Source organism: Muntiacus reevesi, chromosome 6 (assembly GCF_963930625.1).
Source record: "Muntiacus reevesi chromosome 6, mMunRee1.1, whole genome shotgun sequence".
NCBI classification, from domain to species: Eukaryota; Metazoa; Chordata; class Mammalia; order Artiodactyla; family Cervidae; genus Muntiacus; species Muntiacus reevesi.
Window position 1 is genome coordinate 49,722,881 of NC_089254.1, and position 144,179 is coordinate 49,867,059.

A 144,179-nucleotide genomic window follows, 5' to 3' on the forward strand; every position below is an offset into this window, starting at 1 on the left:
GCTTCAGTGTCAGCCTCAGTCCTTCCAATGAATATTCCTTTAGGATGGACTGGTTTGATCTCCTTGCAGTCCAAGGGACTCTTGAGAGTCTTCTCCAACACCGCAGTTCAAAAGTATCAGTTCTTTGGCTCTCAGCTCTCTTTATGGTCCAACTTTCATATCCATACATGACTACTGGAAAACTATAGCTTTGACTAGATGAACTTTTGTGGCAAAGTAATATCTCTGCTTTTTAATGTGCTGTCTAGGTTGGCCATAGTTTTTCTTCCAAGGAGCAAGTGTCTTTTAATTTCACGGCTGCAGTCATCATCTGCAGTGATTTTGGAGCCTAAGAAAATAAAGTCAGTTACTGTTTCCATTGTTTCCCCATCTATTTGCCCTGAAGTGATGGGATTGGATACCATGATCTTAGTTTGTTGAATATTGAGTTTTAAGCCAGCCTTTTCACTCTCCCCTTTCACTTTCATCAAGAGGCTCTTTAGTTCCTCTTCACTTTCTGCCATAAGGGTGTTGTCATCTGCGTATCTGAGGTTATTGATATTTCTCCCAGTAATCTTGAGTCCAGCTTGTGCTTCATGCAGCCAGCATTTTGCGTGATGTACTCTGCATGTAAGTTAAATAAGCAGGGTGACAATATACAGCCTTGACATACTACTTTCCAATTTTGAACCAATCCATTGTTCTATGTCTGGTTTTAACTGTTGCTTCTTGACTTGCATACAGATTTCTCAGGAGGCAGGTAAGGTGGTCTGGTATACCCATATTTTTAAGAATTTTCCACAGTTTGTTGTGATCCACATAGTCAAGGGTTTGGCATAGTCACTAAAGTAGATGTTTTTCTGGAACTCTCTTGCTTTTTCTGTGATCCAACAGTTTGGCAATTTTGGCAACATCAGAATGCCCTTATTCACACTCTGAAATCCTTTGTCCATCTCTCTGTTCCTTCACTTTTCTTGTCTGGCGAAACCTCAATCTTTTTCAAATCCAACTGTACTTTGTGGATGAACATAGAAAGCCAAGGGAAAAAATCCCAAAACAAACAGGCTGTCTGATTGCACTTTAAATTAATAATTGTGAACTTCAAATTGTCCCTCACTACTGCCCAGAAATCCAGTTATATGTCCAAAATTCATTCCATCTCTGTTTCACACCTCTCATTTCTCACCAACCTTGAATTGCTCTCCTCACTCTTCACTGAGGAAATAAGAGCCACCAGTCAAGGACTTCCAAAAACTCTCACCGCATGTTCCCAGCCTCTGAGTCTGTCCTCTGACTTCCCACCTTTCACATGAAGGGATTCTCTGAGCCCCTGCCTTGACCAGTTCCCCAATTTGTGCACTGCATCTCTTCCTCTCTTGGATGTGTGCATTTAGATATGTAATAAACACCTCAAATAAACACATCCACAACCATTCTTCTAATTTCTCAGAAGGTTATCCCATCTTGGGAAATGGCAACCCTGGCCTTACAGTTCCTTAAGACAAAGTACTTGGCTCATCCCTTCCTCTCACACCTCACATCTTTTGCATGAGACTCCAAAGAACACCTGATGTACCAAAAAGTTATTTTATGCAATCTTTAGTTTTACAATTTGGGAAGAGTAGATGAAACAAAAAGTGACATCTATCAACATTTTGGAAGATAATTAAACCAATAATGCCTGAAAATTGCTGACCACTGTGTCTGGTGTAGTAAATATTTAATAAAGGTTTGCCTCTGTTTTTGGTATTATTAATACTGCTTCTTTTGCTTGTTTCTCCTTTTCCAGTCTATGCTAATGTAAAAAAATATACAAACACATGCCATGGGCTTAAATGTCATTAGATGAGTATTAATACAAAATAGACTGTTTGTCCCAGTTTTGTAGAAAAGTATTTTCTTTTAGTCTGCTTATACGAATATAGTTTGAGATATACAAAAAATCTCATCACTTAGTAATGATGTTATGTAATATAAAAATTCAAATTTAGTTAGACTTCCTGATCTTGAATTTTGCCTCTAGTATGACTTTGGTCACTTACTTGAACGCTACACTTTAGTTTTTCTTATCTGTAGTATGGGGATTATAATAGACCTCCTAATAGGATTGTTCCAAGTTTTTCACATTTGTGCACCTTTAGTATGGTTACCGAGACAGTAGAAGTGCTTTGAAAGTGTTCACTACTTTTGTTTCTATTACAGTAAGGAATCTTCTTCATAAGATTCCAAGGCATAAATTCAAAGGATTGTATTATAGATGTTATGGTCTATGTATTACAGATGTTATGGTCTATGTCTATGAGCATTGTTTTTTGCAACTTCAACAATGTAAAATTACAGTGTGATTTTGCCCCAGATGCTTTGCCATTTTTTGACATACCTGTTTCTGAAACAAAAATGAATGACTTTGGCTGCATTTAAAATATGGAGGATATAAAATGTTTGTCAATTCCATTCATTCCACAGAGAGCTATTAAGTGCTAGTATATATATTTTAGACAAAGTTTTGTAAGTGGGGTACAATGGTAAAATTAAACTGAAAAAGCTTTTGCCCTCTTTGAACTTATGGTATGAAACAAAGAAAAATATTTTTCACGTAAATAACTATAAGCCAATTTCTTCTCTTTTTAATAGTTGTGTTGGACTGAGTATCTCGTCAATTTAAATAGCATCACACTGTGCCAATTTTAGGCAGCACTGTAACAACGCTGGGGTATTTTGGATCCAGGGTGCTAGTTTACTCATATTTTGCCCATGTAATTCCTTATATAACTGGCAAAACAGAATTTGGTCTCCCTTCCACTGAAGTGGATAGAGGTGCTCAGTGGAAACAAATTTGGAAAAGACAAACCCCTTCATGGGTGCTGCTTGTCCCTGCTGAGTATTTTGCATCTTACAGAGGCAGGTTCCAAGTGGAACTATAGATCATACCTCCAAGCCTGAGACTGGGAAGCTGTCAGTAGCCTGAAGTCAGCAGATGTAGGCAGTTAAAATATTGAAGAAAATAACACTCAGCATCTGGCTATTTACCAGGAACTCATGATTCATTTTATTACTTAACTTCTAGAACCTTACATATGCTTCCCAAGTGGTTGTTGCTCAAAACTAAAAAAAAAAAAACAAAACAAAAAACCCTGAAAAATTAACACTAAAAGATTTGGATGATATTCAACTGGCTATACTAGCCAGATGAAAATAAACTTGCATTCTAGTAAGATTTTATAAAAAAATAAGTGTAGGTCAGTTTATCTATTCCAACTGATACTCATAACACTGTAAAAGGAAAAGAATATTCCAAATATTTAAAGTTTATGTTCAGAGCATGTAATATATCTCCTATTTTGAATATAAAGAGCTATACAATTAGTTCAGTTAGTACCAATTAAGAGCAAATGCCTATTCTAATTAAATTGTGTCCAAATACCTTAAGATATCAGTTAGAAGGCAGTAATATTACTATACTGCATGATAGCTTATAAGCCTTGTTCTAATCATGATGGAGTATATGCATAGAAGGACTTTAGAATATTTAATGAATCTCACTCCTCTCTTCTTTGGGGCAAGTCACTTCTTTGTTTTATGTTCAGAGGCCCAAATTTTATAACTTCTGAGTAAAGTTTAACATCATTCACATTGAAAGACAAAGATTCTAATTCTGCCATAAATTTAGACTGTATACTTTTAGAAACTATAGATTACATTTTTATTTTTGAGAAAATAATCAATTATGTGGCACCTGAGGGCCCTGAAATTGGATCCTAGTGGTTTTATGGTTCGTGTTCATAAGGAGGCCCCAAATAGCACCCAAAAGAGTTTTCTTTCACTGTGTCATGATTCCCACCTATATATTCTACTTTAGAGAACTCAGTAGTGTTTAGTTCATTTTATGAGCCTCAGTAGACTGAATATACATTAGAAGTTGACCTTTGATTTGTCAGGGCACGAGTGAACCCACTGTGACCTCTCATGACATTTTTAAAGTACAACATCTCAAATAGTCATATTCAGTTAAATCATTTTCATATGGGTTTCTTTTCCTTTTTGTTCTTAACTATTACTTGTAGGTAAAACTATTCTGTTTTTAATGCTTTTTCTTTGAAAACTAAGAAATGATTTATATTTAACACATTTTGATAAATGTAAATAGAAACCTCAAATTTAATCATAGCTTGTTTAGCAAGATTTTCTAGGTGAGAGGCCCTTATTTTTGTTTAAACCCTTATGTACTATGACTCAGTTTTAACAATTCATGTTTAGGCTACCATCTTCTTGTAAAAATTTAATGAAGTATTTTTAAATGATTTTTTTCCATTCATAAGCTTATTCCCCTTTGTATAACCTTCACTTATCATGAATATAGTTTTTCAAAAACTTTGGTCCTCTGTTTGTAGAGTGTGAGGCATCTATTATTAATGAAATATTGGTAGATTTTTTTTCCTGAATTGTCTTGAGAGATGATGTTCTCTTACTCAGAAAAAAGTCCTTCAGAATGAGGTATTCTTACAGAAAAATCATTATATCCACATATGTTCATAAGACACACTATTAAATTTAGTAGTCCCATCACATGTAAGCTTCAGATATTGTTGCTTTAATGCATTCCCTCACTACTTTGATAAAAGCCTTAAGATGTTGCTACTAGTTCTTTGATGATTTCCTCTGATGTTACAGTACCTTTCTTTTTTTTCTCCAAAAAATCTGTTTTGCATAAACATGAGAAGTCAAGGCAGTTTGAGTTAACGAGTGAAAACTTCAAGTTTTGCAACAAAAGTACATATATTTGTACTTAGAACCCTCTTTCTCAATGTAAGAGAAGTTTATTTTCTATTTCTAGAAAACATGAACCTTTAGGCTTAAGAAACCCAAATATGTTATTCAAGTTTATAATTTTGAGCTTTATTCAGCTATTTCCCCATTGAATTAAGGAGATTTATCAATGGAATTAGAAGGGGAAGAGGTATATTGACCTAGATATTGACATATTTGTTTTCCCCATCACCCCTGCCTCAGTTCTGAATGAGTCCTGCATTCTCTTGGATTCAGAGATGGGTGAATTTGTTTTTAATGTTTAGTTCTAGCTTCCAAATCATTTTGTGGCAATTGCATTTAATAAAATGCCACTTTTATTAGATTACTTATTACATCCATAATTAGGTTTAATGCTCCTGTATGGATGAAATATTAACAAAGTAGTAATCAACTTGTTTGTCCCTTTGAACAACAAAGTTCTCCTTTCAACTAGACTATAGTTAAAAACAAGGTATTGTATACTTGAAATTTGTTGAGAGTAGATAAGTGTTCTCTGCATTTAAAAAAAGAGTTAACTATCTGAGGTGATTGGATATGTTAATTGTTCTGATCATGGTGATCTTTCCATAGTGTATGTGTATATCATATACATTTTTTAAAGCCAAGTGTCATCTTATGTGACTCTCTTCTATAAAAACTGCCATTCTACCAACTCTCAGTGGTACTTGTGAGTTTTTATTCATCTCATTATGCTAAGATGCCATTTTTTTCATTTTGCTCCCTATATTCTGTGACTTGACAGTATAAACATCTAAAATCTAATTTTTGCATCTGATACGTTTACTTGTATTTTCTTTTCTTTAAAGTGACATTTACTAGGCACCACTCTAACTATTGTTTTTTCCTCGCCACACCTGTTGTTTTTCTCTAAAACCTGATCTGTTGCTTTATATGAACTTGTCAACAAAAGATGAAGTTGTAGAGTCTGCATGTGGCTTGAGAGATGCATCTCTTGCCCTTTCCTTCAGGGACTGACTGATTATGAAGCTTTGTCTGAAGAGTAAGAGTCACCAACAGCCATGTTATTGTGTGTTGTTTGTTTCAGAACTGCCATCCAATACAGGGAGTATGTGTGTGAAAGTGCTACTTGCTCAGTTGTATCTGATACTTTGCGACCCCTTGGACTGTAGCTTACCAGGCTCTTCTGTCCATGGAGTTTTCCAGGCAAGAATATTGAACTGTGTTGCCATTCCATTCTCCAGGGAATCTTCCTGAACCAGGGATCAAACCCAGGTCCCCAGCATTGCAGGGGTATATTTTATGACTGAGTCATCAGGGAAGCCTAGAACCTGTGAAATCCCTAGGTTTTACTAAACTCAGCCCTTCCCGCTTTGAGTTGAACCCAGAAAATGAAGTACGGTTTTCTACATGATTAGCAAGATCCATACACAGGAGGTGGAGAAGGAAATGGCAACCCACTCCACTATTCTTGCCTAGAGAATCCCTTGGAAACAGGAGCCTGGAGGACTGCTGTCCATGGGGTTGCACAGAGTCAGACACAACTGAAGCAACTTAGCATGCATGCATGCATTGGAGAAGGAAAGGCAACCCACTCCACTATTCTTGCCTGGAGAATCCCAGGGACAGAGGAGCCTGGTTGGCTGCTGTCTGTGGGGTTGCACAGAGTCGGGCACGACTGAAGTTACTTAGCAGCAGAAGCAGCATACACAGGAGGAAAAAAACACTTCTCAGCATACTATTATTTGTCATAGATTTTCAGAAATATTGATATAAGCGTGGTCACTGCCACTTATCAGCTATCTTTTTCTCTTATTTAATGTAGGAAATTTTCAAGGAGATGAATTTCCCAATCTTCTAACTTTATAATTTCTGAAGTATGTGACCTTTAAAAAATTTTTTAAATCACTGCATTCCATATTCAAGTGAAAGAACCTAGCACGTAACACATGTGACCCAAATTACTTGAATCTAGAACAAATATCTGAATAAAGTTGTGTTTATATGTTGTATTACTTGGCCAACCTTCTGTAGCATTTCAGTTGGATTTGTTGTTCAGTGACTCAGTCATGTCTGACTCTTTGCAAACCCATGGACTGCAGCACACCAGGCTTCCCTGTCCTTCACTATTTTCCGGAGTTTGCTCAAACTCATGTCTTTTGAGTCAATGATGCCATCCAACCATCTCATTCTCTGTTTCCACTTTCTCCTCCTGCCCTAAATCTTTCCCAGCCATCAGGACTTTTCCAATGAGTCAGCTCGTCACCTCAGGTGGCCAAAGTACTGGAATTTCAGCTTTATCTTCAGTCCTTCCAATGAATATTCAGGGTTGATTTCCTTTAGAATTTACTGGTTTGATCTCCTTGCTGTCCAAGACTCTTGAGAGTCTTCTCCAGCACCACAATTTGAAAGCATCAGTTCTTCAGCGCCCAACTTTCTTTACGGTCCACTTTCACATCCATACATGACTACTGGAAAAGCCATATGTATGTATGTGTGTGTGTGTGTATATATATATATATATATACATATATATATATATATATATATATATAAAATTTTCTATTTTTTCCTCATTAGTTGATAGCAAAATTACCAGAAGTATTACCATATGGGAAATGTAATAAATATAAATGTTATATTGAAAGAAGGCAGCTCATATAGCTTACACCCAGTGTAATTAGTATGCTTACATGCTAGTCTAGATACACCCAGTTATTTAAGTTTCAGCAAACATTTCATTATATTTAACAGATCCTTCTCATTTCAGTGTTACAACAGAAGAGAGATACTCAAGGATCCTGGGAAATTAAGTATTAACATTCCCTTGAGGGAAACCTCTACTTAAAAAATTATATTCCATTTTAAATTTCCTAAGCCATGGCGGTATATTTAATTTATCCTAACATTTGAACTCTGAAAAAATAAAAAGTGAACAGTGCAGTGTTAATTCTTTAACATTTGGCATAAAAATCACATGCTCAGTCGTGTCCGACTCTTTGCAACCCCATGGACTTAGCCCAGCAGACTCCTCTGTCCATGGGATTATCCCAACAAGAATACTGGAGTGGATTGCTATTTCCTCCTCCAGGAGATCTTCCCAACCCAGGGATCAAACCCACGCCTCCTGTGGTTCCTGCACTGGCAGGTGCATCCTTTACCACTGAGCCACCTGGCAAGCATAAAAATCACAATTCCCACAATGCAGAAGCCATGCATGGACTCTGGCAAATCTGAGTTAATTTAGATATGTTCCGAATGGCAAAGGGTGGGGATGGGAATGTGGTATGGAAAGTGAGGGATGGTTTTCAGTGGTCATGATGTTGGTGGCTCTGTGTTGTGAATGTATGACTGCCCATCTGTGCTTGCCAGGTTCAATGTCATCAGCTGAGGAACTCAAAGCTGACCGTCACAATACTGTGCCACTTAAGCATAATCTGGGAAGAGAAAATACATAAAAGTGAAGTACTTAAATGCAATTGTAAAACAAAAATAGCATTAAAATATCAGGTCTTTCTATTTATAATTTCTATTTTATGTGCTCTGTAAAATTTGAGGGAAAGGATATTTCCAAAGCTGAACTTGTGAATTTAATTTGCTGTTTCTCTTCTGAGACCAAATGAGATGAAAAAATCTTGTCAATAGAGAATATTAATCCCCTCTCTCATTCTTCAAATGTGCATGTCTTTTTCAAGTTATGATGGAGTTCTGTCCCAATAAACCCATGTATGTTGAAAGTATCATAAATCAAAAATTCATTTAATAACCTAACTTACTGGACATCATAGCCTAGCCTAGCATACCTTAAACATGCTCAGAACAATTACATTAATCTACTTTTGGGCAAGATCACCTAACTCAAAGCCTATTTTATAATAAAGTGTCAGACATCTCATGTTATCTATTGAATGCTGAACTAAAAGTGAAAAACAGAATGGTTTCAAGTGTATCAGTGTTTATCCTTGTGATCATGTGGCTGACTGAATTGTCTGACTAACTGATGAGGCAAGCATTTGGAGAGAGCAGCTTACCACACATAGCTAGCCCTGGCAAAGACCTGATCTCAAAATTTAAAGCACAGTTTCTACTGAATTTGTATTGCTTTTGCATCATGGTAAAGTCAAAAAATCATAAGTGTAACTGTTGTAAGTTCAGGATCATCTGTATACATTTTTTTTTGTATACATTTTTTAAAAAGCTTTAAAAACAAATTATATGGCTAATTCCTAAAACGTCATTCAACTTAATATCCATTCAAAAAGCCTATTCCTGCCAGTGTCATCATTTTCTTGGCATTTATTGACACCTTTATGGAAGTCCTGCGAGTCTCATTTTCTTTCATCTTATTCCCACATCATGATGCACCTACTGACCAAAGTGAATTTAAATACCACTGGCACTTCTTGTCCCCATGAGTATGAATTATCCCCAAGAGAACATTTATACCTGGCTTCAATCTATTCTCTTTGCCTAGGTCACTTCTAGATTTTGTAGATTATTGTGTATTCCTGTCTTGCTTGAGGAACAAGACAATTTACTTCCCCTTTGTCAGTGTGTAGTTTTATCATAGTTAAAAATGCCAACCAAAATTATAAATTAAAATAAGAAGTATGCTTTGATGATTTTTTTTTTGGTATGCATGGGTATGTTTTCAAATCTCTAAAGGAATTTTAAAAACCCTCCAAATGAAAATAAGAAAAAAAAATTCTATATGTATTCTTTACTTCTGATCTTATTATATAATGTTTCCAGATTCTATTTTTTTTTAAATTTATAGTGTTGTTATAAGTATTATAGTTTCCTCAGGAAAACTCTATGTTTTCTTATGGCAAAATATGAAGTTTCAGTGTCTCATATTTTTACACTCCTTTGAAAGATGACAGTTCTCTCCTTGAGGGTAGATTCTGGAAGGTGTTTTTGACGTAGATCTTAAAAAATATAATAATAATACTGATAAACACACATATATTCATACAGAGAATTTTATTTTAGTTTTTATCTCCCCAAATCATGATCATCAAAATTATCATCTCCATCTTTCTGTCAATCCACTTCCTCCTTATTCCTTATTCCTGTAACTACTCTCTTTTCTTATTTGTATTTATCATGAGTTTCAGAATATAGCTCATAGCTTTTGTTTGAAGGACTGGATTTAGTTTTTCGTTGATATATAGAAGGACTAAATTTTACTAAAGAGTGATTCCCTGGGGAAAAAATGTTGATAAGTTAGCCTACTAGAAGAGTTTTATAGTCGCTGGTCCTAATAACAAATATTCCAGTTCTCTCAATATATGGAAGGATTGCAAGTTAATTTCCTTTGAAGTAGACATGATCATTGACAGCTTTGGTCAATGAATGATAAACAGAAGTGATGGGTATCACGTCCTGCAGAAGCTTTAAGAACACGCGTATGGTTCACTGCATACTGTTTGCCTGCCTCAGTGGTTTTGAAAGCATATATGGAGATGGAATCTCCATTATTCTTTTACCCCTATTATCCAGGGATTGAACCCAGGTCTCCCACATTGCAGGCGGATTCTTTACCAGCTGAGCCAGAAGGGAAGCCCAAGCATACTGAAGTGGGTAGCCTATCTCTTCTCCAGTGGATCTTCCCGACCCAGGAATTGAACCGCGGTCTCCTGCATAGCAGGAGGACTCTTCACCAACTGAGCTGCCAGGGAAGCCCCTTCCATTATCCTAGGTTCCTAAGTAACTATGTGTAACAGAGTCCTCCTTCTTCAACCCTCCTCTTCCCTCAATCCACGTGCGTGCTAAGTCGCTTCAGTCGTGCCCTAGTCTTTGCGACCCCATGGACTGTAGCCCATCAGGCTCCTCTGTCCATGGGATTCTCCAGGCAAGATTATCGGAGTGGGTTGCCATACCCACTCCAGCCTCAATTCACAGAGAGTATAATATAATGTTTTGTTTTTTACATTCTGGAGTTATTTGTTACCATAGCATATCTTTCCTCCCTTGTCTAGCAGAGAGCAATTGTACAGTTTTTGCAGATTGTAAAATAATTGTCCTTTCTCTTGCCTCTAGGGAGCTGTAGTGTCAATCATGGGAAATACCATCTCATTTGGAACTCCCTAACGTTACAAAGGAAGAAGCTTTATACTTTTTCTTATTTCATGGATAATAAATACATTGTCTTGTCTGAGTATAGATTAGATGGTAGCCTCCATGGAATATTTTTGATTTCTGGAATTTTATATATATTCTTCCCTTCCCAATTTTGAATATATCTTTTCTCTTTACCTTAAGGATTTATTACCTTCCAAATGCAAATCTTTGGAGAAAGAGAATATTTTAAGTCTTATTAGTCATTTACACCTTGGTGGATAAAGTGCATAATGAAATAAGAAGAGAGTTTCCTAAAATAGTTTTAGATGGTGGCAAAGTAGGAGATGATAAGGAATCATGGCACCTGTCTGGCAAAAAGGAGAAAAGACATAGGGATTGCATGTCCAAGACAAATTTTGCCTACTTCATAATTTTTAGAAGAACTGGCTCTTGTTTAATGCTCTAGTGTATGCCTATATTAAATATAAGCTCTAGAGAAACCTTAAAGCCCTTGGCATCATAGAAGAATTAAATTATATTACTGCCTTAAAAGTTTCTAGAGACTCCTTGTTCTTCAAAAACCTGTGAAAGGCGTTTGATTCTCCATTTCTCATGGAGCGATGTTAATCATGCACTTCTGCTGACACTGTGGAATGATGAGTTAATGTTTCTGAAGTTCACTGAAGTAGATGAAGAGCCATTTTATAACTGAAAAAGCACTACTATTACAGTTGTATATTTATACGGATTTTACAATGTTCCACAACCGTTGTGCCTGGTGTGTTTCTTGTTAAGGACATCATAACTTTCATCGCATAAAACTTAAATGCAGTTTTAAAAGACATATTAAAAATTTACATATACTACACTTTCTAGTGAAGCAATAGAAATCTAGATACGTTTCAGTGTTATATTTTAGGGGGATAAACTCCTATATGTTAGGTAGTCTGTAATTCTTAAATGATACTGGAATTTAAGATCAGATTTGATATTTAGTGTTTATCTTAAAGTGCTATAATGGCAAAGTTTGGAGTTATCACATAAAACCAGGAACCATTCACTTTCTAATTTATGCATTTCTCCAAACTGGTAATGAAATCTGACTTTCAAATAATCAATATGAATTATTTGGCAAGTGACTTAATGATAATATTAGTTTCTATAAAAGGAAATTTTCTATTCATGAGTGATACATAAATTCCAGCTTTACATACTCATATCTGATTTTGTTTGTTTATTTTCTATGGTAATATTGATTCTGAAATTTTTCTCCAAACTTCTTAGGAGAGTTATATCTTTTCTTTGAATTTAGCTTTTTAAAAGAGAAGTCAGATTTCTTCAGGGTTTATCAGACTGGACATTTTTCCAAAATTAATAATTGTCTTAAACTAGGGTACTTGTTGGTAAGAAAAAAGACACTTGTGGGCATAATGGTGTATATGAATAAAATCAGTTGCCTTTGAAAATAGTTTTTACCAATAATCTTTTATCTTTGAGACTTCTATGAAAGCAAGCTGAAATTACAATGAATGCATTGTTCTTTTTCCTTTTCCTTTTTGAAGAGCTAGTATGCTAACTTCTTGTCTGCTTTCTGCTTACTTGTAGAATTATTTTCTGAGTCCATTTCCAAAAAGTATATTAGCTACCATTTGGCAAACAGCAAGTTTTTCCCTCTATGATCTATTGATATGTTTTTAACTTAAATATTATTTATTTTAGATATTACCTATTACTTATTGTTACCTTAGTGCCCCCAAATATGTTTGATTTTAGAAACCAAGCATTCTCTACTTTTGTGGCATTTCTCATTTCGATATCCCGTTCCCTCACAAAATCAGGTATAAGAAAACAATCCATTTATTCTTTACATCATTTTTGTCTGCTATTTCATATATTGCTGTTTTTCTGCCTTTAACTAATTTAAATGGTGGAGAATTTATCTTCCAAATTCTATTTGACTTTTAGTCTCCTTGAGGATAAAGATCACAGCAGTTTGTCTGTAGCATACTGCCTGATACATGGTAGACGTTCTGCCTCTGCTGCTGCTGCTAAGTCGCTTCAGTCGTGTCCGACTCTGTGCGACCCCATAGACGGCAGCCCACCAGGCCTTCCTGTCCCTGGGATTCTCCAGGGAAGAACACTGGAGTGGGGTACCATTTCCTTCTCCAATGCATGCATGCATGCTAAGTCTCTTCAGTCGTGTCCGACTCTGTGCGACCCCATGGACAGCAGCTCAACAGGCTCCTCTGTCCACTGGATTCTCCGGGCAAGAATACTAGAGTGGGTTGCCATTTCCTTCTCCAGGTAGGCAGTCAGTGGAAGCTTATTAGTGAGTAATAAATAAATATATAAAGTACTGATTTTGATGGAGAAGCTATTGTGAAGAACACAGTATTCTTAGTACCTAACATATGCTGTCTACTGTGTGACAGGACTAATTCTAAGTACTTAGAGCATGTGCTGTCCATGTTCTGTCTATATTTTCACATACTACTTATCATCTCAGTCTTCCAACCATCTGCAGGGAAGTTTGTCAGAAGGCTGCCCTCAGCATGACAGATTCCACTTTGCTAAGGTGTAACTTGGGCAGGGTATGCTTGGGATTTAATGTTCCCACGGAGGCAGCCTACAACCAGTGACTAATGGATTTAGGGGGTCTAAATATCCCAGGTCCTTTTCTCCCTGCCTGAAATAACTCTAAGCATTTTACATAATTTTCAGTGTCATGAAACTAAGAATTACTAATACAAAGAAGAGAATGTTATGATCCAATTCAGCAATATATTTTCAGGTAAGAAGATAAACAATCAAATCTTGATAATGCAGTGTAACAATTACCTACATATTATATGATTAAAAACTATGGAAAAAAATCATTTCCCCAGGTTTTTTTGTTGTTGGTCATTAAAAAATATTTCTTTTTTAAGAGAGGTTTTAATCTGTATGTGCTCAAATATCTTAGACTTTCTTGATATTTTTCTATACTTTATGGGTTACAAAATAGTCACATTTTGGAGGGTGATTTTTAAAAGTTTATACTTGCATCTTTAAGATTTTGAAATTAAATTTTTGGTTTAGTAGAAGTATTGGTCTCTGTCTACTTCTCTCTCTTTCAACACATTGTTAGCTCTTTACCCTTAAAATATTTATTGAGAAATATGTTTCCTACTGATGTGAAATACAATCTTCAATATATACTAAATTTCTAAAAATTTAGGTTTGAGTTTTCTATCTACTGTATGTTAGTAGCAAGCTGTTTTAATTAGTGTAATTTTACAGTATGTTCAGTATCTCATTGGTCAAGTCCTTCATATTTTTTATTTTCAAAATATTTTGACTCTGTTTTTCATTTTTTTAGTAAATAATAATAGAAATACCAATAGAATATAACTAGAATTTTGATGGATATTATATTGAATTTATAAATTTATTTGAAATTAAAATATACTGACTTTAATACTTATTATACTTAGATGTGTAAAGTTCCATCTTTTCACCCACTTAAGAGCATTTAACTCTTATGTTTCAAAGAAAGCCTATAGACAGGAGGTCAGATACAATCTAGACTTTGAAAAAAAAAGGAGAGCCTTGCATTAGAACATTCTAAGTAGAAGGAATTTATATAATTCTTAGTAGTAGGGCTTCCCTGGTAGCTCAGCTGGTAAAGAATCCGCCTGCAACGCAGGAGACCCTGGTTCCATTCCTGGGTTGGGAAGAGCCTCCAGAGAAGGGATAGGCTACCCACTCCAGTATTCTTGGGTTTCTCTTGTGGCTCAGCTGGTAAAAAATCTGCCTGCAATGCAGGAGACCTGGGTTGGATCCCTGGGTTGGGAAGACCCCCTGGAGAAGGGAAAGGCTACCCAACCCAGTATTCTGGCCTGGAGAATTCCATGGAGTGTATAGTCCTTGGGGTTGCAAAGAGTCCAACAGAATGACTTTCACTTTTATTTTCAAGTAGAAGGAAGGAAGGAAGTTTATGATGAAGCTTGAAATCCAGATTTAGATTTGGCTCTGAGGACTTTTACATGCTGTTCCAGAGGAATGGGAATCGTTTAGGCAGCAGGAAGTTTCTGACGGTCACCAATGAAGAGAGTACACCGATCAAATCTGTGGTGTAGAAAGACCAATCATGTGACTGGGCTCCCCCAGTGGCTCAGACGGCAAAGAACCCCCCAGCAACGCAGGAGACCTGGGTTCAATCCTTGGGTTGGGAAGATCCCTTGGAGGAGGGCATGGCAACCCACTCCAGTATTCTGGAGAATCCCCACTGACAGAGACATCTGGCCACAGTCCATGGGATCACAAAAGGTTGGACATGACAGAGCAACTAAGCACAATCATGTAGTTGGTCCCACTGAAAACCAGTCCTCATCCAGAAGCTATTTTGGGGACTATGAAATCACCTCTTCAACATAAATTCATGTATGGTTGAAAGGGGCTTTTATGATTGACAAAAGGTGCTTCTCTCACCCCTGTTAGGAACTGTGAACCAGGAACCATGAATGAAGTCCAAATATTTATTTCTTATTCTATCATACATAGTAGCATACTATTCCTAAATGTTTTGGTGCACAAATTATTTTTAAAATTAAAGTTATATTTTAATATAAGTAACAAATATATTTATTGTATAAAGTGTAGAATCTATAGGTAAACAAAAATTTTTTAAATATCTTAAGTGCTCCACTGGAACACCATTAACATATAAGTACCATTAACACATTGGTACCTTTTGGTTCAGGTATGTGTATCCATACATTTCTGACTTTTCCAAAACCAAAATGTATGCCCTTATAGTAATAGAGTTTCAAAACTTATGAATCCCACAAATGTATTTTAAACTATATTTCAATCTAGAGTAGTTTCTAATATAACAAAATCTCAGTGTTTCTCTTTCTTAAAAGTGTTTCTTAATTTCCAAAATTAATTTTAATCAGTTTTACTCTGAAATAAGTATTTACTCCTTCCCATAACCTTAAGAGATTTAAATGTATCAGAACATCATCAATAATTGTAAAAAAGCTAAAAAATTATTGATGATGAGAGAACTTTTAAAATTTTTACTCAATAGATTTGCAATTCTTCATGGAAGACATGATATTGAGACATTGTCATATAATCTTCACTGCTTGATAAACATAAATGTCAATTTAATTGCATGATTTTTATAAAACACAAGGGTAGGAGTAATTTGAATGTATTCTTTGCATGAAACTTCAGTAATTATACTATATGTAATGATGTAACCATTATAAAATAAATGCAAAATTTCATAGCAGATATTGTAGTGTAGGAACAAAGATGTACCTTTAGATTTTTACTTTCATGTAGCTAACTGATAAAGGAAATGAGACTTCTTTAGATGTTTCATTTATAAAAGGCAGTGAGTGAGTAACTGGTACTCATGTCCCTTAAAAATATAGATCCATTGGGATATTAATAATAATAATAATAATAAATTAGAAATCTTGTAGCTGAATTAAATATCTTCCATCCACACAGGGAGATAAAATATTCCTGTACAAGATTAAAATTATCCTAGAATTTGAGGCCAAAATCATATATAAGGAAAATGTGATTATATGAAATATGGGAAATTTCATGGCCTAAAGCAGAAACTCAAAATCTATTAATACTCTCAACAAAACTGCAATTCTTAAAACCTGTAATTCTTAAAAACTGGAAATCAGTGCAGGTCAGTTTGTTGAAGAAATATTAAATATGAGACTTAATATTTTGCAATAAATATGGGATCTCAGTCTACTTTGATAACAACCATTTTCTGTTTGTGCATATTCTGGGAAGAAATATTGATTATGGGACAGTGGGATCAATGAGAGCTTTTATTCTGACCACATTACTGTGGAGTACTTTTGTTGGAGTGCTGTTTCTCAAGTTGGTAGCATATTTCAGATAAAGAAAGGAAGTCCCCGATGTGAAACTGCTGTGTCATTTCTTCTTCCTTAACTGAAATTCCAACCAAGGTTCAGGAAATGCCCTAATGAGCCACTTCTCTTTTCTCTTTCCTCAACTAAGTGGATTCCAACCAGCCCAAACTATTCATTATTCATGATTAGGTCGTTTACTTTGGTTGTCTCTTTTGGCATGGTGCTTATGTTATGGGAAGAGTGATTGTAATTTGTTGCTGTTTGTAAAGGTGATAACACTGATAGAATCCAGTCATTGCTGGTAGGTAACCAAACTGACAGGTTAATTTTCTGTACTTTAAACTGTGAAAGAGGAGTCTAATCAATACCTGCTTTACTTTGATATGTGTGGCTTACTGATAATTATAGTTTTATCTTGCATGATCACTGGGTATCAGGATGTTATAGTAGTTGAGCTGTGATTTTCTGTAATTTGGGTAAAATATATCTAAAACTCTATTAATGCCTTATTTTAATCTAGATGTAGAAATCACTGTTTTATTTCATAACCAAAGCAATTTCTTCTTTCAGTTTAATATTCCAGAGTATTTACTAAATTGGAACATGATTTGACATTTTATTGCATCTGATGTGTTATTTTATGAGTAAATGTTAATTTCTGTTTACATTTTAGCAATATATATTTTATTGACTTTTAAAGGTAAGAAAATATGAGTACTCTTCAGAGCAGAAATAATATCAGATTATTTAGCATATGTTATTTTTCAAGCATTAAAAGTTATTCTGTTTTTTATGAAAATTTGAATCTGAAAAATTTGTATAGGAGATGTCAAATATCCCAAAGCAATAACTTTTTATTATAATAGTTTTCAATTACTTTATTAGTCATAGTTTTTAATTGTAATAATTAGCAGAGTTGTAGTAGGGACTGGAAGATTATAATATATTTGTATATATATGCACATAAATACACATATATTTTGTATATATTTGTTTATATGAATTATAACCCATGCTTTTAGTAACATCTTAAAATGTTTAATTGGGAATAGACATTTTGAGAAGAAAATAAGCCTGAGATAATCTTTAATTCATTTTGGATAACTTTTTAGTAACTTATTAGAAATTCATTTAAAGTTAAGAGACTTTAAAATAACCTTCACAGTTCTTCCCTTTTCAGGCTGTGTCTACAAAACAAAGTGAAACAGAATGTGGAGTTCATTATCAAGATTATTCAGACAATTCTGCTTCACTTCTATTTTAGATGAATCTGAGTCTAGCTTTACACTTTCAAGTAACTTTTGCATTAATACTCAATCTTTTACTTTTTTGGTAGAAGCTACCTTAAATAGGCCAAACATTGTAATCTCCAGTTTGAGAATAAAAATTTTTTTAATCTATAAAACAAATGGAATAGAGATAATTTTCATGTTGTATATATCTTTGGTTTGATTACCATTACTTTTCTTAAAAGAATTTCTATTTCATTACAAAGGAGTAGGTAGAATAGTTCAATGTATGTATAATTTTGTTGAACTGGAAATTCAGCTGATGTCAAAAATGAAACAAACTGAAAAAAGTTCCTTCAAAATCAGCTTAATTTTAAAGACTGTGACACAGGATTCATTATGTTTTAGATAACCAAAATAATATGATATATTTAAATCTGATGGAAATTTCTCCTCAGTCCATGGAATATTCCAGAGAAGACTATACTAGCATTAATGACATTTTTCAGAAATCGTAGTAATTTTGAAAGTGGAAATAATTGGTGCTCTGGGATGACCCAGAGGGATGAAATGGGGAGGGAGGTGGGAAGGGGGTTCAGGATGGGGAACACATGTAAATCCATGGCTGATTCATGTCAATGTATGGCAAAAACCACTACAATATTGTAAAGTAATTAACCTCCAACTTAAAAAACAAATGGAAAAAAAAAAAGAAAGTGGAAATAATTTTGAAAACAGTGGTTTGAATTGTTAGAAAGGAGAAATAAGAAAAAGAGAAACTGAAAGAAAAAATATTCTTATGCAATAGTTTCAAATAAACTAATGAAATATGATTCTAAAGAATAACTATGGATACTGATAAAGTAGTAAACATACATGTGGAAATATAATCATTGATTCTTTATTAATCAATGTATAAATAAAATTCAATTTTATTTTTCTAAAAATAAATGTACAAAATGAAATTCACTCAACATGCCAGATTCTTTGCAGAGGCAAGTTTGATTAATTCTTCATAGTAAAAACTGTTAGATTAGGCAATGGAGTGATAGCAGATCCAGAGACGTGATGTTTACAAATAGCAGACTGTAAGATTTATACTATTTGGCAAAAACAAAACAAATGAATAGTGCAAATGAATAATGCAAAATAGTTGTTCAGGTTTTATTGATTTTATTTACGAAGATCAGGAAGAAGAGTCAGTGAAGCACAGATAGCCGAGAATGTATGAGCAAGTGTAAGAATCATAAGTGTTTTTGAAAGCATAACCTGTGAGGGGAGACTTTAACAATAGTTTTGTAGAAAAATGAATATTAATAATGTACAGAACTATTCTAAATTTTATGTAGTTATGAATTACCAGCCTGTTGAGGAATCTGTAAGTCAGTGTGTAGGTGTTTGGAGATATACCAAAATTGGCAGGCATTATTTTGCTTGTGAGAGCTTAGCTGATGATAGATAATTTTGCAATTCCATTAAATTATATCTACTGGAGCATGGAAATCTTGTCCCATTGCTTATCAGCAAATAAGAGTGGTATGAGAGTGTATTGTAGGTGGCGCTAGTGGTAAAGAACATGCCAGCCAATGCAGGATACATAAGAGATGTGGGTTCGATCCCTGGGTCAGGAAGATCCCCTGAAAGAAGTTATGGCAATCTGATCCAGCATTCTTCCCTGGAAAATCCCATGGACAGAGGAGCCTGGCAGGTTACAGTCTATAGGGTCACAAAGAGTCATACAAGATGAAGCAACTTAGCACATCTGGTAAACATTAGAAAAATTGAGGGATCTGTGTTATTGAAAAGTGAGATAGTAAGACAGATTGTAGAATTTCTTTAGATGACCAGTTTTAAGAACAGACTGGTTAAGAAAAGTAAGTCCTAGGTTCTAATTTTGTTATTGTTCTTAGGATACAGCAGGAGGTTGAGTCTAATGACTTTAAAGCCTATTAGGATGCTGTTTTTCTTTTTATCACTTAAAGTTTGAAAGAACATGCGGGTTTCAAAAATAGAACTAAAAAAGGCAACTGAAGGGAATGAGTCTGGGAAAGAGATTGAGTTTTAATACAAATTCCCATGTCTCCTTACTTCATTCCCAAGAGTTACCATGGAAGAGTATTTCCAAATCATTTCTTCTTTCCTGAAACACTCCTTAGCCAATGTATTGGAACAGATTGTGATTCACTTTCTAGCTTCTTCCACTGGGTGACAGAATCCTTCTGTTTGTTCCTCCTTTTCTTTATTTTTTCTTTTGCGAACATGTTTCTAATACAGGAGTTCATACATACATGAACAATTAATTTCTGAAAGATATTTAGCTTCCTTAGATGTATTTCCAAATAAGAATTTGAGCCAGGGTTATCTGTTCAATCAGGCATTTGACTATATCTCCTTTTACCTCCACTGGTGAAAACTGGTTCTATCAAATGTCTTTCCATACTCTCCAAAAATCTAGACCACTACCTATTTGTCTTGAAAATCTGTCTATAGACAGGTAATGCATTCAGCTAGTGCTTGCAGGGAATTCCTCAACAGCTAGGATTTTGACATTCTCTGCTACCTTTGATCTTGTGCAAATTCAAATAGATTTGCACTGAACTACTGAGGTCTGCAACAGAAGTTTTGACAGTAGAATTTTTACCATTAGATTTTAAGGTCTGATAAACTTTTAGCCTTCTCCTTAGTTTTAGGCTAAGAAACATCTGATCCTCTAGTCATTCTCTCAAATGTTTCTCTATTTTGTCAATCACTTGTCCTCTTCTATAGCTTCTGATTGTCCTCCACGTATGTAAGGTACTGTTCACATGATGGATGATTTGCTCTTTCCATCAGAGCAGAGATGTGAAAAGCATGGCATATTCAGGGGTCTTTGATTAGAGCTTGGAATCATTGTGGGAATAACATAAAGAAGAGCTGGAGAATTAAGGTTGGGGCAGATCATAAGACCTATGCTTTTAAGGGTTATATGATTTTACCAAGGGTAACTTGATCTGATTGTGTTTTAGCAAGATTATCTCTGGCCATTTGGAACATGGATTGGTGGGATGAAAGACCAAAGTCATAAGTTTTAGATTTTGTTTATAGAGTCCTCCTGTATTTTAAGCCAGCAAGGACAAGTATATAGGTAATACTTTATAAAGTGGTTGTTTGTACCTCTGACAAGAACAGAAGACGAGATCTTTGCTAAAAATGTGATAGAACTTACTTGGGAAGAAAATCAAAGGTAATGAACTGTCCTTTTCCACTGTAGAAGTAACCACTTAAACTGAACATTAATTAGCTCCCAAACAGTGGGCCAAGCAAATATTTGCAAATGATTCAGTGATTTCTTTGTGGTTGCTTGGTTTAGAGCTGATAGAACACACTGTAAAATAGGAAGTCAGAAGTTCAGCATTTTTAGCTTGCTACTAACTTGCCATGTGACTGTGAATAAGTCTGTGTGTTTGCCAGGGGGGAGTGTTTGCTGAATGTTTCAAATTGAGTTAACATGTAGCCTGGAGAGTGAATGAAGGGCTGAGGCTGAGCTTGAGTGTGAAGGAAGAGGGGTCTGGTGGTGTTAAAGTTTAAATCTCCTGTGCTTGAGGAGTAGTTCTGAATTTATTCCAGGGATATCAAACTTAGATTGGTCATGAGAGCTCTAAGATTGGAAATCTAGGTCACAAGCCAAAGGGAGGACTTGTCTGCTTCTCCCTATGGGATCCCTAATCTCACATTTATGACAGATGTATAGAGCACAAAACATAACCAGGGGCTACTATCTCATATATCCTCTCCTATGTAAACAGCCTTGGAGGACTCTGCCTTAGGACAGAGCTCTCAGAGCAAAACAAAGTAGAGAACAAAGCAACTCTTTGCATAATTTGCCTTTTCGTCATAGGTCATGTCTACTTTTCCGTATTTTCCAAAAATATATTGCCAGTTCACTCTCATTTCTATTTGTTACAGAAGGAGACACTTCACTAAGTAGTATCTAAATTCATTTAGATTCAGCCCCACTGAACATACCCAGTGAAATATATAATACAACCTTTAACCAGTTACTTAAGATTTATTTGTCCAAAGACAAAACAAACAGCAACAATGACAACATAACAAGTAAAATATCCTATAATATGCTAGAAGAAAGAAAGAATTTATAAAATAAATGCATAAGTTCAAATATTAAGACCTCTTCTGAGGGATAAAAGACAGTAGAATATTAACTATAATACTTCTGCTTGAGTTCAGTCATTGTAAGAGTTTTAGTGAATATCAAAATCAGATATTGTACATGAAATATCTCTTCCCTTTCCTAGAGTTATCATCCACTGAGCTCTCATCATATACTAAAGACTTTATCACCTTATTTAAGCCTTACATGGTCTTAAGGCAAGTCCCACTCTCTCCATTGCTGAGAAAAGTGAGGCTTCTGAAGGATAGGTAACTTTCCTAAGGTGACCAGTGGTTAAGTGATGGGGCAGCGACCTGAATCTAATTCTATATGGGCTTTGTGTGTATTAGTTGCTCAGTGGTGTCTGACTCTTTGTAACCCCATGGACTGTAGCCCACCAGACTCCTTTGTCCATGGGATTCTCTAGGCAAGAATACCGGAGTGGGTAGCCATTCCCTTCTCCAGGGGATCTTCCCTAAGTAAATTCTATAGTGTTTTCTGGGGAACTTTTAAATTTAAACTTTATCTTTGTTGTTCTACTTTACTCATTTTGAGCAAGATCTGATGTTTATAGCAGAGGAGGGGAAACAGTTCAAAGCGCGAGAATTGGGGGAAATCAGAAATCACAGCTATTTTAAAAGTGGTTTCTAGACTTAAACATGGATAATGAGGTCTTTGACTGCATTAAATTTGCAAAAATACCAGTTGTAGAGGTAACAAGGGACCAGAATAGATGGCTCTATTTCATAAAAGAAAGGGGCAAAGTGAAGAGACTCATTAATGTTGAAGCAGTAGATGGATAACCAGTGACAAATATCAAGTAGATATGCTTCAGTTTGGTCAGAGAAAGGTCATTGATTATTTTTGGTTAAACTGGTTCGCAGAGGCCAGGTTTCCACTAAAAAAGGGAATTAATTGCTTCCATTTCCCACTAATTGCCTCAACATTTCCCTTTGCTTTGTCATTGGAGATTTGGTCAGAGAGGCAAAAAGTCAAAAGTCAGAGTTTGATGGAATCTACATAAAAAGGGAATCTGAGGAGACCAAATTATGGCATTTGGTGTAATAACTATAGTAATATTTAGCATTTTTCCCTGGGAGTGCTGTGGATTTTTAGAGACCTTTTCAATCTTTAATCAGACCATAGGGCACATTTAAGAGAGTTCACTGTTTTTATTTCCATCTAGAGAATAAGGCATCACAGAGAGATGAACTGACCTAGGGCAAGTCTCCTGAGATGTTAATCCTGTATGTTGGATTACAATCTGTATGTTGAGTTTTAGCTGAAAGACTGGACTTTCCCCAGACATATCATTCATTCATGCTTCTTCAGAGTTTAGACATTTTGTACATTATTCTCTGAGGTTACTACTTCTATCAATGACCGAAAAATTACCCAAGAATATGCCATGAAATAGTTTTGATGTCATAGACTTGCTTAGTTTTCAGGCTATTAATTGATTCTTGAGCCATCTTCAATTAATGAGATCTTCTACCTCCTATTTTCTTAGTTAACCAATTTTTAAAATACTTTCTAGTTTTAACTCTTTTGGAATCTGTGTTTTGTCTTCCAGACATTAAAAAAAAATTTTTTTTTAAATTTTTGGAACTCAAAGTGGCAGTGTAGAAAGTGGCAGGAACATGGGATTTGGATATGCCACGTCAGTGTTCAGTCATCCTGATTCCTCTGTTGTTGTTGTTCAGTCGCTAAACCATGTCTGACTCTCTGCAACTTCATGGACTGTAGCATGCCAGGCTTCCCTGTCCTCCACCATTTCCGAGTTTGCTCAAATTCATGTCCAGTGAGTCAGTGATGCCATCTAACCATCTCATCCTCTGCTGCCCTCTTCTCCTTTTGCCTTCAACCTTACTCAAGATCAGTGTCTTTTCCAATGAGTCAGCTCTTCACATCAGGTGGCCAAAGTACTGGAGCTTCAGCTTCAGCATCAGTACTTCCAATGAACATTCAGGGTTGACTTCCTTCAGGATTGATTGGTTTGATTTCTAGTTTACTTCAGAGGTCCAAGAGACAAATGTTTCTCTCTAGGAAGTCCCAAACCCACAATATCAGTTACTCTTCTTTTCCAGAAGAACCATAAATATATAATTACTAATGAGATATTTATTATATTATAGGTCCTTAGAAACATGATCTATTAGAATGAGCATAGGTTTTAAAGCAAAATGACTAGGTTTGAAAACCAGCTTTGTCATAACTAGCCGTGTGATCTCAGACAGGTCATGTAATTTGACTGAAATGCAATTTCTTCATGTGTAAACCTGATATACCCCATTGGGTTTCAGGATTATTAAGTGAGAAAGTAAAGGTAAATCACCAAGCTCAATGCCCACATAGAATGGGGACCTAGAGACTTTAGCCACATTCTTATTAACATTGTTTTTAGAAATTATAAAGATTTTAAATGATAAAACTATTAATTGGGAAATGACTAAAAAAAGTAAAGCCCTAGTATAGAAGTCTGCTGTGTACTTAGTCACTCAGTCGTGTCTGACTCTCTGCGACCTCATGGACTATAGCTCTCCAGGCTCCTCTATCCATGGGGATTTTCCAGGTAAGAATACTGGAGTAGGTTGCCATGTCCTCCTCCAGGGGATCTTCCCAACCAAAGGATTGAACCCAGGTCTCTCATGTTGCAGATGGTTTCTTTCCAGCTGAGCCACCAGGGAAGCCCAAGAATACTAAAGTGGGTAGCCTATCGCTTTTCCAGGGGATCTTCCTGACTCAGGATTCGAACCAGGATCTCCTGGGCTGCAGATAGATTCTTTACCAGCTGAGCTATCTGGGAAGCCTATTAAAGTACTAAAAGAAGTCTAGTACTTTATAAAAATCCTTTAATTGAATAAGATGCTTTCACAGTTATGGTGAACTTGAGCTGGACCATCTTCTGATCAGACGCTTCTCTACAACAAATTCTCCTTACCTTCCCCCACTGAAAGTGCCTTACTCACATTAAGTCATTTAGTAATGATTCTGGAAATTAATTGAGCTTCCCTGGTGACTCAGACAGTAAAGAAGCTGCCTGCAATGCAGGAGACCTGGGCTCAATTCCTGGGTTGGGAAGATCCCTTGGAAAAGGACATGGCAACCCACTCCAGTGTTCTTGCCTGGAGAATCCCCGTGGACAGAGGAGCCTGGCGGGCTACAGTCCATGGGGTCCCAAAGAGTCGGACACAACTGAGTGACTAAGCTCAGTTCACACACTGTGCCCAGGGTACAGGTAAGAGTAGACCCTCTCGGCATACAACTTATCAGCTCAGTTTTGAAATTAGGCAGACTGATTCCAAAACTCATAATCCTAACAGCTCCTCTAACACTGCTTTGGAGACATCAGAATGCAGTTCAAGGTTGTCATTTGTGCAAGATGAAAAAGTAAATAACCCTCACCCTCATTTTTAAATTAAGGAGATTCTTGTGTGTGTGTGTGTTAGCCACTCAGTCATGTCCGACCCTTTGCAACCCCATGGACTATAGCTCTCCAGGCTCCTCTGTCCATGGAATTCTCCAGGCAAGAATACTGGAGTGGGTTGCCATTTCTTTCTCCAGGAGATCTTCCCAACCCAGGGAATGAACCCGAGTCTCCTGCGTTGTAGGCAGATTCTTTAGGAGATTCTTAAAGCCTATCTTTCGTCCGACAGAAATGACTATTTACACCAAGAATCAGAAAGTGAAAGTGAAGTCGCTCAGTTGTGTCCAACACTGTGCTACTCTGTGCGACCCGGTGGACTGAAGCCCACCAGGCTCCTCCGTCCATGGGATTCTCCAGGCAAGAGTACTGGAGTGGGTTGCCATTTCCTTCTCCAGAGGATCTTCCCCACCCAGGGATCGAACCCAGGCCAAGAATCAAAACCTGTTGTGATATCACAACAGTGATATCTATGTCACCAAACCCTGCCTTGGATTCTTTCTAAGTGTTTTTATTTAATTTTAAAGGTGCAGCCAGCCCATTCCCCTGTCAGAACACATCTCAGTTCTCTAACCAAGAAATGTCAAGAGCTGGGCATGTGGCTTCTTCCTGCTCCCATGGTGGCTTTCCCTTGCCTGCCCCTGCCCTTGCCACCCTCTGGAGCCCTCAGCAGGCCCCATGAGCCTGCTTCCCCAGTGTTGATGTTGGGGTCCAACTCTGAGGGGAGCCCTCATTGGCAAACTGGTTACTCACAACTTTTTTGACTTGTTTCTCTTCAACAATGTAGCTTAGTAAAACTCTTCAAATATATAAACAGGGCACACCTACTAACACAGGAAGAGTTAAGACTGTGTTCACAGGGGAAAGCTGGTTTGACTGTTTTGATTAACTTGACTGCTCAAGTCAGTCAAAAAGTAATCATCAGTTAAGCAAACCATTTTGACAGATTTTTGGCCCACTATGACTGCTTATTTGACTGTCTTGCCTGTCATTTTGAAGTGGTCAGATTGACTGGAGACAGTCTAACTGGAAAATTTAACTTTGGAGTACGTGGGTGTCTGTATACCAGAATCTACTTTAAATAACTTTATTTGAAATCTGTACATATTTTCCTGGGACCAGTGAGAGAAGTTTGAAAGTGACACATTGCAGCATTTGACTTTCTAGAGTGAGATGTCTTGCCACTTGCACAGCCTGGCAATATATTTATAGGCTACAAAACAATCACATTTCCCCTATGCGATATAGAATTCAATAAGATTGAAACTCTACCCTAACTTGGCCAAGTCCTAGTAAGGCATCATATTCTCTTACTCCTCTGAAGAGTTGGTGATAGATGTATGACAGCAAAAGACTTCTCAGGTATCAAGTTACCAATTCAGTCATTAGTGACTTGTGGCAAGGCAAAGTTGACCTTATCACTAATAGTAGCCCTTCTAAGAAGAGTTTATGAGAGACAGAAAAAAACAAAACAAAACACCAAACAATCCTTTCATGAGAGGCACGAGAATCTGGTTAACATTATTTGAGCTGCTTTTTAATAGCAAGCCCCATTTTATCTATCAGTGCTTAGCTAGAGTGTCAGTAATGACAAAAATAATGATACTCTTCTCAAAATAGTTTGCTTAACAGTTATATTTTCTTGTGTTAGAGTCACTTGATGTAGCATTCTATTTTTTAAATTTTGTGATTGATTAAAGGAAAGGAAGCTTGCTTTAATTTTGCTTTCAAAGTTTATGTTTTCTATGATTAAGTGGTTTTAGCAGTGAAACCCTTTGATCTGAGTAAAAGAGATAAGTAAATTAAATCTCACAGTTTGAAAAATGCTTTAGAGAGTCCACTGGGGTGTATATTTAAATTATATATATTCTCTACATTATAGAATCATTGTTAATAATGTTTCATTGAGCATCTTGATGCTTCAAACCTTTTACACATCTACCATTGTCTCCTTAAGCTATGCATATGTACAAATTTACTTCCCTAGCAGCAACTCACATGGATGCCTATTGCATTGTTCCCCCCTCAACCCCTAGGTATTATCATTTTAAAAATATTTGTTAATTTGAAAGGAAAACACCTTCATTTTAATAATCAATTCTGTTGAGGAACAAAGACTCAATAGGGAGACCAGTGAGGCTTTGAACTCGGCTTTGCTTTAGACCTCCTCAACCTATCCTTTATTTCCACTTTCTCATGAAAGTTTAAGGGCAAGATTGCACACCTCGATGCTTGCTGGGAGGATTATATGAAATATGGTGGGTAGCACTCCATGCTCTGTGCCTGACACAAAGCTAACTTTCTGTACTTATCAGTAATGTATGCCACTGTTATCATTATGATTATTAACATAATGTTTCACTTTCAAGAGAACACCAGCATAGAGATGAGCAGACTTTGATTGATTTTTAACTCTATGTGCTGTTTTATAGCTCATCAATAAAATGGGTCAAATAAGGTTCAGAATCATAAGGGATCAAATGAAAGATGAAATTGAATAAGTAGATGTGGAACAACCTATCTGTAGGTTGTGATACAGAAATTGAACTTTATTACAGATGAATTGGAAGCAACTAAAAGATTTTAAGAAGAGAGAGGCTAATCCATTTTATGATTTTTGAAAGTCTATTCTGAAGACTGTGTGAACAATGATTGAAAAGAGCAAAGGAGGGAACTGATAGATGAGCAATGAAGGCTTCATAATAAGGGAGGATGGTGGCTTGTTCTAGAGCTCTGGTTGCAGAGCCAAAAATGACTCTACTGAGATCCACTTGTGAGCTAGAATGGATAGGGTGGATTGTATATGAGGGATAAAGAAAGTGAAGATAAAAGGAAGACTGTCCAGTTTCTGAGTTGAGGAATTGAATGAGTAATGATGCCACTAACTGATTTGGAGACGGATGAAGAGAAACAGGCTTTGAGGAGGATTATCATGAGTGGTTGGTCATGCAAATTTTAAATTTCAAGATATTTGTGAGGTATCTTTTTATCTAATATACATAAAGCTTGGCCTCCTAGAAAGAGAAACATTGGGGTTTATGTTTTCTCAGTATGTAAATGGCATTTATAATTGAGGGAATAGACTATATCATCTATGTTCATGAGAAAGAGGAAAAGCCTCCTAGTGCCGAGTCTTTTGTCACCTCCGATTCACTTCTCAAGTCACTGCTTCCCAGTTTCCATCTTCACAGACAGTTCTGGGAAAAAAATGTAAATTTAGGTGTCATTAGCATATTGGCGTTATGTAAAGCGGGGGAACAGACAGACCCTCCATGGGGAGAGTGTGGAGAGAGAGGAGAAGAGAGCTGAGCCCCAGGGTCTCCTCATTTACAACTGCAGTGCCCCTCCTGTCCCAGCTGGCTGATTTCTACTCCCACTAAGACCCTGAGATCATTCTCTTGAGGGAAATCATCCCAATACACAAGCAATGTCTCCTGCTCTTTCTGTTTGCTCATCCCTGTGGCATTTGACTCTATTAACCACTTATTTTCCTTGAAATTCTATCCTACTTTGGCCTTGTTCTATCATTCTACCCTAATTTTCATCATACCTTCTTGAGATTTCTCTAGTCTTTCCTGCCCATTACATGTTTCTCAGGGTCCTTTACTTGGCTTCTGTCTTTTTAATTGTAATTCTTTGTTTGGTGTGATTTTAAGTAAACCCCTGACTCAGTGATTTGTTCTCAGATGGCCACCAAGTCTGTTTCTATAAATGCACACATCTAACTGTTAACTAGGCCTCCCTCTTGGATACTTTACAGTCACTCTGATTTCATTATGTCCAACACTGAAGTTACCATCTTTCCTTCTAATTGTTTGCCTCCACATTTATTCTTTATTTTGATAAGTGTCATCTTCTCCACTGTTTCTCATTTCAGATGGAAGCATTATAGGTGAAGCATCAAGGTGAATCTTCCTTCTCCTTCACCACATGTATAAATCAATAAGAAATCCTGTACATATTTTTAAAATTTTATCCTCTGTATTAGGATAGTATGACCTATCTTTAAAATATCAAATTCTATTGCCATAACTTGGGCCCTCTAGTCTCCTGCCCTGGACTATTACTAAAAACTCCCAATTATTCTCCTGTGCCCTGGTCTTTCAATAATCCAGTCTCTGTATTTTTGCCTAAGGGATTTTTATGAAATACTAATTGATCATCTTACTATCCTGCTAAAAGTCCAGTATGGCACACTAGGGTGGTCAGTACAAAGCTTAGGGTGGTGTTTATTCCTGATTATGAGGTGACTTCTGCCTAGTTTTCTATTTTCATCTGTTCTCACCTATACTAAAGTGACTTATCAAGCACACATACTATATTCAGATCATATTGAGGAAGAAAGAAAAGAAGGGAGGAAGGGAGGTAAGAAAGCAATATTTTGCTTTTATAACTTCTGCCATTGGAGCATTTAAATTAAACATATTAGATTTGGGGAGTTCATGATTTGAGCCACAGTCAGCTCCTGGTCTTGTTTTTGCTGATTGCATAGAACTTCTCTATCTTTGGCTACAAAGGATATAATCAGTCTGATTTCGGTGTTGACCATTTGGTGATGTCCATGTGTGGAATCTTCTCTTGTGTTGATGGAAGAGGGTGTTTGCTATGACCCGTGAGTTCTCTTGGCAAAACTCTATTAGTCTTTGCCCTGCTTCATTCTGTACTCCAAGGCCAAATTTGCCTGTTACTCCAGGTGTTTCTTGATTTCTTACTTTTGCATTCCAGTCCCCTGTAATTAAAAGGACATCTTTTGGGGGTGTTAGTCCTAAAAGGTCTTGTAGGTCTTCATGGAACCATTCAACTTCAGCTTCTTCAGCATTATTGTCGGGGCATAGACTTGGATTACTGTGATATTGAATGATTTGCCTTGGAAATGAAGAAAGATCATTCTGTCGTTTTTGAGATTGCATCCAAGTACTGCATTTTGGACTCTTTTGTTGACTATGAGGGATACTCCATTTCTTCTAAGGGATTCTTGCCCACAGTAGTAGATATAATGGTCATCTGAGTTAAATCCCCCCATTCCAGTCCATTTTAGTTTGCTGATTCCTAAAATGTCAATGTTCACTCTTGCCATCTCCTGTTTGACCACTTCCAATTTGCCCTGATTCATGGACCTAACATTCCAGGTTCCTATGCAATATTGCTCTTTACAGCATTGGACCTTGCTTCTATCACCAGTCATATCCACAGCTGGGTGTTGTTTTTGCTTTGGCTCCATCTCTGCATTCTTTCTGGAGTTATTTCTCCACTGAACTCCAATAGCATATATTGGGCACCTACTGACCTGGGGAGTTCATCTTTCAGTGTCTTATCTTTTGCCTTTTCATACTGTTCATGGGGTTCTCAAGGCAAAAATACTGAAGTGCTTTGCCACTCCCTTCTCCTGTGGGCCATATTTTGTCAGAATTCTCCACCATGACCTGTCTGTCTTGGGTGACCCTACACGGAATGGCTCATAGTTTCACTGAGTTAGACAAGGCTGTGGTCCATGTGATTAGATTGGCTCGTTTCCTGTGATTGTGTTTTACAGTCTGTCTGCCCTCTGATCAGCTCAGTTCAGTTCAGTCACTCAGTCGTGTCTTACTCTTTGCGACCCCATGAACCACAGCCCACCAGGCCTCCCTGCCCATCACCAGCTCCCGGAGTTTACCCAAACTCATGTCCATTGAGTCGGTGATGCCATCTAACCATCTCATCCTCAGTCACCCCCTTCTCCTCCTGCCTTTAATCTTTCCCAATATCAGGGTCTTTTCAAATGAGTCAGCTCTTTGCATCAGGTGGCCAAAGTATTGGAGTTTCAGCTTCAGCATCAGTCCTTCCAATGAACACCCAGGACTGATCTCCTTTAGGATGGACTGGTTGGATCTCCTTGCAGTCCAAGGGACTCTCAAGAGTCTTCTCCAACACCATAGTTCAAAAGCATCAATTCTTCAGCACTTAGCTTTCTTCACAGTCCAACTCTCACATCTATACATGACCACTGGAAAAACCATAGCTCTGACCTGTCGGACTTTTGTTGACAAAGTAACATCTCTGCTTTTTAATATGCTGTCTAGGTTGATCATAGCTTTTCTTCCAAGGTGCAAATGTCTTTTAATTTCATGGCTGCAGTCACCATCTGCAGTGACTTTGGAGCCTAAGAAAATAAAGTCTGTCACTGTTTCCATTGTTTTGTCATGAAGTGATGGGACCAGATGTCATGTACCTTGATTTCTTAAGTTTATCCCAGAGCAAGAAGTTTAAAGATACTGAATAGAATAGTCATGATATTTATTAAGAATAACTCAAGCTAAAATGAATATTTTTTTTTGCTTTTCTACCTGCTCCCTTCCCACCTACCCTTATAAAAAGAAGCAATGTGTTTACAGGAAAGGTAACAGTAAAATGACATAAAGGAAATAAAATTTCTCCTAGATAAGAGGGCCAGGATTCTTCAGAATAGTGTATATTTAATACAAAGGTCTAGAGACTGAAGTGGAAAAAACATCTTAAGAAAGGAAACACTCTTCTTGAATTCATATTTTCTGATGGTAGATTTTGATTATATTATTGTCCCACTTGTATGGAAAACCTAGATCTTGTGCCATATCGTAATTACAAGATAGATGAAGTGAAACACAAAATAAGACAAAACTAAAAGTGAATCAAGCCAACTCAACTAATAGGGGGAAGCAACTCCAATAGTTTTTACATTAGAGAGTAGAGTCAACTGATTCATATACAGATAGGGGAAATATTTTTTCTAATGCTGGGGGTGGAGTTTTACCATCCTGGTATGCTGATAATAAAAAACATGTAATTGAAAGAAAACCCTCCTTTTAATCAAAAGATGTGAAGTCAAATTCACTTTTCTGCCTTGTGATTGTAAGTCTGATAACCTGTTTGAGCTTCAGTTTCTTTATCCATAAAATGAGGATCACTTCAGTTGCTCAGTCATGTCCAACTTTGTAACCCCAAGGACTGAAGCACGCCAGGCTTCCCTGTCCACCACCAACTCCTGGAGTTTACTCAAACTCTTGTCCATTGAGTCTGTGATGCCATCCAACCATCTCATCCTCTGTTTTCCCCTTCCCCTCCCACCTTCAATCTTTCCTAGCGTCAGGGTTTTTTCCAGTGAGTCAGTTCTTTGCATCAAGTGGCCAAAGTATTGGAGTTTCAGCTTCACCGTCAGTCCTTCCAATGAACACCCAGGACTGATCTTCCTTAGGATGGACTGGCTGGATCTCCTTGCAGTCCAAGGAACTCTCAAGAGTCTTTTCCAAAGCCACAGTTCGAAAGCATCAATTCTTCCATGCTTAGCTTTCTTTACAGTACAACTATCACATCTGTATATGACTACTGGAAAAACCATAGCTAGAGGGACCTTGTGGGCACAGCAATGTCTCTGCTTTTTAATATGCTGTCTAGGTTGGTCAGAGCTTTTCTTTTGAGGGGCAAGCGTCTTTTAATTTCATGGCTGAAGTCACCATATACAGTGGTTTTGGAGCCCAAGAAAATAAAGTTTCTCACTGTTTCCATTGTTTCCCCATCTATGTGCCATGAAGTGATGGGACCAGATGCCATGATCTTAGTTTTCTGAATGTTGAGTTTTAAGCCAACTTTTTCAGTCTCCTCTTTCACTTTCATCAAGATAAAGTCTTTAATTAAATTATTGGTTTGATTCAACTTGTTTGATTCAACTTGTGACTGTGGCTACTATTATTTCGCATTTTGGGGCTTTCAACTAGTCAATGAGGTCCTGTGATTAGTCTTCTCAATAAATTAGTATTTCATGGCTATATATTTACTATAACATAAAAAATTTAAGTTGGAATTATATTCCTTTGGTTCTAAAGGAGCACTGTTCTTCAGTGACAAAGGGAAAGTAAAACTACAACTTTGTTTGAAGGTCTTTCACACATGAGAACACATTTACTTGGGGCATTTGTTTTATGTAAATAATGTAGTAACAGGTGCCTTTAAACCAGAGAGCCAAAAATAATTCTATGTACTAGTTAGGTAAAACAAAGACAAGATAAATTTTACTTTTTTTTTCTCCAGAAATACTAGTTATTATCTACAAAAGTTGAATGATGAAATGTACTTATGAAACAAAGTCATTTTCTGCCATTTGTCAATCATAATGAATAATTTTAAAGTCTCATTTTCAATTAGATTATTTTAATATTTAACAATCTAAAATGCCCCAATCATATCCTTTAGAAAATGGTTAGGCTAGAATACTGCAGTTCTAATGATGACATTTTATTATGATAAAAATGACTTCATTAATTGATGACCATATATCAACTCATAAAGTAGATAAGGGATATAAAAAGTTTTCAAGCCTAAGACAATATAAACCAATCTGAATTATTTAGAATTTCCTTTTAGGAATAAGCATTTATGGTCCTTTTATTCTTACAAAAATACATGTTTGCTTATTTTAGTCTAAAAAATTAAGTGGCCTGTGAATTTCTTTTGTAAGGTCTGTATAAGTTGGCAGTATATTGATGTTATCCCAAATTGTACCATTAACATATATTAAAAATAAAAGAAATATAATGCATTTGTAGCAGAATGATATAAGAGATAGCAAGTATTATAGGGAAGTTTGGATTTTTGTCCCAGATATTCCTGTGTATGACTTTGGATCTATTTTAGAACATGTAAAATGTTTTTTAAAAATGCATTGATGACTTTCTAAGATTATTTGAAATGTGATTTTTTAAAGAAGTCAGTCTTGTTTCTCCTTTACTTTCTGCATCCTTGAAAGAACATTCACAATTTCATAATGAAAATGATATCAAAATGTCACTATACAGAGGATGAAAAATAGTACATTTAAGCATTACATGAGAGCTTTGTTTTAAGTTGAAAGTAACTGTGAATTATAAAACTTCATCTAAATACAATGGTTGATTTCTGAAGAAAAATGTCTTTTGTTTTATAGAAGTTTTATTAATATATATCAATGTTTAGACCTTAATGAATTTAGATAATTTTTTTAATAATCTAAAACTTATTTTACTGAATCTAGCTTAAATAATTAACTTGTATATTTTCACATTTACATGAAAAAATTAAATTGCATGAGAAACTCCTAAAAAGAATATAAACTGGAGTATTGACTTACTTAAATATAGCCATAAACACTAAGCCTAAATGTCTAATAGTATCAAAATAAAATGTTATAACTGAACAATTCTTTCCTATTAAGGGAAGAATACATCTTTCATTTATTTAGTTGGTTTATTGAATTGGAAAGAACATTTCCTTATCTATTATTTCTCCAAGAGAAAACGAAAGAAAGAAAGAAAAAAGAAAGAAAGAAAGTGAAGTCACTCAGTCATGTCCGACTCTTTGCGACCCCATGGACTGTAGCCAACCAGGCTCCTCCAACCATGGAATTTTCCAGGCAAGAGTACTGGAGTGGTTTGCCATTTCCCTTCTCCAGAGGATCTTCCTGACCCGGGGATCAAACCCGAGTCTCCTGCACTGCAGGCAGGGTCTGAGCCACCAGGGAAGCACCATTTATTCAGTTGGTTTATTGAATTGGAAAGAACATTTCCTCATCTATTATTTCTTCAAGAGAGAATATGCTTAATTTTAATTTTTGATACACTGTCATTTCTGAAAATAAAATAGTTAAATATAGTACTGATGTTTTAGAAAATAATTGCAGAGGCCCAACTGAGTATTTATTTATGATACTATATTCCACCACAGCCTCCAGAGTCCAAAACAGCATCCCATAATCAAACACTATTGTACCTTCAACTGTGCATTTGAGTATCTACTGTTAGAGGGTTAAAGAAAGACTTTAAATAGCCTTGTTTCATTTCAGGTTTGATTTTGCCACCAAATGAGTTTGTGCCAAGCTTAAAAAAGCTCCCACTTTTAGAACTTTTTGGATTTTGGAATTGTGGTTAAGAGGTGGGAAACTGAGAATACTAGAACTATAGTGCAAGTGGACTAGGAAAATAGCTCTGTATCTACATTAAGAGGTTGAATGCATAATTTTGGAAATAGGGCAAACTAATAACTATTTCTTTAAAGAGGATTTACCTGACAATGTAACACACACACAAACTTCAAATAAGCATTTTGCAAAATGTGAGGAAGAAATTAATGGAACCCAGGGGAAAAATAAAAGTTTAGATACAGAATAGATTTCCCTATGTGTAATTAGAACTTGTGAGTTCACCATCTTTTTTTTTTTCCATTTATTTTTATTAGTTGGAGGCTAATTACTTTACAATATTGTAGTGGTTTTTGTCATACATTGACTTGAATTAGCCATGGATTTACATATATTCCCCATCCCGATCCCCCCTCCCACCTCCCTCTCTACCCGCTCCCTCTGGGTCTTCCCACTGAGTTCACCATCTTTGACACTAGGCTGTCTTATCTTCTCTTCTGTACATCCTCCAAAGATCATCTTGATTATCACTTAAGCATAAATGTTATGTAACTTTATTCACAACCCATACCTTACCTCTGAATTCCAGACCCATATATGCAACTTCTTGGGTACCTTCTTGGGTACCTACAAACTCAGTGTGTCCAAAACTAAACTTATGATTCTTTGTCGCCCTCAAAAAACCCAGTCTTCTCTGTGAGAAGCATCACTACTATTCAGTCACTTAAGCCAGAACCTCAGATGTCGTTTCTTAATCCATTTCTAAACATCTCTTGACTCCATATACTTGTTTCCATGTGACTGACAACCCTTATCACATGACCCTAATTCAAGCAGACCTTTTTTCTCTCCTAGATTCTCATATTTTGCCCCTCTAAAATTCAACCCATTTAACTGCTACTGCCATCTTTCTTGTGATAAAGAAAATAAATTATCTTTATACTGCATGAATTGATGAACTGGCCCTACTGATCTTCCCAGCCTTATATCACACTCTGCTCTATTCATGTCATCTCCTTTCACTGCATTTTTCTCATCTTATTTCTTCCCACCAGGGTCTTCCCACATGCTTCTTTATCTCCATGGAATGTTTTGTTTTCTTTTGTTTTCTTTCCTTCTGGCTCAACCATCAGATCCAACCCTACCATTCCTTCTTTAGGGAAGTTGTCCCTAACTTTTGTCTAGATGATCTTTTTCTACAGGATCATAGTCATGTATGCCTCTCCTGCCCCTCTGTACTTGAAACTACAGATTAAAATCTGTCTCTTCCACCTGTTCATAAACTTCATGAGAAGTGGGACCATGTTTCAATTTGCTCACCATTGTTTCTACACAACTGGCACTCTATATAGGCATATACATATTTATTAAGTGAATGAATCAGTGAAATTAATAGCAGAAACTATCATTTGAATGATTTATTCCCATTTTTATTTAGGACCTTCTGCTTGATTTTGTGACACCTTTTACTTTCATAGGATTTATCCCATTGTATTATAATTATATTTTAATTATCTGTCTCTTCTAGTAGACTGTGAACTCTGAATACTGGGTTATATCTATTTTGTTCATAATTACATCCCCAGAGCTTATCACAGTAGTGTAAAACCTGATGTGTAGTAGGAACTCAAATATTTGTAGAATTAATGAATGCTAAGCCTGTAAATGCAATGTCATATATATTTTAAAACATTATGGCTTAAGTTATCTGCATTTTTCATATTAACTTGTTTCAGTTATTGATGATATTGCCAGGTGACTTTAATGTGTGTGTGTGGCTTTTGTGTCATTTTGAAGTCAGTGGGAAGTGGTCAGTGTCTGATGTGATTCTTAGTTGATAGTTATTGCTCTGAACTTCTAAATACACATATTCTTAAAAAACAGATAAACCACAGTCACTTCTGGCATTTGTTCTAATTCTTTTAAAGATATATGCATGTGTGCCTGCTAAGTCACTTCAGTCGTTTCTAACTCATTGCAACCCTATGGACTTAGCTCGCCAGTCCTCTCTGTCCGTTTGTATCCTCCAGGCAAGAATATTGAAGTGGGTTGCCATTCCCTCCTCCAGGGGATCTTCTGTACTCAAGGATCGAATCTGAGTCTTTTATGTCTCTTGCACTGGCAGGAGGATTCTTTACCACTAGCGCCAGCTGGGATACAAAATGTAATTTTCCTGAGATGCTAACATAAAGTAAATCAATGCAAGTATAGATGGAGCTAGAAGGAGTTGTTAGGGAAACTAATACTTTACCGTAAAAATATGAGGGCTTGTGGAGTGCAAGCATTTTTTGCTGCTAGAATACTATTGAATTAGGAAAACTCTGCTTAATAATATTCATTCCACTTTAAATCTCTTAAGTGTGGGCCTCTTCTAAAGACACACCATTGGAATTATCCAAATTCAAATGATTGGGAGTGAAGGAATATGTTACAATCACATTTTATATTATTATCCATTAAATAGCTTTGGATTATATAATGTTCAGCTGAAATATGCTGACAGCTATTCAGAAATCTAAGTAAAACTTTTGATGAACCCAGCCTACTTTGTTCAACAGTTATATCTCAATCAGACAAGCTCGACTGTATAATTTTAGGTTTAGTCAAGATGAGATTTATGGGTATATCATATCCAAAGTCTGCTGTGAAGAAAGTAAGATTTGAAGAAATGAGTTATTAATCTTTGCCACAGAATATTAACAAATGTCATGTGGCTTTTATGAGTAGGTATCTAGGAGGTAGTAGATTCATAAGCTCCCCAAAATAGATTTCTTCTTATATACCTCTGCTACTGGGAACATAATTAATAGTTACCTATTACTCACTTATGAAATCCAAGCTTTTACTTCATTTATTAAATTCAATCTTAGTACAAAATTAGCAAAACTAAATAAGTACCGTCATGTTGTAGTGAATGAGATTGTCTGTCTTGCTTTCTTATGTGTATATATACATGCTTGTGTGTGTGTGTGTGTGGTGGTAGTATGTGTGTTTTTATTTACTATGACTGAATAGTAAATATGTATAAAATAAATATATTTCTTGCTGAGTATGTTTCTGTTTCTGTTTTTGCAGACAATCTTGCCTGATTGTTTTTTTCTTTTTTTTTGTGAGTCAAATTAATGATGATAAAATGCCTTGTTATTGAGACAATTGCTTGTGTGATGTTTGCCACCACTTTTTAGTTTTGAATTTCAAAAGGCCAGTACCCAGAAGGTGTTTCATCTCCCAGGTTCTGTGCCCTCAGTTAAGATAAGTGGTCTCCAGGTGGATGGTGACGCATGGGTCACAGACCTGCTTTCTGGAAAGGAATGATTTTCCCTTGGGACTGGCTTTAACAAAGAGCACACTCTCATTAAATGTTTGCTGAGTGAATGTTGAAAGAATTAGCTGATGGCTTTTATAATTATCTTATAATTTCTCTATAAAAAGATACCTTTTAAAGGAGGCTATCATATATATTTGCATAAATATGAGTTACGTTTAAAAGTTCTTATATGATTTGTCCCAATAGTTAAGAATATATGATACAAGTAGACAATATCTTAGACAGAGAATCACAGGGTTGGTGAAGTCCTCGCAGTTTTTGTTTTTTTGTACAGCTACGCACCCAATTGTTTCTAAAATTTCCTCCCACAAAATACCCTTCCTGTTGCCATCCACTAGATAGGATCTGGAATTTATCTGAGGACTAAGTCAAGAGGCTATAGTGTAGAACAATGAAATGTAAATTGGGATAATTCATGTATTTAAAAGCATAATTTGAAAACCACTATGTGAGAATAAGAATGCCTCCTCACAGGAACAGAGAGAGCCCTTCTAGCCAGAACTGCTTGCCTGGCCTGTATTTCTCCACAGCTCTACTACCTACCAGGAGATTTTAAATACAAACACAAATAGGGCCACGTAACACTTTGTTAGTTTTAATTTCTAACTTAATATTTACTGACTTATATAGGTGAAACCATCCAAGACTGATCTAAACTCTGCAATTTAAAAAAAACCTCAGGTACCAGATTTTCTTCATCATCTTCTGCTGTGTCAGAGAATATCTGACTTTTTGTCGGTAGTATTGGCCTGCTTGCTCAAGGATTTCCATCATTCTCTCAATAATCAGAATTTTCCTGCATCTATTCTAGTCTAAATATAGGAATAGAAATTTAAAAAAACATAAACACATAAACATTTTGCATTTGTGATTCTCCAGTGGTTGTATTTTCTACAACCAGAATAATGTTTTTTTTTTTTTTTTTCTCTTCTTAACCAACTTCTTTAGCCTCTTATACTTGAAGGAATCGGTGTATTTCTAATTAAAAAAAAAATATTTCAGTTGACCCATTAAGTATATTCCCTTGGTTACCTTATTAATGAATGTAAGCATATTTATAGCATATCAACACATACATTTCTAGTTTTTTAAAAAGATCTACATCTCTTTATTAGATGTGAGAGTTTAACTACATTTGAAACACATTTTAAAAATTGGATGTTTTAAGCTGTTTCATTTTTGTAACTCCAAATAATGGAACTTCTGGAAAAAAAAACATAATTTCTATCAAAAGCCTGCTGCTGCTGCTAAATTGCTTCAGTCGTGTCCGACTCTATGCGACCCCATAGACTGCAGCCCACCAGGCTCCCCCATCCCTGGGATTCTCCAGGCAAGAACACTGGAGTGGGTTGCCATTTCCTTCTCCAATGCATGAAAGTGAACAGTGAAAGTGATGTCGCTCAGTCGTGTCTGACTCTTAGCAACCCCATGGATTGCAGCCCACCAGGCTCCTCCGTCCATGGGATTTTCCAAGCAAGAGTACTGGAGTGGGGTACAATTGCCTTCTCTGATCAAAAGCCTAGCTTGAGATAATTGATATTGGGTTATGATCTAACCAGCTGATCCTGGCTAAATTAGTGTGCTTAAATATGAAGTCTGCTGTATAAATTGGTTTGGAAAACATTGTTCCACCTGCTCTAAGTGTGGTCTCTGGTATCTAAGGGTCAAGTCAGATCAGTATAAAGTTTTATGTTTGGGCTTTCACTTGAGCTGATTCATTTTATGCTTTGGGCTTTTGATTAAGAATAAATGTGATGGATGTTATGGTGCTTGGCCAACATTATCCCCTTCATGACTGAATTACACTTGCTTCCATCTGATCCTGCTTCCCTCATTGTACTATAAAACTGGTTTTGAGAGCAACCCCCAATAAACCTCCCATAGTCAAGTTTCAGATTGTTCCTGGATGACTCAGTTTAAGATAATAAATAAATATGTATATGTCCATATACATATATATATTTAAATCTGGGCATGTAAAGAACTTCACTGCATGCATTACAAATATGCTACTAGAATTTTATCATTTATGTCTTTTATGAAAAAAATCTAGTTTATAAATTCTTGGATATTTTTTTGAAAAATATTTGTCTTCCCTCAGAGCTGGCATGATTTAATTACTTTTAAGAAATATACATTAGGCTGAATTATAACCATGGAAAATTCATAAAGAGATAGGAATACCAGACCACCTTATCTGCCTCCTGAGAAACCTGTATGCAGGTCCCAAAGCCACAGTTAGAACCAGACATGGAACAATGGACTGGTTAAAAATTGGGAAAGGAGTATGTCAAAGCTGAATATTGTCACCCTGCTTATTTAACTTATATCCTGAGTACATCATGTGAAATGCCCAGCTGGATGAAGCACAAGCTAGAATAAAGATTGATGGGAGAAATATCAATAACCTCAGATATGCAGATTACACCACCCTTCAGGCAGACAGCAAAAGGAACCAAGGAGCCACTTGATGAAAGTGAAAGAGGAAAGTGAAAAAGCTGGCTTAAAACTCAATATTTGAAAAACAAAGATCATGGCATCTGGTCCCATCACTTCAGGGGAAATAGATGGGGAGACAATGGAAACAGTGACAAAATTTATTTTCTTGGGCTCCAAAATCACTTAGCAGGTGGTGACTGTAGCCATGCTATTTAAAGATGCTTACTCCTTGGAAGAAAAGCTTTGACAAAGCTAGACAACATATTAAAAAGCAGAGACATTACTTTGCCTACAAAAGTCTGTGTAGTCAAAACTATGGTTTTTCCAGTAGTCATGTATAGATGTGAGAACTGGACAATAAAAAAGGCTGAGTGCTTAAGAATTGATGCTTTTGAACTGTGGTGTTGGAGAAAACTCTCGAGAGTCCCTTGGACTGCAAGGAAATCAAACCAGTCAATCCTAAAGGAAAACAATCCTGAATATCCATTGCAGGGACTGATGCTTAAAATTGAAGCTCCAATACTTTGGCCACCTGAGGCGAAGAACTGACTTATTGGAAAAGGCCCTGATGCCTGAAAGATTGAAGGCAGGAGGAAAAGGGGATGACAGAGGACATGATGGTTAAATGGCATCACCGACTCAATGGACATGAGTTTGATCAAGCTCTGGGAGATGGTGAAGGACAGGGAAGCCTGGTGTGCTGCAGTCCATGGGGCTGCAAAGAGTTGGAAACAACTAAACAACAATATGGAGCAGACATTTTGCAGATCAAAATGGTCAAGTATCTGTGATTCCAGAAGTTTCCACCTAATATGTTTTAATAATTTTCCTTTTTCCTTTGTTTTCAGGATGCTCATGGGTAAATTTGGTACTCAGCTGCAATATTAATCTTCAGCCCATTACATCTAATGGTGTAAATACCTTTCACCACATTTACATGTGTGTATGCTCAGTTGCTCAGTCATGTCCAACTCTTTGTGACCCCATGGACTATAGTCCACCAGGCTCCTCTGGCCATAGAATTTTCCAGACAAGAATACTGGAATGGGTTGCCTTTCCCTACTCCACACCACATTTACAGCTCATATTTATTTATAATGTTTCGGAAAATAGGGAGAAATTAAGTAAATAAATCCTTTTAAATGAAATAAAACAGATTTCTTCACATAGACAAAGTCTTGAACTTAAGCTGATCATTATTTTTAGTTTGCAGTAACAGCATTCCAGAGAAATAATGTTGAGACATAATTCAGAGTTCAAGAGATATGCTTTACTTATTATTTTTAAGAGCAAAACTTTCTTACATCTGGGTGGTCTTAATCTCTTTGATAACCTAAAGAACAAATTCACAATCTGCAACTGCTCTGGCCTTACAGGTGAAGACTTTGAAACTCTGATATTGGTTTATGTCCCCGGTGGCTCAGTGGTAAAGAATCTGCCTGCCAAGTGGGAGGCGTGGGTTCAATCTTGGGCCTGGAAGATTCCCCCGAAGAAGGAAATGGCAACCTACTTTAGTATTTTTGTCTGGGAAATCCCATGGACAGAGGAACCTGGAAGGCTACAGTCCATGGGGTCACAAAAGAGTCAGACTTAGCAAGTAAACAACAACAACGACAATACGTTACTGAGCTTTTTGCTTTGTGTTCCAGTAATTTCAGTCAGGAACCAATATCCCGTAGTGTTTAGGAAGCCAGACCCTGTATTCCCATTCCTTCCCTTGCTAGTGGAATGATGACAGCCATACCATTTAACCTCTCTAAGTCCTAGTGTCTTCCTTTATATGGTGTAATGTAGATACTATGGATATCTATCTCCTAAGATTGTAACAAGAAGTAAATGAAATAATATGTACAAAATGCTTAGCAGAGTGCTTGATACTTGTTTCATATTTCTATATTTATCATTATTATCACTTTTGCTGTAGTTGATATTAATATTGCCCAAGTATATTGCAAATTTCTAGAGCCCTGGGGTCACAACTATGACATCCCATGGTCTCCGGATGTAACACAAAATGCAATAAGTACTCTAATGATGCTTTTAGCATCAGTGAATGAACAGCAAAAAATAAATTAGTTAATGAAAGTTGTATATTCTGATTTAACATACTTTTCTTAGAAAAATATACAGTGTTCTGTAGCATTCATTTACATTGTGTGAAAATCAATCAGATTTGTGAATCTGAAAATGCTATTTATAATGTATGTTTTGTAGATGTGTGTGGATTAAGAAGGATTAATTTAAAACTGTAGAATAATCTAAGTAGCTACTCTAAAAAATTACCACTGGCATTTTAATGAAATGTTATTTTACAACTTAAAGCTCATAGCAATATAATTAGTAATATGTGTAATCTTTATTGCCAATCTTAATCTTTTTTATATGACTGAAAAATTATTTTATGGTACTACAATTAAAATAATGCTAAAAATGTCAGCACAACAGAATTAAACTGAAGTAACTACTACAATATTGTAACCCAAACCAGCTAATTTAAATGCAAAATCCTTTGTAAAGGCTATTTATCTGAGCTAATGCATGTTAAGGGATTTAAGGAGTAGATTGTATAACTGAAATAAAAGGAAAAATAAGCACTGTACAGGAATCTTTACTGTTGTTTAACATGAGGGAAATATTAAATAGGGTTATATATAGGCCACTTGAGGAAAATGTATTAGAAGTCATACTGCAGCATAGTAAATATAACGGGGAGTGCTGGGCATCCTATTTTCAGAGGCTTTTAAAGGGAAAGCTTAAAATACTTAAAGTTGTCCTTATACAAATAATGGTATGTCATTAACTTTGATAATTAGACTGAAGATGCCCAGAATGTTAAGTTTATGTTTTGAAAGAGGAATTTCAAATTACTGGATAGTTGCTTAGTTGGCACATGACACTACTTAGATTTTTCTCTGATTGCTTTTCTGCCAATTCATAATGACTTTAATAAAGTATTGTTATTATAAAGTGAGAATACAGAAGGGTTTAAAATTAAGATTTTTTTAAAGCTGAAAATGAACTCAGTATCAAAACCTTGAAAATATAGAAAATTGAAAAAAAATCACCTAGGTTTACATCACCCATAAAGTATCAGACAATATTTAGTGTATTTATTTCTAGTCTCTGTTCCTTCATGGATAATTTCTTAAACTTTTAATTTAAAAAATTATAATTATATTAAAAATAATATTTATATATAATATAAAGGAGTCTGGAGATATATATTGTATAAAAATCCCTAATAATAGTGAATTAGCTGTATATTCCTTTCATTATTTTAGTCATTCTTACCAGATCCTCAAGAACTTTTGCTGCCTATATATTTATTCCAGGTTAGGTACCAGTTGCATGTTACTTTAAGGGATATTCTTAAACAGTTGGTTAACATTTAAAATATTTTCAGTTCAGTTCAGTCACTCAGTGGTGTCTGACTCTTTGCAACCTTGTGGACTGCAGCACTCCAGGCCTCTCTGTCCATCACCAACTCCCAGAGTTGACTCAAACTCATGTCCATCAAGTTGGTGAGGCCATCCAATGATCTCATCCTCTGTTGTCCCCTTCTCCTCCCGCCTTCAATCAGCATCAAACCAGCATCAGGGTCTTTTCCAATGAGTCAGTTCTTCATATCAGGTGGCCAAAGTATTGGAGTTTCTGCTTCAGCATCAGTCCTTCCAATGGATAGTCAGGACTGATTTCCTTTAGGATGGGCTGGCTTGATCTTGCAGTCCAACGGACTCTCAAGAGTCTTCTCCAACACCACAGTTCAAAAGCATCAATTCTTCGGTGTTCAGCTTTCTTTATAGTCCAACTCTCACATCCATACGTAACTACTGGGAAAACCTAAGCTTTGACTAGATGAACCTTTGTTGGTAAAGTAATGTCTCTATTTTTTAATATGCTGTCTAGGTTGGTCCCAGTTTTTCTTCCAAGGAATAAATGTCTTTTAAATTCATGGCTGCAGTCACCATCTGCAGAGATTCTATAGCCCCCCAAAATAAAGTCTCTCACTGTTTACATTGTTACCCCATCTATTTTGCCATGAAGTGATGGGTTGGATGCCATGAACTTTGTTTTTGATTGTTGAGCTTTAAGCCAACTTTTTCACTCTCCTGTTTCATCTTCATCAAGAGGCTCTTTAGTTCTTCTTCGCTTTCTGCCATAAGGGCTATGTCGTCTGTATATCTGAGGTTATTGATATTTCTCCTGGCAATATCGATTCCAGCTTGTGCTTCATCCAGCCCAGCGTTTCTCATGATGTATGTACTCTGCATATAAGTTAAATAAACAGAGTGACAATATGTAGCCTTGACATACTCCTTTCCCAATTTGAAACCAATCTGTTGTTCCATGTCCAGTTCTAACTGTTGCTTCTTGATCTGCATACAGATTTCTCAGGAGGCACGTCAGGTAGTCTGTATTCCCATCTCTTGAAGAATTTTCCAGAGTTTGTGGTGATCCACACAGTAAAAGGCTTTGGCATAGTCAATAAAGCAGAAATAGATGTTTTTCTGGAACACTCTTGCTTTTTCGATGATCCAGCAGATGTTGGCAATTTGATCTCTGGTTCCTCTGCCTTTTCTAAATTCAGCTTGAACATCTGGAAGTTCACAGTTCACGTATTGCTGAAGCCTGACTTGGAGAATTTTGAGCATTACTTTGCTAGCGTGTGAGATGAGTGTAACTTGTGGTAGTTTGAGCATTCTTTGGCATTGCCTTTCTTAGGGATTGGAATGAAAACCACCTTTTCCAGTCCTGTGACCACTGCGGAGCTTTCCAGAGTTGCTGGCATATTGAGTGCAACATTTTCACAGCATCATATTTTAGGATTTAAAATAGCTTAACCTGAATTCCATCACCTCTCCTAGCTTTGTTTGTAGTGATGCTTCCTAAGGCCCACTTGACTTCGCATTCCAGAATGTCTGATCACACCAGCATAATTATCTGGGTCATGAAGATCTTTTTTGTATAGTTCTTCTGTGTATTCTAGCCACCTCTTCTTAACATCTTCTGCTTCTGTTAGGTCCATACCATTTCTGTCCTTTATTGAGTCCATCTTTGCTTGAAATGTTCCCTTGGTATCTCTACTTTCTTGAAGAGATCTCTAGACTTTTCCATTCTATTGTTTTCCTGTATTTCTTTGCATTGATTGCTGAGAAAGGCTTTCTTGTCTCTCCTTGCTATTCTTTGGAACTCTGCATTCAAATGAGTATATCTTTCCTTTCCTCCTTTGCCTTTCACTTCTCTTCTATTTCTCTTCTCTGCTATCTTTTCACTTCTCTTTGCTTCCCAGCTATTTGTAAGGCCTCCTCAGACAACCATTTTGCCTTTTTGCATTTCTTTTCCTTGGGGATGGTCTTGATCCCTGCCTCCTGTAGAGTGTCATGAACTTCCATCCATAGTTCATCAGGCACTCTGCATATCAGATCTAATCCCTTGACTATTTACTAAAATATTTTAGTAAAGTTTAAATTATTCCTTAAAACTATAATCCATTAATATTTTATGTAAATTATGATAGATGTATAGACCATAAATAAGAAAGAAACTGGACATTATAGTGTTTACTGTCATAATTCAGTTGTCAAAAGTGAAACTCCTTTACCAGATGATGCTGCACATTGCTTTTGTTTGTGTTCTATTGGTAGGTCCCAGCACACTTGGAAAATCCTGCAAGGACTCAGCTACAGAAGGCTCAGCAACAGCAAGTAAAACCCTTCATGACCCTTGACCACCAAATTCTCAACCAGACTTTTAAACGGTCACATCTTCCAACGCCAAGCAGTGAACTCCTGGTGCAGCATGGACACCCGTCTCCCAAGAGTGACCTTGGTCTCGCTGGAAATCCACTCACCAAGTTGCTAACTCTTGGCAAAGAAGATGACAATACAGAATGGCATGTATGTCTAATGACTGACTTATGAAAATATATAGTTTCTTGAAAAAAAAAAACACTTCGAGAAATTGAAGTCAATATTTTTATAGTAAACATTCTATATGCAAATTTATTTAACAAAAAGGTTGTCTTAATTTATCAATTTTTATAATTAGTTATTTCCATAATAATTGTTTTACATGAAATATAGCAATTCATTTTAAAATTTTCATTTCAGTTTTGTATCAATGTGAGTCAAAATATGTTCTATCAGTAATTTATGTTAAGAATATTTAGCTTTAATTGTACTGGTTTTCTGATAGTTTTAGTTAAACATTTGTCAACAGTTACATTAAGTGCCCATTAAAATGAAACAAGTGGAATTTAAATAATAGTAAAAATTTACTTTAGAAATGTTTATCAGAATGAGACTAATAGTCTTCTTGCACTTAATATTTTATAGTATTATATCTGAATTTTTAATTATTGATTATTCATTCCTTTCTATTTTCAACAAATACTTGCTTTTCATTTACTAAGTAAGAGAAAACTTGAGGTGCTGAAGATATAAAATGAATGAGTGTCTAGCTTTGTGGAGTTCATAATTATTGTAACTTGCTTGTAAATGGACCTTAAAAAAATCCTGATAAATCAGTAGAAGTGGGAAAGAACTAGAACTGGGAAAAAGACTTCCTTTAATATTTCAATGTAGAAAGCCTACAGCAATAACTGAGTTTTCTATTCTTTTCTTTTTTCCATTTTATTAGTTAGATGAAGCCATGATCCTATTTGCTCCTAGATTTAATCTCCCAATCTACATTCCTTTTTTTTTTTTTTTTTTCCAGTGATTTTTTTTTTCAGTGATTTTTACTGAATTCAGGTCACTGCTTTTAAGGGAAGTTTATAGTCTCCAGGTGCAAAAGAATAATACTCAGTATCTCAGTATTTAAATTCCAAATGATAGAGGAAAATTTTCTTTTGCAAATTTTATGTTAATCTAGAAAAGCGAAAAGAGGAAGGATCTAGTAGATTGTTTAATAAAATATAAAGCACTCACAAAACAGGACTAGTTAAAATCCAAAACTGATTATAAATCTCTACATGTATATTTACTTAAACTTTTCAGTAACAAATATAAAAAGAATTTTCCAAAAAAACATGTAGAACTAGATTCTCTATTCACTCTATGAAGATCATAAAAATATATATAAGATGAGAATCATCTGTTCATCTGTACAGTAAATATTAAAACTCACCCAATACAAATTGTCTTATAACCACCTTCTTTCAAAGTTTTCTCTTTTGTGGAAGGTTGATTTACAAAGGAAAAAACAAATACCAAAAGATATACATATGTCTGTCTATTCTAGGCAAAACCCAGAAAATAATCAGAGTATGTATCTTATGAAATATGATGCTGTGATCATATAGCGGTTAGTACTCTGTGTTGTAAAATATGTTTTCTAAAAAATGAGAAAGGATGAGTAACATATGTTAATTTTCTTAGGAAGCAGTTTTATTTCTTAGGAACACAGCTTTCATTTTATAATAAGCTTGTACATTATAAGGGAATTTTACCTGATCTTAGGGGTCCTTTATGTGGTGTCAGTCAAAACTAGTTGCATGGCTGGGAAGGGTTGAAAGCTTCAATATGTGTAATGGTCTAGGGACAACATGCATGCTGGCTGCAGATAAACATTTTCTAAATTTTTAACCATTTTTCTTTAGCTGTGTATTAAAAAGCTCTTCTGTCATTAATGTTCAGTTAATCATAGTTTTATTTCATCCGTTATAGTTTTAATGTGTGTGTTTTTTAATTTAATTTATCATGGACACATTTTCACATACTGCCATCAATTCCAGCTTTGCTGTCTTTAGTAGCTACGATACATCCTACTTTTTTGCCATTTGCTGATATTCTTTGATTAGTTCTAGGAGTTCTTGTCACAAAGCAGAAAGTGTGCAGTCTTTACAGTCAGACAGCATGAGGTTAAAACCACTACTTACTAGTTGTGGGGTCTCAATCCTTAACCTCTCTTACTAACATTTCTACAGCTTGAAGAGTTCTTTTGATACTCACATTTTCTGGGTGGGTTGTAGGGACCTTCTGTGATCTTTCATTTCTATGATTACTTTAAATTATTTTTTATTGAGGAATAATTGACATAATAACTGTACATTTGAGGCATATAGAATGATGATCTAATTTGCATATATTGTGAAATGATTACCACAATAGATTCAGTTAACATCCATCTTGTCATGTAGACACAATAAAAGAAAAAGAGGATTGAAAACTTTCCTGTATATCATATAACATTGTTAAATATAGTTGTTGCATTGTAGTACATTATATCCCTAGTAGTTATTTATCCTGTAATTTTAGTTTGTATCTTGTGATCACCTTTCTCCAATTCCATACCACATTCCTCCACCCCACTTCTGGTAGCCACAAGTATGATCTCTTTTTCTATGAGGTTTTTTTGTTTTTTGTTTTATAATCCATATATAAGTGATATCATACACTATTTGTCTGTCTTTGTCTGACTTATTTCACTTGGCATAATGCCCTCAAGGCCTATTCTAGTTGTTGCCAATGATAAGATTTCCTTGTTTTTTCATGCCTAAATAGCATTCTTATTTATATATTTAGTTTCTTTAGCCATTCACTGATGGGTGGACACAGGTTGCTTTCATATCTTGGTTTTGTAAATACTATGAACATGGGACCGCAGATATCTTTTCAAAGTATTGTTTTTATCAGCTTTGGGTATATTCCCAGGAGTGGAATTTTGGTATCATATGGTAGTTCTATTTTTAATTTTTTCTGGATCCTGAATACTGTTTTCTATAGTAGCTGTATCAATTTACAATCTCCCCAATATCATAAAAAGGAAACCTTTTTTCCACATCCTGGTCAGCATTATTATTTTATCTTTTTGTGATTGCTAGTCTCATAGGTATAAGGTGATATCTTATTGTGGTTTGAATTTGCATTCCCCTAATAACTAATGATGTTAAGCATCTTTTCATGTACCTGTTGGCCTTTTGTTTATTTTCTTTGGAGAAATATATATTCAGGTCCTTCTCTCATTTTTTTAATTGCATTTTTATTGTTGTTGTAGGAGCTTTTCTATAGGTATTGGTTATTAACTCCTTATCAGATGTATGGTTTGCAAACTTTTTTTCCCTTTTCCATAGATTGATCACTGACGAATTATGCTTTTAATATGTGCTGAGTTTAGCTTGCTAGTATCTTATTGAGAACTTTTGCATCTATAGTCATCAGGGATATTGGCCTATAGCTTTCTTTTTTAGTAATCTCATTTTCTGATTTTAGTATCAGGACAATGCTGGCCTCATAAAATCAGTTTGAAAGTGTTCCCTCCTCTTTGATTTTTTGGGAAGACTTTGAGAAGGATTGGTGTTAATTCTTCTTGAAATGTTTGGTAAAATTCACCAGAAAAAGTCACCTGGTCCTGGGTTTTTCTCATTGGGGGATTTTTTTATTACTAATTTAATTCAATCTCCACTAGTACTTCGTATATTCAGATTTTCTGCTTCTTCCTGATTCAGTCTTAATAAGTTTTATGCTTCTAAGTATTTTTCCATTTCTTCTAGGTTTCACAGTTTTTTGAAAAATATAGTTGTTCTGTGTTGCCCTTTATGATCCTTTGAATTTGTTCAAATCTACCGTTTCCTTATTGATTCTCTGTGTGGATAATCTATCCATTGTTGAGAGTGGTAAAAAGTCTTCCATCATTATTGTTTATAATTGCTGTTTATTTTTCTCATTAGCTCTGTTAGTTGTTGCTTTATATATTTATATGTTCTAATGTTGGACTCATAAATTGTTATATCAGTTTGATGTGTTGACCCCTTTACTTTTATATAATGACTTTCCTTGTCTCTCTCTCTCTCTTTTTTTTTTTTTTGGCCATTTTTAGTTTTGTCTGTTTTGTCTGATGTAATCAATGTAAACTATTCCTGCTTTCTTTTAGTTACCATTGTTTGAAATGTCTTTTTCCATCCCTTCACTCTCAATCTCTGTCCTTACAGTGAAAGTAAGTCTCCCAGAGACAGAGGTTGTTGAATCTTTTTTTTTAAATCCACTCATTCACACTATGTCTTTGAATTGGATAATTTAATCTGTTTATATTTAAAACGATTACTGATAGGTAAGGGCTTGTGTGTGGTTGTGTTCAGTCATGTCTGACTCTTCGCAACCTCCTGGACTGTAGCCCATCAGGTTCCTCTGTCCATGGAATTTTCCAGGCAAGAATACTGGAATGAAGCGCAGTTTTCTACTCCGAGGGATCTTTCTGGCCCAGGGATCGAACATGTGTCTCTTGCATCTACTGCCTTGGCAGGCAGACGTTTTATCACTGCATCACCTAGGAAGCTGTAAGGTCTTCCTACAACAAAATGTTATTAGTTGCTTTCTGGTTGTTTGGTAGCTTCAACAATTTCTGTTTCTTACCCCGCTATCTTTTTGTTCTGCTTTGTTTTGCCTTTTGGAATCAACATGCTTTGACTTCTTTTTTTCTTTTTTCCCATTTATTTTTATTAGTTGGAGGCTAATTACTTTACAATATTGTAGTGGTTTTTGTCATACATTGACATGAGTCAGCCATGGATTTGACTTCTTTATCAAGTTCTGTTGTGTAATTAGTGTAAGATTTTCCCTGTGTGTTCCAGGGCTCAGTTGCTTCAGTCTCTTGCAACAATCAACTGTAGTGCACCAGTTGTGGGATTCTTCAGGCAAGATGCTGGAGTCTGTTGCCACGCCCTTCTCCAGGGGATCTTCCCAGTTCACAGACTGAACTCCTGTCTCTTATGTCTTCTGTACTGGCAGATGGGTTCTTTACCTCTAGCACCACCTGCAATGTTTTCCATGAGACTTTACACAAAATTTGTTCATTGTCCAGTCTCTCAGGTGTGTCTGACTCTTTGCAATCCCATGGACTGCAGCACACCAGGCTTCCCTGTCCTTTACCATCTCCCATAATTTGGTCAAACTCATTTCCATTGAGTCATCCAACCGTCTTGTCCTCTGTCATCCCCTTCTCCTGCCTTCAATCTTTCCCAGCATCAGGGTCTTTTCTAATGAGTCAGCTCTTTCCATCAGGTGGCCAAAGTATTGGAGCTTCAGTTTCAGCACCAGTCTTCCCAATGAATATTCAGGACTGATTTCCTTTACGAGTGACCGTTTTGATCTCCTTGCAATCCAATGGACTCAAGAGTCTTCTCTGGCAACACAGTTCAAAAATATCAATTCTTTGGCTCTCAGTCTTCTTTATGGTCCAACTTTCACATCCATACATACTACCAGAAAAAACATAGCTTTGACTAGATGGACCTTTGTTGGCAAAGTAATGTCTCTGCTTCTTAATATGTTGTCTAGCTTTGTCATAACTTTTCTTCCAAGGAGCAAGTGTCTTTTAATTTCATGGCTGCAATCACCTGCAGTGATTTTGGACCCCAAGAAAATAAAGTTTGTCACTGTTTCCATTGTTTCCCCATCTATTTGCCATGAAGTGATGGAACTGGATGCCATGATCTTCATTTTCTGAATGTTGAGTTTTAAGCCAACTTTTCCACTCTTGTCTTTCACTTTCATCAAGAGGCTCTTTATTTCCTCTTCACTTTCTGCCATAAGGGTGGTGTCATCTGCATACCTGAAGTTATTGTATTTCTCCCTGCAATCTTGATTCCTGTTTGTGCTTCATCTAGCTGGGCATTTTGTGTGATGTACTCTGCATAGAAGTTAAATAAGCAGGGTGATAATATACAGCTTTGACGTATTCCTTTCCCAATTTTGAACCAGCTCATTGTTTCATGTCCGGTTTTAACAGTTGCTTCCTGACCTGCATACAGGTTTCTCAGGAGGCAGGTAAGGTGGTCTGGTATTCCCATCTGTTTAAGAATTTTCCAGTTTGTTTGATCTACACAGTCAAAGGCTTTAGCGTAGTCAGTGAGTCAGAAGTAGATGTTGTTCTACAATTCTCTTGCTTTTTCTATGAGCCAACAAATGTTGGCACTTTGATCTCTGGTTCCTCTGCCTTTTCCAAATCCAGCTTGTAACACCCTATTTTAAATTGATAGCAAATAACTTCAATAGAATTTGTATTCTTTGTACATCTCCTCAGTTATTGCTGTTAAAATTTATATGTTATTGTATCAGATTATTAATAATAGATTATTCTATTTATTCTATTTCTTAATTTTGTTTCAGTATTGGCCATCTGGCAATGTCCATGTGTAGAGTCTTCTCTGGTGTTGTTGGAAGAGGGTGTTTGCTGTGACCAGTGTGTACTCTTGGCAAAACTCTGTTAGCCTTTGACCTGCTTGTTTTGTACTCCAAGGCCAAATTTGCCTGTTACTCCAGGTATCTCAACTTCCTACTTTTGCATTCCAGTGCCCTATACTAAAAAGGACATCATTTTTTTTTTTCATGTAGGTCACTAAACTACCTCAAAAGGATTATCCTGAATTCTTTATTGATTTATCAGACAGTTCACAGATCTCCATTTATTTAGAGTTAGTTATCCGAGTTTTATTAGTTCCCTTTGGTGGTATCATATTTACCTGACTTTTTGTGATCCTTAATTCCTTGCATTGGTTTCTGTGCATCTGATTAACAGGGCTGCCCTTGCAGACTTTACAGGCTTGCTTTGTCAGTGACAGTTCTTCACCAGGCTGCTCAGTTCTGGTTTCTGGGTGAGTCTGCCACTAAAGTCTTTGTGCAGGTAATTCCTGTTATTATGACCTATTTGTGCCAGGCAACTGAGGACATGGATTGGGGATTGTGCCACCAGCTGAGAGCAGCTGGATAGGACTGCTGACTTTGTTCCTTACACAAGTGAGGCTGTTGAATGGGCTCCATAGTTGCTTGAATTCTCTGATCAGGCTTACAACAAAGGTCCATCTAGTCAAGGCTAGTAGTCATGTATGGATGTGAGAGTAGTCCAGTAGTCATGTATGGATGTGAGAGTTGGACTATAAAGAAAGCTGAATGCTGAAGAATTGATGCTTTTGAATTGTGATGTTGGAGAAAACTCTTGAGAGTCCCTTGGACTGCAAGGAGATCCAACCAGTCCATCCTAAAGGAGATCAGTTCTGGGTGTTCATTGGGAGGACTGGTACTGAAGCTGAAACTCCAATACTTTGGCCACCTGATGCGAAGAGCTACCTCATTTGAAAAGACCCTGATGCTGGGAATCAATCTTGAGGGCAGGAGGAGAAGGGGATGAGAGAAGATGAGATGGTTGGATGGCATCACTGACTTGATGGACATGAGTATGAGTAATCTCCAGGAGTTGGTGATGGACAGGAAGGTCTGGTGTGCTGCAGTTCATGCGGTTGCAAAGAGTTGGAAATGACTGAATGACTGAACTGAACTGAACTGAATATAAGACCTCATTTCTCACTGTGCTATGGAAATAACCTCCCCACTGGTCCCTCTCTCACTCCAGGCTTCTTCTCCTACTAGCTGACAGAGTGATATTAAAGTCAAATCCGATTATGTCACCACAGTCCCCACATTTAAGCCTTTGAAGCATTTGGAATTACTTAACATGGAGTCCCAGCCTTTCTGTGATTTGTCTATTGGCCAGTTCTCTGGTGTCACCTTCCATCAATTTTGCCTCTCATTTTCTCCTCACCTCATGCTGTTTCCCATCTCTGTTCTTTGCTCCTTTGCTCTTTGTCCTTTGCTCCTTTGACCCCTTGACTAGACTGACCTTTGTGGGCAAAGTGATGTCTCTGCTTTTTAATATGCTGTCTAGGTTGGTCAAAACTTTTCATCCAAGGAGTAAGAGTCTTTTAATTTGATGGCTGCAGTCACCATCTGCAGTGATTTTGAAGTCTGCCAATTTGGAGTCTGGCAAAATAAAGTCTGCCACTCTTTCCACTGTATCACAATCTATTTGCCATGGGGTGATGGGACCAGATGTCATGATCTTAGTTTTCTGAATGTTGAGTTTTAAGCTAACTTTTCCCACTTTCCTCTTTCACTTTGATCAAGAGGCTCTTTAGTTCTTCTTTGCTTTCTGCCATAAGTGTGGTATATCTCCATATCTGAGGTTATTGATATTTATCCTGGCAATCTTGATTTCAGCTTGTGCTTCATCCAGTCCAGCATTTCTCATGATGTACTCTGCATATAAGTTAAATAAGCAGGGTAACAATATACAGCCTCGACTTACTCCTTTCCCAGTTTGGAACCAGTCTGTTTGTTGTTCCACCTCCGGTTCTAACTGTTGCTTCTTGACCTGCATACAGATTTCTCAGGAGGCCTTATATTAGAACATGTTAGAATTGTGTATCTGTGAGACCATCAAGCAGAAATGATAGTGAGAGCTAGATATACAAGTTTGCCTTGAGGAGGAATAATCTAGAGGGAGAAAGAGATTTAAGAGTGTTCAGCCTGTAGGTAGTACTTGAAAATATGAATGAGAAAGAAAGCTCCTGGAGAACATGAATACAATGAGTAATAAATCAAGGTTGGAAATGAGGGGCTCACCATTTAAAGAGTGGTGAAAGGAAAAGGGCTGTAAAGATAAACTAAAAGGATAGCTAGTGTGGTGCCACTGAAGGAGTTGATTTAAAGGAGGAAGAAATGACCCCCACACTCAAATGTGGTGGAAAAATAGGACTGATAAATGTCTACTGAATTGATCAGTCAAGTAGTCAAAGAAAATAGCAACAAAAGACATTTCAGTAAGATGGTGGGCAAGAGCCATTCTACTTTGAATTCATAGTTAACAGAAGTGGAAAGATTGAGCTCCTGGGGTATTCATGATAATTGGGCAGAAAGATAATAAGGTAAAGGCATAGAGAGTCATAAAATAAAAAATTTTCAGCTGATCAGTCATAGAGAGTCTAGATTGGACTAAATGGAATACTGCATTTGATGAGTGAGATAATGGAATTTAAGATTTCAGAAGTGGTGTGATATAGAGGATGACAGGAACCAGATATGGCCTATAGAATAGGTGAACAGAAAGTTTAATTCAGGTTTATGATTTGAAGAGTGGTGAACTAAAGTATTCAACTACAATTATTGATTTTTTCATAGATTTCTGACAGATGTTGCTATAGATTTTTTCTTTTAGGTACATATGTATTCATGGTCACTTGGTATTATTTTTCCTTCAACATTTTATCTTGAATTTTATATAGTCTAATATTAACATTCCTATTGTTGCTTACCTTTGGTCATCTTTGTAGTACACTTTTGCACTTTAATTTCAGCTTTTCCTGTTTTTTTTATATTAAATGTGTCCCTTATAGACAAAATATTAAAATACCTTTGAAAAAAATCCAATTTGAATAATAATTTCTCCAGCAGTATGTGAGTATTTTTGCTGTTTTTGTTGTTAAGTCATTAAGTGGTCTCCAGCTCTTTTTGACCCCATGAACTGCAGCATGCCAGGCCCCTCTGTCCTCCACTATCTGTCTCCTGGAGTTCATTCAAATCCATGTCCATTGAATCAGTGATGCTATATAACCACCTCATCCTCTGCTGCTCCCTTTTCCTTTCGCCTTCAGTCTTTCTCATCATCAGGGTCTTTTCCAATGACTGGCTCTTCCCATCAGGTGGCCAAAGTATTGGATCTTCAGCTTCAGCATCAGTCCTTCCAATGAATGTTCAGGGTTGATTACCTTTTTTTTTTTTTTAAACATAATAAGTCTTTAATTCTCCTCTGTGTCACACATACAGTGCTGGTTCGCAGGAGTTTTCTACTCACTGTAACCACTCAGGAACCCTGGCTTTACATGGTAAATACACCCATGATCACCTGTCCCCACAGTCGATGATGAAAATGACACATCACTGCTCATTTATCATTGGCCAAAACAAGCCCGTACCCACCCCTCTCCAAATTCAGTGCTTGTTCAGTAGCACCAATGATCACCAGCTATCACAGTGGTGAAGTTTAAGACTGGCATCCAATTGCTTAACTCAAATTCTCTCTCTGATCCTTGCTGACTGATTGTTGGAGAGTTATGTAATCTTTCATTTCAGGTTCTCATCTGTAAAATGATGCTTATAATAGTAACTTCTTGTTGGGTTTTGAAAATTAAATGAATTAATACGTGTAAAACACTTACAGCACTGCTTGATGTTAAGTTAAATCAATACTAACTATATTTAAATTTACTCTATTTGCAGCTTTTACTGCATCACAATATAACTTTTATTTATAGGTTCATCATCCCATACTGGAGTATTCTTGTTGGTGAGCATCTCCTTGTTGATGTTGTAACTTTTTTTTTTCATTTATTTTTATTAGTTGGAGGCTAATTACTTTACAATATTGTAGTGGTTTTTGCCATACACTGACATGAATCAGCCATAGATTTACATGTGTTCCCCATCCCGACCCCCCCCCCCCCACCTCCCTCCCCATCCCATCCCTCTGGGTCTTCCCAGTGCACCAGCCCTGAGCACTTGTCTCATACATACAACCTGGGCTGGTGATCTATTTCACCCTTGATAGTATACTTGTTTCAATGCTGTTCTCTCAGAACTTCCCACCCTCATCTTCTCCCACAGAGTCCAAAAGTCTCTTCTGTACATCTGTGTCTCTTTTTCTGTTTTGCATATAGGGTTATCATTACCATCTTTTTAAATTCCATACTAACGCATTAGTATGTATACTGTTAGTATACTGTATTGGTCTTTATCTTTCTGTATAATGGGCTCCAGTTTCATCCATCTCATTAGAACTGATTCAAATGAATTCTTTTTAATGGCTGAGTAATATTCCATGGTGTATATGTACCATAGCTTCCTTATCCATTTGTCTGCTGATGGGCATCTAGGTTGCTTCCATGTCCTGGCTATTATAAACAGTGCTGCGATGAACATTGAGGTACACGTGTCTCTTTCAGATCTGGTTTCCTCGGTGTGTATGCCCAGGAGTGGGTTTGCTGGGTTATCTGGCAGTTCTATTTCCAGTTTTTTAAGGAATCTCCACACTGTTTTCCATATTGGCTCTACTAGTTTGCATTCCCACCAACAGTGTAAGAGGGTTCCCTTTTCTCCATACCCTCTCCAGCATTTATTGCTTGTAAACTTTTGGATAGCAGCCATCCTGACTGGCGTGTAATGGTACCTCATTGTGGTTTTGATTTGCATTTCTCTGATAATGAGTGATGTTGAGCATCTTTTCATGTGTTTGTTAGCCATCTGTATGTCTTCTTTGGACAGAAATATAGATCAATGGAACAAAATAGAAAGCCCAGAGATAAATCCATGTACCTATGGACACCTTATCTTTGACAAAGGAGGCAAGAATATACAATGGAAAAAAGACAACCTCTTTAACAAGTGGTGCTGGGAAAACTGGTCAACCACTTGTAAAAGAATGAAACTAGAACACTCTCTAACACCATACACAAAAATAAACTCAAAATGGATGAAAGATCTAAATGTAAGACCAGAAACTATAAAACTCCTAGAGGAGAACATAGGCAAAACACTCTCCAACATAAATCACAGCAAGATCCTCTATGACCCACCTCCCAGAATATTGGAAATAAAAGCAAAAATAAATAAATGGGACCTAATGAAACTTAAAAATTTTTGCACAACAAAGGAAACTATAAGCAAGGTGAAAAGACAGCCTTCAGAATGGGAGAAAATAATAGCAAATGAAGAGACAGACAGAGGATTAATCTCAAAAATATACAAGCAACTCCTGCAGCTCAATTCCAGGAAAATAAATGACCCAATCAAAAAATGGGTCAAAGATCTAAAAACACATTTCTCCATAGGGTTGATTACCTTTAAGTTTGACTGGTTTGATCTCTTTGCAGTCCTCTTGGGCTCTTGACTCTTGAGTCTTCTCCAGCACTTACAATTTGAAAACATCAATTCTTCATTGTTTTGCCTTCTTTATCATCCAACTCTTACATCTGTATATCATGTCTGTACATGAATACTAGAAAAACCATAGCTCTGACTATCACTTTGTCAGCAATGTGATGTCTTTGCTTTTTAATATGCTGTTTAGGTTTGTCATAGCTTTCCTTCCAAGGAACAACTGTCTTTTAATTTCATAGCTGCAGTCACCATCTGCAGTGGTTTTAGAACCCCCCAAAATAAAATCTGTCACTGTTTCCACTTTTTCCCCATTAATTTTCCATGAAGTGATGAGTCCTGATGCAATGATCTTAGCTTTTTTGAATGATGAGTTGTAAGCCAGCTTTTTCACTCTCCTCTTTTACCCTCATCAAGAGGCTCTTTAGTTCCTCTTCACTTCTTGCCATTAAGTGGTATCATCTGCATATCTGAGATTGTTGATATTTCTCCCAGCAATCTTGATTCCAGCTTAAGATTCGTCCAGCTTGACATTTTGCATATAAGTTAAATAAGCAGGGTGAAAATATACAGCCTTTTTGTACCCTTTTCAGTTTTGAACCAGTCAGTTCTTCCAGGTCTGGTTCTAACTGTTACTTCTTGACCCATTTATAGATGTCTCAGTTTCTCAGGAGACAGGTAAGGTGATCTGGTACTTCCATCTCTTTCAGAATTTTCCACAATTTGTTATGATCCACACAGTCAAAAGCTTTAGTGTATTCAATAAAGGAAAAGTAGATGTTTCTCAGAAACTCCCTTGCTCTCTCCATGATCCAATGAATGTTGGCCATTTGATCTCTGGCTCCTCTGCCTCTTCAAAACCCAGTTTGTACATCTGGAAGTTCTTGGTTCATGTACTGCTGAAGTCTAACTTGAAGAATTTTGAGCATAACTTTGCTAGCATGTGAAATGAGTGCAATTGTATGGTAGTTAGAACATTTTTTGACATTTGCCTTCTTTGGAACTGGAATGAAACCTGACATTTTCCAGTCTTATGACCATTGCTGAGTTTTCCAAATTTGCTGACCCATTGAGTGCAGCACTTTAACAGCATCATCTTTTAGGATTTGGAATAGTTCAACTAGCATTCTGTCACCTCCACTAGCTTTGTTCATAATAATGCTTCCTAAGGCCCACTTTACTTCACACTCCAAGATGTCTGGCTCTAGGTGAATGACCACAGCATCATGGTTATCTGGGTAATTAAGGCCTTTTTTGGTATCATTCTTCTGTGTATTCTTGTCACCTCTTATTAATATCTTCAGCTTCTTTTAGGTCCTTACCATTTCTGTCCTTTGTTGAATGAAGTGTTTATCCTTGAAATATCCTTGAATGAAATGTTTCCTTGATATCTCCAAGTTTCTTGAAGAATTTCTAGTCTTTCCCCTTCTATTGTTTTCCTCTATTTCTTTGCATTGTTCATTCAGAAAGCCTTCTTATCTTTCCTTGCTATTTTCTGGAATTAATTCACTTGAGCATATCTTTCCCTTTCCCCCTTGCTTTTCACTTCTTTTCTTTCCTCAGTTATTTGTAAATCCTCCTAAGACTACCATTTTTCCTTCTTGCATTTCTTTCTTTTGGTTATTTTGGTCACTGCTTTTATACAATGTTACAAACTTCCATCCATGGTTCTTCAGGCACTCTTTCTACCAGATCTAATCCCTTGAATCTATTTGTCATCTCCATTGTATAATCATAAGGGAAATGATTTAGGTCATACCTGAGTGGCCTAGTGGTTTTCCCTACTTTCTTCAATTTAAGCCTGAATTTTGCATTAAGAAGTTCATTATCTGAACCACAGTCAGGTCTAGGTCTTGCTTTTGCTGACTTTCTTATAGAGCTGCATGTTTGGCTACAAATTTCATAATCAATTTAATTTTGGTATTGACTATCTGGTGATGTTGGAAAAGAGTGTTTGCTATGACAAGCATGTTCTCTTGACAAAACTCTGTTAACTTTTGCCCTGCTGCATTTTGTACTCCAAGTCCAAATTTGCCTGTTATTCCTTGTATCTCTCAACTTCCTACTGTTACATTCCAACCCCCTATGATGAAAAGGACATCTTTTTTTGGTCTTAATTCTAGAAGGTGTTGTAGGGCTTCAAAGAATTGGTCAACTTCAACTTCTTTGGCATCAATGATTGAGGCATAGACTTGGGTTACTGTGATACTGAACAGTTTGCCTTGGAAAGAAACCAAGATCACTCCATTGTTTTTGAGGTTGCCCAGAGTACTACATTTTGGGCTTTTTTGTTGTCTATGAGGGCTACTCCATTTCTTCTAAGGGATTCTTGCTCATGATAGTAGATGTAATGGTCATCTGAATCAAATTTGCCCATTCCCATCCATTTTAGTTCACAAATTCCTGGATGTCGATGTTCACTCTTGCCATCTCCTACTTGACAATGTCCAATTTACCTTGATTCATGGACCTAGAATGTCAGGTTCTTATGCAATATTGTTCTTTACAGCATCAGACTTTACTTTCATCAACAGACACATCCACAACTGAGCATTGTTTCCGTTTTGGCCCAGCCACTTTATTTTTCTGGAGCTTTTAGTAATTGTCCTCTGCTCTTCCCCCATACTTTATTGGACACATTCCTACCTGGGGGACTCATCTTCTGGTGTCATATCTCTTTGCCTTTTCATGCTGTCATTTACATTCTTATAGTTACTTTACCAGTAGCTTTTAATTGTTATCTTTTTTCACATTTTCATTTACTATGCTTTCTGTTTCCTTATTTGCAATCTTTTTTCTATCCTCTATTGGCTAAGGTTTAATTTCTTTCTTTTTTTGTTACTCCTAATTTAAGACACATAGTTACATTCTTTTCTTTTTCTGTATCACTGTTTAGCAATATCTGTGTTATATCTATAGGTAAACAGCTCCCTGAGTTTGATCTTGTCTCCTTCTTCTCATCTATCTTTCTGAATTGATATTTTTAGAATAAATTTACATATTCAAATATTAATATATATACACATACACACATTCTTCTTATTTAGACCAAAAACATTTTATTGTTACTTGGGCTTCCCAGGTGGCTCAGTCATAAAAGATCCGTCTGCCAATGCAGGAGACACAAGGGATGTGGGTTTGAATCCTGGCTTGGGAAAATCCCTTGAGGAAGAAATGGCCACCCACTCCAGTATTCTTGTCTGGATAATCCCATGGACAGGAGCTGGGTGGACTACAGTCCATGGGGTCACAAAGAGTTGGTCACGATGAGCACTCATTCTTATATTTTATAGTGATTTCATAGTTTATTATATGACTAGTGTACTTTCTAAAAGAGTGTTTTCCAAATGTTTTTTTGCTCTAAAAGTTCTGAGTTTTCGTGTCTAAGAAAATTTTATTTTATGCACATATTTAAAGAATATTTTATTGGTTATAAATGTCTAGGTTAAAAGTCTTTATCTTTAACACTTCAAATGTTATCCTGCTGTCTTCTTGCTCCCAGAATTGTTGAAAAGCTTAATTCTTAGTCTTTTGTAGACCTTTACTTTTAACCTTTCAAATCTTATAAATCTCTTCCTTTGTCCTTGAGTCTCATTCTTTTCATGCCTATTATCACCATTTTTACTTTAGTCATAATATTGTGTGGTTCATTTGTATTTTATCATCTTCATTTGCTACTTTTATGATGCTTATTTTGCTGATTTTTTATGTCTAAACTGTTAACTCTGTTTCATCTGATAAAAAAATGTTGTGTTTGTTGCCTTTCTTAAAACAACAATTGGATTCCAAGGTGATTAGTTATGAAGGTTTCTGGAAGCTGTGAAACAATGCTTTGATTTAGATTTTAAAGTCAATTTAGGATAATAGAAAAGCCAGCATCTCCAATATACCAGCATCATTAGGTGAAATGATAGTCATGTTGGTGGATGACAGAAATGAGGAATAGAGGTGTTATTAAAGGCAAAAGCAGAGTCTCCAAGAAAGATGAACTTTGACATGTACAAAAGAAGGGTTTCTATCTAGAACAGAATAAATGAGAATGCTTATAGACAAGAGGAAAAATTATAGATGTAAGCATGCATGTGTGCTAAGTCACTTCAGTTGTGTCCAACACTTTGTGACCCTATGGACTGTAGCCCCCCAGGCTCCCCTGTCCATGGGATTCTCCAGGCAGGAAGTGCCATGGAGGCAAGGTTGCCATGCCCTCCTACAGGGGATCTTCCTGACCGAGGGACTGAACCCACATCTCTTACATCTTCTGCATTGACAGCAGGGTTCTTTTTTTTTTTTCCACTAGAGCCACTTGGGAAGCCCCACTGATATAAGAGACTGGATCATTTATATTGTAATCTTCCAGAAAGAAAGGGATACATTATTTGGGTAATTTTTAGTGAAACTATAAGTACTCCAGAGTAAACCATATACCAGGAATTGTGTTTAGCATCCTTCTTTCCTCAGGTCTTTTTCACATCTGTTCAATACAAATTTGTTGTCCATTTAATGCTGGAATATTAATAAAAAAAATATCATAAAATTGAAATTTGAGGTTGGTAATAATCAAAAATACACTTGAAAACTTTCAGAGAAGAGACTAACCAAAGGAAACAAAGTATGTGTATTTATTTTCCTAGATACTTTAAAGATCACTCAGTACACATGGAACAACATCTAAAGTTCAAAATAGGGCCTAGAGCTGCACTCTGGTATGGTACCCAATGGACACGTGCTTTTTTTATTGTTTGTTTTTTTTTTCTTCATTTATTTTTATTAGTTGGAGGCTAATTACTTTACAATATTGTAGTGGTTTTTGTCACACATTGACATGAATCGGCCATGGATTTACATGTATTCCCCATCCCGATCCCCCCTCCCACCTCCCTCTCCATCTGATCCCTCTGGGTCTTCCCAGTGCACCAGGCCTGAGCACTTGTCTCATGCATCCAGCATGGGCTGGTGATCTGTTTCACCCTTGATAATATACATGTTTCGATGCTGTTCTCTTGAAACATCCCACCCTCGCCTTCTCCCACAGAGTCCAAAATTCTGTTCTATACATCTGTGTTTCTTTTTCTGTTTTGCATATAGGGTTATCGTTACCATCTTTCTAAATTCCATATGTATGCATTAGTATACTGTATTGGTCTTTATCTTTCTGGCTTACTTCACTCTGTATAATGGGCTCCAGTTTCATCCATCTCATTAGAACTGATTCAAATTCTTTTTAATGGCTGAAATGTTTGTTTGTTTTTAAAGTTAATTCAAATTCAATGCAGTCTTTAAAAATTGAATAAAATTAAAACTTCAGTTCCTTAGTAACTTGGCCACATTTCGAATGCTCATGGCCATATATATTTGCTGCTGTATTGGACAGTGCCGATATAGGACATTCCCACTGTTGCAGAAATTTCTGCTGGACTCTACTGGTTCACAGGATTCTACAATGTAAATTCCTTACCTACGTTTCATCTTTACCTCAACTCTTTCTTCCTCTTGCTCACTCTTTTCTATTTCCCTTGGCCCCTCACTTTTCCTCAAGGACATGAGCTTGTTTCTACCTTTAGGTCTTCTTTTATGCTTTCTTTCAAAGTACTACCATTTCCTCATGTTATTCTTGTCTTTGTTCAAATATCAGTAAATCCTTGCCTCATTCATATAATAACATTAACTCTTATCAAGTTCTATTGCTAACCTGCTTTAATTTCTTCATATCAGTTTGTTATTAAGTTATTCCTTGTCGGTTTCTTCAGTAGTTAGAGTTCCATGAAGGCAGATACTTTGTGCTCTTTGCTTTTATAGCATGTACTAAACCAAGGTCTTGAGGTAAATATTGTTTAATAAATATTTATTAAATAATTATATAAATAACATTCCAATTTTTTGGCATATCACCTTTGGGAGTATCTTAGTAGATGTTTGTGAATATTTGATTCTCTAAGGTCCTCAGAAGTCTTGTTTAGAGGATAGCATTAACAAAATCATAAAATATTTTTTATATCTCCCAGAGTTTATTCCTAGTTGTTTCTGCACATGTCATGGGAAATTTAGAGTATTACAGTTACATAAACTCCACATTCTTACTATCTGCACCTACATTATATTTTAAAATTTCACTAAAGATAATAAATATAATGGCCGAGAGGAGAGCTAGAGCTGTAGGGGGATAGAGACAGTGAGAGAGAAAGTGATGGCATTTTTAAAAATATAAGCTTTAATATTCCCTCTAGCTGAAGTACAGAAGAAAAGGAAGGTTGTTTTAGAAAGGAGTTGTGAAAGGAAGTGAAAAACTAATTTATGTTAGGACTGTAGAATCAGATTTCTAGATTTCAATTCTGCTTTTGTCACTCTTTAGCTATATAATCTGAAACAGGTTACTGAATTTCTTTCCTCATGTATACAGTGGAGACAATCATAGTATATACTTCATATTGTCATTGTGAAGATAAATGAGCTCATGTGTGCAAAGCATTTAGAACAACTCCTGCCGCCTCATATATGTTAGTTACTATCTATGGTGTCTACAATTATTATTGTTGTTGATAGTATTATAGTTATTATTATTAGTGATCATTAGAGAAAGTTGGATAATATGTTTCCATGTAGTTTCTATTCATGTGGACTAATTGGATGAAGTTTGAATATCCACCTATAAGATGCTGTCAGAATATTTTAAAAGAAAAATAAAATTTGTAGGTGGTCATCTCTCTGCAAATGAAGTATATAAGCTCTGGCTCAAGATATTCATGATAACTACTCTGTTTATGCAGATACTGGAGTAGCCAAGGGTGATTTGCCTAGTCATCACCAGCCGGTAGGTGGAAGTGAATGTAAGGAAAACCAACACAGGATTACTTCAAATTCTAAAATATTCTGCATTTTGATACACATATAACTTTAATTTAAATATTCTAAAAATTACTTTTAAAGATTGCTAAAATCTTTCTCTTCGAACTCAGACTGAAGAGCAACTTTTATCATTATGCACAATATTCTAAATGCATTATATTTTGCTAGATGGAGGACGTTATTGAGGATATAATCGGTATGGACCCAAGTTTTAAAGAGGAAGGAACAGATTCTCCTCTGCTAATGCAAAGAACAGTAAGTGTTTCCAGACCTGAGGAGGTCAGTGAGATTAAAATCAATAATAGCACCTGATGACAAAAAAAGAAATTTCATTTGATTAGTAAATGGTGTTTTCTTCTGCACTTTTGAAACTGGTACAGAATAGATAAACATTTAAAAAATATTTATTGGTACAGGGAAAAAAACGCATAATTTTATAGGGCTTGTACTATTCTATCTATTTATCTACCTACTTATCTACCTAATCTCTATAAACGTCCATCTAATTACATATCTTATCTGATATAACATTTTCTGTGAAATCTTCAGATTTCCCATTTGAAGCACAACATATGATAATACCCTCATAAGTTCAAGGCTAAATTTTAACTATTTTACCATTATTAACAGCTACCAGATTCAGAGGCTCTATACCTTATAGAGAAAGGAAAAAATCATAACATAATATAACTTTATTTTTGAGCCAAAAATCAAAGGTTAAAGATGAAGTAAAGAAAGGTAGAAGAGGCCTCACACTACTTTAAGGCATTTAGACAGACTTCTGTGTTGAAATCACAAATTCCTGGAATAATAAACAAGGAAGAGATAAGATAATATCTCTTTGATTGCTGTTGCCTTCTCATTGTTCATTTATTAATCTTTAGAATCTGTAAATGGTGTACAAGCTCTTTCTACACATTTTGAAGGGTTGTTGTTGGTTTATTTATGGTTTTAGAGCTTTTAGAAAGTGAGAAAAAATGTGAAAGATTTTGATTTGTTACTTTAAACATTTCATTTAAAAAAAGTGAATTCTGACTGTATTGTGTAGTGTAGATACTGTTCATCAGTAAGTCAATGGGCTGAGTTGTGTTAATGTTAACAATGGACATTTTAAACCTAAAACTTCAAGAAAAGTCCCTCTTCTATTTATTAATTCCCAAATAGACTACAAAAAAGAATTATATCTTTCCTCCATTTCTCTGGTACAAAGGACTTCCACTTTATAACAAGTCAATAACACCAGTATTATCAGACAAAGATCAAATGAGGTTAAAAATCTAGTTTTTTTTAATTGAAAAGTTTATTTTTTGTGAGTTTTTTGTTTGTTTGAATAAAGTGACAATTCTTTTTACCTCTTCTGTCTTCAGATTTCAAGAAGTATATTTACAACAATTTTGACTAATTCTCTACATAAATATGTTATTTATACTAATTTTCTCCATCTAATCCCACAGCATAAGGTTACTATTTTCTTAACCATTATTTGACTTTTGGGTTTGAGGAAATGATACTAATTTATTTCAATCTTCTCTTCCTTGTATGTGGTACTTATTTCATTGAAATCATATGCTGAAACATTTTCTTTATCAAATTGTCTTACTTGTTCTGTAGTGGTTGCATAGATTGCTTATTCAGTGCAAACTGGTGACAATGTTGATTGGGAATTTGTTTTTTGCAAACAGAATGTGGGCTTCCCAGGTGGCACAGCGGTAAAGAGTCCACCTACTAATGCAGGAGACACGGGTTTGATCCCTGGGTTGGAAAGGCACAAGAAGCCACTCCAGTATTATTGCCTGGAGAATCCCATGGGCAGAAGGAGCCTGGTGGGCTACAGTCCCTAAGGTCCCAAAGAGTTGGACATGACAGAAGTGACTTAGCACAGAACAGCTCAGCGTACAGAATGTGCTTCTAAAAAGATAGATACTACTGGCCTCTGTGTATTCATATAAAGAAGCATCTGCTGTCGGCCAACCAACAATTATTGATAAATCAAGAAACAAGAAATAAAACCACGCAGTTCAATTACCCCAAAAATTATTCAATACTTGTATGCAAAGCATCATACATGTGCTATAGGAAACTAAAAGTTGAGTGAGACACTATTAAGAGACCTCATGATAGTGAGTCAGTAGGTGAGGCACACTGGAGGGACAGTGAGGGAAAGAACATGGATCTCAATGTTAACCCACGTTGTCATCTAGATATGGTATAGGTCACTTAACTTTTCTTTACTTTCTTCTGTGTTATGAGAATCATTAAAAATATTTATTGCCAATGCTGTTTTTATATTAAATCTTAGTAGATGACACACACACACACATACACACACATATGTGTGTATATCTATATTTAAAGCTAGTCAGAGAGTTGCCCTGGAGTTTGAGTAAAGCAGAAACCTTGCTAAATTGAGACATTTCTGAAATACTTTAGGAAAAGATGACATTTGAAATATAGTTACGAAAGAAAGTTAAGATTTTAAGAGGCAGACATAAAGGCAGCAAAGTAGCAAGAAAAGAGAACAACATAAAGAAAAGGCAAGAAGTGAAAAAAAGAGAATGTATAAGAATAGCTGGTAGAACAGAGATAGGAAATTCTGAAGGGTTTTTATAGTTCATGTGGGTAAAAATAAAGACCTGTTAGATTCAGAGGAATGCTTTGAGTAAGCATTTTAGCCAGTGAACGTTTGGTTTTAGATGATAGAACCTGGCTTATATGGGGTGTAAGGATGAAAGGAATTTGTTGGCTCATCTCATCCATAAATTCCTAAGTAATATTGCATGCGAACATCCCTCTGTAAGTTTGCCTTTGTTCTGTACTGGCTTTATTCTCAGCTATTGAACAGACAATCTCACAGCTTATTCCTAGCCATGCACACAGTTTGTCCTTGCTAACCCAGCTGTTTTTTTTTAGACATCCACTCTTTGACAAGGAAGAGGAAGTTTCTGATTAATTTAAGCCAACCCTGGTGGCCCCGTTTCCTTAGCCAGGGATTGTTTTAAGAATGAGCTTGTGTTGCAGTTCTGGAGGTTTAGCAGGTTACTGGAGTCTTCTAGGAATTTACTTCAGTCTTTAAAGGAGACCCACCAAAGAGAAGGTTTTGTCTCTCTATGATGTGACTTATGTGGTCATTTGATTGCCCAGGAGGTAAATAAACTGAGGAAAAATAAAAGGTACAGAGAGGAAAATCCAAGAGGAATGCAAATAAATACTGCTTATATGACCCTGGAGAATTCTTTACCTATGGATTGCACACATCATGTAAGATTTTTTTCCTTTATTTTGTAAGCTAATTGTGTTAGGAATTTATGATTGTCATAACCAAATGTACACTGATAGATACATTCAGTCAGACTTAAAAACTTAAGAGGAGAGCTCCTTTTTTCTTTAGTTCTAGTTAAATCTCTGAGATAATTCTTTTTGTAGCAATTTTTGTCACTTTTCTATCTCTCAGACAATTTTTCTGGGTCTTGGGCCCACCCTAGAGTGACTTAGCAGCCCCAGCAGCCAAAATAAATTATCTAGATTAAGACTGAAAACTGGGAGTATAGGAATTGTTGCCATAATTCAATAATAATTATTATTAAAAAGTAATTATTCTTAATGTCTCACCTACTGTACCACAGGCACATTGCCAACTATTTTACAAATAATCTCTAATTGTCATAGAGACTGCAAAGTCCAAGGGGGCAATCAAGGATTCCCTGGTAGCTCAGATGGTAAAGAATATGCTTGCAAGGCAGGAGACTGGGGTTCAACCCCTGGATCAGTCAGATCCCCTAGAGAAGGAAGTGGGAATTCCCTCCAGTATTCTTGCATGAAAAATTCCAAGGACAGAGGAACCTGGCAGGTTGTAGTCCATGGGGTCTCAAAAGAATCGGATACAACTTAGTGACTAGACAACAACTGGGGCACTCTATTGACTGCTATTAGTCACTGGAGTTCTTCTGCTGTGACTTAAACAGAAAATCTTGGGTGTCACTTAGCTAAGATTTATCCCAGGGCCATTGCATAAAGTAAGATTAACTAACCCATGTTAACTCATATTCTGATTTCTGTTGGTGGAAAGCTTGGAAGCTGCTCTGGGGTAGCTTGGACCACTTGTGGTGGTCCTTCAGACTTCCCCAGATTGAATGGACTAGTTCAGGATTTTCACAGTTCAACTTAGTCCAAGTATTTCTGACACAGAAATGAATATTGTGCAATTAGTGACTAGACTCAGAATAGTTAAGGAGAAGTTACCTCTTAATTTCTATTTAAACAAGAGAGCTAGCTACTTGCCAATTAGTTCTTACTGCAACAATTGTGTAAATTGGACTGAAAAGACCCAAAGTGCAAGACACATTCAGCCAAATCAGCTGTGCTTTCATCAACACCAAACCTCTCAGTTTCTCAGTCTTCTTGGGGTCAATGGTATTTCTCTCCTCCCTCTCCAGCCATCCTTTACATGATGATATCCCAGATCTCATTATGTATTTTTCTATTCTATAGCATTTTTCTCTCATATTTTTTTGACCATTATGTTCCATTTTTTTTTCAGTGCACCTAGTCTAATTTCTTACTTCAACAATTGTTCAAGCTAGTGGAGACTCCAAGTTAATTGACTCCATCACTCTTTTCAATAGCTGTTATTTTCCACTCATGACATTTTGAAAATTTCTTCCTTAACCTATGCTTGGTTAAGCACTATAACCATTTATTTTGCAAATACTCTTAACATATACCCATTTTTCTTCATTTTCTTTTCCTAACAAAAGCCCAGTTCTGACTAAACTTATTTTTTCATCTTATTCCACATCTTTACCTGAGAAGCTGAATGGATAAAATTTCACTACCTTGCTCATAGTACTCACCTCCAATACATCACAAAAATTTCATAGGAGCTTTCACTACTACCAGGCAATACTACAGTTATTCCTTGGTTAAAGTTCTCATTAAATGAGACAACATTAATCTACTTTCTCTTCTCAAATCTCCACCATTCTCCATGTTCTAGCTGATTTCTCTATCACAACATATTTCAGAGAGAAAATATATGCAATCAGATTAGGACTTACTTGTTAGCTTTGTATCACAAATTCTACAAAACCACCAGTATCTGTTTTGATTTTCTCTGCCATCCCTTCTATTTGAATAGAATTGTCCCAGCTCATAACCTAAAGCTAGTCCAACTACTTGTGTCCTAGATCCCACTAATTTTTACCTTCGCAAATACTTCCCTCTTTAAGTAGTAGCTTCTCCTATATCATTAGTCTCTTTTGATGTATTGGATTACAAATAGCAGCATTACACTTGCCTTTATTAAGATTCCTCAAAAATAAACCAAATCAAATGATTGCCTTTGAATACAGTTCCTCTCTGGCTACCACACCATTTCATGACTCCACTCCCTCCCTCCCAGTGTCTCTGCTTCCATTTTCACCGATTCCATTTCCTCACCTCCCATTCTCTACTGTCCAGTACAGCTACTTTCCTATAATTCCAAAAGAGCTCTTAAAACTAACCAATACTGAAGCCAATAGTAAATTCTCCATTCTCACCAAACTTGATTTTTTCGTGGCCTTTGCCATGGTTGACCACTCTCCTTCTTGAAGTATTAACTGGGATTCTGTGGCACTATATTTTTTGCCTTTTCACCCACCTTGCTGGTTCTTTCGTTTCTAATAGACTTCTAGATGCTAAAGTGCTCCTAGTCGCAGACTTAAATCTTCTTTTCTCATGTACCTATAAGTTCCATCAGTAACTGCAACCCTTCTCCAGCCTAGCTCTCTCCCCTAATGCTAGATTCACATGTCTTACTGCTACCCTAACATCTTTTGTTCTTCTGACAGAGATCTCAAACTTAATATGACTGAAAAGAAGTTTTTGTTCCCCTCCCTACCTATCTAGAACTGCTGCTGCTGCTGCTGCTGCTACCCCATAGATGGAAGCCCACCAGGCTCCCCCGTCCCTGGGATTCTCCAGGCAAGAACACTGGAGTGGGTTGCCATTTCCTTCTCCCTCAAAAAATGTCATTCTTCTTCATTCTCTTACTCCCACATCCCCATATTTATCAACATACTGTTTATAATCAGGACCCAAGATTTCCTGAATCTCACAACTTATCAGCTACTCTACTGAAACCCTTTTCCAGGCTATCATCATCTCTTACTTGAATGTCAGAAACTGACTCAAACCTAATTTCTCTGCAACTTCTGTCCCCTGTACAGCTGTGGATCACACAGCAGCCAGAATGGTCTTCACACAGCAAAAATCAGATCCTGTTTCTCCTTGCTTAACATTCTGTTAACTTCCTGAAATCCTCAGAGTATAACCAAGACACTTCATAGTCAGCACTTCCCTTTAACTTTAGGCTCTGGTCTTGATAGCCTTCTTCCTGCTCACTAAATGTGACATGCAAGTTATCATTTTAGGACTATTGAACTTCCTTTTTTAGGCTTGGAATGGTTTTGTCCCAGATCTTTGCATGACTGTCTTTTTATGCCTCAGATCTTTAATCAATATCAACTTGTCAGAGAGGCCTTCCGCAATAACCCTAGCAGAAAGACCCCATCCCGCACATCCTACATCAGTATCTTATTTAATTCCCTCTGATGGTTAGGATTAGAGTTGCAAAAATCATTTGGTTTATTATATTATTTACCCATTTATTGTCTACTCCTACCCTAGAATGTGAACTCCTTGAAGTTGGTGATTTTGTCTGCCTTATTCACTGCTGTGTCCTAAAAACAGAGAGTGACCTGTTCATTAGTTTATTCTCAGGACCCAGTACAATGCCTAGCAAATGATAGGTGCTCAGCAAATGCACATGAAACAAATATTTTAAAATTCACATATAATATTTTTAAAAGTTGTTTCCATTATGCATTACCATTTAGAAAAAATTTTAATGGCAATAAGCAGCAATAAGGATAACAGTAGTAATGATAGCTACTATGCCTTGGGTACTTGCTGTGGGACAAGAATTGTGTAAAACACTTTTCATGAAAATTTAATTACTACAACAAACATATAAGATAGAAACTATTACCTATTAGCATTTTACAAATAAGAAAAGAGGCTTAGAGAAGTTCAGTAACTCACTCAAGTTCATACAGTTAGTGAATGTCTGGGTAAGGGTTTGAATCCAATCCTATATGACACTAGATGCAATAATCTTACCCACTCTGTGGTACTAGCAGCCTCAGAAGGAAGTCATTTCATAGAACTGTAAAAATCTTAGGATCTGAAGGGACCTTTGCCTGATATGACCCTCTGCCACATTCCAGCTAAAGAATTGTTAGCTTCTGAATTTAAACTCGTCTCTCTATAACTTCTACCCTTTGGTCTTCATTTCACCTCTTCCTTTCAAGAGTAACTTATTTATTTTATCATAGATGGGTATTTTTCAATCATAGCTTTGTAAATGCCGGTGGCACTTGGCAATCTCAGTAAACTATTATAGTTCAAGACTATTTCAGAGACAGAGATTGAGTAAATATTAACAACCCCCTGTGCTTGGTTGGAACTTGAAAGGACTGCGTAACACCAGCAAGCAAGCTTTTGTCAATCACAATCTAGACCAGATTAGACTTAAAGTCCAAGGAAGAACCAAAGTTCACCTTAGAAGTTTCTGCAGAGCTCTCCCAGTTTTTGTTTGCGGGTGTAAGGAAAAGAAAATGATGAAGGAGAAAGAGAAAACCATTGCTATTGTGAAGGTTATAGACACTCCAAAGTTAAAACTGGTGAGCAAGTGCATTTTGGAATTCTTTCAATGTTTGGAGATGAAACCACCTTAAATACTGAATTTAAACTTTATAAACTAATAGTCAATAAAATAAGGTATGTAGAAGTTGAGCTTTGAAAGTGTAATTTATAATCTGCTGTATTGACAAGTTTGTTTTCTTACAAGATAGTTTTTTAATGCTCTGGCTATAGTAAATATATTTTTGTAGTCTAGTTAAAAATTGTTTAAAATGCTCTTTTATTTGAGCTTTTTTTCAAAAAGTGAGTGTTCCATTAATTATTTGTTGTAGTGTTTACGTTAAATTACTGTTCTCATTGATTTAGTACTAAGTAGACTCTCTCTCTCTCTCTCTCTCTCTCTATATATATATATATATATATATATATAATAGATTTCCTATACATAAGAAATATATGATGCAAAAGCAGTTTCTATGTTACCAGTCTCTGTTTTGTGTTTTATCTTTTCTATTTGTGTTTTGAGCCAGCTGGTCAAGGATAGGAATCTCCCACTCCCGCCCAACAGATTATTTTTATTCACTTATAATAGAACAAAAAAATAATAACTCAGTGGGACTTCTCTTTTCAATGTTTATCATTCAAACCTCATAGCCCTGCTTCAACAAAGAAAATAAAGTCAGAGAAAGATCAATTGTGAGTGTCCTAAGACTGGAAAAATCTAGTTTACCATGTTTAAATGAATAAACACACAAAAGGAAATAAAACAATCTTTTAAGTGCCGCTTTTATGTGAGCTTACATTGTGTGATATATGCTGTCCTACAGAGCTTGCTTATTATTCCTGAAATTTATCTGCTTTCTATGCCTGCAGTTATTCTATCTAATAGTCTAGTGTTCAGCTTTGCCATTCTGCATTCACAATAATTGTCTTCAGAGAAAAGCAAAATAGGGAATCCAAACAACTTAAAATTTCCCCTCATTTTCCCATGAAACTCCCACTAAATATCTGATACAGATATAGAAATATAGATATCACACATTCACATCTATGTATGGATTTATAAGTTTTTTTCTTTTTGTATTCTGAGAAATTATCTGGAAATATAATATGTAAGTATATAGATGATTTTCTTTCTTTTTCTGTGTTTACAATGAGATTATCTGGGAGATAGATACATCATACACATAACATGATCACACACATATAATATATACATAATACACATATGCATATTGTATATGTGTGCATATATATGTATCTATACACACACAAATGCACATGTGTATATCTCCAGAAAATTACCGGTTTTAGATAAATAATCAATTTTCAGAAACATGATGAGTATATACAATGGTACCCTCTCCCTTGCTTATAAATGATTAGAAATGAAGATTATAAATGAAGAGGGGTGAAACAATAACAACAATTTATTAAATTTGTGGTAATAAAGTTATTAAATTTGTGGTCAAGTTTTCTAGTACTGTAGTGTTTTGGTGAAGAAAAATATTAAACCAGTATGCCATAAGGGAGAGTGTTGGAGATGGTTTGAATCTTAAGTTGAGCCCGTAGATTGTATTTTGATATTTAAGAAGGTATGAGGACATTTGAGGTGCAGAAAATAGCAGTGGCAAAGAATAAAACAGATAAATATTCTCCAATGGCTTCCAACATTTTGAATTTTCAAAATACTTTTTACAATTAAAAATGTTAAGGCAGGGTCCCTTCCACAATCAGATAGGTAGTAAAGAATCTAGCCTCTGTGTTAGACCTAAATTTTAACCCCAAGTCTTCTATTTATTACAACTGTATGATCTTGAGATAATTACTTATTTTTTCAGACTTTTAATTATTTATATTTAACATGGTAACTATGAGACTTCACTCATAAAGTTGTTATAAAGATTACTTGAAATTCTGCTATTTGTTATTACTATGAGACATGCTTAGCTGAATATCGGGCATATAATAAAAACTCAACTGTCTATGACTTTGCATATATATGTTATGATAATGCTTCTTTTTTATTATCTTTAAAAAATTCTTCATATGTGGATTCATAGGTTCCATTTGACAACATTCTATCCTCTTTCTTCCTCCCTCCCACTGGAGTGGAAAATCTATTTTTGGACATAGTCTACATATTTGTATGTGGTGATGAGAAATCTTTCAGAACTTGTTAGTAGCAATAAATAATATTGATTAGATAATGTGGGACCATTAAATGAGATTTTTGAGAACTAGACATAAGATTTTGAGCTTAATATATGAGCTAAAGGGGAAAAACTTAGATTTCATGTTGGAGCTAGGAGAGATCAGAAGAAAGTTGTATTTCAAAACATGAGTTTGTCTGAGAGGAGCATTTGGGAACTAATTGAGAGGAATGGAGGGATACTGGAAGGAAGGACATAATTTAGGCTGAAGGCCTTGAGGATCTTGAGATGTGAGAGTATGGAAGAAAATTTAAACTGACCAATGATTTAACCAGTCAGTACTAAAGAAAATCAACTTTGAATATTCGTTGGAAGGACTGATGCTGAAGCTCCAATACTTTGACCACCTGATGTGAAGAGTGAATTCATTGGAAAAGACCTTGATGCTGGGAAAGATTGATGGCAAAAGGAGTAGGGGGTGGCAGAGGATGCGATGATTAGGTAACATCACCTACTCAATTAACATGAATTTGAGCAAGCTCCAGGAGTTAGTGTTCCTCATAGCTTGGTTGGTAAAGAATCCACCTAGAATGCAGGAGACCCCGGTTCGATTCCTGGGTCAGGAAGATCCACTGGAGAAGGGAGCTACTCACTCCAGTATTCTTGGGCTTCCCTTGTGGCTCAGATGGTAAAGAATCCACCTGCAATGCAGGAGACCTGGGTTTGATCCCTGGAGATCTCTTGGAGAAGGGAAAGGCTACCCACTCCATATTCTGGCCTAGAGAATTCCATGGACTGTAGTCCATGGGGTCGCAGATTGGGACACAACTAAGCGACTTTCACTTTCACTTTTCAGGAGTTAGTGTAGGACAGAGAAGCCTGGTGTGCTGCAGTCCATGGGGTTGCAAAGAGTCAGACACAACTTAGTGACTGAACAACAAGAACAAAATAACTTAAAAGAAAAAAAATATCATAACTGGGTAATAGATTGGATTTAATATATGGAGAGGGAAGAAGCCAAACAGAAAAAAACATATGTGGAATTTAGGTCAGATCATTTATGTTGTTCTTTATTGTATTTGACCTGATGAGAGTAAATGGATATATGAACAATTAATTCTCATAGGGAAGAATTGATTTTAAACAGGCAAAGCAATATTTTTCTATTATTGAAAGTTGTCACCTTCTCACAAACTAATAATTTTTAATAAATTGGATTGAATTTTATCAGATAGTTTTTTAAATCTATTGAGATGATCATATGGTTTCTTTTCTCTTTTAACATCATAAAATATATTTATGGGAAACCCAATTTGATTATGGCAAGTTACCTTGTTTATATTCTCTTGAATTTAAATAAGTAATAATATTTTACTTAAGATTTATAGTCATGAATAAAATGGATCTGTAATATTTTTTCTTATAATGTTTTCATATGGTTTCAGTCTCAATGAATTGGAACATATTCCCTCTGTCTCTATTGTCTGGAAATGTTTGTACAAAATTGAGATGGTATGTTTCCTGAAAGTGTGAGTCTTGCCCATAAAACAGTCTAATCCAGATATTTTCTTGTGTAATGTATTTAAAGTATTTTTTTATTTCTTCAGTAATTACAAGACTATTCAAACTACTAATTATTATGTAGTTAGTTCTACTAAATAATGTTTTTCTTGAAATTTATGTATTTCACCTAAGCATTCACAGTTATTAGAAAATTATTGTAGGTAATATCTCTTATCTTTTTTATTATGGTAAAATATGTATAACATAAAATTTGCCATCCTAAACATTTTAAAGTGTATAATTCAGTGGCATGACGTTGATTCACAATGTTGTGCAATCATTATCACTATACACTCACAGAGATTTTTCATTCTTACAAACAGAAAACATTAAAAAATGTCACCAATTAAATAATAATTCCTCATTTTCCTTATCTCCAGACTTTAATAACCTTTATTCTCCTTTCTATCTGTATAAATTTGACTATTCTAGGTATTTCATGTAAATGGAATCATATATTTGTACTTTCCTATCAGCTTATTTCACTTAGCATAATGTTTTCAAGATTCATAAATATCATAACATGTATTAGTACTTCATTCTCTTTTATGGCTAAGTAATATACCATAATATGTATGGTATGTTTCATTTGTCCATTATCCACATTTCATTTATCCATTATTCATTCATCTATTGATGGGCATTAGGGTTGTTACTACCCTTTGGCTATTTAATGCTTCTATAAACATTTGTGTGCAAGTATCTGAGAATCTACTTTTGACTGTTACTGGTATATACTTAGAGGTGAGAAATTACTGATAATAAGCTAATTTATGTTTAACTTTTGAAGAACTGTCACTATTTTCCACAGTGGCTGCACCATTCACATTCTCAGCAGCAAGGCACAAGGGTAACAGTTTCTCTGCATCCTCACCAAAACTTGCTTTCCTTTCTTTTCATAACAATCATCTTAATGAGGGTGAAGTGGTAAAACATGGTTTTGATTTATATTTCCCTAATGACTAATGATGTTGAGTATATTTCAGTGTCCTTTTTGACCATTTAGAAGTCTTTTTTGGAGAAATGTCTATTTAAGTTCTTTGCTCATTTTTAAAATTGGAATGTTTTTGTTGCTGTTTCTGTGAGTCATTGGAGTTTATTTTATGTAGCTAGATATTAATCTCTTAACAGATAAGTGATTTGTAAATAATCTCTCCCATTTTGTGGGTTGTCCCTTCACTCTCTTGATAGTGTCCTTTAATGTACGAAAGTTTTAAATTTTATGAAATCCAGTTTATCTGTTTTGGTTGTTGCTGTTGCCTGTGATTTTGATATTATACCTAAAAAATCATCACCAAACCCAATTATTTAATGAAGATTTTCTTATCTTTTCTTCTAGGAATGTTATAGCCTTAACTCATATGTTTAAGTTGTTGATCCATTTTGAGTAAATTTTGTTCATGGTGTAAGAGTCCAACTTCCTTCTGCATATGGCTTTCTAGTTTTCTCAAGATTATTTGTTGAAGAATTTATCCTTTCCCCATTGAATAGCCTTTGTACCCTTACAAAAAATCATTTGACCATATATTTGAGTAATAATTTATGGACTCTCTATCCCACTCTCTATATGTCTGTCTTTACATCAGTGCCACACTGTTTTGATTACAATTGTTTTGTAATAAGTTTTAAATATGGAAATTTAATCCCTCCAACTTTGTTCTTTTCGAAGTAATTTTTACTATTCAGGGTCCCATTAGACTTCATATGAATTTTAGTGTTGGTTTTTATATTTCTGCAAAAACCACTGTTAGGATTTTAATGTGGATTTGAGGCATCTGTTGATTGCTCTGGATAGTACTGCCCTGATACTAAGTCTTCTCATCAAAAAACATGCGATATCTTTCCATTTATTTATATCTTCTTTAATTTCTTTAAGCAATGCAGTTTTTAGTTTTTGATATCTAAGTCTTTTCCTCCTTCGTTAAATTTATTCCCAAGTATTTTATTCTTTTTGATGTTATTATACATGAAATTGATTTCTTAATATCCTTCCAGATTGTTCATTGTTAGTGTGTAAAGATGCAACATATCTTTGCATGTTGATTTTTTATTCTGCCACTTTGCTGAATTCATGTATTAGCTTTCATACTGTTGTGTGTGTATGTGTGTTTATGAATCTCATGATTTTCTAAATGTTAGATCATGTCATCTGTGAACAAAGATATTTTTACTTATACCTTTTCAGTTTGGATGACTTTCTTTTCTTTGACTAATTGTTGTGGCTAGGACTTCCAATACTATGTTAAAAAGAAGTGGTGAAAGCAGGTATCCCTTGTCTTGTTTGTTCCTGTTCCTTGAGAAAAAAAACATAAATCTAAGTTGTACTATGGTTATATCCCTCTTTGATTTAAAATATCATTTGTTTAGTCTTTATTCCTTTAGTTAGTCTTACAAGAGGCCTGTCAAGTTTGCTAACTGAAAAAACAAAACAAAATTTTGTCTTTTGCATTGTTTTGTTTTTCACTAATTTATGATCTTATATTACTATCTGTTTTACTTGCTTTGGGGTTTTTTGGCGATTTTTCTGACTTGTTAAGAAATATACTTAGTCTATCAAATTTCAAAATTTTATCTATTTTTTTCTCATAATTAAGAGTTAAATTTCCTTCAAAACATTACTTTGCCATATTCCAAAAGTTTCCTTACATGTGTTTTCAATATTTTTCATTTATCTTTTGAATTCCAGTGTGATTTTGTCTTTACTCTTGAATCATTTAAAAATTTCTAAACATTTAGGTAATCAAGGCCTTTTGAAGTTTTTCATTTTTTGTTTTTGGTGATAAGTATATGATCAATATTTATATATGTTCTGTATGTACTTGGAAAATATTGTATATTCTGTAACTTTTAGATACAGAACTATATACATGTCTACTAGGACAAGATTTCACTTTTATTGTTCAAAACTAGAACATTACTGATTATTTTTGTCTACTTGACCTTTCAAAAACAGGAAGAAATATCTTGAAATCTCTCACTATTTTGATGGATTTATTTATTTCTCCTTGTAGTTCAAACATTCTGCTTCTCATTTGCTTCCAATACTATGTTTCCATATTGTCTCTATTGTCTGGAAATATTTGTACAAAATTCAGGTGGTATGTTTCCTGAAAATGTTACAGTCTTTCCTGTTTTATTAGGTACACATCTGCTTATAATTGCTGTGCCTTTTTGGAGAAGTGAATTCTTTATTTTTAGATAGTGACTATCTCTACCCCTAATAATTTTTCTAATTTTAGTCTATTTTATCTGATATTAATGTAGCTGCATCAGCTTCCTATGGTTATAATTTGCTGGGAATATCTTTTCCCATCTTTTAAATTTCAATCCTGTGTTTTCTTTGTCCTTACAGCTGTGTCTCTTGTAAACTACATAAATCTAAACACTATCTTTTTAACTGAACTGTCAAACTTTTAGCTGAGGAATTTGACCTATTTACATTTGTTATCACTGTAGATATTTTCCACCTGTTTTTCTCATTTTATTTTATTATGTGTGTCACATATTTTAATATGTTTTTCTTTAGTACTTTTTTCCTTTTTACCACTTTTACATTCACTCAGTTCCTTACTATTCCAACCTTATCATACTGATATTATCTACATTTAATATGGAGTTATATGGTTATATCAGTTCAGTTCAGTCACTCAGTCGTGTCCAGCTCTTTGCGACCCCATGGACTGCAACATGCCAGGCCTCCCTGTCCATTGCCAAATCCCTGAGTTTACTCAAAACTCATGTCCACTGAGTCCGTGATGCCATCCAACCATCTCGTTCTCTGTCGTCCCCTTCTCCTCCTGCCTTCAATCTTTCCCAGCATCAGGGTCTTTTCTAATGAGTCAGTTCTTCACATCAGGTGGCCAAAGTATTGGAGTTTCGGCTTCAGCATCAGTCCTTCCAATGAATATTCAGGATTGATTTCTTTTAGGATGGACTGGTTGGATCTCCTTACAGTCCAAGAGTTCTACAACAACGCAGTTCAAAAGCATCAATTCTTTGGCGCTCAGCTTTCTTCACAGTCCAACTCTCACATCCATACATGACCACTGGAAAACCATAGCCTTGACTAGATGGACCTTTGTTGATAAAGTAATGTCTCTGCTTTGTAATATGCTGTCTAGCTTGGTCATAACTTTCCTTCCAAGGAGCAAAGGTCTTTTAATTTGATGGCTGCAGTTACCATCTACAGTGATTTTGGAGCCCCCAAAAGTAAAGTCTGTCACTGTTTCCATTGTTTCCCTGTCTATTTGCCATGAAGTGATGGGACCGGATGTCATGATCTTACTTTTCTGAATGTTGAGCTTTAAGCCAACTTTTTCACTCCTCTTTCACTTTCATCAAGAGGCTCTTTAGTTCTTCTTCACTTTCTGCCATAAGGGTAGTGTCATCTGCATTTCTGAGGTTATTGGTATGTCTCCCAGCAATCTTGATTCCAGTTGTGCTTCATCCAGTCCAGCATTTCTCGTGATGTACTCTGCATGTAAGTTAAATAAGCAGGGTGACAATATACAGCCTTTCCCTATTTGGAACCAGTCTGTGGTTCCATGTCCAATTCTAACTGTTGCTTCCTGACCTGCATACAGGTTTCGCAAGAGGCAGGTCAGGTGGTTATATAGTTTATTTTATTTTTTATCTTGATTCCCCTATTCTCCTTTAGACTACAGCCACTTTACCAAGATACTTAAAATTCTATTTATAACATGTTTTATTTATTTATATCATATTTACTTCATCCCAAACTGTCTTTAGTGTTTGTATTTGTGGGTAAGCATTCTTAACCATTTTATAATTTTCAGAATACTTTTTATCATGACCTCACATGTAGATTATATTGGGCTAGATATAAAACTCTGTGTTTTAAGATCTTTTCATTCAGTTTCTTTTTTCATTTGTTTTGCTATTGAATATGTTTATGTTTATAATATTCTTATTCCTTTGAACATAATCTCTTTTTACTATTATGCTTCTACATTTTCTCTTTGTCATTGTACATTCCTAAGTTTAATTGTAATGCATCAGGGTGTAGGTTTTTCTTCTTTGATATTCTATAGGCCCTTTGATTTTTAAGTCAAAATAAAACAACAAAATAAGATGAGATTAAAGACAAAAGTTTCATTTTTGATTTAGTGTTAATTCTGGGATGCATCTCTATTCTTTCTTAAAGTATTTTCTTCCTTCCAATTTTTATTTTTTTTATTTTATTCTCTCCCTGACTCTCCTAATACCTATCTATATTTTAGTTCTAATAATTCTGCCCTTCATACTAATTAGATTTTCTTTTATATGCTTGGTTTCTTGGTCCCTCATCCTCCTGAGAGATTAATTTGGTTTTTATAATTTACTAATTCCTTTATTTCTTTCTCAGTTTATGTATTATGCTATTTTTCCATTTTATGATTTTCTTCTTTTTTCAAGGATTATATTTTCATCTCTCCTATTTCTTCATGATCACTTTGGCCTTTTTTATGTTTACTTGTTCTTATTTTAGATTATTATTGTTGTTGTTTAGTCACTCAGTAGTGTTCAACACTTTTGTGACCCCATGGACTGTGGCCCACCAGGTTTGCTGTCCATGGGATTGCCTAGGCAAGAGTACTGGAGTGGGTTGCCATTTCCTTCTCCAGGGAATCTTCCCAATCTGGGGATCAAACCCACATCTCCTGAATTAGGAGGCAGATGCTTTACCACAAAACCACCAGGGAAGTTCCATTTTAGATTATAAATTATTGCAAACATCATCCTTTATTTCTTTAGGGTGTGTATTAGATCAATTTTTAAAACTTGGTTTCATGTAATCTTTTTTTAAAATTTCTAAAATTTTTGCATTTGATGTTATTTCTAACATTAAGTGTTGCTGAACTTTTAAAATAATCATTTTTCTTGAATGCTTTGATATTTTGACCTGTGAGCTCATTTTCTTTAGGGAATATTGGCTACTGTGAAAGGTATTGTTTATATGGGAATACCAGTTCCCAGTCCATTTCGGTCTCTATGACCTTAGTAGAGAGATTTGAAAAATCTAGGGTAGAGAATTTTGGACATCAGGAATCACTGTTGGTCACTTCTCACTTCAAAATAATTTCTTAGATCAAGCATTCACTTTTTTTCTACAAGAAAGAATTGTCTTAAGACAAGACAAGATATGTTCTACCTTGCTGAAAATATTTTATAATAAATTCTTTACTAGGTGTCTTTAAAATTTGAGTTTGTTTCTAATAATTATATTTCCCTATTGCTATGTCAATGATTTTGCTTTTCTGAAAAAAGTAATGATTTTTAACCAGAATAATATTTCTTCATAAAATATCTATCCAGTTGCCTACTAGTCTGTAAGATAAAACCTACACTTAAACTTTAATACTTAAGTAGATTATAACTTTGGTTTGTAAGCCTTTTCTGATATGTATGTAATCTTTAAATTTTCCCTAATATTTTACTCATATCTTTCAATGGAGACAAGGCTCTTTAGATTATGTGAAATATATTACATATTTTGACATTGAAACCAATTGTCTAATGATATTTAAAAAGTAATTAGCCATTTTACATGAAATAGAGTAATACATACAACATAAAATTAAATAGGATATTAATCATTATGCTTCAGGGCATAATTTAGACAATAACCAAGGTCATAGCAAACACCCTCTTTCAACAACACATGAGGTGACTCTACATATGGACATCACCAGATGGTCAGTACCGGAATTAGATTGACTATATTCTTTGCAGTGGAAGATAGAGAAGCTCTATACAGTCAGTAAAAACAAACTGGGAGCTGACGATGGCTCAAATCATGAACTCCTTATTGCAAAATTCAGAGTGAAATTGAAGAAAGTAAGGAAGACCACTAAACCATTCAGGCATGACCTAAATCAAATCCCTTACAATTATACAGTGGAAGTGACCAATAGATTCAGGGGATTACATCTGATAGAACAGAGTGCCTGAAGAACTATGGACAGAGATTTGTAGCACTGTATAGGAGACAGTGATCAAAACCATCCCCAAGGGAAAAAAAAATGCAAAATGGCAAAATGGTTGTCTGAGAAGGACTTACAGATAGCTTGGAAAAGAAGACAAGTGAAAGGCAAAGGAGAAAAAGAAAGATATACCCATCAGAATGCAGAGTTCCAAAGAATAGGAAGGAGAGATAAGAAAGCCTTCCTCAGTGATCAACAAAAGAAATAGAGGAAAACAGTAGAATGGGAAAGACTAGAGATCTCTTCAAGAAAATTAGAGATATCAAGGGAATATTTCATGCCAAGATGGGCACAATAAAGGACAGAAATGGCATGGACCTAACAGAAGATGTCAGGAAGCAGAAGAACAGGTGAAGTAGAAGATGTTAAGAAGAGGTAGCGAGAATACCGGAGAAGGCAATGGCAACCCACTCCAGTACTCTTGCCTGGAGAATCCTGTGGACAGAGGAGCCTGGTAGGCTGCAGTCCATGGGGTCGCTGGGAGTCGGACACGACTGGGCAACTTCACTTTCACTTTTCACTTTCATGCATTGGAGAAGGAAATGGCAACCCATTCCAGTGTTCTTGCCTGGAGAATCCCAGGGACAGGGGAGCCTGATGGACTGCTGTCTATGGGGTCACACAGAGTTGGACACGACTGAAGTGACTTAGCAGCAGCAGCAGCAGCAGCAAGAATACACAGAACTATTCAAAAGAGATATTAATGATCTAGATAACCACGATGGTGTGATCACTCACCTAGAGCCAGACATCCTGGAGTGGGAAGTCAAGTGGATCTTAGGAAGCATCATTATGAACAAAGCTAGTGAGGTGATGGAATTCCAGCTGAGCTATTTCAAATCCTAAAAGATGATGCTATGAAAGTGCTGCACTCAATATACCAACAAATTGGGAAAACTCGGCAGTGGCCACAGGACTGGAAAAGGCCAGTTTTCATTTCAGTCCCAAAGAAGGACAATGTCAAAGAATGTTCAAACTACAGCACAATTGCACTCATTTCACACACTAGCAAAGTAATACTCAAAATTCTCCAAGCTAGCCTTTCAACAGTAAGCGAACTGAAAACTTCCAAATGTTCAACTTGTTTTCAAAAAGGCAGAGGAATGAGAGATCAAATTGCCAACATCCATTGGATCATAGAAAAAAAACAAGAAAATTCCAGAAAACATTTACTTCTGCTTCATTGACTACACTAAAGCCTTCCACTGTGTGGATCACAACAAACTGTGGAAAATTCTTAAGGAGATGGGAATACCAGATCACCTTATCTGCCTCCTGAGAAAACTATATGCAGGTTAAGAAGAAGCAGTTAGAAATGGAAATGGAACAACGGACTGGTTCAAAATTGGGAAAGGAATACATCAAGGCTGTATATTGCCACTTGGCTTATTTAAGTTATATGCAGAGTACATCATGCAAAATGCCAAGCTGGATGAAACACAAGCTGGAATCAAGATTGCAGGGATAAATATCAATAACCTCATATATGCAGATGATACCACCTTTATGGCAGAAAGTAAAGAGGAGCTAAGAGCTTCTTGATGAAAGTGAAAGAGGAGAGTGAAAAATTTGACTTAAAACTCAACATTCAAAAAACTAAGATCATGGCATCCAGTCTTATTTATTATTATTATTTTTTTAATTTTTTTTTTCAGGGACAAAGACCAGTCTTATCTTTTCATGGCAAATGTAGAAACAATGGAAATGACGAGAGACTTTATTTTCTTGGGTTGTAAAATCGCTGCAGATTGTGACTGCAGCCATGAAGTTAGAAGACACTTGCTTCTTGGAAGGAAAGATATGACCAACCTAGACAGCGTATTAAAAAGCAGAAACATTACTTTGCCAGCTAAGGTCCATCTAGTCAAAGCTAGGTTTTTCCAGTAGTTGTGTGTTGATGTGAGAGTTGGACCATGAAGAAGGCTGAGCACCAAAGAATTATGCTTTGAACTGTGGTGTTGGAGAAGACTCTCAAGAGTCCCTTGGACTGCAAGGAGATCAAACCAGTCCATCCTAAAGGAAATCAATCCTGAATGTTTATTGGAAGGACTGAGGCTGAAGCTGAAGCTCCAATACTGTGGCCACCTGATTCGAAGAGGTGACTCACTGGAAAATATCCTGATGCTGGGAAAGATAGAAGGCATGAGGAGAAGGGGATGACAGAAGATGAGATATTTGGATGGCATTACCGACTCAATGAACATGAGTCTGATCAACTCCAGGACATGGTGAAGGGCAGAGAAGCCTGGCATGCTGCAGTTCACAGGGTTGCAGAGTCAGACACTACTGGAGCAACTGAAGAACAACAGAAGGTCGGGAGAAGATGTGATAGACCCACGGTTAAGCAGGGTTGAATTCATTATCAGAACTCCAGCCCCATTTCTACAGAAAAAGGCACTGGGTACGGTCAGACCAAGTAATATTAACCCAGTGAAATGTTTTAGCTAGGAACCTATCACTTTATTGTTGCAGTGCAAATGTAATATGGCTCCTCTTAAACATTTCTACTGTTTGCTGCATTGAATCTATCTGATTTCAAGCTGTTTAGAGGAATATGCCCTTTTCATAGTTCTTTCCCCCTTCTTCCTCCCTCACTCCTTGTCTTTTTGTTCAGCATGTCATTATGTTTCTCAAAGGTAGAATGCAAATGTACAATTCAGGTTGGTGATGCCTCCACTTATAACCAACAGGGTTTTCAAAAAAGACCTGGAAGCTTTAAAATTCTACATATATAGCTAAATGACTCACATGTTAGGGAAATGTGTGCTTTTAGAATTTCTTTCTAATTGTATTATTCTGATACTTACACTCATCATTTATCCAATTTGATAGGTTTTCTTGTCCCTATTTTTCAGATAAGGAAATTGAGAGGGAATAAATATCTCAGTAGCTCACTTCTAATATCCAAGATGCAAAAACACATTTTAGAACAATGTTGTTGTTCAGTTGCTCAGTCATATCCAACTCTTTGCGACCCCATGGACTGCAGCACGCCAGACTTCCCTGTCCTTCATTGTTATATAATCAATGAATTTATATAAAATAAAGATGAGGAGTCCTGACAGAGTAAATAATGAAAAGAACCAATATATGAAAACATGCATCATAATACTATATGCAATCTATAATGTTCTTGTTGATATGCATATACACTTGTCTGATTTCCACTGTATTTTCCAAGTACTTTTCCCTCAGAAATATACAATATTAATCTCATAATTTAATAGATTATTATTTCAGAAACTAATTTTTGTCTTCATGTGTCCTTTCTTCACAATTATTTTCAGTCTGATTTTATAAATATTAAAAAAATTTCCTTCAACTTGGAGTTCTACAAAAAATGGGAATAAGGAGTTAGAGTCTCCATAATAATCTGAATATAGCTTTGTTTGATAATTTCTTAAATAAAACAGGTACTGCTTATTCGGCTCTTGATTGACTTCCCAGAAATGAAATTAAGATAATTAGAATGGAAATATTTTAAATGTTCAAATCTTGCATTTTAAATGTAGGTTGTTCTGGAATAATAAATGTTAACTTGAGTTATGAATATTATTTAAATTTAGTTTTCTTAGGAGATCAATCAATAAGCACATTTTCAATAACAAATTGGTACAATTTTGAATTGTGTATAAAGCATCTTAGCTTTCTGAAAAGTTACTCCCAAGGAGCACTTTAAGACTTGCAGTGTTGCTATAATTAGATATACCCTATATCCACTTGAGGCAAAGCAGTTTTAGACTACTTTTGGTTACCAGCTGGATATTTATAATAATCTAGAACATTAAGTGTACAATGAGAAAAAGTGTGCCTTCCAGGAAGGAAAGAAAGTTTCTCACTTAATTAACAGTATAAAAAACCTCTTGACTGTGAATTGCTGGTAGCACTGATGGTATTAAGAAGGTTTCCAAAATATTCAACTATTATGCCTAATTTATGATATGTAATGAATTTTCAAGCTTTACTAATATGTATATTGATTTTTGTCTAAAGTGATATTTTTAATCTTATTCATTTATAACCAGGTAATGTGCTGGATCAAATTCCCATAATTTTGTAAATATTAATAAAAATTTTTCTTCATGAGTGAACTAGTTTCTCCTTTTTCTTAAGTACAAATAGCTTTTTTCAACATCTTGTCCACAAGCATTCCCCAAAGATTTTACAAAGTTAATGCATATTCATTTTTGTTTAAAATAAAATGCTATATATTGCAAGTTACTATTAGCAATTGGTCAATTTTGGATAATACAATTAAATATATCAATACTCACCAAAGATTTGATTGATCTTTTCTACCTTTTTCCTTTAAAGGTATCTGGAAGTATTTTGGATGTGTACAGTGGTGAGCAGGAAATTTCACCAGTTAATATGGGCCTTACAAGTGCTTCTTGTCCAAGTAGTCTTCCAATGAAAAGAGAAATTACAGGTAATGTTGCTTTTATAGTTGTCTTTAAGAAAAGAATCAGCTCTGTAAGACATGAGTTACATATAATTCCAATCTAAAGACAATTTTTGAAATATTATCAGAATAGTTATAGTAAATCTTCTACATATGAACCTTCAAATTGCAAAATATCAAAGATGTGGACATGTGTTTGCATGTTCAATCATGTAAGTTAGTTCACTGATCTGGCATACATTGTCACAAGCGTGCATCCTCTTCAAGGGGTTGCGCTTTTGTGTACTTTACTGTACAGTACTGTATAGAGGACAGTAGCACAGTGTCTTTATTTCAAGTCCAGGATGTCTGAAAGCAAGTGTAAAAGCAGTGTGATTTAGCTGGTACTGCTAAGAATTGCCAGTTGTACTGAACTACTGTACTTTCCAAGGTGCTGTACTATAAGATTAAAAATGTTTTCTTTATTTTGTGTTTTTTTGTGTATTATTTGTGTGGAAAGTATTATTAAACTATTACAGTACAGTACTATATGTCTGATTGTGTTAGTTGGGTACCTAGGCTAATTTTGTTGGACTTAAATTGGACTTTTGAGTGCACGTTTGGAAAGGAACTCATTCACAAGTAGGAGGCTTACTGTAGTTAAAATGGGAAACATTTCAAGAGTAAATCCACCTTTTTTTCCTTTATAACAACCAAGCAACAAGTTAGTATAACCTACAGTTCAACTCAGTGACTTTAGTTGCATTTTTAATAAATGCAATGTTTCTATTCTTGGAATCTAACAAATGTTTCAAAAATATCTATGCATTAAAATTATTTAGAGTAAAATTAATTAATTTAATCTCAAATAAAATTTAATAAATATATTTATATATTTCTATTTTAAAACTAGAATAATTCATAGAACATTGTATTAATTATCTATTGCTATATAACAAAGTACCCTAAACTTAACAGGTTGAAATAATAAATGTTAATTATCTCATACAATCTCTATATTTCAGAAATCCAGGGGTGATTTATAAAATTGCTTCTAGCTCAGAGCCTTGTGTAAGGTTGCAGTCAAGATGTTGGCCAGACATACAGATATTTGCCACTTGACAGGCTGGAGGATGCATTCCCAAGATGGTTCACTCACACATCTTCCTAGTCAGTCCTGCTTGGTTCTTTACCATGTAGAACTCTCCACAGGGCTGCTCAGGTGTCCTCACGATATGACAAGTAGTGATTCAGGAACACCCAAGGCGGAAGCTGAAAATGTCTTTTATGACCTAGTCTGGAAAGCCACACTAATCATTTCCACAATATTATATCAGTTTCACAGATCAATCCTATTCAGTGTGGAAGGGAACCATCAAAAGTATGATTATCATGAATGAGAATCATGGTGGGCCAGTTTGGAGTCTGACTATCACAAGTTACTATTAAATATAGTACTTAAACAACCACATAGTACATAAAGTGTCTGTTACTTAAAGTATGGATTTGTTTGATAGGAATATGAGAAATGTAGTTAGTTTCAATTCTTTGAATTTAGAAATCATAATTATTTATAAAAAATGTAGGTTTTGAAAATTTAAATTGAAATAATTTTAAATAATCTTAAAGTTCTGAGAACAATTCTAATAAAAATGATTAAGCAGGTTAATATTTACTATATACTCTATTTCTTTTCATCATAAAAATGATATTTAGTAAGTATCATACCAACTTCACAGATGAGAACTTAGGTAACAGACCCCAAGTCTACTAAATGGAGGGCCAGAATACAAATTCAGGTTTTACTATTTAAATCCCATAGATTTTGCCACTGCCTGCTTACTAATATGTTGTTCCAAATTTCTAAATATTTGCAAAAAAATTTGTTGTACCACCTGGAGTAAGTCATACTATATTTTCACTTGTATTTCTGAATTTGTTGACTGGAAGGATTGTAAGGTAGAAATAAGTATTGTTTCCATTATTTTCCTTTTGATCAGAAACAGATACTCGAGCTTTGGCAAAGGAGAGACAAAAGAAGGACAACCACAACCTCAGTGAGTATATTTTCCTTTTTTCTAAGCAAAATGAATCAATGCAAGAGGAAATGCAAGGAGGTAAAATGTGTCGTGTTTTATTGTTGCCCGCATATATTTTGAAGTCAGATGACCAAAATTAAGTGTACATGCTCACTAGTAGAGCTATTTGGGGGCAATTTAGAGAATGCAAACTCTCAAAAATGCTAGACATTTATATGAAGTGAAACGTGTCAAGTTCTCTCCTTGATCATTTTTCTCTCTCTGAAGAAGAATACTAATGAGGGAGATGAGTGCACTGAGTTATATTTGAACTCAATTGGCTCCAAAGTTTAAAGAGATAAAAGTGACTTTAGAAAATGTACGCCATTCAGCCAAAAGTCACACCAAACCCATAGACTCCTCAAAATTCACCACTGGACACGTCATTGCACTCCAGAGAGAAGAGATCCAGCTCCACTCCCCAGAACATCAACACAAGCTTCCCTAACTGTGAAACCTTGACAAGCCACTAGTTCAACCTCACCCACAGGGAGCAACCTCCACAAGAGGAACCACAAACTTCTAGCATAAAGAAAGGCCACCCCAAACACAGCAATCTAAACAAAATGAAAAGGCAGAAAAATATTCAACAGGTAAAGGAGCATGATAAATGCCCACCAAACCAAACCAAAGAGGAGGAGATAGGGAGTCTACCTGAAAAAATTCAGTATAATGAGAGTAAAGATGATTCAAAATCTTGAAAACAAAATAGAGTTACAGATAAATAGACTGGAGATAAGGATTGAGAAGATACAAGAAATGTTTAACAAGGACCTAGAAGAAGTAAAAAAGAGTCAGTCAATAATGAATAATGCAATAATTGAGATCAAAAGCACTCTGGAGGGAACCAACAATAGAATAATGGAGGCAGAGATAGGATAAGTGAGGTAGAAGACAGAATGGTAGAAATAAATAACAGAGAGGAAAAAAGAAAAAAGAATTAAAAGAAATGAGGACAACCTCAGAGACCTCTTGGACAATATTAAATGCCCCAACATTTGAATCATAGGAGTCCCAGAAGAATAAGACAAAAAGAAAGGGCATGAGAAAATACTTGAGGAGATAATAGTTGAAAACTTCCCTAAAATGGGGAAGGAAATAGCCACCCAAGTCCCAGAAACCGAGAGAGACCAAACAGGATAAACCCAAGGCAAAACACCCCAAGACACATATTAATCAAATTAACAAAGATCACACACAAAGAGCAAATATTAAAAGCAGCAAGGGAAAAACAACAAATAACACACAAGGGAAATCCCATAAGGGTAACAGCTGATCTTTCAACAGAAACTCTTCAGACCAGAAGGAAATGGCAAGACATACTTAAAGTGATGAAAGAGAAAAACTTACAACCCAGATTACAATACCCAGCAAGGATCTCATTCAAATATGAAGGAGAAATCAAAAGCTTTACAGACAAGCAAAAGCTGAGAGAATTCAGCACGAACAAACCAGCTCTTCAACAAATGCTAAAGGATCTCCTCTAGACAGGAAACACAGAAAAGTTTATGAGCTCAAACCCAAAGCAACGAAGTAAATGCAATGGGATAATACTTATCAATAATTACCTTAAATGTAAAAGGGTTGAATGCCCCAACCAAAAGAAAAAGACTGACTGAATGGATACAAAAACAAGACCCCTATATATGCTGTCTACAAGAGACCCACCTCAAAACAACGTACACATACAGACTGAAAGTGAAGGGCTGGAAAAAGATATTTCACACAAATGGAGACCAAAAGAAATCAGGACTAGCAATACTCACATGAGATAAAATAGACTTTGAAATAAAGGGCATGAAATGAGACAAAGAAGGACACTACATAATGATCAAAGGATCAATCCAAGAAGAAGATATAACAATTATAAATATATATGCACTCAACATAAGAGCACTGCAATATGTAAGGCAAAAGCTAGCAAGTATGAAAGAGGAAATTAACAGTAACACAATAATAGTGGGAGACTTTAATACTCCACTCACACCTATAGATAGATCAACTAAACAGAAAACTAGCACGGAAGCACAAGTTCTAAATGATACAATGGACCAGTTAGACCTAATTGATATCTATAGGACATTTCACCCCAAAACAGTGAATTTCACATTTTTCTCAAGTGCACACGGAATCATCTCCAGGATAGATCACATCCTGAACCATAAATCTAGCCTTGGTAAATTAAAAAAAAAAAAAAATTGAAATCATTTCAAGCATCTTTTCTGATCACAATGTGGTAAGATTAGATGTCAACTATGGGGGGAAAAAAGCTATTAAAAACACAAACATATGGAGGCTAAACAACACACTTCTGAATAACCAACAAATCACAGAAGAAATCAAAGTATGCATAGAAATGAATGTAAATGAAAACATGACAACCCCAAAACTATGAGATTCAGTAAAAGCACTGCTAAGGGGAAGGTTCATAGCAATACAAGCTTACCTCAAGAAACAAGAGAAAAATAAATAACCTAACTTTACACCTAAAGCAACTAGAAAAAGAAGAAATGAAGAACCCCAGGGTTAATAGAAGGAAAGAAATAATAAAAATTAGGGCAGAAGTAAGTGAAAAAGAAACAAGGAGACTATGGCAAAAATAAACAAAACTGAAAGCTGGTTCTTTGAGAAGATAAATAAAATAGAGAAACCATTAGCCGGACTCATCAAGGAAAAAAAAAAAAAAAAAGAGAGAAGAATCAGATCAACAAAATTAGAAATAAAAATGGAGAAAACATAACAGACAACAAAGAAATACAAAAGATCATAAGAGACTACTACCAGTAACTATATGCCAATAAAATGGAAAACCTGGAAGAAATGGACAAATTCTTAGAAAAGTATAACCTTCCAAAACTGAACCAGGAAGAAATAGAAAATCTTAACAGATCCATCACAAGCGTGGAAATCGAAACTATAGTCAAAATTTTTCCAACAAACAGAAGTTCAAGGCCAGATGACTTCACAGCTGAATTCTACCAAAAATTTAGAGAAGAGCTAATACCTATCCTACTCAAACTCTTCCAGAAAATTGCAGAGGAAGATAAACTTCCAAGCTCATTCCATGACACCACCATCACCCTAATACCAAAAGCAAAGATGCCACAAAAAAGAAAACTACAGGCCAATATCACTGATAAACATAGATGCAAAAATCCTTAACAAAATCTAGCAAACAGAATCCAACAACATATTAAAAATATTATACCTCATGACCAAGTAGATTTTATCCCAAGGATGCAAGGATTCTTCAATATTTGCAAATCAATCAATATGATACACCACATTAACAAATTGAAAAATAAAAACCATATGATTATCTCAGTAGATGCTGAGAAAGGCTTTGACATAATTCAAGGTCCATTTATGATAATAATCCTGTAGAAAGCAGGCATAGAAGGAACATACCTCAACATAATAAAAGTCATATAATATAAACCCATAGCAAACATTATTCTCAATGGTGAAAAATTGAAAGCATTTCCCCTAAGGTCAGGAACAAGACAAGAGTGCCCACTCTCACCACTACTGTTCAACATAGTTTTGGAAGTTTTAGCCACAGCAATCAGAGAAGCAAAAGAAATAAAAGGAATCCAGACTGGAAAAGAAGTAAAACCCTCACTGCTTGCAGATGACATGATCCTCTACATGGAAAACCCTAAAGACACCACTAGAAGATTACTAGAGCTAATCAATGAATATAGTAAAGTTGCAAGATATAAAATTAACACACAGAAAACCCTTGCATTCCTATACACCAACAATGAGAAAACTGAAAAAGAAATTAAGGAAACAATTCCATTCACCATTGCAGCAAAAAGAATAAAATACTTAGGAATAAATCTACCTAAAGAAACAAAAAACCTATGTATAGAAAACTATAAAACACTGATGAAAGAAATCAAAGATTATGCAAATATATGGATAAATATGCCATGTTTATGAATCAGAAGAATCAGTATAGTGACAATGAGTATATTACCCATAACAATCTATAGATTCAGTGCAATCCCTATCAAGCTATCAACAGTATTTTTCAGAGAACTAGAACAAATAATTTCACAATTTGTATGGAAATACAAAAAAACCTCAAATAGCCAAAGCTGTCTTGAGAAAGAAGAATGGAACTGAAGGAATCAACCTTCCTGACTTCAGACTATACTACAAAACTACAGTCATCAAGACAGTATGGTACTGGCACAAAGACAGAAATATAGATCAATGGAACAAAATAGAAAGTTCAGAGATAAATCCACACACATATGGACACCTTATTTTTGGCAAAGTAGTCAAGAATATACAATGGAGAAAAGACAATCTCTTTAACAAGCAGTCCTGGGAAAACTGGTCAACAGCTTGTAAAAGAATGAAACTAGAAAACTTTCTAACACCATACACAAAAATAAACTCAAAATGGATTAAAGATCTAAATGTAAGACCAGAAACTATAAAACTCCTAGAGGAAAACATAGGCAAAACCCTCTCTGACATAAATCACAGCAGGATCCTCTATGACCCACCTCCCAGAGTAAAGGAAATAAAAGCAAAAATAAACAAATGGGACCTAATTACACTTAAAAGCTTTTGCACAAGGTGAAAAGCAAGGTGAAAAGACACCCTTCAGAAAGGGAGAAAGTAATAACAAGTAAAGCAACAGACAAAGAATTAATCTCAAAAATATACAAGCAGCTCATGCAGCTCAATTCTGGAAAACTAAATTACCCAATCAAACAATGGGCCGAAGAACTAAACAGACATTTCTCCAAAGAAGACATACAGATGGCTAACAAATACATGAAAAGATGCTTAATATCACTCATTATCAGAGAAATGCAAATCTAAACCACAATGAGGTACCATCTCATGCCAGTCAGAATGGCTGCTATCAAAAAATCTACAAACAATAAATGCTAGAGAGGGTGCAGATAAAAGGGAACACTTTTATACTGTTGGTGGGAATGCAAACTAGTACAGCCACTGTGGAAAACAGTGTGGAGATGCCTTAAAAAACTGGAATTAGAACTGCCATATGACCCAGCAATCCAACTGTAGGACATATACACTGAGGAAACCAGAATTGAAAGAGACACGTATACCCCAATGTTCACTGCAGCACTGTTTACATTAGCTAGGACATGGAAGCAACCTAGATGCCCATTGGCAGATGAATGGATAAAAAGCAGTGGTACATATACACAGTGAAATATTACTCAGCTATTAAAAAGATTGCATTTGAATCAGTTCTAATGAGGTGGATGAAACTGGAGCCTATTATACAGAGTGACATAAGTCAGAAAGAAAAACACCAATACAGTATATTAATGCATATACATGTAATTTAGAAAGATGGTAATGATGACCCTATATGTGAGACAGCAAAAGAGACACAGATGTAAAGAACAGACTTTTGGACCCTGTGGGAGAAGGCAAAGGTGGGATTATTTGAGAGAATAGCACTGAAACATGTATATTGCTAAACATGAAATAGATCGTCAGTCCAGGTTTGATGCATGAGACAGGCCGCTCAGGGCTGGTGCACTGGGATGACCCCGAGGGACGGGATAGGGAGGGAGGAGGGAGGGGTGTTCAGGATGGGGAACACATGTACACCCATGGCTGATTCATGTCATTGTATAGCAGAAACCACTACAATATTGTAAAGTAATTATCCTCCAATTAAAATAAATAAATTAATAAAAAAAAAAAAAAGAAAATGTACTCCATTTAAATAGCTAGAAATGTAACACCAGGTTCTTATCTTTCTGTGTCAATCTGCTCCTCCTTTCCTAATGATAAGTTATTTTAAAATACTGCTTATGTTGTACTACTGAATTCTACTACTGTCACAAAAAAATTGGCAGGGGGGCTCTGATGCCTTCCTGGAGGTCCATTTGCCTTCAATAATGGGTCACATGAGGTAAGTAAATGCATTCAAGGGAAGTTGTCTAGGGGCAAGGTGGGCTTTAAAGTGCTTTTTCATGTCTCTTAAGATAGTGTTTAACTATCTTAAGTAAGCTTGACTAGTTGAGTGTGAAGCATTTTTGTTCTGAGAACCAAATAAAAAATGAGAAAAGAATGCAATGAAAATAAATAAAATCTTCAAAGCTCTAAAATCAGGAATTTCCTTACATGTGGTTAGCTAAAATTGATGCTACATGTACCAGCAAATTTGGAAAACTCACAGCACTGGAAAAGATGTTTTCATTCCAATCCCAAAAAAGGCAATGCCAAAGAATGCTCAAACTATCACACAATTGCACTCATCTCACACACTAGCACTCATCTCACACACTAGCAAAGTAATGCCTAAAGTTCTGCAAGCCAGGCTTCAACAGTATGTGAACCATGAACTTCCAGATAGATATTCAAGCTGGTTTTAGAAAAGGCAGAGGAACCAGAGATCAAATTGCCAACATCCATTGGATCATCAAAAAAACCAGAGAGTTTCAGAAAAACATCTACTTCTGCTTTATTGACTATGCCAAAGCCTTTGACTGTGTGGATCACCACACACTGTGGACAATTCTTCAAGAGATAGGAATTCCAGACCACCTGACCTGTTTCCTGAGAAATCTGTATGCAGGTCAGGAAGCAACAGTTAGAACTGGACATGGAACAACAATCTGGTTCCATATTGGGAAAGGAGTACATCTAAGCTGTATATTGCCACCTTGCTTATTTAACTTATATGTAGAATACATCATGAGAAACATTGGGCTGGATGAAGCATAAACTGGAATCAAGATTGCCGGGAGAAATATTAATACCATCAGATATGCAGATGACACCACCCTTATGGCAGAAAGTGAAGAAGAACTAAAGAACCTCTTGATAAAAATGAAAGAGGAGAGTCAAAAAGTTGGCTTAAAAATCAACATTCAGTAAACTAAGATCATGGCATCTGGTCCCATACCTTCATGGCAAATAGATGGGGAAACAATGGAAATAGTGGCAGACTTTGTTCTGGGGGCACCAAAATCACTGCAGATGGTGACTGAAGTCATGAAATTAAAAGGTGCTTACTCCTTGGAAGAAAAGTTTTGACCAAACTAGGTAGCATATTAAAAAGCAGAGACATTACTTTGCCAACAAAGGTCTGTCTAGTCATGTATGGATGTGAGAGTTGGACTGTAAAGAAAGCTGAGCACCAAAGAATTGATGCTTTTGAACTGTGGTATTGGAGAAGACTCTTGAGAGTCCTTTGGACTGCAAGGAGATCCAACCAGTCCATCCTAATGGAAATTAGTCCTGAATAATCATTGGAAGAACTGATGTTGAAACTGCAACTCGAATACTTTGGCCACCTGATGCAAAGAACTGACTCATTAGAAAAGACCCTGATGCTGGGAAGAATTGAAGGCAGGAGGAGAAGGGGACAGCAGAGAACGAGATGGTTGGATGGCATCACAGACTCAATCGACATGAGTTTGAGTAAACTCAGGGATTTGGTGATGGACAGGGAGGCCTGGCGTGCTGCAGTCCATGGGGTCGCAAAGAGTCGGACATGACTGAGCGACTGAACTGAACTGAACTGAATTATACCTGTGAAACCTGCATCTATCTGTTCATAAAGCACCTGTCTTCATCAGAGGGTAGGCTGACTATATGAAGAGGAGAAGGCTAACCCATGGTTATTACAGTCCTTAGAGTAGTTGTGGAAAGGGAAATGATTTGCTTCTGATTACATAGTGGCAGAGCAGACAAGCATTGGTGCATTTTGTGAGACAAGAACCTGAAAGACAGAACTAGTTGTTAACAGAAAGAAGTAACACATCAAGGAACTAAAGCCTTCTCTCTTAGTTTTAAGGCTACTATTACCTTCCTTTCTCCTTTCTTCTCTCCTCTATGTTTGCACTTTAAATAACAGGCCATTTAATGTAAAGTATGATAGGTGGCTGGTATGATCATTATAGATGGCTCAGTGGAAAAGAATCCACCCTCACTACAGGAGGCGTAGAAGACATGGGTTCAATCCCTGGGTTGGGAATTTCCCCTGGAGCAGGAGATGGCACCCCACTCCAGTATTCTTGCCTGGAAAATATCACGGGCAGAGGAGCCTGGCAGACTGCAGTCCATAGGGTCGCAAAAAGTCAGACACACAGAGTGACTGAGCATACACATGCACATACATGATCATTATAGAAGTATTTTCTACTAATAATCTGGATTACTTGGTGATCTTACTTTTTGGAGCTATCAATGTTACCAAAAATTAATATCACATTTTAAGTATGAATCTAAATATCCCCTAACATTTGTGAGGATTGTGGCTAGAGGACATATAAGGTCCCACTTAACAGATGTGTCAATACTTAAAAGCTATAACTCAAGCTAGAAATACTAAATTATGTTCTATCCTTCCTAAAGATAGGAAGGCCAGGTTTGAAATATGAGTTCTCAGATCCTCAGAATTTTGTATAAGTACTGCACCACTAACGGATTGGGCCACTGGATCTCCACTTGATCCTTGAAATTTTGAGTGGGAAAGTCATGGTGGGACAACGTCAGCCCTTACTCAATGGCCCCTTTCACTTCTCTTTCGATGCCCTATTACATTCTATGGTGCATATGACCTCAAACATGAGTATGAACCCCTCATCTTGTATATTCAAATTCCATACATATCTGCAAACAGTTGACCCTTGTCTGCATCTTGGGACTGGGGTGAGCACCTTGGTGTCATGATCTTCCTTCAGGAGGATGAACCTGGGACATAGCTGGCACAGGCTCAGGGCATTTGGGAGAATATTCCTGGTGTAAATTACCCAGAGTGTAGTTTAGAAGGGAGATGCCTTTGCCCTGTGGCTGCCTTGCTCAGTGAGGTGGATGTGGTAAGAGAAGGCAAAGGGGACCCTCAAGTATGGAGTCTGGGAAAGAGGCACCTGTTGCCCGTTTCTAAGGACAGGAATGAGTGAATATATCGAAAACTGTGTAAAGAGTGAAATCACATATAACATGAAGCGATTTAGTAATTTCTTAAAGCTTGACTCCTTTACAAACAACTAGTACTGGATATGAAAACAGTGGGAAAACAAACTTCTCATTATAATTAGCTATTAAAATTTTATGAGCACAATCTCATAAGGTTAGAGTAGGAATTTCTGATATTTTACATAAGGTACGTTTAAATAATAGATTTTGAAAAAACATTATAGGACTACACCAGTCTCCTATTTTGAGATAGAAATATGAACATCCTTCATAGCTGATCTTCATCTTATATTTGAGAGTCTGTTTTATAATATGAGAGTATGTGTGAACATAGAATTATTAATAAATTCTCACTATAAAATACAAATGCATTTCTATCAGCTTTGCCTTTGTTTATTTTCTTTTCAGTTTTTTATATGGTGTCAGTTTTTTTCAATTACTTGCACAGAGATAACAAAACTGGCAAAGAAGGAAAATAATCTTTCCAAGAATCAATTATATCCTAATTTCAGAGGAATCCCAATGTATTAGTCCAGAAGGTCAAGCTCACTCATGATAAATTGCTTCATAGAGTAGATTCACCAAGACAATTGATATTTTTTAGGACTTTCTTTGTTTCAGTAGCAGTCTGTATTTTTCAAACATGTATTGTTTAATGTTTCAACATACAGTTTTTTCTTCTTCGTGACTTTTTACTTCCTTCATTTCGCTGAAAAACTTTAAAAATTTTACCTACTGACAAAAGATTATATGTAAGTCGTGGTTCCTGATCCTGAGAGTATAGAGTAGATTATACGACTATTCTGTGCTCTATAAGACTGGTTTTAGGTAAGGGTCAATATAGAAAGCTCTGCTTATTTGTATATTTGACATTTTTTGAATATTTATTAGATGCATATCCATTGTCATAGGCAATGGATGCATGGGAATATAAACAGAGAAAGAATAATTTTGGAATTATTTCTGAATAATAATTTTTGAATAAAAACTTATATCAGTCATTCTCAAAGTGTGGGCCCTCAACAAGCAGCATCAGCAACACCTGGGAATTTGTTAGAAATGCAGATTCTTGGGTCCCAAATTAGTCCTACTAAAATCAGAATTTCTAAGTGCAAAGTACAAATTTATTTTTATTTATTAGACAGTCCTTCCAGATGTATCTGATGCATGCCAAAGCTTAAGAATCACTGTTCTGTGTATTATTGAAAGTTGTTAAATTAGAAAAGTATATTTATAGTCTAATCAAAACACATTTATTTAACACTTCTTAAATGCCAAGCCCTCTGGGTATACAGAATGAAGTAAGAAATGGTCCCTTCTCTCAAAGAAGTAATAGTCTATTTGGGCACATATACCTAACGTGACCCAAGCTTTGTGTTAGTTTTTCAGTGGAGTATATGAGAAGAAAAAGTGTATATATATACACACATATATGTATGTGTATAGATATATATATGTATATACACATATGCCAAAGAATGCTCAAACTACTGCACAATTGCACTCATCTCACACGCTAGTAAAGTAATGCTCAAAATTCTCCAAGCCAGGCTTCAGTAATATGTGAACTGTGGACTTCCAGATGTTCAAGCTGGTTTTAGAAAAGGCAGAGGAACCAGAGATCAAATTGGCAACAACTGTTGGATCATCAAAAAAGCAAGAGAGTTCCAGAAAAACATCTATTTCTGCTTATTGACTATGCCAAAGCCTTTGACTGCGTGGATCACAATAAACTGTGGAAAATTATGAAAGAGATGGGAATACCAGACCACCTGACCTGCCTCTTGAGAAACCTGTATGCAGGTCAGGAAGCAACAGTTAGAACGGGACATGGAAAACAGACTGGTTCCAAATAGGAAAAGGAGTACGTCAAGGATGTATATTGTCACTCTGCTTATTTAACTTCTATGCAGAGTACATCATGAGAAACGCTGGGCTGGAAGAAGCACAGGTTGGAATCAAGATTTCTGGGAGAAATATCAATAACCTCAGATATGCAGATGACACCATCCTTATGGCAGAAAGTGAAGAAGAACTAAAGAACCTCTTGATAAAAGTGAAAGAAGAGAGTGAAAAATTTGACTTAAAGCTCAACATTCAGCAAACTATGGCATCTGTTCCCAAGTCTTCATGGGAAATAGATGGAGAAACAGTGGAAGCAGTGTCAGATTTTATTTTGGGGGGCTCCAAAATCACTGTAGATGGTGATTGCAGCCATGAGATTAAAAGATGCTTACTCCTTGGAAGGAAAATTATGACCAACCTAGGCAGGACATTAAAAAGCAGAGACATTACTTTGCCAGCAAAGGTCCGTCTGGTCAAGGCTATGGTTTTTCCAGTGGTCATGCATGGATGTGAGAGTTGGACAGTGAAGAAAGCTGAGCGCAGAAGATTTGATGCTTTTGAACTGTGGTGTTGGAGAAGACTCTTGAGAGTCCCTTGGACTGCAAGGAGATCCAACCAGTCCATCCTAAAGGAGATCAGTCCTGAATGTTCATTGGAAGGACTGGTGCTGAAGCTGAAACTCCAATACTTTGGTCACCTCATGCGAGGAGTTGACTCATTGGAAAAGACCCTGATGCTGGGACGGATTGGGGGCAGGAGGAAAAGGGGATGAAAGAGGATTAGATAGTTGGATGGCATCACTGACTCAATGGACATGGGTTTGAGTAAACTCTGGGAGTTGGTGATGGAAAGGGAGGCCTGGCGTGCTGCGATTCATGGGGTCGCAAAAGAGTTGGACACGACTGAGTGACTGAACGGATATACACATATGTATACATATATATACCCGCCCTGATATATATGTACATATATATCATTATGAGTAATATAGCATTTCAAATAATGATAAAAATGTTATTTTTGATAGAAAATGTTTCAAAATGATTTAAAATCATTGTGAATAATAGAATCACAATTCTAATATTGTTATTTTTTACTTTAAGGATAAAATGTATTTGAATTTTTATTTTATTGTTGAGAAGTACACTTGTGACTAAATGGAAATTTTTTGCTCATTGTTTTTCAAGGATTATTAAGGAGGTTTACAGTTGACCAAAAGTAATTGTGCTTTAATGAGAATAATCAATAATATTTCTTTTTTAATAGTTGAAAGAAGACGAAGATATAATATTAACTACCGAATCAAGGAGCTTGGCACTCTTATTCCGAAGTCTAATGATCCGTGAGTTCAATAGTCATTTCTTAATAATGTAGTGGTTTCAATACTACACAAAACACGTGAGAGGGAAGAGGTGGAGGGATGAACCAATGCTGAGTAAAGTAAGCAGCTTATAGTGAAGACGAGGCTACTACTGGTGTCATTTAAAAATATCTATTCAAGGCTAATAATTATTAAACATCAGACATCAAAACTGTTACTAATGCTTATCCTATTGAGCTTTAGGAAATAAGTAAATTATTTCTTCTTAGTACATTACAAATCTTTCTTTATGACACCAATATTTGCAAATTTAGTCATAGTAACATATTTTCATGATATTAACTGGAATCCTCAATTTATAGCTATAGCAATTCTTCCAATTTAAGATTTATGTGTACATGAAAATTGGAATGTTGAATTCTCAGAGGTTCCAAAATTCAAGCAAAAAATATACAAGCAAAAAATAAGAATTGTAAAAACATGCTTATTGATATTAGTCAATAATTTGTTATTGTAATTAAATTTTCAGCTAGGTTTTGATGCCATGTAGTCACAAAGTCAGTTGAACTAGATGTTTGAGGTTGTAAATTTCAAGAAATAGTTGATTAATCAAAATGTCAATTTACCATGTTTCTCTAAAACCATGAAAACATTGTAGCATTAATAAGGAATTGAAAAAAATGTTTTGTTCAGACAGAACTGGACTCTCCAAACACTGGCATTATCTGTTATTCAGAAATGATGTTTGATTAAGCAGTTCTTGTGAAAAGTGAAAGTACTCTTTCCTTAAATGCAAATGTGCTAATTCATTTGGACGATTCAATCATTTGTAATGGAGGAAAGGCCATATATTTATTCTTATGTGCATAGTAGATAATGAAGGCTTCTTGAGGAATGGCAGAAAGAACACTGAATGGGGAGTCTGAAGAGCTTAATCTTGGCTAGGATCCACCACTAACTTTTCAAATCTTTTGAAGGTCTTTCAGCGTGCAACTCTTTCTATTAGCAGAACAGACACCCATTTTCCAGATAAAACTTTAACACTTAAAACATAAATGCACATTTATTTGCCAAACATTTGATATAAGGTCAAGACTTTGTTGTCTGAATATGTGTTTCAATTTTCTGGCTTACATAAACTGCACAAAAATGTATAGTCTATTTTAATTTCTTACAGATAAAACAAAAACCTGGATGCCAACACCTAAGTGTAAATGGATTTTTTAAATGATTGCACCCTAATTTGTAACAGCATATTTTTAGCAAACTATCTTACTGACATTTTACTTTATTTTTTCTAAGGCTTTTAATATACTTTTCCTAAAAAAACAAGAGCTGTTTTTATAAATGCTTTTTCTTATTTTGTATTCATATTTCATTAGTTAACATATATAATTTAATTATACTATCACAATAATAAGTACAATGGGCATTCATTTAACAGCCTGTCAGTGAGCACTGTCACCAGAAGGATAACAGAAGTACCTGGGTGTCTCAGAAGGTAGCCTAGTGGCCTCTATTATCTACTTTGTTCTGACAACAGTCAGTGAGCATCACAAAGGGAACGGAGAACATTAATTAATCCTGAAAGTGATCAGTTAAGTCAGTTAAGAGAGCTTCTCTTGTAACTGATAGAGCTAACCCATAGTGCCAGGGCCAGGTTATATGCAGAAAACAAGTGATAAGACTGTAAGATTAAACTATGAAGCCTGACTGAACATGTTTTGATATCACCATACCTATAAAGCACCAATTATGGATGGAGTTTTATAAAAATAAAATAATATATATAACCTCAAAAATGATAAAGTTTATATGAGGGGTAATTATTACTCTATATTTTTATAGAGTAGCTATGGCTGTAAAATGATTCCTCTCTGGTTCTAATTCATTGTCAAGAACAAGGGATAGCAAAATTTTCATTGTCAAGACCGAAGGATGGCAAAGTTTTCCTTTAAAGAGTCAGATAGTAATTATTTCAAGCTTTGTGAGCATAAAACCTCTGACAATTATTCAACTCTGCCATTGTAGCATGAAAGCAGACATAGACAATATGTATATGAGAGAGGATGACTGCATCTAATGAATCTTTATTGACAAAAGCAGGCTGTGGGCTGATCTAGAATAAGGAAAATCAGTTTATCCATAATCACATCTGAAAGGGACCATAGTTGGGGAAGCATCATTGTAAGCCTTCTTAAGTGGTTTTCTCTTCTTTGTAGATTTCAGAAAGAAGAATTAGTAATTGTTTTAATTCTATTATATCATATCATATGTAGGCACTGGAAATAAAAAGTATTATATATTATACATATTAGGAGGATAGTAATACCTCATGAAAACTTTGTTGCAGTTTTATGTACAAAGAATACCCTAGGTCACAATAGAAAACACTTTTCTTATGGCAGATGCATTTGAGAGTGGGAAAACTACAAATTTGCAAAAACTGTGCTAAATAGAGAGAAGAGAGCTAGGGCCCAACTTCTAAACACATGCATTTGGGCAAGCAGAAAGAACTCTGAAGCTTTGGTTCTACTGGGTCAGTTCTTCTTCCATTCTTGTCTTGTACACTCTCCAGACATGAGAGTGGACCAACCCCCATAAGAGTGGTCTTGACCTGGCTCAGTTTCCCTCTTTATATCTTTTGTTACTTCCTCTTTGGTAGTTCTGGGGGCTTGATTGGTTGCGCTTCATGCCAATGAGGCATGAACCAGATAGCAGTCAGGGAAGTGGGTAAGACATCATGCAAATGAAGCATGACCTCGGGCTCGAATCAGGGAAAGGAGTGTCAGTATGTTCTCCCATAACTGTTTTTGACCACTGTTTTGGACTGCCGTTTTGGGCCCTGTTTCCCTCTTCTAACTAGCCAGCAGTTCTAAAAAGGTTCTGAGTGCCTTTCCAGCTCGTGACTGGAACAAACTTAGGATTTGGTTTAGTAAGGGCTTCCCTTGTGGCTCAGCTGGTAAAGAATCTGCCTGCAATGGGGGAGACCTCAGTTTGATCCCTGGGTTGGGAAGATCTCCTGCAGAAGGGAAAGGCTACCCACTCCAGTATTCTGGCCTGAAGAATTCCATGGACTCTGTAGTCCATGGGGTTGCAAAGAGTTGGACAAGATTGAGTGACTTTCACTTTCACTTGGTTTAGGAAATGAAAGCTAATACCTGAAGGCATTTTGAATTCTATGAAGGCGCTATTTTTGTGTATCAAAAATTTTCAGAAATTTGTACTTCTTCTTTGCTGGATCAAAATAGTATGGTCAGAAGGGAAAAAAATAGTAAACAGTTATAGTTGAGATAAATATGTTGAGAATATGAAATGAAAAACACACTACCAGGGAATGATAATATCTTAACTATTAGTGAAAAATAAAACCAAACAGAACTAACAAATAAAAAGGTAAAGCATTTCTACAGATATGTGTTAGTGATCTACTTCATATGTGCTTTTTATTAATCATATTTACAAAAATCATAAATGTAAATATAAAAATGCTAGCAGAGCATGCATTGTGCTATCAAATTATTATTTTTTCTACTTTATTTTTTTTACTACTTTTTAAGATATAAACCTAAGGGTTTTTTTTTTTTCCTACTAAACTGATTTTTTTTATCTTCTACAGTCAAAACTTTCTTCTGCTCTTGTGTTAGAATGTCAGTTGAAGTAGTAAATGAGACCTAACAAGACTTTCTAAATCAGAAGTTATAAAATGTTGATCAAAGGAAGAAAAATCAGACCTCTCATGATGTTTGCTTTCTTTTTTATTTTTGTAATGCTTTTAAGTGGATGTGTACTCCTAAGATGACAACAGGTCATACATTTCCATAGTTTTGCCTGGCAGCATTCCTACTCTAACTTACATATTTCTAGTACCTGCTTTAACACTACAGACATTCAAGGTTTTAACTTCCTCAAAGATTTAAGTTCTTCAAAATAAATTATGTTGTAGAAAATGATAAGCCACTATCAACATTCACTCCTTAGGCAAGTCTTTGTGTTAGTGTCTATAGTATACTGTCATATATAATGTTTTTAATGCCTAGCTGCTTGAAATTATCTTGGGAGATATAATTAATATATTTCCTTAATATATTTGGAAGACAAAATATTTTAGGATGAAATCTCGTACATTAAATTGGCTTTAAAATAGAGTGAACTTTTAAAAATTTAGTGAAATGACAACAAATAGATATTGTAGGAAAACTTTTTGTGTGTTTTCCTTTTTAAAAAATAAGATTGATTGATTTGGGCTTCCCCAGTGGCTCAGTGGTAAAGAATCCACACAAGAGACATGGATTTGATATCTGGGTTGGAAAGATCCCCTGGAGGAAGGCATGGCAACCCACTCCAATATTCTTGCCTGGAGAATCCCATGGACAGAGGAGCCTGGCGGGCTACAGTTCATGGGGTTGCAAAGATTTGAACACAACTGAAGCAATTGATCACATTTATTGATTTGGCTGCATCAGGTCTCAGTTGTGGTGTGCAGGGCTTAGTTGCCTCACAGAATGTGGGATCTTAGTTTCTTGACCAGAGATCCAACCTGTATCTTTGGAAGGTGACTGCTTATCCACTGGACCACCAAGGAAGTACCATTGTGTGTTTTCTACCAAAACTTCAAATATTATTTTAGACCTAAATAAACAGTACCTTAAATTTCAAAGTTGACTAGGATATTGTTTTCATCGTATTTCTTCTGTCCTTCTAATTTTTTCTTCCCATGAGAAGAAATGAAACAAAATTATGAGGCATATACCAGTCAGATTTTTCAAACTATATTTTTCTACTTCTGAGTACTTAGTAAATACATATTAAGTTGCATATATTTCACGTAGATCACATAAACTAAAATCACATGCAGTGTAATGTCTTTTAAAAATTTCCCTACAAGCTTACTTTCTGTTGTATCAAAACAAATCTCATTATTCTAAGTTGAAAATTCACCCAGATTTTTCAACGATTTTGATTAACTTTTAGCAATTAGCTTGGCCTTATTGTCCATACATACTACCATTTGTCAGATAGTATTAGATTGATTGAAATATGTTTTTAGACATTAAAATAAGTATCCAGTTCTTTAATTCTGGATTTATCATTTTTCTTGTTTAAAAATAAGTTTTAATAAAATATTTTTCTATGCTACAGCCTGAAGATTATCAGCAATGTTTAACTGTATTTACTTATCATAAACTTATTTAAAAATAGATATATAGCTTTTTATAAAAAAATGTGTTGATGCTTTTTTTTTGTGGAAAAATTTGCCTTATGAATCTAGAAAGTTTTGCTCTATTGCATAAAGTTGCCAAAATGATTTGTTTCACAATTATTCAGGATCACCATTCAGGACAGACATGGGACCTTATTTTTTTTCCCTGGAAGCATAAAAGCAACCTTATAGAAAGTAGGTTAAAAGATTGGTACATATGAAATGATCTTAAAAAATTTAGGCTTAAGTCTTCAGTAATGTACATTTCCTAGTTCATTAATGCAGAAATACTGCACATAGATTTTAATCTCAGAGTTAATAATAAAAGCAATTTTCACTAAAAATATAAAAACTGTAATGGTAGAATCATGATATTGCATTTAGCTCTCCCACAAAAAGTCACTTTATTACTTTCTTTTGACACTTATTTTCATTCTGGGATTAATTTTACTATATAAGGGCTTCTTAACTATTCTATTAAAATTTCTATTCAGAAGCAATAATATCTAAGAGTGAATAATAGTCATGTAAATCATTATTTCATATTAATGTAAAAGATTTTGTGAGTTCTTATGAATTCTGCTGACATGCACAATTGTGAAAAGGTTATCTCTCCGTTCTACAGTGATATGCGCTGGAACAAAGGAACCATTCTAAAAGCATCAGTGGAGTACATCAAGTGGCTACAAAAAGAACAACAGAGAGCTCAAGAATTAGAACACAGACAGAAGAAATTAGAGCAGGCTAACAGGCGCCTTCTACTCCGCATTCAGGTTTTCATAAGAACATTGCCATGAACCATGTACCTTACATATGACTTATCCATCATCAGTTCTATTCATTGGTCGTGTTTTTTTTTTCTTACTAACAATTGTTTTTTTTTCCTTCTCAAGGATAATTTTTATTGCCTTTTAGAAGTTCACAAATTAGACTGATTCAATTAGGTTTTGATTAGAAATCTAGGATCAAGCTGGCTTTAAAATATATAAGGAATGACAATAACTAATTGCAAAATGCATAAAATAGAACCAATTTTATAAACACACAAATATTATCCCAGTCAAAAAATAATAGTAAATAGGATCTTTGTTTCCTTGGATAATATTGGACATTAAATTTTCCTCTCCCTCTTTTATTTCTTTAGTAACACTGCTATGGATTTTGTAGCCTTAAGGAATATTGTGCTAGTTTATATTAAGTCATGCGTCATCTTCTTATGTGACGCAAATCTCAAAATATAGGTTTTCGTAACTCTCAAGATTTTTTCTTTAATATGTGAACAAGCTCATTGCCAGGTAAAACACTTGTTTCCATAAAATGGTCTTATATTGAGAAATTAATCAGGAAGAATGACTGAAAGATTTTCACTATCTCCAAATAGTTGTCTTGTAATCTGAGCCACTGTGAGACCATTATATGTCATGTATTCTTTTAATGAACAAATGGGGGAGGAATTGTTTTAGAAATCTGAGTATTTTCCTCAGGATTATTTTTCAGGCATTAGAAACATACCACACTCTATTATTTGCAAAGAATATTTCTAATTTATACCACTCTTCATGTTGAGTGCTTGTTAGATCTATTTCAGACTTATTCTCTAGAGTTGAGTTTACTATCAAAGTCATTATTTAACTCTTCTTGTTTGATATTGCAGGAACTAGAAATACAGGCTCGTGCTCATGGTCTGCCAACCCTGGCTTCACTTGTCACAGTTGATTTAGGTGCTCACATCACCAAACAACAGACCCATCTAGAGCAGAATTCAGGAGACTGTTGCCAACAATTGGTTCTGTCTCAGGGGACAAGCCCTGAACTCTGTGATCAAGCGATGGCCTTCTCTGATCCTTTGTCACACTTCACAGATTTATCGTTTAGCGCAGCTTTGAAAGAGGAGCAAAGACTGGATAGCATGCTACTGGATGAGACAGTATCTCCATTTGGAACAGATCCTCTGCTCTCTGCCACCTCTCCTGCAGTTTCTAAAGAGAGCAGTAGAAGAAGTAGCTTTAGCTCAGAAGATGGTGATGAGTTATAAAAAAAATAAACAGGCTCAATTGATCAACTGGGAAGAAATTTTGTGCTGGTGCTATGCAATTACATTCTTGTTTCATACATTTCTCTCGCTTAATTTTTCTGAAAGGAATATATTGGTCATGAAACACCGATTGGTTAGAAACAGCAGAATTTCAGGAAGAACAAACACAGTGTTGAAGAATTATTGACAGAAAAAAAGTTTTTTTTTTCCTCTTTGACCACTAAGTCCAAATCTACTTGAATTTTGTTTTTCTGGAAAGAGGCACAACAAGAGAAATAGCTTTCTACTGATGTTTTAAAAGTAGTCACTTGATGATGAGCTATTGGAACTAACAGACTGCAAGAATAAACCTTCTGAAACATACAAATGTTTTCTTCCTTTTGAAACATGCAAACGTTTGCTTCCTTACTTTCATCTCTTTCCTATTCAAGATCTGACTACATTAGTTTTCAAGAATGAAGATCAACAATCTGGTGGTTCATTGCCTTTCTACATTGTCTGGTGGATATGTTGTCTAAAGTTCAAGCCTTGTAGAGGAACTAAATAAATGATAGATTATTTACCACTTATAATTGAAGAGTAAATCTATAATAAACTCTAGAATTTTCCACAATAAAACAGAAAATTTATAAAAACTTTGGATTCTAAAGACTCAAATTCCCTTCGTCAGTTCAATTACACAAATTCTAAAATCTTCTTTGCATATTCATAGAGAAGACACGCACAGTCCAGAAAAGGAACACACTGAATCTTTTCCTCAAGAATATTGGTTGGAATTATATCATATCACTTCACACAAATGTACTCCCCCAAACAGGTACAAAATGGAGGAAATATATGTTCTTTATTCCCCTTCATTCTTCTGATTTTCTAGTCAGCATCTGAAATTACATACTAAATCATTTTTGCTTCATCAAGAAGAGATATTGGATAATCAGTCTCAGCAAATAAAATATTGAAAGTCCACCTAATAGGATAGTTTGTTAATTTGTTAAATAACACTTACCACTGTTTCAAAAACTGGATTTAAATCAACTAGTTGATACAGTTTTCCTTCAAATTCATGAAATACTGAAAATTGGATTGCCAACTGACAAAATAATTAGTAAAACAGAAAAGCTTTCTTATTACACTCAGCTCTGAGTAAAAGATATAGCGCTATTCCTATAGGTACTTAAAGTACCTTATGATCTTTGTTAGCATTTATTAAGAACATTTATAGCTATGGTGATTTACTCAATTTTTTCTCTCTTGAGCTTCTTCAAAAGCTTGGGAATTGACTTACCAGGAATATTGCTCTGTGTTAGACCTGCATGAATAATCACCTGATCAATGAGCATTTAGGGAGAGGTACTGAAACCTGTAATAAGTTTTATGAAAATATAGAACAGATGAGCAAGATATGGTCTTACTCCTCAGGGAGTTAACAAGACTGCATAAGAAAACAAAACAAAAGATAGAAGACTTTTAAAATTAAAGTCTACATGGTGCAGTATAAACTGCAAATACCAAAGTTGAGAAAAAATACAAATGAAAGTTGGACAATCCCAAAAGTGTGTGGGAAGAACAGAATTTAAAACTTCTTTTAAAAAGCATATTGGTGGAGGGGAGGCTATTCAGGAGAATAATATCAACTAAATGATAAAATGAGTATATGTTGGGAAAGTATCTTCATGAGACATTCATTAGAGAGATCTAGAAGACGTCTGTTGGGAATCATGAAAACTGTTGGCAACAGCTTATGAAAGTCTCTTTGAAAACCAAGATGAAATAATGTAGTAGAAATATATATATATATATATATATATATATATATATATATATATATATTTTTACCAGGAAGAAGAAGTCTAAAAACTAAAATGCTGCTGTGTATTACTATGATTGAGATGTAGTCTTTCATGAATACTAACTTTGGGATAAATTTTTGAAAGGATGCTTCAGGTTTTACTCACATGAAAAATACATCATCACAAAATTTGAGACTTATTGCTAATTAAAGTGGACAAATACTAAATCCTTATGGTGTATTAATTATCTCAGGCTTGGTTTATAGCACCAATTCAGAGTTTGGAGATTTGAAATAATTTTCACTTTTTGACATGGAAATACTCTTAATTATAGGAATAGTCATCAAAGCCAGATACATAAATTCATCTGAAATAGGTCACGTGAAAGAAAGAACAAGATACATTTCCTCAAGAATTTGAGAACATTATATTGTTCAATTGCTAAGTCATGTCCGACTCTTTGTCACCTCATGGACTGCAGCAAGCCAGGCTCCCCTGTCCTTTTCTATCTCCTGGAGTTTGCTCAAACTTATGTCCATTAAATTGGTGATACCATTTTATACTTTATTTTAAAATTCTACTTTATTATCTGAGTTGATAATTTAACATTGCAAATCATAGAGAAGGAATATATCTTAGAGTCAATGAAAAACACATCATTCTAGACAGAGGCTAATTTCTGTCTAATTTTATACATTATTATAATTTCTTCATATTCTAGAAAAATTACACTATTGATGTCATTAATTTGTCATTATTTTCCATTCTGCTAAAATACTACTACTCAGACCTGAAAGCCATTTCTCATAATCTTGGCTAGTTGAATGGCTTGACACAGATGGTAGAGTCTGGATGAGAGAGATCTGGTAGAGGCAATATTTGCTGGAAAAGGTAATATTTGCTGCTACTTGCAGATTATAATAGCTATTAGGGGATTGTGAAATAGGTAATGGAATTTTAAAGACAGAGTAAAAGATAGTGTTTTGTCACAATCAACTGAAGTAGATTAAAAAATTAATTTTAGTTCTTAACTTTTGAAGGCCTTGAGAATTTATGGAAAGTTATAGACCTTCTCCCTAGAAAAATGCAGAGTTTATATATGCAGCCCTAAATTTATATGCATTAAGAGTTTTGTGGGATCTCCTGTATACCTCCTTGGATCCCAGATGAAAAATTCTCACATCAAGAGCAAAGAGTACAGTTAAGGTCATATGTAATGAGGGAAGAAGGAGCCCTAGTTATCTGAATATTATTATCCAAGCTCCAGAAATGATAAAGTTGCATTGGTAAGTGAAAGTATACGAAACACTAGTTGCTTTCACTAAAGAAGTTGTGAATTCACTTATAAAATAGACCCTTTCTAACAACCCCTGTTATATATATGCCTCTGTTATATATTTACACATTTATGGCTCAGTTTCTCTGAGCCATAATTAGATAATTAGATATCACAAGTATCTGACAATTATATTTTAAAGTTATATGTATGTATATATTTATCAAAGTAGAGAGAATATAAATTCACAGGCAAATTATTTGAATATCTAAGAATCAAAATGATCCTTAGGAAAATTGATGCCTATAATATTTTTGCAGAAATGGGATGTACAACAGTGCATTTGGTTTAGGAGAAGTGAAGTTGCACCGTTGTGTGCCACCTCTTTGTAATCCTATGGACTATAGTCTACCAGGCTTATCCATCTGTGGAATTTTCCAGGCAAGAGTACTGGAGTGGTTTGCCATTTCCTTCTCCAGGGCATTTTCCCTACTTGGGGATTGAACCCAGGTCTCCTGCACTGCCGGCAGATCCTTTACCCTCTGAGCCACCAGGGCAGCCCATGTACAACAGTAAAACAGATATATTGTCTAAAATAATTTTACCACAATAAACATCAGCTATCATTGCATTATTAATACATAATTTAACCAAGCCTTGTTCATGCAAATAATTATATAATTGCTATCATAATAAAAACTTGGTTAAAATGAAATAAAACAATTTAAATATTATTTTTATTTATTTTTGAAGATAAGGTCCCGTGCAATCTTTTTTCTCTGAAGTATTGGCTTCCTTTCCCTGGATTCACATTAAACAACCCTTCCAACTCCTAATTATCTTAAAATAACAAGGACCGCTTACAAGTAGATGTAGCTTTCTGTATGTTTTTTCTTTTCAGTGTCCTTTCTTCTTGAATTTTCCTCATAACTGGAGAATATATATATACAGATAATATTTCCTCAGTTTACAGATGTGAAGTCAGTGGCTATCGCTTTCTATGTGTGAGTGCAAAAGTTCTAAGTAATAAGTAGCCAGATGGACTGGGAACATTGAGAAACAGCCTTCCTCTACTTTTTAAACTCATTCTTTGCCACTCACATCACTGTAAATAAAATATTTAGTAGCTCTTTCTTTAAAGAATAAACACAATGAGTTTTTTTATTTGGTATGCTCATTTACCTTCATGTCAAGGGAGAAGTTAGATTTCACAAGGTAAAATATAATGTATTTTTTCTTTGTTTTGATAGATTGAGTCATACTGGAATTTTCTTATACTTCAAACTATCATGAAAATATTTTTTACTCTTCTGATATTGTGGAATTTTGATATTTTATAATATCTCTAGGCTGATATTTACCTACCTTATAAGGTCTAAGATGGAGATGAAAACTGGAATCAATTAATCAGTTTGCTATGTTATCAACACTAGATCCGCCATCTGGGTCTCTTGAAAATACCTGAAGAACTGAATTTTGCTTCAGTGTTGGTAATGGCACAGCCTATATCTGTTACATGGAATTACATCATTTGCCCTTCTGGTGCCCTGCTTGTTGATAAGTACAAGATGTAAATTTGATTTAGTGTAAATTACATATACAGTGATTTCATTACATTTACTTAATAAATACTTAACACAAAATTTAGAGTGTTGCATATCTAATGCATCTTACAATCTTCCTGTAATCATTATTCATTGTATACATCAATATTTTATCATTTGTATGATTTCTAATTTGTATATTAAGTATTTAAAATCTGATAAAAATAGTTTTCTTAAAATTTCTCTGTGCTACTTTTGTTTTCTGTGAGAGTCATAGAGTATTTTAGTATATAGGAGATTATCCAAAAATAATTATTTTCATTAAAAAACTTCCCACTGGATTCAACCAGTTTAATGATGAAATACTTTATCTGCTGCTTTATACATAAAAGGGAACTTTTAATCTTTTTGTTGTAAAGGGATTTGTGTAGGTATTTCTACATATTCAGATTTCTATTGTGTTTTAAACTGATGAAATCTTCAGTTACATGTCTTTTTTCCCTACATTTATCTAACATGCTTCAAGAATAAAGTTAAAGACTTTTGTGTTTCCAATTCTACCTCTCCTATTCCTACACTACCATTTTGTTTAAAAAAATTCTGTATTCTCAATGCTGCTTTTTTCCACAGAAATAAATTTTATTTGTATGACATTTAAAGCTAGTGATTATATGTAACAGATAAAATAGAAAATATGCAAAATGTGCTGAAAGAATTATATGCAACCAGTTATATTATTCTTTATTTCATGAATACTGAAGTTTAAAAGTTAACTAAATTCAAGGATCTTATCTAAGAGCATTGAAGTTGCTTATGGCATAAAATGTTAAATTTGATTCAGTGATTTAATCTTAATAATAACAACGTAGTTAAAAATCTTTGACTTTAATAGCATTTTATATATTTGAATAACTGAAATAATATTCCTATAATTTTAATCTAACATTGGTTAGATCAAGAAAACATTGTTAGTATAATAAGACTGTAGAATTTATAACTATTGCTATTTTTCATTTTTAATAGCAAAGTAATATGTCTTATTTTCTAAGAAAATAGCACTGGTGTTCTCTGATACATACATGAATCTTTGTACACATACTGTAAAAAATGAACCAATATTTTCTCTGCATATGTATATATAGATAAAATGAAAGCATAGAATTGTTAAATGCTTTAATATACTTTTTGTTCTGACTTTGTACATAAACTGCACTGAAAAATACAGAATGTGGGGTAATCATCTAAAAGGATACTTAGCAGCCCTGAGACTTCACAACTGACAACTGCTTACTTGATAGTCCATGCTGAAAAGAGTAAGCCAATATTTCCTTATTAATGAAAGTGATTGTTACATTTTTCAATATAGTTTCCTACCATCTGCTTCTTCATGCTGTTGTGGTTTTGATTTATGAAAAATATTTATCAAAATGCTGCAAAATTGCTAGCAGGCATAATTGCAGCAATGAAATTACTAAGAAACTCTGTGAAATCTTTTAATATTCTAGATAGTCCCCAGACAATCTAGGATAAATAGAATACTGTACTTTAATATGTAAAACATTTTAAAACTGCTAATTGGTATTGACTAGACCTATCCCTTGATAATGAAATTAATAAGAATTTCAGTTAAATGTTAAGACTTCTAATATTTAATACCATGTTTGTGAATTTTTTTCTACATACCTGCCTATAAAATGATAAAACAGGATGGCTCTGAGTTGACTATAAAATGCTATTCTATGTTTAAATATAGATTCATTGATTTTTTTAAAAATGTTATATCAGATAAATTTTTTTCTTAATGCATTATCAATGCTAAAAATACTGATCAAAAATATAATAATTTCTGTGTGGAAAGTAATAACCAACCTAATGAGGTAAAGGTAATTTAGGATGATCTTTTGACACTGTCTAGACAGAAAAAAGGATAACTGAATGGGTTCTATACTTGATTGTTTGTTGTATGTATATGTACATATGCAGTGTGTTTGAGTATAAGTGCATCTCTGCCTATGTGGGAGCTTATAAAAAAGTGTTCTTATCTCTTGATATTAGGAATGACTCCACATACAAGAACATTTTATTCGTGTGTGTGTGTGTGTGTGTGTGTGTGTGTGTGTGTGCGTGTGTGTGCGCGCGCGCGCGCGTGCTCAGTTGTGACTGACTCTTTGTGGCCCTACCAGACTCTGTCCATGGAATTTTCCAGGTAAGAATACTGGGATGCGTTGTCATTACTCCAGGCTGCTGCTGCTGCTAAGTCGCTTCAGTCATGTGCGACCCCACAGACGGCAGCCCACCAGGCTCCTCTGTCCCTGGGATTCTCCAGACAAGAATACTGGAGTGGGTTGCCATTTCCTTCTCCAGGGGATCTTCCCAACCCAGGGATTGAACCCTCTTCTATTAAGTCTCTTGCATTGGCAGACGGGTTCTGTATCACTAGCCCCTTGTTACTTTTTATTGGAGCCTACAGCTAGGCAACAGCTGAGAGAGAGAAGAGAGGCAGTGCAACTCAGTCGTGTCTGACTCTTTGGCGACCACATGGACTGCAGCCCACCAGGCTCCTCGGTCCATGGAATTTTCCAGGCAAGAATTCTGGAGTGGGTTGCTATTTCCTTCTCCAGGGGATCATTCTGACCCAGGGATCGAACCGGTGCCTCCTGTATCTCCTACACTGGTAGGCAAATTCTTTATCACTGCACCATCTGGGAAGCCCCCCAGATTTCTTCTTCTCGAAAGGGATGCAGACACACACACACACACACACACACACACACACTCACACACACACTCACACACACACACTCCTTATTCAGAGTTGAGTCAAAAAGATGGAAAAGATGAAGAAAGTTGTAGCATGTTTTAACATTTTTGTTAAGTGAGATGGGCAGCTGCAAACAACTTAGATATAATACAAGCATTGATTTTGTTGACCACCAAAATGAATAGTGAAACCCACCTAAAAAGTTATTATTATTATCACCTGCAGAGTTCTAGCTGTGGGTTGGTTAAGTGGTAAAATACAATAAGGTTTATTGGTTAAGCACTGGATACACATCATGTTAAATATATATTGGTTTCATTAATTGGCAAGACCATAAATAAGAGTACAACATTCTAGGTGGTGATGATTTTGATAGGATCGACCACAATGTGGTTAAGTATATAATTCATGTAATAAGAAAAAGGTGCCTGCAGGCTATTGTTCCTAGCATGGATTAAAATTTACATATTGCTTCTCCTTATGTCAAAACATCTGGTGCCTGCAAATGCTAACATTTCGTTAAAAAGTTTCACAAGCCAAGAAAACTGGATTGGAAACATTGCATGTGAATCATTCAAGCATTATAATAGAATAAGAGCTATATTCAGAAAAAATTAAATTGCTGCAAACAATACCATAGTCAAGATTATAATTTATTTGCTTATACAAGTGAAAGGTGATGCTGTGTGTTTCTGTGGAGAAAAATAGTATTTGCATTATACAATTATCTCTTCAAAAATACTTATTTCATATAATTACATAGAACAAGTAGGTTTCTAAGTCCTTTAAGACTTTATAATCACTCTATGTTAGAAGTAGTGTGTAGTTGTATAAAACCCATTCTAATATTCCTAAGGACAGGAAGAGGGGACCCCTGAGACCTTATTCATTCTGGCATTAAATTTCTACTTATTCATTGGTAGATATAAAAAGCAGATACATATGAATTAACTTTTCTTTAATTTTTTTTTGAGTACATGAATTGCCTTTTCTACCTAGGCCCTCAAATCAATAGTTAGTTCTTTCAACTTCTATAGCATCACCTTTCTCTTGTGTCAGCAAATAAATTGTAATCTTGACTATGGTATTGTTTGCAGCAACGTTTTCCTACTTCAAGAGTTTTTCTCACCACCCCAATCAACTGTTACCATTGTTATGGTCCTTGCTGGCTATAGCAGCTAGCTGCTACTTAAAATCTATCTTTGTATTGCTGCTTTTCACAGCCATGCATATATTCCCTTCTTCAGTAGATGAATGGGCATTTTAAGCAAAAATTATACCTTAGCTTCCTCTGTATCTCACATTATTTAAGACAGTGTCTTGCTTATCATGCTGTTTTATTAATAAATGATTAAATGATGGTCAACTGTAGGTAAAGAAAGTGTGCAAGTGTCAGATTCTTCAGATAATGATATGGTGCTCACTCAAAGCTGTGACCATTCATTGAAATGCATCTCTTCCGATCTCTCTTTGTCTGTTCTTTCAACTGCAGTGAGATAAGTATGTGTCTTCTTTCAGTTTATTTAAAAAATCAGTTCCAGAAGTGAAAATAATATCAAAAGCTACAACAATGGATATAGAGACATGTTCTACTCTAGAATCCATCCACTTACTCATTCACTCTTTCTTTAATAAATATCTCCCCAAAGAACAGTGGTTTTTGATAAGGGGACTATAAAAGATGATCTTTCAGTAAGGCGTAGTATGTGATGTGCTGTGCTGGCAGGATTAAGTGTGCTATGGAAGTTCAGTTCAGTTCAGTTCAGTCGCTCAGTCTTGTCCGACGATTTGCAACCCCATGCAGTCAGGGTATCTGGATCAGCCTCAGGAAACCTGAAATCTAAAGGCCATGTGGGGGCTGGCCTTGTTCAAGAAGGAGAAGTGAGAAAGAGAAGGGAGAGGATTCTTTAAGTAGAGGCAATCAGTTAGACTACTATGATTGGTTAGAGAACTCATGAATGCTTTTAGTATAACTCTTTGAGGTTAGACAATTTAGATTTATTTGGAGTAATTAGCCTTAAAATCTTACTTCTTTCTCAAGCAGGATACAAGTTATTCAGGCACTTGGTCAGAGGACTTTTTCTCTGCCCAAAATAAGAAAGTACTTAGTGTGTGGGAGTGTGAAGAGGAGGTGTAGGAGGAAGAAGGATACTGAGATGGTAAACTGAGGCATACTGTTCTCAAATAGCTTCCAGAGGGATCTTTTTTTTATTAGTATTAAACATATAGTAGTCCCTATGTTTACCTTTTTAATACTTTTTCCACACTGTCTGTGAATACCCAACAATCCCCAATAACACCTTGCCTCTTTCTATTAATAATTTGTGTGTGTGTGTGTTCAGTCGTGGCAGTTGTGTCTGATTCTTTGCAACCCCAGGGACTGTGGCCCACATGGATCCTCTGTCCATGGAATTCTCCGGGCAAGAATACTAGAGTGGATTGCCGTTTCCTTCTCCAAAGGATCTTCCCAACCCAGGGATCACACCCATGTCTCCTGCATTTCAGGTGGACTCTTTACTACAAAGCCACTGGGGAAGCCCTTAATACCCTTAATACTCTATACATTTTATTTAATAAACCTAGTGCAAAAACTATTGACACATAAGTAGAAAGGAATACTATATCCTTGAATAGGAAGACTCAATAATGTTTTCGATTCTCCCTAAATAAATTTATAAATTTCATCAAACCAAACAGGTTTTTGTTAAACAAGCAAGTTGATATTAAACTTTATAAGATAAACAAATAAGAAAAAAGTGAAACATCTGAAAAAAAAGAGCAATAAGGGAAGACAATGGCAACCAGATATTAAAACATATCTTTCAGTCTGATTATTTAAAATTCTGTGGTCTGGGACATGAGTAAACAGACAATCCATGGCATAAAAATAAGCCTAAGTACATATTGGAATTAAATAGAAAGGAAACAGTTTTTATTTAGTAATATACACGTGTGTGTATATTATATACATGTTGCATGCATAGAAATGTTCTCCTTTAGGTGATAAAGAGAAAGATAGGAATATGTATTTATATTTGCTGTATATGTGAAAATAAACTGTTAAAGGACGTACAAGAACCTAATGCCTGTGTTAAAGGTGGAGCAGCTCGGGGGGTACTTTCACTACATATCTTTTCATTATTTTTTTCTAAATTTTGAAGCATATAAATGCATTTAGTCAACAATTTAAGACATATGGTATGTTTATATTAAAAGTTTATTGACCCAGTTGTCTCTATTTTCATTCTCTTCATTCACCCATAGTACTGTTGGCAATCTTGGTTTTCAAATCCCTTTGACCAGTGACAGTCCTTACTTTCCTGTTTGAAGACAAGAAAGGCAAATGAGGCAAAACAGAAGTAGATAGGTATACTTATTTGGAGGGATATTCTCAGAAGTGATTAGATCTCCACCGTGATATAAACATTAGCTAAGACCCCTGCAGTAGGCAGAATAATGGCTCACTCCTGCCAAAGAGTCCACATTCCAATTCCTGGAAACTGTGCGTATCTTAATGACTAAGAGGACTGTGCAGATGTGATTAAGTTAAGGATCTTAAATTGGCAGATTACTTTCTATGTGGACCCAAATTAGTTATATGGATCCTTTAAACCAGAGAACATTTCCAAGCTGTGGTCAGAAGGAGAGGAGACTTCATCATTTTCTTGACAAACAGTACTCAACTGAGATAGAAGCTGTGTCACCAGTCACCATTGCAGAACTAAATGTAGGGTTAGAATCCCAGGTCAGGTGATTTCAGAGCAATGTGCTATTACTCATATTGTAGAATCGCAGTCTACAGGAGCAACTGATACAATGATTGCAATACAATTATTTCCTCAGTAAAGGTTTATTGGATAAATATGACTTGGAATTTGTCAGTACATGAAGGCATACACAGTAAAGAATTAGTTCAAGCTTTTACATTTTAAAAATGAGGAAAATAATAATAGCTATGTAAACTGGGATTTTAAAGGTGTCTAACTTAAAGTGGTGTGAATAGTATGGATAGATCATTAGTGAGTGCAGAGGAATAAGTACAGCTTTTGTAGATCACTGAAGAGAGCATCAGGGAGATAAAGACTGCTTGGAGTGGACTTAATATTCAAAGTTATGAGTGTGGTCTCAGAAAAAGGAAAAAGAGAAAAGAAGGATGGAAGAGCTAAAAGCAAAAGGAAGTAAAAGAGGATGGACAAAGAAGAGGGAGGGTCAAGGAGAAGGGGGAAGGGGGAGAGGAAGAAGACAAGGATAAATAAGAGATGAAGATGTATCATTTCAATAAAAAGCAAACACTATTTTCTTTTAAATTACTCAGAAGAGGAAAGAAAGAATGTTGAGGTTTTTTATTTTTATAATTACTTTACAGAATTTTGTGGTTTTCTGTCAAACCTCGACATGAACCAGCCACAGGTATATATATGTATATCCCCTTCCTTTTCAACCTCCCTCGCATCTCCTTCCCCATCCCACCCCTCTAGATTGATACAGAGCCCCTGTTTAAGTTTCCTGAGCCATACAGCAAATTCCAGTTGGCTATCTATTTTACATATAGTAATATGTTTCCATGTTATTCTTTCCATACATCTCACCCTCTCCTCCCCTCTGCCCAGGTCTGTAAGTCTATTCCTACATCTGTTTCTCCATTGCTACCCTGTAGATAAATTCTTCAGTACCATTTTTCTAGATTGTGTATATATGTGTTAGAACGCGATATTTACCTTTCTCTTTCTGAGTCTCTTCACTCTGTATAATAGGTTGTAGGTTCATCCACCTCATCAGAATTGACTCAAATGTGTTCCTTTTTATGGCTGAGTAATATTCCATTGTGTATATGTACCACAATTTCTTTATCCACTCATCTGTTGATGGACATCTAGGTTGCTTTTGTGCTCTAGTTATTATAAATAGTGCTGCAATGAACAATGGGAAACATGTGTCTTTTTCAATGTTGGTTTCCTCAGGGTATATGCCTAGGAGTGCGGTTGCTGGGTCATATGGTGGTTTTATTCCTAGTTTTTGAAGGAATCTCCATACCGTCTTCCACTGTGGCTATATCAATATACATTCCCACCAACAGTGCAAGAGTGTTCCCTTTTCTCCACACTCTCTCCAGTTTATTGTTTGTAGACTTTTTGATGATGACCATCTGACCGGTGTGAGGTGATATCTCATTACAGTTTTGATTTGCATTTCTCTAATAATGAGTGATGTTGAGCATCTTTTCATGTGTTTGTTAGCCATCTGTATGTCTTCTTTGGAGAAATATCTAAGTCTTTTCCCCACTTTTTGATTGGGTTGTTTGTTTTTCTGGCATTGAGTTGTATGAGTTGCTTGTATATTTTGGAAATTAATCCTTTGTCAGTTGTTTCATTTGCTATTATTATCTCCCATTCTGGGAGTTATGTTTTCACCTTGCTTATAGTTTCCTTTGCTGTGCAAAAGCTTTTAAGTTTAATCATGGCCCACTTGTTTACTTTTGGTTTTATTTCCATTACTCTAGGAGGTGTGTCATAGAGGATCTTGCTTTGATTTATGTCATCAAGTGTTCTGCCTGTGTTTTCCTCTAAGAGTTTTATAGTTTCTGGTCTTACATTTAGGTCTTTAATCCATTTTGAGTTTATCTTTGTGTATGGTATTAGGAAGTGTTCTAGTTTCATTCTTTTGTATGTAGCTGTCCAGTTTTCCCAGAACAATTTATTGAAGAGGCTGTCTTTGCCCATTGTATATTCTTGCCTCCTTTGTCAAATATAAGGTACTCAGAGGTGCTTGGATTTATTTCTGGGCTTTCTATCTTGTTCCATTGGTCTATATTTCTGTTTTTATGCCAGTATCATACTGGTTTAATGACTGTAGCTTTGTAGTATAATCTGAAGTAAGGAAGGTTGATTCCTCCAGCTCCATTCTTCTTTCTCAGGAATGCTTTGGTTATTTGGTGTTTTTGTGTTTCCATATGAATTGTGAAATTTTTGTTCTAGTTCTGTGAAAAATTCCATTGGTAATTTGATAGGGATCACACTGAATCTGTAGATTGCATTTGGTTGTATAATCATTTTCACAATATTGATTCTTCCTACCCAGGAATATGGAATACCTCTCCATCTGTTTATGTCATCTTTGACTTCCTTCATTAGTGTCTTATAATTTTCTGTGTATAGTTTTTTGTCTCCTTAGGTAAGTTTATTCCTAGATATTTAATTCTTTTTGTTGCAATGGTGAGTGGGATTGATTCCTTAATTTCTCTCTCTGATTTGTCATTGTTAGTATATAGAAATGCAAGAGATTTCTGTATACTGATTTTGTATCCTGCAACTTTGCTAAATTCACTGATAAACTCTAGCAATTTTCTGATACTACCTTTATGGTTTTCTATGTATAGTATCAAGTCACCTGCAAAGAGTGAGAGCTTTACTTCTTTTCTGATCTGGATTCCTTTTGTTTCTTTTGCTTTTCTGATTGCTGTAGCTAGGACTTCAGAACTATGTTGAATAATATTAAGTGGTGAAAGTGGACACCCTTGTCTTTTTCCTGATCTTAGGGGGAATGCTTTCAGTTTTTCATCATTGAGAATAATGTTTGCTGTAGGTTTATCATATATGGTTTTGCTCTGTTGAGGTAGGTTCCTTCTATGCCCATTTTTTGAAGAGTTTTTACCATAAATGGGTGCTGAATTTTGTCAAAGGCTTTTTCTGCATCTATTGACATGATCATATGGTTTTTATCTTCCAACTTGTTAATATGGTGTATCACATTGATTGATTTGTGCATATTGAAGAATCCTTGCATTCCTGGAATAAACCCAACTTGATCATAGAGTATGAGCATTTTGATGTGTTGCTGAAAACTGTTTGCTAAAATTTGGTTGAGGATTTTTGTGTCTATGTTCATCAGTGATATTGGCCTGTAGTTTTCTTTTTTTCTGTTGTCTTTGTCTGGTTTTGGTATCAGGGTGATGGTGGCCTTGTTGAATGAGTTTGGAAATGTTCCTTCCTTGCAATTTTTGAAAGAGTTTTAGAAGGCTAGGCATTACCTCTTCTCTAAATGTTTGATAGAATTCTTCTGTGAAGCGATCTGGTCCTGGGCTTTTGTTTTTGGGGAGATTTCTGACCACAGCTTCAATTTCAGTGCTTGTAATTGGGTTGTCCACAGTTTCTATTTCTTCCTGGTTCAACCTTGGAAGATTGAACTTTTCTAAGAATCTGTCCATTTCTTCCAGGTTATCCATTTTATTGCCACATAGTTGTTCATAATAGTCTCTTATAATCCTTTATATTTCACATTGTCTGTTGTAACCTCTTCTTTTTCATTTCTAATTTTGTTGATTTGATTCTTCTCTCTTTTTCTCTTGATGGGCCTGGCTAAAGGCTTGTCAATTTTGTTTATCTTCTCGAAGAACCAGCTTTTAGTTTTATTAATCTTTACTATTATTTCTTTCATTTCTTTTTCATATATTTCTGCTCAGATATTTATGATATCTTTCCTTCTACTAATTTTTGGAGGATTTTTCTTCTTTTTCCAGTTATTTTGGGTGTAAAGTTAGGTTATCTATTCGATGTTTTTCTTATTTCTTGAGGTTTTCTTATTTCTTGAGGTAGGATTGTATTGTTATAAACTTCCCTCATAGAACTGCTTTTGCTGCATTCCACAGGTTTTGAATTGTTGTGTTTTCATTGTCATTTGTTTCCAGAAAGTTTTTGATTTCCCTTTTGATTTCTTCAGTAACCTGTTGGTTATTTAGAAATGTGTTGTTTAATCTCCACGTGTTTGTGTTTCTTACAGTTTTTCCTTGTAATTGACATCTAGTCTCATAGTGTTGTGGTCAGAGAAGGTACTTGATATGATTTCAATTTTCTTAAATTTACTGAGGTTTGATTTGTGACCCAAGATGTGGTCTATCCTGGAGGATGTTCCATATGCACTTGAAAAGAAGGTGTATTCTTCTGCATTTGGATGGAATGTCCTGAAGATATCAATGAGATCCATCTCATCTAATGTATCATTTAAGACTTGTATTTCCTTATTAATTTTCTGTTTTGATGATCTGTCCATTGGTGTGAGTGGGGTGTTAAAGTCTCCAACTATTATTGTGTTACTGTCAATTTCTCCTTTTATGTCTGTTAGTGTTTGTCTTATGTGTTGAGGTGCTCCTGTGTTGGGTGCATAGATATTTACAATTGTTATATCTTCCTCTTAGATTGATCCCTTGATCATTATGTAGTGTCTTTCCTTATCTCTTGTAATCTTCTTTATTTTAAGGTCTGTTTTGTCTGATATGAGGATTGCTATTCCAGCTTTCTTTTGCTTCCAATTTGCATGGAGTATATTTTTCCATCCTCTCACTTTCAGTCTATACCTGTCTTGACGTCTGAAGTGGGTTTCTTGTAGACAACATATATATGGGTCTTGTTTTTGTATCCATTCAGCCAGTCTGTGTCTTTTGGTTGGAGCATTTAATCTATTTACATTTAAAGTAATTATTGATATATATGTTTCTACTGCCATTTTCTTAATTGTTTGGGGTTGATTTTGTGGATCTTTTTCTTCTCTTGTATTTCTTGACTATATAAGTCCCTTTAACATTTGTTAAAGTGGGTTTTGTGGCACTGAATTCCCTTAACTTTTGCTTGTCTGAAAAGCTTTTTAATTCTCCATCAATTTTGAATGAGATTCTTGCTAGGTATTGTAATCTTGGTTGTAGATTTTTCCCTTTCAATACTTTAAATATATCCACATTCCCTTCTGGCCTGCAGAATTTCTGCTGAAAGATCAGCTGTTAAGTGTATGGGGTTTCCCTTGTATGTTACTTGTTGCTTCTCCATTGCTGCTTTTAATATTCTTTCTTTGTGTTTAGTTTTTGTTAGTTTGATTAGTACATGTCTTGGTGTGTTTCTCCTTGGGTTTATCCTGTATGGAACTCTTTGTGCCTCTTGGACTTGATTGATTCTTTCCTTTCCCATGTTGGTGAAATTTTCAACTATAATCTCTTCAAAAATTTTCTCATACCCTTTCTTTTTCTCTTCTTCTTGGAGCCCTATAATTCAAATGTTGGTGTGTTTGATATTGTCCCTTAGGTCTCTGAGACAATCTTCAGTTCTTTTCATTCTTTTTACTTTATTCTGCTCTACAGAAGTTATTTCCACCATTTTATCTTCCAGTTCACTGATTCGTTCTTCTGTTTCAGATATTCTGCTATTGATTCCTTCTAGAATATTTTTAATTTCAGTAACTGTGCTGTTTGTCTCTGTATGTTTATTCTTCAATTCTTCTAGGTCTTTATTCATTGATTCTTGCATTTTCTCCATCTTGGTTTCAAGGCTTTTGATCATCTTTACTATCGTTATTCTGAATTCTTTTTCAGGTAGCTTGCCTATTTCCTCTTCATTTATTTGGATTTCCGAGTTTCTAGTTTGTTTCTTCATTTGTGTAGTATATCTCTATCTTTTCATTATTTTTTTTTTTTAAACTTATTGTGTTTGAGGTGTCCTTTTCCTAGGCTTCAAGGTTGAATTCTTTCTTTCTTTTGGTTTCTGCCCTCCTAAGATTGGTCCTGGTGGCTCAGAGGATAAAGTGTCTGTCTGCAATGCAGGAGACTCAGGTTCAATCCCTGGGTTGGGAAGATCCCCTGGACAAGGAAATGGCAACCCACTCCAGTATTCTTGCCTGGAGAATCCCATGGACAGAGGAGCCTGGCAGGCTACATAGTCCACGGGATTGCAAAGAGTTGGACACGACTGACCAACTTCACTTTCTTTCTTTAAGGTTGGTCCAATGGCTTGTGTAAGCTTCATATAGGGTGAGATTTCTGCTGAATTTTTGTTTCTTTCTTTGTTTTTCCTTTGGTGGGAAAGGCTGAGTGAGGTGGTAATCCTGTCTGCTGATGATTGGGCTTGCATTTTTGTTTTGTTTGTTGTTTAGATGAGGTGTCCTGCACAGGGTGCTACTGGTGGTTGCCTGATGCCAGGTCTTGTGTTAAGTGGTTTCCTTTGTGTGAATTCTCACTATCTGATACTCCTTAGGGTTAGTTCTCTGCTAGTCTAGGGTCTTGGAGTCAATGCTCCCACTCTAAAGGCTCATGGCCTGATCTCTGGTCAGGAACAAAGATTCCACAAGTGGTTTGTTATGGCATTAATGTTCAGCTCAGTTCAGTCGCTCAGTCGTGTCCGACTCTTTGCGACCCCATGAATTGCAGCACGCCAGGCCTCCCTGTCCATCACCAATTCCTGGAGTTTACTCAAACTCATGTCCATCGAGTCAGTGATGACATCTAGTCTCCTTTAGGATGGACTGGTTGAATCTCCTTGCAGTCCAAGGGGCTCTCAAGAGTCTTCACCAATACCACAGTTCAAAAGCATCAATTTTTCGGTGCTCAGCTTCTTCACAGTCCAACTCTAACATCCATACATGACCACTGGACAAACCATAGCCTTGACCAGATGGACCTTTGTTGGCAAAATAATGTCTCTGTTTTTTAATATGCTATCTATGTTGGTCATAACTTTCCTTCCAAGGAGTAAGCGTCTTTTAATTTCATGGCTTCAGTCACCTTCTGCAGTGATTTTGAAGCCCCCAAAAATAAAGTCTGACACTGTTTCCACTGTCTCCTATCTGTTTCCCATGAGGTGATGGGACCAGATCTCATGATCTTAGTTTTCTGAATGTTAAGCTTTAAGTCAACATTTTCACTCTCCTCTTTCACTCTCATCAAGAGGCTCTTTAGTTCTTCACTCTCTGCCATAAAGGTGGTGTCATCTGCATATCTGAGGTTATTGATATTTCTCCCGGGAATCTTGATTCCAGCTTGGGCTTCTTCCAGCCCAGCATTTCTCATGATGTACTCTGCATATAATTTAAATAAGCAGGGTGACAATATACAGCCTTGACTAAAAAATCTATCTAAAAATAAGAAACCAAAGATGAACCCCAGACAAATGACAGTTACAAAATCAGGCAAATAATAATAAAATAATGGAATATACTCATATACATATACACCCATAAGCAAAGTGAAAACAGTCCATCAAAAATAAAATGCAGTAGATTGACCTGGTGAACAAAGTAAATCTAAAATTATATTTATCAGTTAAGAACAAACTAATTAAAACACAAACTGGAAAACAAAACTAGAGCAAGGTGCCAAATGGGGAATAAAGCAATGAAAATAAAAGTAACAAATACATTGAGAGGAAAGGAAAGAAAGAAAGAATAGATATGCAAAGTTAAATAGAGGTAGATAAAGAAGATTTATAGATATTGAAGATTAACTGCAAGGGGAAAAGAACAGTAGGGAAAAAAAAAGAAAGCAATAAATGTAGAAAAAATAATAATAGGTTTAAAAATTAAAACTAAAAAAGAAAGAGAGAGAGAAAGGAAAACTCCACAGAACTGCAAAGCACAACATAGAGGTAGAGGTTTATAACAGCAATAAAGAATGTGACTGAGGAAAAAAAAAATCTCCAAAAGCTAATTAGATTTCATAGTGCCAATAAAATTGACAACTACAACAGAGGAGGAAAAAAATGAAAAAACAAAAGAAAAAAAAAATCCAAAAGAATCTACAGAGGAAGTGAAAACATAAGAATAATAAATGTTTTTCTTGAGTCACTGATGTCCCTTGCTGGGAGTCACAGTCCACCTCACCTCCCTAGGATGCCCTCCAAAACTGTGCTGATCTCTGGAGCAGCTGTGGGGGCAGTTCAGATTCTAATCTGGTCCCCCTCCTCTGTGTTCTTGCCTCCAATGTCCACAGCTATTAGAATTAGTGTGTTTTCTTTTATGGGAGCTCTCAGTGACCTTTTTATATTCCATAGGCACAGAATCTGCCTAGTTGACCATGTGGATTTAATCTGCAGCTTGTACAGCTGGTGGGAAAGTTTTGGGTCTTCTTCCTTAGCCCCTGGGTTTCAGTTGTGGTTTTATTTCCACCTCTGCATGTGGATTGTCCACTGGGGCTTGCCCCTGAGGCTGCCCAGGAGGACTTAGGCTTGCCCCTGTGAGGGCCAGGTGTGGAGGTGGTGCAGCTGTTTGGGTCGCAGGGGTTCTGGCAGCACCAGGCACTCAGGGGAGCTGGCCGCTAGGGCAGCAGGAAATACAGTGCTCTAGAAGGGGACGGCAACCAGTCTTGGCCCATACGCTCCAGTGTTCTTGCCTGGAGAACTCCACTCCCTGACAGAGAAGCCTGACAGGCCATAGTCTACAGGCTTGCGAAGAGTCAGACATACTGAAGCAACCCTGTGCGCATAGACGTGAAACATTTTTTGCCCGTGGCAGCTCTGCCCCAGTGAGAGTGGAGCGTGAAGGTGGCGCAGCTGCTTAGTTTGAGGGGACCCTGGCGGCACCACGTGTGAGGGCACACGGACTGCCTCCACCACAGGCATTATGACCCTATCAGAGTCTTTTTCCAAGCCTCTTGTAACTAGCGATCAGCAGGACTCTGGCCAGTCTTTCTCTGCTGCTCTGCCCATTCAGGCACGCAGAGGCCTCCCTTGCCTGGGGTCCTTCTCTGTTCCCCGTGTCAGGCACACAGAGCCGCCCCTGCGGGGGTCCTACTCTGTAGATCCTGGAGCCAGGCACTTAAAGGGGCACCCTGGGTGGGGGGGTCCTGCTCTGTAGCTCGGTGCCTCGGGCGTTTGATGGGCCAGCCTCTCTATTGTTCAGCTGCTGGTGCTGGCTTGTGGGGTGAGAGAGGCTATGGTGATGGCTCCACCTCCTCCGTCTGACTCAGCAGTATCGCCTTGCTTCCACCTGCCCGGCTTTCCTGCACAGGCGTTTCCCATCAGGCTCCTCCCTCACCTCCCCTTGATCTGTCTCTCTGCAGTCAACAGCAGCACTCACCCTGGGATCGCTCCACACGCCCCAAACTCCAGCTCCCAGCTGCTGCGCCTTCCTGGGGACCCTGTTGGGGGTATGTATGGCTGCTGCAAGGACTCTCTGATTCTCATTCTGTTTAGGCAGTCACAGATCAGCTGTTTCATTCTCAGCCTTACATGTTTCTCCTCTGACTCAGACAATTGCCCTGATGTGGGGATAGGACCCCTGCTTCTGTTCCCCCACCCGCCAAGGGCAGGTCTAGTCCTACTAACATTCCTGTTTCCCCCCCTAGTTCCTTCATCCTACTGAGTTTTTCGTGGTTCTATATATTCTTTTCCTCCGGTCAGGTACTTCTGTTCACTATCAGCTGGTCTTCTGCAGGCACTTCTGTGTCTGAAGGTGTATTCCTGATATATCTGTGGAGAGAGATGTACTCCACATCTACCTACTCCTCCACCATCTTCAGGTTGAGGTTTTGAATGACTTTACTTTTCAATTTGTATTCTCCACACTAGATCCTATTGTTTTCAGCAACTGTTTTGAGTAACGCTAGTCACTTTAAGTGGGTACTTCCCTGTTGGTTCAGTGGTAAAGAATCTGCCTGCTAAGCAGGAGACGTGGGTGTGATCCCTTGGTCAGAAAGGATCCCCTGGAAGAGGAAATGGCAACCCACTCACGTGTTCTTGCCTAGGAAATCCCAGGGACAGAGAACTTGGCATGCCACAGTCCATGGAGTTGTAAAGAGTCGAACATGACTTGGTGACTGAACACGTGCACAGTCACTTTAGATATTTTTCCAGGCAGGTTACATTCATCGAGTAGAGAAGAAAATGAGAAGGGTCTTAGAGACTCTCCTTCTCCTTCTGCCTCTGTAACTCAACTTGCCCCTTGCAAAGTCTAGATCACATAGGACGTGTAGTCTCAGAAAGTGGGGTCTTGCAATACTAGGAACTGGAGTTTATCTCACTCACCCTTATCCTGCTCTTTGCAATTGCCCAGCCCCTGCAAACCTGCTTAATCATGCCTATCCAGGCCAGGCATCCCCCTTCCCATCTTGAGTGCTGTTCCCATGCACGTGAAACCCCTTAGTTTAAACTAGCCTATTAACAACTAGTGTTACCCACTACAGTCTCTTTATAGAAACTCTGTAATCCCTTTGTTTGAGGCTCAGAGCTTGGAGTGTTAACTCCTCTGGGCCCGCTGATGCAATAAACCTGAGTTCTACAACTCTCCGAGTGTGGTGCTGGTTTCTCCAGTACTGGTTTCTGCAACAGTCCCTGCTCTACAACTTAAGGGTTGTGTGATCTTGAGGATTCACTTAATCTCTCTGTGCAATGCATGAATTAGCAACTATTCTAATAACCACATTAAGTTGCTGGGTTTCCCTGGTGCCTCAGATGGTAAAGAATCTGCCTGCAATGCAGGAGATACAGGTTCAATCCTGGGTGGGGAAGTTGCCCTGGAGAAGGAATGGCTACCCACTCCAGTATTTTTGCCTGGAGAATTCTGTGGACAGAGGAACCTACAATCCATGGGGTCTCAGAGTCGAACACGACTAAGTGACTGAGCTGTTAGGACTAAAAGAGAGAAAGTGCATAAGAAATTTAGCATACCCCATGTGCATGTTTAGTTTAGTTCAGTTCAGTCACTCAGTCCTGTCCGACTCTTTGCAATCCCATGGACTGCAGCACGCCAGGCTTGCCTGTCCATCAACTCTCAGAGTTTACTCAAACTCATGTCCTTCGAATCAGTGATGCCATGCAACCATCTCATCCTCTGTTGCCCCCCTCTCCTCCTGCCTTCAATCTTTCCCAGCATCATGGTCTTTTCAAATGAATCAGTTCTTCACATCTTTTGGCCAAAGTATTGGAGTTTTAGGTTCAGTATCAGTCCTTCCAATGAATATTCAGGACTGATTTCATTTAAAGATGGACTGGTTGGATTTCCCTGCTGTCCAAGAGACTCCCAAGAGTCTTCTCCAATACCTCAGCTCAAAAGCATCAGTTCTTTGGTGCTCAGCTTTCTTTATAGTCCAACTCTCACATCCATACATGACTACTGGAAAAACCATAGCTTTGACTAGATGGACCTTTGTCAGCAAATTAATGTCTCTACTTCTTAATATGCTGTCTATGTTGGTTATAGTTTTGCTTCCAAGGAGTGAGCGTCTTCTAATTTCATGGCTACAGTCACCGTCTGTAATGATTTTGGAGCCCCCCAAAATAAAATCTCTCACTGTTTCCATTATTTCCCCATCTATTTGCCATGAAGTGATTGGACGAGATACCATGATATTAGTTTTCTGAATGTTGAGTTTTAAGCCAACTTTTTCACTCTCCTCTCTCACTTTCATCAAGAGGCTCTTTAGTTCTTCACTTTATGCCATAGGGTGGTGTCATCTGCATATCTGAGGTTATTGATATTTCTCCTGGCAATCCTGACTCCAGCTTGTGCTTCACCCAGCCTGGCATTTTGCGTGATGTACTCTGCCTATAAGTTAAATAAGCATGGTGACAATATACAGCCTTGAGGTACTCTTTTCCCAATTTGGAACCAGTCTGTTGTTCAATGTCCAGTTCTAACTGTTGCTCCTTGACCTGCATCCAGATTTCTCAAGAGGCAGGTCAGGTGGTCTGGTATTCCCATCTCTTTCAGGATTTTTCATAGTTTGTTGTGATCCATACAGCCAAAGGCTTTGGTATAGTCAATAAAGCAGAAATAGATGTTTTTCTGGAACTCGTGTGCTTTTTTGATGATCCAATGGTTGTTGGCATTTTGATCTCTGGTTTCTCTGTCTTTTCTAAATCCAACTAGAACATATGGAGGTTGACAGTTCATATATGGTTAAAGCCTGCCTTGGAGAATTTTAAGCATTACTTTGCTAGCATGTGAGATAAGTGCAATTGTGTGTTAGTTTGAACATTCTTTGGCATTGCCTTTCTTTGGGATTGGAATGAAAACTGACGTTTTCCAGATCTGTGGCCACTGCTGAGTTTTCCAAATTTGCTGGCATTTTGAGTGCAGCACTTTCACAGCATCATCTATTAGGGCTTGAAATAGCTCAACTGGAATTTCCTCACCTCCACTAGCTTTGTTGGTAGTGATGATTCCTAAGGCCCACTTGACTTCTCATTCCAGGATGTCTGGCTCTAGATGAGTGATTACACCATCCTGATTTTCTGGGTCATGAAGATCTTTTTTGTATAGTTCTTCTGTGTATTCTTGCCACCTCTTCTTAATATCTTCTGCTTCTGTTAGGTCCATACCATTTCTGTCCTTAATTGTGCCCATTTTTGCCTGAAATATTCCCTTCTTATCTCTAATTTTCTTGAAGAGATCTCTAGTTTTTCCCATTTTATTGTTTTCCTCTTTTGCTTTATCACTGTGGAAGGCTTTCTTATCTCTCCCTGCTATTCTTTGAAACTCTGCATTGAAATGGGTATATCTTTCCTTTTCTCCTTTGCCTTTATCTTTTCTTCTCTTCTTAGCTATATGTAAGGCCTCCTCAGACACCCATTTTGCCATTTTGCATTTCGTTTTCTTGGGGATGGTCTTGATCCCTTCCTCCTGTACAGTTGTCATAAAGCTCAGTGCATAGTTCTTCAGGCACTCTATCAGATGTAATCCTTTGAATCTATTTGTCACTTCCACTGTGTAATCAAAGGGGATTTGATTTAGGTCATACCTGAATGGCCTCGTGGTTTTCCCTACTTTCTTCAATTTCAGTCTGAATTTTGCAATAAGGAATTCACGATCTGAGTCACAGTCAGCTCTCTGTCTTGTTTTTGCTGACTGTATAGAGCTTCTCCATCTTTGGCTGCAAAGAATATAATCAATCTAATCTCAGAATTGACCATCTGGTGATATCCATGTGTAGTCTTCTCTTGTATTGTTGGAAGAGGATGTTTACTATGACCAGTGCGTTCTCTTGGCAATACTCTGTTAGCCTTTGATCTGCTTCGTTTTGTACTCCAAGGTCAAATTTGCCTGTTACTCCAGGTATCTCTTGACATCCTACTTTCGCGTTCCAGTTCCCTATAATGAAAAGGAGATCTTTTTTGGGTGTTAGTTCTAGAAGGTCTTGTAGGTCTTCATAGAACTGGTCAACTTCAGCATCTTCAGCCTTAGTGGTCGGGGCATAGACTTGTATTACTGTGATATTGAATGATTTACCTTGGGAACGAACAGAGATCCATCTATCATTTTGAGTTTGCATCCAAGTACTGCATTTCGGACTCTTCTGTTGACTATGATGGCTACTCCATTTCTTCTAAGGGATTCTTGTCCACAGTAGTAGATTTAATGGTCATCTGAGTTAAATTCACCCATTCAGTTCCATTTTAGTTCGTTGATTCCTAAAATGTTGATATTCACTCTTGCCATCTCCTGTTTGACCACTTCCAATTTGCCTTCATTCATGGACCTAACATTCCAGGTTCCTATGCAATATTGTTCTTTACAGCATCAGACTTTACTTCCATCACCAGTCACATCCACAACTGGGTGTTGTTTTTACTTTGGCTCCATCTCTTCATTCTTTCTGGAGTTATTTCTCCACTGATCTCCAGTAGCATATTGGGTACCTACTCACCTGGGGAGTTCATCTTTCAGTGTCCTATCTTTTTGTTTTTCATACTGTTTATGGGGTTCTCAAGGCAAGAATATTGAAGTGGTTTGCCATTTTCTTCTCCAGTGGACCACATTTTGTCAGAACTCTCCACCACGACCTGTCCATCTTGGGTGGCCCTACTCGGCATGGCTCATAGTTTCATTGAGTTAGACATGGCTGTGGCCCAAGTGATGAGTTTGATTAGTTTTCTGTGATTGTGGTTTTCATTCTGTTGGTCCTCTGATGGATAAGGATTAGAAGCTATGGAAGCTTCCTGATGGGAGAGACTGACTGAGTGGAAAACTGGGTCTTGTTCTGATGGGTGGGGCCATTTCCTGGTGGGGCCAGGAAATCTGTAATCCAATTTTCTGTTGATGGGTGGGGCTGTGTTGCCTCTCTGCTGTTTGACCTGAGGCCAAACTATAGTGGAGGTAATGAAGATAATGACTATGTTTAGTTGAAGTGAAGTCGCTCAGTTGTGTCCAACTCTTTGAGACCCCATGGACTGTAGCCTACCAGGATCCTCAGTCCATGGGATTTTCCAGGCAAGAATACTGGAGTGGGTCGCCATTTCCTTCTCCAGGAGATCTTCCCGACCCAGGGATCGAACCCAGGTCTCTCGCATTGTAGGCAGATGCTTTACTGTCTGAGCTACCAGGGAAGAAGCACCCTGTAAATAACTATGGCAACTCTGATCAACTCTGATCTGCTATTTCCTAACAAATTTTTATTTATATAATTTTTTTGGAAACTATTTGGCAGCATGCTATTATCATAATTTTCCATTAACATATTCCAGCATTTCTGTCTATCTAGCCATACATCAAGCAACTTGATTATTACAGAAAGAATTTGAAGTGTATAGAATTTTATAATTTTTAAAGTACTTCACTATACAATAGTATCGGACTTCCTTTGTGGCTCAGATGGTGAAGAATCTGCATGCAATGTGGGAAAACTGGGTTCAATCTCTGACTTGGGAAGATCCCTTGGAAATGGAAATGGCAACTCACTCTGGTATTCTTGCCTGGACAGTTCTATGGACAGAGAAGCCTGGCAGACTCCAGTTCATGGGGTTGAAAAGAGTTGGACACGACTGAGTGACTAACATACATAATAGTTCATTTATATGTCATAAATATTCAAAATCTCAGCATTAAAGTGATGAATGACAGGTCTTAGATCATATAACCCAGATCACAGCTTGTCAACCCAGATCACAGCTTGTCACTCTAAGCTATTTGCACTTATCGCCACGAAAGTGGTGTTTGTGCTTTGTTGGACATTATTACAGATGCAGGGACATTATAGTAAATAAAATCAAGATAATGCCTTCATTTTACTTATTTTTAAGTAGGAATTATAGGCAATTAACAAGTTTAAAAAATAGTAAAATGTAGTAAAAAATACATAATACTTTGATGTACTATTAGTCCTGTGATGAAAATAAAGGATGATAATACTATGGACAGTGGTGAGAATCGAGATATATGCTTTGGACACATGATCAGGGAGAATACTATTGAATAGGTGACATTTGAACAGAGGTCACAAAGCTATGAGTGTACAAGTTGCACAAAGGACAAGGCCAGGCAACAGAGAGAGCAAATGTTAAAAAGGCTGACTATGGAAACAGTTTAGCCTGTCTGAGGTATTGAAAGGCCAATGTGCTGTGTTGTGGAGAAAGTCAAAGACTGTATTAGAGACTTGGGTATAGAGACAGGCATTGCTTTTGAGCTAGAATTATGGCCATATTTGTCTAATAATATTAAGATAGTTGGTCTCAATTTTACCATCATTAGGTTACTAAGGATATAAGCAAGTTATTACAGCTTCTCCTTCACAAAACTAATTGAAGTAGTGTAATTGGTGCACTGGTAACTAGGATATTTCTTGAGCCAGTCATTTGTTGTATTGAATGTCTTTTTTTGACAAGTACTTTGCACAGTGAGGTGACTCAGGAATATAAGAAGACAAAGCATACTCTAAAACATTTGAGTGTTGGCAAAAGCTTTCACGGCCTTCTTCAACAGTGTGGACATGACATAGACCATCATTCATTCCAGCCCTTCTCCTTTGGGAAGAAGCTGTGTCACTTTGGTAGAACTGATTCCACCCCAAGTCTCAAGTGTATTTTTTTGCAATAGGTGTTGGTTCAGGTAACTCAGGCTTACAAATGACTCATGGCTTTTCCTTGGCAACATAATTGGTAGTAAAGTGTAGTAAAGCTCAGGAACCTCAACACCTCATTTAATGGTGTTGCAAAGCGATTTGCTTGCTGTCTCTCCATGTCTGTGAACAGGGCAGCATGTAGGACTGGTTGCTGCTGGAAGCCACGTTGTCATCTGGAGGAAAGTCAGTCCAAGGACAAAGTTGATGTATGTGGAGAGGAAGAAGCTGAGAAATCCAGAGAAACACGGCTGGCACACTAACTGACTCCCACCTAAATCCTACTTTATCACACGTCTTTTTAACTTCTGTTGTTTAAAAGAATTCTCCTTTAATACTTCAGCTAGCTTGGATGGGAATTTCTGTTACAAACAAAACATGCTAGTAGATACACCAAACAGACTTGGCCATGTGTGTGAGACGTGGTCGCTTGCAGAGAAGTAGGCATGACTCCCATGAGTTTATGTTTAAGATGGGAGCAGAGGAATGAGAAATTCTCCATCTGAGCTCTTTGCAGGCATCATAAAGTCATTCTCATACCAAAACCCCCATTTCCTTATCTTCAGGACATGTATCCAATGTGATTAGTCCCTGTAAGCCTGAGATATGTGAAAGAGGAAATTTAGATGTCAGAGAGACAGCTGTTTTTCCTTTTCAAACCCAGGGAAGCCTGGTCACAATTCTTTTTTGCATCCCCTTTTCTGTTCTAGATTATTTCTCTTACTGATGAAAATAATTTACATGATTTAAAAAGCTGTTCTCTTGATATTCACAGAATGCATGTAATTCTGAAAGCAAAAAGGACAGGATCACTGTGAAATGTAGGTTCACACATTCACTCCTTTATCCATTTATCAAACATCTTTTGATTCCCTGTCAGATGTTTTACATTCTATCAGTGGTTAACAGATAATTTTTAAGGAACTCATTGGTGGAGAAGGGGAACCAATATAACCACAGTTAAACACAGGATCTCATAGAAGGACCAACTAACCCAGACTTATGAGAGTCAAGAGAGGATTCCTGACGGAAATGGCTTCTTTCCTGAGTATATGGTGAATGACACTAATTGAAGTCATGGTAAGCAGATTTCTTAAAAATTTTAGCAAATTATTTTGTTATTTTTAAACTAATACTTATCATTTTAAAGAAATAATTAAAAAATAAATAGCCCAAATATATAAAATAATATGAACAATGTGATACATAAAAAAATAAATATAGAATTATATATAATAGTACAAATTTCTAAAAAATGCTCCACTATGATTTGTTAGTAAAAATAAATACAACAAAATTTAGTTATGAACACACATATTCTTACTATGTAAAGAAAGACTTCTACTGATCTTTCCCTATTAATATGTATACATATTTGTGCGTATGTGTGAATGTGTGACTCTGTACTTAACATGTGTAAGGTTTCTTTTTGCAAAAATAACATCATATTGCATTTTAGTTTTTTCGCTTATTGTGTTACAGATATCTCTTTTGTCATGGAATAATCTACATTGTTATAATGGCTTCCGAAGTATGTCTCCTGGTACACATATAGAACTTTTTCTCTAGGACGCAAATATGGATAATAGCTAGAATATGGGATAATATTCTTCAAAGAGTATTATTTTGTACTCCTAGTTGAAGCCTTTGATCATTCTCTGTGGCCACAGTTTGCCAATGCTGTATTTTGTCTTCTGTTTTACCTTTTTCAATTGAATGGGATAAAATGTTGCTATTTTGACTTATTTTACATTTCACTGACTACTACTAGGACTAAATTTTTAAAATATCTTTGGCCATTTGAGTTTCTTTAGCAAGTATTCTCTTTCTATTCTTTGCCTCTTGGATGTTTTATTATTTGTTGTCATGAAACTATTTTTAATTGATTATAAGGATTCTAAGTATGGGTGGCAATACTTTGTTGTTTGTACCTTTGTAGGTATGTTTTGCTAGTCTGTGGCTTTATTTTATTTTTTTTCAACTTTGTTGATGATATGTCTTTTAAAACACAAATTTTAATCTCTGATACAGTGAAAGTTTTCAATTACTCTTTCTGAGATGTATTTGTTATATCTTATCTAGGAAATTTTTTGCTCTTTTGTTTGTTAAAGATAGTTCATCTGATACCTTTTGATAGTTTAAATATTTTACTTTATAAATTTAAATCAAAATCTTCTGGATCTTATTTTTGTATGTATAGTAAGTTAGTAATCAAATTTTCTTTTGTTCCAACTTATTTCAATATCATTTATTGGATGTGAGGGCGATCTGGTTGCAACACCTGTCACCCCATTGATCGCCAGGCTTGATTCGGCTGATCTGGCTGGCTAGGCGGGTGTCCCCTTCCTCCCTCACCGCTCCATGTGCATCCCTCCCGAAGCTGCGCTCGGTCGAAGAGGACGACCATTCCCGGATAGAGGAGGACCGGTCTTCGGTCAAGGGTATACGAGTAGCTGCGCTCCCCTGCTAGAACCTCCAAACAAGCTCTCAATATCATTTATTAAATAATCTAAAATGATTATATTATACTATGCCATGGTATATACTTGGACAATTTTCTGTGCTCTTGTCCTTTTGTTTTTTGTCAACTATAATTTTGTCAGCTCACACTGCTTTTCTACTGTGATTTTATATTGTCTTAATATATAGGGGAATAGGTTCCTAGTTTTTTCCTTCAAAACTGTCCTTTTGTATTCACATGAGTATGAAAAACAGTTGCCTAGTTTTGTGAATCATGTACATAATTTTTATTAAATTACATTTAATGTAAAGATTAATTTGGGAAAATTTACATCTTTACTACGTCAAGCTTTTTCCCTATGGCAAACTTTATGTACCTAAGAGTGTTCTATAAGTTTTTCTAAGATCTTCCACAATTTTATTAAGTTTATACCTCTGTTTTAAATTTTTTTCATCCATTAAGATGCAAACTTTTTACATTGGAATTTTTCTGTGCTTAAATTTGGGGTAGACTTTTGTATTTCTAGGAACTTGTACATTTCATCTAAGTTTTCTAATTTGTTAGCACATAATTATTCATACTATTTCCTTATAATCCATTTTACTTTTGTTAGACTGGTAGTGAACTTCTCTCCTTTATTCCTGATTTTAGTAATTTGAGTTTTATTCATATTTCCTTCTCTCTTTTTTTTTTTCCCCCCTTGATCAGTCTATGCCAGTAATCCCCATATGTTGACATTTAATCCAAAGAATCTTGCTGGATTTTTTGTAGGCTACAACAATATATTTATAGATGTTCCTGAGTTTTCTATATTGACAGTCTCTGAGAAAATTTTTTCTTCCTTTGTAATGCTTATATCTTTTAGTTCTAAGTTATAAGTTTGTTGACTTCTGTCAATAGTTGAGTATTAAATTAGCAATGATATGGGCTTTCTGACTTTATTGATATCAATAAAAATTTTAAGAAAAAAGTATTCAAAATTGGAAAAAGGTAAAAAAGAATACTGGATGCTTTCCCAGTGCTTGTAACTTTGACTTTTTAATTGACTAAATGATTTTACAACTCTGACGGGGTAAATGTGAACTGGCAGAACAATTGCTTGTGATGTAAATTATTAAAACCCAACATGCAGAAAACTAAGATCATGGCATCCGGTCCCATCACTTCATGGCAAATAGATGGGGAAACAATGCAAAGAGTGGGAGACTATTTTCTTGGGCTCGAAAATCACTGCAGATGGTGACTGTAGCCATGAAATTAAAAGACATTTGCTCCTTGGGAAAAAAGCTATGACCAACATAGACAGCATATTAAAAAGCAGAGATATTACCTTGCTGACAAAAGTCTGTCTAGTCAAAACTATGGTTTTTCCAGTAGTCATGTATGGATGTGATAGTTGGACCATAAAGAAAGCTGAGCAGCGAAGAATTGATGATTTTGAACTGTGGTGTTGGAAAATACTCTTGAGAGCCTCTTGGACTGCAAAGAGATCCAACCAGTCCATCCTAAAGGAAATCAGTCCTGAATATTCATTGGAAGGACTGATGCTGAAGCTCCAATACTTTGGCCACCTGATACGAAGAACTGACTCATTTGAAAAGACCCTGTACATCTGTGTCTCTTTTTCTGTTTTGCATATAGGGTTATATTACCATCTCTCTAAATTCCATATATATGTGTTAGTATACTGTAATGGTCTTTATCTTTCTGGCTTACTTCACTGTGTATAATGGGCTCCAGTTTCATCCATCTCATTAGAACTGATTCAAATGAATTCTTTTTAATGGCTGAGTAATATTCCGTGGTGTATATGTACCACAGCTTCCTTATCCATTCGTCTGCTGATGGGCATCTAGGTTGCTTCCATGTTTTGAGAGAACAGCATCGAAACATGTATATTATTTAGGGTGAAACAGATCACCAGCCCAGGTTGGATGCATGAGACAAGTGCTCGGGCCTGGTGCACTGGGAAGACCCAGAGGGATCCGGTAGAGAGGGAGGTGGGAGGGAGGATCGGGATGGGGAATACATGTAAATCCATGACTGATTCATGTCAATGTATGGCAAAAACCACTACAATATTGTAAAGTAATTAGCTTCCAACTAATAAAGATAAATGAAAAAAAAAAGAAAAGAAAAGATCCTGATTCTGGGAAAGATTGAGGGCAGGAGAAGAAGGGGACATAGAGGATGAGATGGTTGGAGGGCATCACTGACTTGGTGGACGTGAATTTGAGTACACTCTGGGAGTTGGTGACGGACAGGGAAGACTGGCATGCTGCAGTCCATGGGGTCTCAAAGAGTCAGACACAACTGAGCAAGTGAACTGACTGACTGAGAGAAAAGCAAATGATCCTTGCCCATAGCAGTGCAAAAGAATCTTGTCTGGTAGTCATGCAATTGATTTTAATACAAGTTTATTTTATGTTTATATGATAAAAATTTTTAAAGCTCTGCTTTGGCAGTATAAAGGTTTATACATTTTTTTTAGCAATAAATATGAAACTTGCTAAAAGTTTTTAGTAAGTTGTTTTTCATTGGTGTAGGGAGGTTCAATCTGTTCATATATATGGGAGCTGTAGGGGGTTTTGTCTCTCTCTCTCTTTTTTAACTTTAGTTTTTTCTTTTTTTAAAAAACTGTTATACATATGGATATTCAATTTTCCAAGTACCATTTGTTGAAAAGACTATTCTTCTTCCACTGAACTGTCCTTGTATCTTTGTTGAAAATCAATTTTTCATGTTTTGTAGGTATATTTCTGGACTATCCAGTCTATCTAGCTCTTCAACTAATGTATGCCAATACTACACTGTCTGGATTACTGTGCCTTTATAACTTGTTGTGAAAGTACATAGTGTAGGTTTAAGAACATTTTTTCTTCTCTTTCAAGATACTTTACTTTTCTATATGAATTTTAGAATCAACTTGTCAATTTTGTACATTGATAGCTGAAATTTTGATTGGGTTTGTTGTGACTATAAATCAGTTTTGGAAGAAATAGATTCATAACAAAATGGAGTCTTTAGACCAACCACTGAATTTTGTAGAGTTCATCAGATTTTCCACATGTTGTCTGTTAATAAAGACAGTTTTACTTATCTTTTCTCAATTTGAATTCCTTTTATTTCTTTTTCTTGCCTATTTCATTGGCTCAATCCATAGCAGAAGTTGAACAACACTGGTGAGAGCAGAAATCCTTGTATATTTCTGACCTTTTGGGTAGAAAATATACAAAATCTGTAAAGAATTTTTTTCAATCTATTTCAGAAGGCAGAGACTAATATAAAAAAGTTCAGACTCAGAATCCTCAGTAAATATATCAAGCTTTTGTTTGAAGAAGTCTATGCCCAGGAGTTGAGATTACACTTTAAGTGTTGGATTTGCCCTTGTAATATAGCAAAACTGGAATCATATTCATTTTCAGTCAGTTCCGTCACTAGGTCATGTCCAACTCTTTGCAAGCTCATGGACTGCAACACAACGGGCTTTCCTGTCCATCACCAAATCCCGGAGCTTGCTCAAACTCGTGTCCATTGAGCTGGTGGTTCCATCCAGCCATCTCATCCTCTGTCGTCCACTTCTCCTCCTGCCTTCAATCCTTCCTGGCATCAGGGTGTTTTCTAATGAGTCAGTTCTTTGCATCAGGTGGCCAAAGTATTGATTGGAGTTTCAGCTTCAGCATCAATCCTTCAAATGAATATTCAGGACTGATTTCCTTCAGGGTTGACCGCCTTGATCTTGCAGTCCAAGGGACTCTCAAGAGTCTTCTCCAACACCACAGTTCAAAAGCATCAATTCCTCAGCTCTCAGTTCTCTTTATGGTCCAGCTGTCACATCCATACATGACTACTGGAAAAAGCATAGCTTTGACTAGACAGAACTTTATTGGCAAAGTGATGTCTCTGCTTTTTAAGATGCTGTTTATTTTTGTCATACTTTTCTTCCAAGGACCAAGCATCTTTTAATTTCATGGTTGCAATCACCATCTGCAGTGAGTTTGGAGTCTAAGAAGATACAGTGTTTCACTGTTTCCATTGTTTCCCCATCTATTTGCCATGAAGTGATGGGACCAGTTGCCATTATCGTAGTTTTTTGAATGCTAAATTTAAGCCCGCTTTTTCACTCTCCTCTTTAACTTTCATCAAGAGGCTCTTTAGTTCCTCTTTGCTTTCTTCCATATGGTTGCTGTCATCTGCATATCTGAGGTTATTGATATTTCTCCCAGCAACCTTGATTCTGGTTTGTGCTTCATCAAGTCTGGCATTTCACATGATGTACTCTGCATATAAGTTAAGTAAACAGGGTGACAATATACAGCCTTGACTTACTCCTTTCCTAATTTTGAAACAGTCCATTGTTCCATGTTTGGTTCTAGCTGTTGATTCTTGACCAGCATACAAATTTCTCAGGAGGCAGGTAAGGTGGTCTGGTTCATTTTAACAAAGCCTAAAATAAAATTTTGATAGCTGCAGTTTACCTCCAATGATTTAATGTTTTGCTGAAAGAAAAGTTTATACTCTACAGAGGAATATAACATAATCCAGAGTTTTTCCACTACAACTTTTACAACAGTTGGAATATAATTCACTATCACTAGACCTGTGAAAAAGTAGAGAAAAATTACTGATAAAAAATAAATTCTTTTAAGTCAAAAGGTACAAATCCAGGTATAATCCTGATATTGGATTTAGCAGAAAATGACTTAACAAATTTTCAAAATTGTTTACTTCTTTAAAAATCCTATTTTGGATATAGAAGCTAATTTAGAGCTTTCTTTCTCTTTCTACTTCTGGTGAAACAATTCTGACATTATCATTAGTAAATGAATGGCCTCATAAGAGTAGGAAATAGATCAGTTTCACAAAATTAAAAGAG

General features: G+C 36.0%; 1 protein-coding gene across 3 annotated transcripts; it reads left to right on the forward strand.

Annotated features, from left to right (window-relative positions):
* The first annotated feature begins 16,873 nt into the window (after nucleotides 1-16,873).
* On the forward strand, nucleotides 16,874-116,216 carry TFEC (transcription factor EC). 3 transcript variants are annotated; one of them, XM_065939604.1, is made up of 8 exons: nucleotides 16,874-16,998; nucleotides 46,817-47,068; nucleotides 65,885-65,971; nucleotides 88,410-88,524; nucleotides 90,477-90,533; nucleotides 102,597-102,672; nucleotides 108,480-108,627; nucleotides 109,509-116,216. In XM_065939604.1, the coding sequence occupies exons 2-8, from the start codon at nucleotides 46,889-46,891 to the stop codon at nucleotides 109,887-109,889; spliced, it is 1,044 nt and encodes a 347-aa protein (XP_065795676.1). In that variant the 5' UTR covers nucleotides 16,874-16,998; nucleotides 46,817-46,888; the 3' UTR covers nucleotides 109,890-116,216. The 3 variants fall into 3 exon arrangements, with proteins under 3 accessions (XP_065795676.1, XP_065795677.1, XP_065795678.1); XM_065939605.1 differs by lacking the exon at nucleotides 65,885-65,971; XM_065939606.1 differs by lacking the exons at nucleotides 16,874-16,998; nucleotides 46,817-47,068; nucleotides 65,885-65,971 and adding an exon at nucleotides 73,325-73,437.
* Nucleotides 116,217-144,179: the final 27,963 nt, after the last annotated feature.

Coding starts and splice junctions, on each gene's coding strand:
- TFEC (XM_065939604.1), top strand. CDS start 46,889: ATGACCCTTGACCACCAAATTCTCAACCAGACTTTTAAACGGTCACAT. Junction 47,069..65,884: donor ATGACAATACAGAATGGCAT/GTATGTCTAATG, acceptor ATATTTTGCTAG/ATGGAGGACGTTATTGAGGA. Junction 88,525..90,476: donor AATGAAAAGAGAAATTACAG/GTAATGTTGCTT, acceptor CCTTTTGATCAG/AAACAGATACTCGAGCTTTG.